Below are 137,159 nucleotides of genomic sequence, written 5' to 3' on the forward strand. Positions count from 1 at the left end.
GTCCTTGACCCCTACCTTTCCGTTTTGTGATTATAAAGTGCTCACTTTGAGTCCACCCTCTCGGTTTAGTGCAGGTCAGAAGAGACAAGACACCGGTTGTCCTTTGACCCTCGATCTGCTTGTAATCAGTCGCCCTGCAGCGTACACCATAGACCATCGTAGTCATTATTTTATGGTGTTTAAAACAGGCAGCGTATCTTCCCCCCCCCCCCCCCCCCCCCCCCAAAAAAAAAAAAAGCAGCTAAGGAACACGTTATATTTTAAGGAAATTAATATAGGCCTATTAGTATAGTTGGTATGTGCTATTGGGAAGAAGAATGTGTAGCCTAATTCCTGTTTTCCAATGCTGTCTTAGATTATTTTTAAAGTCATTTGTTAAAAAGTGAGTTTTTTTTAAATGTTCGGAAAACGAGATTTTTCTTTTCTTTATTTAAAAAAAAAACTTTTGAAAACATTTTAGTGTACATTACGTGTACATACATTTGTATAGGCTAGTCATATTTGTATAGGTTTACTTTCCTGATGGCCTTTGGGAGTCAGGGTAGTAGACTAATTTACAGTAAAACAGAAATGCCCTGTGAGGGGAAAAAAATCGTTGTTGACTAAATAAACCAATGCTGTGCTTTTATATAATGTTAGCTATATAATGTATATTCATATTTATCTTTAACTTCAGCAGATGCTCTGATTGGATAATTGAGACATAGATACTATAAGTAGGCCTAACTGTTGTTAGTGGATCATTCACGTCCCGTAATGCGGGTTTTATTTTTTGTTTACTTAATTTGAATTCACTACTCTCAAACTAAATTATATCATTGTTGCCAAGTTGTCTGAGAATCAAAATGATAGTAGGCTAAGCCTACTTTTTTTGACGAGCCTATAGATTATTCAGGCCCACAAGTACGTTAATTATCCTGTAACTGTGTGTGTGTTTCTGCGAGTCTTAATGTACCAACACTGGCCTCTAGCGGTGAGAGCTCGCTATCATCATCTGGTTGCGTCAAATGCCGGTTTTTAAAAACGACTCAAAAATACATTAAAATGTGTTCATAATGATGTCTGTTTCTCAGACTCGTGTTACAATGTTAATGTTGTATAATTCCACAAAATCGTATGTGAAATCTTAACTCTTAAAAAAGCACTGTATATAGGCTACATAACGTAATCACTTCAATAATTGAAATAATCCGCTATTTTGTTCTTAACTCAGTCACACAAACACGGACACGCATACAACTCGTAAAACCTTTTTAATGACCCTTTCTATACTGCTGCCTGGGTTAGATTTCCGAAAATGCAACATGAAATTTAAAGTTCGCAACTGATATAGAGTAGCCTATTCAATTAATTTACAAAAATGCAGAAATTCTTTCACACACAGTTTTTCTTTGTCCAGTGATAAACACAATGAACAAACACCACTGGACTTGTGATATTTTCCGCACATTCATTTTAAAAACATAATTTATTTGCGAATGTAAGCCTCGTGTTGCTCTTTTTGCAGGGCGCCAATTGTAGCCATATTTCTTGTAACTGTGTGTGTATGTATGTATATGTGTGTGTGTGTGTGTGTGTGTGTGTGTGTGTATGTATATATATATATATATATATATATATATATATATATATATATATATATATATATATATATATATAATATAATATAATATAATATAAAATGAGAGAGAGAGAGAGAGAGAGAGAGAGATATCTAGAAATGGATACTCATCCTTTAAGCAAATACATTTTAATTTGATTTCCTGTGGTTTATTTTATGATCATCGAAAAGAAAATATGCAGCAAGGATTTTCGTAATGAAAGCAAAATAAGCTTTACACTTAAGTATAAATAAAAATATGCTACATTATTCTGTGCAATTTTTTATTCTCGTGTCTACATGGATTGCTCCAGATTGAAAAATACAAGTGTGTTATCATGACCTTTGGTTTATAAATGTTCTATATTTTATTTGGTTTATGTTTGGGTTTTTTTTTGGGGGGGGGGGTTCCCCCTAATGACTTTTCCTTTTCTGTGTGTAAAATGCTGCATGTAGACACAAATAAGCCTGTACTTCTCTTTACAGGAGCTCTCTATGTGTAATTACAAATCGCGGATAAATTAATTAGGCTAAATATTACAGATATTTCGCCTGTTTTAATCAGTCGTAGTCTGCCTGAATTATGTCTGTGTGCAGTTTGGCACCAAAGAAAACCCTTTTAAAGGCTTTGTTCATAGAAATCTGTTTAAAGAATTGTTGTTGTTTTTTTTTAATCTGATGGAAAATTCTCATATAACAACGCTATTACACAGCATGCTACATAAGGACGTTATATAATAGATAGCTACAGTTTATCAAAAGGTATGTTCTGAAATACATTTGAACAAATTCTGGATTTGGATTTGAAACTCCGGCTGTAAATTAGTGAATAGTGTCATCTAGTGGACAAATCATCTAACTGCAGTAATGTTTTATGATTTTTCGGTTTGGAAAGCAGTTAGTTACCATGGAGACATTCGGCACACAGCCGTGTAGCGCGAGAAATGTTGAGGGCCCCCTTATTTTTAATATATTGTTGTATAATTAAAAAAAAAAGGTACACTAAATGCAACCTCAAACATGAAAGGACACACATGCATCTATTCAACAGTCTGGATCGCCAAACCAAAACAATGTAAGCTAGGCTGAAGTATTGTGTTCAGCGAAGTATTACACATTTAACCAATAACACATCTAACACTGCTCTAAAATGTGTTATTATATCAACCACTACACAGGGTCACAGGGAGCCTGGAGCCTATCCAAGGGGACTCTGGGCACAAGGCAGGGGACACCCTGTACGAGGTGTCAATCCATTGCAGGACACAATCGCACACACAATCACACATCCATTCACACTCTACAGGCAATTTGGAAATTCCAGTTAGGCTACCTACAGCACATGTCTTTGTCCTGGGAGAGGAAACCGGAGTACCCTGAAGAGCGGGGAGAACATTCAAACTCCAGACACACAATCGAACTATAATAAATAAATGCAAAATAATTTGCAAATAAAAAGCTTAAAACTTGTGATTGTATAGCCTGAGTATTCACCCCTGTTGCTGTGTTCTTTTGGAAAGAGACTACAGTCACAGTGTAAATGTTCAGTTCACTTGATGTCCATAAATGATTTTAATTGATAACTCGGATATTATATCATTCTGCAGGATGAATTAGAGCCTTTATCGGGGCGTGTTTGACTCCCTTGATTATGAGCAGAAGCAGTAACAGTAATATATGTAAACACGGATTTGTCACTGACTGTTTAAATTTGTCTTGATTATCCACATTTTCAACGCTGACAATCTTATGTTCAGCAACAATTTCTTGTAGATCAAAACCTCGACCCCGGCAGGACTCGAACCTGCAATCTTCTGATCCGAAGTCAGACGCCTTATCCATTAGGCCACGAGGCCGTCGTTGGAGAAATTTTGGACACGTTCCAATTACTAAATTGGTCTCTGATTATTTACTGTGCGTTACGTATTGCGATAGTTAACGTCTTTTAAATCAAGACTCTCAATAGACTGACAATAGCTAATGAACATTGTCTACTATGTCTAATATATGTGGGGTAACTGTAACCGTTTCATTCTTATTTCTACTTTAAAGAAAGAAGTAATAGCTTTAAACTAATGAAAATGAAATGAAGCAGAATCGGTCTGGTATTGCATGTCGGGCCAGTGGCGCAATGGATAACGCGTCTGACTACGGATCAGAAGATTCCAGGTTCGACTCCTGGCTGGCTCGGAAGACTTTTTCATGTTAACCATGTTACACATAAACGTCACTGCAAAACTAAATGTGAAGTGTACTTAGAAAAGAATTTAGGACTAAAGTAACAGTGTCAGTAACATGTCTAAAAATCAAAGAAATATTTTCACTGGCTTCCAGTTAAGTTGGAACTGTTGAAGTGTATGCACTAAGGTTTTTCATATATTACCTTTCATGTAGTGTGTTATAGAGCTGTTTGTGAACGTAAAAATGTCTGCATAGTTTAAAATTCAAAGCACAGGACAAAAGTAGCTATTGACTCCCAAAAGAAGGAACCAATTCTGAAACAGTTTAAACGAGTCATTAGTAATTCCAAACTTACTTCCTGTACTAACCTACGTAGGTTTGCAGCAAAAAGCCCCACCTCTGGTCTTCACTGGCTGCTCGCAAACATACGAAGCTGAAAGTCGTTATGGTAGTGGGTGTTTCCTTTTCGACACACGCTGACAGCGGTAGACCAAGAGTTCAGTACTGCAGCTTTACAGTATACATTTACATTTATTGCATTTGGCAGGTGCCCTTATCCAGAATTACTTACAGAAGTGCTTTGAAGTCTCTGTTAATAAATACTTCCTGATACTGGTTCATTAGGTCATGGAATAAGGATACCATCAGTCTTAAACTCTGTTGGGAAGGTAATATAGTAAGAAAAGCACACAGACTACACTTTTTTAAAAGCGGTAATTTAAGTACTTTCGGGGAGGTCGAATGGAGCTCAGAGGCAGACCTGCCAGAAATTAGTTGCAGTAGTCCAGTCTCAAAAGGACAGGGGACTGAACAAGCACCTGAATGGCCTGTGTGGATAGAAATAGACATCCTTCTGATTTTGTAAAGAAGAAACCGACATGAGCATGTCAGATGAGCGATGTGAGAGGAAATGGACTGTTGGTTGTCTATGGTTACCCCAAGGTTGCTCTCAGTGACTGAGCATGAGATCAGAGAGTTGTCCAGGGAGATCACAAGATCCTTGGGGATGAATCACCTGGGATGAACAGCAGTTCAGTTTAGCTAGGATTAAGTTTCAGCTGATGAGGTGTCTGCCAGACACGCTGAGATCTGAGTGGAAGCATGAGGGTCTGAGGGAGGGAAGGAGAGGTTGAGTTGAGATAAAGAGTTCTGATAAAGATGTTATGTTAAAGGCCTAACATTTTATGTTAAAATGAAGTGTTAGGCATTTTAACCAAACAGTGGCCTTGTCTTTTTTTATTATGCCGAATACATATTTCATTACTTAAGCACATAGAACTGGTAAAAAAAAAAAAATACCAGTCCAGGAATATTCCCAGACAGTCTTCAGTTTTGCATATGTAAAGAGCCTTTATTGCACAGGGTCTGTGTGTTTGACATTCCTGACAATAAACAGAAGAGGAAACACAAATAAGAGTAAGGCTAGCTCAATTATTATACTCTTGTCATCAACACTGTCAGATCTGTTCATTTTGTAGTCAGCACTAATAGCGTGTTCTTGTTTTCTAGTATCCCTCAAAACCTCGACCCCGGCAGGACTCGAACCTGCAATCTTCTGATCCGAAGTCAGACGCCTTATCCATTAGGCCACGAGGCCGTCGCGTTGAACGTTGGACCCGTCCCAAATTAAATAATAGCACTCTTCCACAGAAAGGTGCAATTCTAATATGACCGCTAAATCAATTATTGATATACGACCGCAAGCCTCAGGACGAAAACTAGCCATGCACCTAAAGACAGTAGCGTTTGCTAATAAATATGGTGTTGTTACAAACATGGTGTTGTTTGTAATAACAAAACAGCTGCAACATGTGGACCCTTAGAAATTCAGAATATGAGATAGGAATAAAACTAATGCATACAACACAAGTTCACAATTAACTTCAATTGAAACCTTAGTAGTCTGCCTAACTCAGACAACAAAATATGGGGTCCCCAAAAAAGTGCTTTTGTGGCTCAACTTGCCTCATGTTATGGGTAAGCTGAGCCATCTGAAAAAGTTAGTAACTATTGTATTAACCAGATTTTAAAGTATAACTCTAAATATAATTATTAATTATTATTACCCAGTTCTGCTGATATTATTGGTGTACATTAAGTAAATATTACAACTAATTTATCTACAGTTCTGAAACCAGAATATGGTTTGCCAAGTCTCTAGGATTAAGAAATAGATATGGAAGTCTTAAACTGAATGAAACTTCCATTATTTTGCGGAGCATCCACAGATTATTTGTTTCACACTTTCAGTGTAAACTCTCAACTGTATGCTTGGCATAATAGCAAACCTTTTAGCCTATAAATATAACATAAACTCCAACATGTCACTGAGTTGGACAAAAATTGGCCCTTCTTGGCTATGACAGCAATCAAATGTAGAAAATCATAGGAATTATTTGACATTTCATACCTCTAAGTTGCAGGGAAATATGATGTGTTGCGCCCTTCTTGCAGTTCCTCCTGCTTTTTGAGGTTGACCTAACTTTTTCAGGAAATCACTCCATGGGAAGAATCCTTCATCATGCTTCTCAAATGCAAAGGTTAGCTTCTCAGTGCTAGTGGCCCAACAGATTTTAATAATTATATAAATTATTTATTTATTAGCCCCAATTTACTATATTCAAGTTTATGTAGGCTAGTTATGTGTTTTGTTCTTATACAGTGGTGCTTTTAGAATATTCTATATTCCTGCATGAATAGGACCTAAAACTGATGATATTTTAGGTCCTATTTATGCAGAAGTATAGAAAATTCTAAAAGGTTCATAAAACTTTTCACACTCAAGTCCTAAAAGTAGATAAAGGGAACCCAATTAAACAAATTAGTCAAAAATATTATACTTGGTCATTTATTTATTGAGGAAAATGATCCAATATTACATATCTGTGAGTGCCAAAAGTATGGGAACTTTTAGTATTTTTAGTATCTAGTAGCTTTTAGTATCTGGTGTGACCCCCTTGTGCAGCAATAACTGCAACTAAACATTTCCAGTAACTGTTGATCAGTCCTGCACATCTGCTTGGAGGAATTTTAGTACATTCCTCAGTACAGAACAGCTTCAACTCTGGGATGTTGGTGGGTTTTCTCACATGAGTTTTCTCAATTCAAAGTACTTACGTCATCGGGCCAGTGGCGCAATGGATAACGCGTCTGACTACGGATCAGAAGATTCCAGGTTCGACTCCTGGCTGGCTCGGAAAACCTTTTCTGTAAATTTACATTTAACTAATGTTATACATGAAGGCGGAACGTCATTTTAAAACGGAAAATATGAAGTGTACACATTAAACATAATTTATTTTTGTGTCCAAACCAGTTTACTCGCTGATAATAGTAAGTTAGCAGCTCATTGAAACTCGAGACGGAGCAAAGTTAACGCTAGGTATAATGTCCACTTTAGTAACGCGATCAATCTGTCGCGGTTAGATATCGATTCGTTTAAATGTTACTGCTGTTATATTTCAGTCAGGACAATCCTGAACATGCTGGTTAGGTGTAATGTTAGCTTGTTAAGATAAAGGGTTGGGCATTTTAACGAGACTATACACATACGACTGGCGAAAATTACAGTCCGAGAATATTCCCAGTCTGCAAATGTATAGTTTAATTCGGTATATCGAGACTGTATTCCATTAATATACCGCTGGATCGAGAGCGGTTTATAGCGGGCCAGTGGCGCAATGGATAACGCGTCTGACTACGGATCAGAAGATTCTAGGTTCGACTCCTGGCTGGCTCGGAAATATTTTCTGTTCATTTACCGTTTTATACACTACGTTACACCTACAAATTTAAACAATATCATCATAATGTATAAACGTTTTAAAGTGTTTAAAATGTCTCATGTTTTTTTAGGCCAGTTATTATGTAATATTATTCTGTAAAATATCCACAGAGAGCAGACACAAGACAAAACCTGCTCAAGACATTTGTCATTACATAAAGTGCTTTTGTACTGTACACAAAAATGTGATATAACTCAACGGTTTTAAAAAAAAAGTCCATAGTTTAAATTTAGCACTGTATTTGTACACAAAGCAGAAATGCAGTTTAATGAAAAATGAAGGCACAATAGAAATAAAAGTAAACAGATTTGAATGTCCATTGCTATAACGGATTTTTCCGAACGTCAATGATTGCAGAGTTTGAACCAACAAGTCCTGGGTTTAGGCTTGACCTCCGACTCTCCCTGCGTGGTTTGGTAAGGGACAATGAGCCTGTTCCACTCCAGTATGCAGTGTTCATGTTCACATTAGGCTGGACAATTCTGTTGGCTGGCAGCTCACAAGTTACCCTCTGCCTAAGCTCCTCCATTACATGCTGGTCTTCAGTGGGGAGGGAAGAGCGCCTCCATGTGGGGGGCAGCGGCGCATTTACCAACTCCCGCATTTCCTCTCTTGACTTGTGAACTCTGTCAGGTTCAGGAGTGTACTTGTTACTGTCTTCACCGGCCTTGCACTGCACCCTGTCTACTCCACCTACAATGAAAATCACCAGATTAAGATGATGACAACTGAAGTTTTATATATATATATACACACACATATTTATAAAATAAATGTGTACATAATTTCAGACTAAAGCAAACTAGCTCAATAGCGCAATGTTTAGTATGAGTAATTTAGGATATAAATTCTCAATTTACATTACAGACACCTTATGGGAAAAAATCAATAATGGCACTATGAACTAGTACACTGTAGTCATTATGGCATTTAACTAAAGGCTCACTCGTGCCCTGATCTCCCAGTCCACACATGTCCCTTATTTTGTTGTTGAGATCCTGATTGGCTGCCTTGTACAGGTTCAGTTCTTTGCTCAGGTTGTGGATCAGTCCCTCGTACTGTCTCTGCCTACCAGCCAGACCTTCATCCATTTGATCTGTGGAAGAAGACCAGTGACACTTGTTTCACTTGTATGTAAGTATTGTACGTCCACAACATATTCCAATTGATTACATGAGAGCTCATTCACAAAACAGAACTGAAACCTTCTAACTAGGAAAGCTTACACAAATTACAAGTTCAAACCATCAAATTATTTCATTAGGGCATATTGTCAGATTAAATAGTCAATATAGGATTCTGCTGAGTTTTTTTTGTGATTGTTGCAGCCAAAAATGCTCGATTTTGCTGTAGTTTAAAAAAAAATTTTTTTTTTAATTTCCCATGCAACTTGAGGAGTTTTATTTTTTTGCAGAAAACTATTAAATTGACGAATTTGTAATTGCACAAAATTGTTTTGCATGATCTTTCGCAGTGATGTTTGTTGGTAAATGAGACCTTTTAGCTGGACTCATGTTCAACATTTGTGAATCAAAGAGGGCTTTGGCTGAATGCATGTTGTGATGATGTCACATGATGTGTCTTGGCCCAAATCTGCAGAAAATCTGTGTTAAATTTGAAAAATTGCACGGTCCTCAGAATATTGCGGAGTTTGCATGATTTCACGTTCATTTCTGTGATCACAAAATTGAGAAATCCTGGAGGGACTGATTAAAAAAAAATGTGATACAAACATTAAGAGACAAGTGTATTAGAATCATTTTCAATATTTTCTTGGACCAAAAGTAAAAATGGTGATTATAAACTGACAAATACACTTCCATAACAATTGATGACCATGCTAACCTTCATACCTGCTATATTGTTTTGCCTAGTGCTTTCTCTTCCCTGCTGCCAGGAATCTGCATTTTACATGGAAAATATAATTTCCCTGCCTTCTTCACAGCTCCTTCTTTACAGCTCTTACATAGTTACCCGAATAACAGCAACTTAAAGCCTGGCTTCTGCCTCTTACCATGGACCAGAACCCTGAACCCTCTTCAGACATTTGTTTTTGTTTGTTACTGATTTGCATATTCTCAGAGATGAATTTATGGGATTATAATTAAACTATCTTTAAAGCCCAAGGGAAAATAAAAGTGATTATTTTTCAATTATGTTTAGTACTATCTAATTATGTTGGTTTTATGGCACACAATATGCAACTCAAAGGATGAGTAATGAATGCATGAACAATTGGTTACTTTTTCAAAGCTAAATAATAGGACAGCAAAACATCAATCAAGTGTGCTCATTAGAATATTACGTTCTGCCCAAATAATTCCCAGAATTATTTCTTTCCTATAACATTTTCCTAATTAGCAAATTCAGCTGTTTTCTATTTTTATGATGTTTATAGCATGGCTTTTAAAGATGTAAATATAAGGAAATGAAAGCTGAAATTTTGATCCGTCATCTCATGTTCATCTTTTCATCTCAAACCCAAATGTCTTCAATGTATAGCAAAAATGACAGAACTGGCCTTGCTGTACCAATAGTTTCAGAGGGGACTGTAAATATTTTACACCACATTCCCTGTAAAAAAATTTTTTTTACTGTCTGTTGTGCCCTGAGTAACACACTAACTAACTAACTAACTAAATAAATTTTGTGTGTTAGTCAGGGCACAACAGACAGTAAAATTTATATATATATATATATATATATATATATATATATATATATATATATATATATATATATATATATATATATATAAAAGGAGCATTGCTATACAACCCAAATACTCTCCATTTCATTTGATGTTCCATGCTGAAAGAAGAAAACAGCTCTTCTTTAAAGTATCACTACAGCTTTTCTTACATAACCTGGTAAAACTGAGCCCACTGCTTTCCTATTACCTACAATATAAGTCAATGAAAAATCTTATTCTGAATAAATTAACAAAAGGCAAGTGTCTTAGTTAGTGCTTTGTTTGCTGATGAGTTTGACGGTCACCTCGGCACTGGTGCAGCAGGAGCTGCACATTTCTTTCATGCTCTTTTTGTTGCTGTGTGAGCCGGCGGTCCGTGTCCAGCTGCTGGCGCTCCAGAGCTGCTTCCAACCACCCGACCAGGTGCTGCTGTTCCTCTACACGCATCTCCAGCTCAGCCAGTTCCAACTGCAGCTTCCGCTCTTCCTCTCGCAGGGACACCACCTTCACAAGAATTCAGAGGAAACATGGGGCGGGGCAGAAAGGTAAAGTGTAACTATGCCCTCTTATAAAAGTAACACCAGACACGAAAAATACAAAGGTAAAAAAAAATGTGCACTCTAATAATACACTCCCCCTGAAAGTAGACAATAATAACAAATCAATAAGAAGAGAAGGCACAGACCTTATCAAAGTACTTGCAGAGCAGAGCGCGCGTCTCTGAAGCAGACAGGTAGGTGAGTTTGGCCATCAGGTTCATCTCCCACTGAGTGAGCATGCTACCTGATGCCCTCAGCTGCCTCTGTCTCTGTGTGATGGCCTCATTCTTGTACTCAATAGCAGCATCCAGCGCCTCTATAGCCTCATCTAGCTGGAACACGGTACGCTCCTCCTACAGGTAGAAGACAGTGAGCATTTAGAGGTGATTCCCCTACAGGAACATCTTCAGAAACCACAAAGCAGTCTTTGAACTACTGGGGTGGAGCTTGCTGTTCTAAACACACTGACTGCTGAAACACATTCTTAATGCCAACTCTCTTACCCATCACAAACCTTAAGCTCTTACTAATGCTGTATAACAGAGGTGACGGTGAAGCTATTCTTTTCACAGGAGTGTATCTTGTACATTTAGTACATAGCCAGAGTGTATTTTGTTCATGTTTTTGTTGGTTACTGCTTATGGCAAGCATCAACAGACTTGTGACCACTATTTTTCACGCATACCTAGGTTACAATAATGTTAACATCATATCTGCACAACAAAGCAAAACAATATAAAACAAAAGAAACAAAACTCACAATTCTTACCAGTGGTGTGCGTCACGATTTTGCATAATGGTTAGAGGTCCGTGCAATGTAGGTGGAACCCAAAAAAGGATCTCAAAAGCAATTTAAAATACTGTTATGATAGCAAAATTGCTGTGGCCCAGATCCGGCCCCCACCTGACACTTTCATTCGGCCCACATACTGCGGGAAATGATGGCACTTGGGCGGTCCACTCCTGTTTGCCAGGTTTGGGCCACAAGCAAGCAATAGCAATGGTGCATGTGCCACATATTTGCCAAAGGTGGCCCAGATTTGCTTTGTGATATTTGGGCCATATTCACTATTTACCACACGGGTCGCTTTAGGGTCACATCTGTGAGCACCATATTTTTGCCCAAAAAGGCCCACTTGTGATTTGGGATATTTGGGCCATATTTGCTAATTTACATGTGCCACTTCAGGCTCATATCCATTTTGTCCAGGCCAAAAGAAGGCCAGCAGTGCCGCATCACTGCCTAAAGTGACCCACATCCGGATGCTATCTCACTATAGTGATTATCAAAGTAAAAGCCACACATAGGGCTGCACAATTAACTGAATATTGATCTAGATCATGATTTCAACTTCCCACGATTACATGAACATGATCGACTGCGATATTGATGTTTAAAGTTCGTCCTTCGCTCGTAGAAAGCTCCGCTGCATATCAAATCAAGCGCTTCCTAAACTTACAGCCAGTCACCATGATGATAACTTCCGGGTTCCAGTACAAAATGACGTCCTCCCTGCGCTGCTCTATTGGGTGATTTGGCTGTGTCTCTCCTCCTGTAAACACTGTTATTGCCTTTTCTGAATAGGTCTGAATTTGTTTTCATTTGGTTGCATATTGTCATATTTAATTGCATATTTTCATTTGGTTGATGGCATATTTATTTTTACTTATCCTATATTTTGGGTACAATTTTATTTATATTTTGCTTCTACGAGATGATGCACTTTAAGGATCAGTCTAATTTGATGAAAGATTTGTACATTAGTAGGAATGTAGCACAACATGGAGGTGAAAGCAGCGGTCTGTTTATTTAAATGTGAAAGTGCAATAAAATTATGTTGTCCTTAAAATCAATGAATAATCGTGACCTCAATATTGATCAAACTAATCGTGATTATCATTTTGGCCATAATTGTGTAGCCCTAGCCACAGATAACTATAACAACCTCTTGCCAGCATGATGATGTGCTAAACTTTCTGTCACAAAAGAGTTTAGGTATCAGTATTAGAATACCTGGTCAAGTGGAATGCAACTTGGGATATAACATCATGTCTGCATAAGCAGTTTAATTACATAGATCAGACAATGCTGTCATTTGTGTGATTTGGTTATTATTATAACCCTACATACAATGCTTAGGAAGAGTTCAAATGAAAACTTAAAGGATGAACAAGCATAATCATTTTAGAAAATCAGTCTTTCTGCCCTAATGTAAATTTATTTTGTATTGAGCTTAGCTAATCTGTCAAAGCTCATCTTCTCATGCTATGTCAATCTAAGTACAGTAACTGTGGAATTCTATCAATAGCGAGAGTTATGCAATGCAATGCGAAGGATGCAATGTGTAATGAGGTCACTAACGTAATTTGTTCAATGAATGTAGCTAATAAAGCAGTGTTTATGCTGTGTACCCACCTCAGGAGACAGCAGGTTACCCTGGCGGAGCTTGTCGTCCAGCTCTACTCTCTGTTTGAGAAGGAGCTCTTTCTCCTGACGCAGGTTGGAGATCTCCTGGCGGATGTGCTGTGAGTCTTGAGCACTGCTACTGCGCAGCTGGCCGTTCCGCTCGCTCAGTTCCCGCTCTAGCGATTCAATACGGTTTGACAGTGTCGCCAGGTCCTTACTCAGAGCCTGCCGAGTATAATGAGCATGCTGGACTTTCAGACAGTATTACTATATGCTTCAGTAATTAAAGTGTTATGGACTTGAGTCTGGAAATTGTTGTGAATAAACAACATTCGGGTTTTGTAGAAGCGTAATTGCATATATATTTAAGGTTGTAATTTTGCTATAGGGTCTTCAGTGGGTTTAACACTTGATAAGCTTTTTTTTATTAGAACTTTGTCAGACAAACCTGGCTGGACCGGAGTCGTTTGGTCTCCAGGCCGCTACGTTCCAAGAGCAATGCCTCCTTCTTGGCCAGGATCTCCTCTCTTTTGGTCAACTCCCCCTCCAGATCTTCCAGACCTCTCCTTTGTTCCAGAACATTCTCCATCTCCTCATCTAACCATCGCTTCTGTTCTTCTATCTTCTGCTCAAAAGATCAACACCAGTAAAAAAAAACAAATCAAAAACACTGCAACAGAACTCTGCAAAATTTTTATCTAAAATGCTGTTACTTTTAGGGGAAAGCATAAACTTTGAGACATGATGAAGCATGTTTACCAGAGACCGAAATTACACTGTTATCAAAACACGAGCTCAAATATGAGTCCAAGAGTGAGTCAAAGCATAGAGTGTAAACATAAAACATGCTGAAACAAGCCATGAAACAGTAACACCAAGTCTGCCTATTATAAAACAAATCCACATAAAAAGCACAAGCGTAAGTCAGGCTTTAATAAAGATTTAATTTCTGTTTTGATAAAGCTGTGGTTAGACTTTCCAGGTCTGTACCTGCTGTTCCTCTAGTGAGATGACTGAGCCATTACTGCCGCTCCTTCTTTGCCTTTGGAAGGCAGCAATTTCTTCTGTTTTAATCCGCAGAATCTTCTGCTGCTGCTCGTTCTTTATCTCCAGCTCCTGAAAACAGACAGGTAGCATATACTGTAATCACAAAATTTCTCCACTTCTGATACAAACTTTTAGGATCCCCATGTTCCAAGCATCCACTATACAACTCTATTTTTAAGTATAAACTGGCTGTAAAATCAGGTGGTATTTCACCTGATGTATCGGCCATCACTTGATATGAAGTGTAACTACCCTAACAATCTCAGAATAAGCTGTCGGATAAGTGAGTATAAGAAATACAGGTGGTACTGTTAAGCTCCTTAGGCGGAAAATCCCATGGCTAATGTGTTCACCTTTACACGATGTTTGCCTCTTTGCATCTCACTCTCCAGCCTTCTCTTCTGTTGATTCTCCTCTCGGAGGCGCCGTTGTAGCTGGTCCTGCTGTTGCCGCAGGCTCTGCACGCTCCTTTCCAGCTCCTGCACGCGCCGCTCACTCTGCACTGACAGAGAGGCCAGCTGCGCAGTGTCCCGCTGCCTCTGCTTCAGCACCTGCAAACATGTGAAACAAAGAGCTGGAGCTTAGACAGTTGACGGTGCCGAAGTTCACACAGAACCAGGAAATGGTTTTGGAAATATTACTATGTGGAGATTCTTTGGCCAGAAAATCTTAAATCACACTTAACAACCATTTAAGAAAACACATGGAACAATGTCACAGGCTCTGAGGCACAGACATTCTCTGTCACCATTAGAGACAAAAACCAGAGGTGCCAAATTGCTAAGAAGAAAATCCTGGCAGGCAGACAGGAAAAACAGGATCTAACCACAAAAACCCTAGCATATGTCAGTGGATAGGACAGCATATGTTAACAGCATAAATGATATTTAATTGCAATCTGTAGACATGTTTGGCTTTATAAGACTCCAGTTGAGTGAATAAGCTTACTTTATACGACTGTTACAATATATGCATGTCCGGTCCGCAATGTCAGATGTTGCAGATAATAAAATGTCTACAACTGTAGTGGAAGATACATAAGGGATAAAGTAACGGTCACACTAGCCTTTCGGCATGCAAAATTTCTTCGAACACCACTGCGAACATGCGCGGCAACATCTGGAATATGGGATATGACATCATACACCAATGTTAAAATATACCATCTGTTCCTGTATACAGCGACATCGCAATCTAGGCAACTTCTCCTTTGATGTTGATTTTATATTCTTTTAAAGCTGTGTTGTATAAATTAACATAAAACAGGATGATGCGACACCGCTATAATCGTTCTGAAGAGACCACGCCATAACGTGTCGATCTTCTATTGGTCACACGTCTTCACGTCATACCAATTCACAGGTCAGAGTTCACCAAACTTGAACTCTGAACTGCAGCGAAATGCAAAACTTTTTCACATGAAGCTTGCATTTCCGGTTTCCAGCATTCACGTGTGTATGAATGAAAGTCAATGGAACGATAAGTGTAGTGTGACCGGCACTTAACAAATGGCAGGCCATGCTGTTATACAAAAATAATGCCCACACTGAAAGAGAATATTAAATAGCAATGCACAGTACATTCTACCTTGGGTTTTTAATTATTGAACATGCCTGATAATATAGAAATGAAAAAGACAGCTTGTTTTAACTAAAAACAAAAAGCACATTACATCTTTTGCATACACTTCTTCTAGTGGGTGTGATGTTGGAGAGGATGTTGGGGGAATCTAGCTAGCTAATTATTTTTTTCCCTAGATATGCTCCAAGCAACAGTAAATAAGTAACAAAGCAAAAAATCTGGTGAAATGACTTTTTAATAATTAATGACTCCTTTTTTTTAACCAGCCTAGGAGACTCCAGTCTGGTCTTCTTGTTGGTTGTTGGCTCACAAACTTCATCTAGTTAAAGTCAGTACAAAGCTTCCCTTCAGTGAATAACCTTTTTAAAAGGTAATTTAAATTGTCAGACTACTGCTTTAAATGAAAAAATATTACTAGCGGTCGGTCAGATATAAGTATGAATTTGAAAAGAAAAAAAAATAAAAATCACATATTTGTATCCATGATCTAGTTATATCAATGTGTTATCAATATGATACAGTATATGAAGGATAGATTTAAAGCTGTCAATGATTCAGCACAGTTCAGAGTGTTTCCAGTGTAATATGATGTAATACAGCAGCAAATTATTTACTTCACTTGTAATTTTAGTTTTATTTATTTAAAGTTTGACAAGGCAGGATATTGCAGCACAAAGGAAAAACAACAGAACAGTTACTTTTCCTTTTAGCAGCACAGCCTGAATTGTGTCAAGAATACCACATAATCATGCATCATAACTGTCATCAATTATAAAACAATTTAAATCTACAAAAAATAAAAGACCAATTAACGTTTCTATTAGCAAACACAACCAGTAATGCATTGAAACATCTCATAGTCACTTCATCAAGTACCATATATATGTCACTTGTAAAACAGTTTAAGAGCACAAGGAATAAAAGAAACTTCATGCCTTTTTGTTTTACTCCTGTGCACAATATACTCCCTATGTTGAAGAAATGAATAATTGGTTGTCGGAGCTATGGGCAGGAATTGTACAATGGCGATGAACTGTCCTTGAGTATGTTAGTATGGTGGCCTCATCATGCCTCTCACTCAATGATGGGAGAGAAGAAGTCGGAATACCTATTATCCAATAACAGCATTTTTGAACCCTCTCTAACTCATCGGAGACCTTTAGGCAGTCCATCCAAAACCGGGCTGGCATAAGAACTGGCCGTATAAAAGTCAAATATATTTGCATTAAACCACTGCATGGGAGACCCGCTCTCTTTGCAACACTTAGATAATAAATCCTTGGACGTGACTTTGCAAACATATACTTGATGTGGGCGTCCCATGACAGATTAGATGAAATTTGAACACCAAGCACATTAAAAGTGGAGACTCTACTGATTACATGACCAGAAATTAAAGAAGAAAGAGGAGAGGGGATGTCATCACTCCTAGCACTAATTACCATATCCATGGTCTTAGCTCCATGCGTTGCCAGTGAAAATTCCTGTCCCAAATCTGCAACATATCAATCAATAAGTGCTAGCTTTCAGGGATAGAGTCCATGCCCCCTTCACTGCGACTGGCTGGCACAGACATGCATGGAGGGGAAAAGAAAGCAAGTGAGAAAAAAAAAACTAAGGAATAGAGTTGATAACACTAAAAACAATTACACACTTTTTAATGGATACACAAAGTGTTGGTCATCATTTATTGAGATACAATGCATGATTCAGCACAGTGAAACTGTACACTACAGATCGGCTGTCAAACTCGGGTCCCAGACCACCAGATTCAGCCCATGAAGACCTCATCAGGTGTGTTAAATTAGATTGAATTAATGAGAAAATTAGAACTTTGTAGTGCTGTGATCCCCCAGGAAAGGACTCTAAACACTTCTGCACTGGATAGTATTCACATTTCAACAAATTATTGACACATGCAGATGAACGAGTTCTAGTAATACTAAAGGCATTTTATCTAAATAAACTAACATGCATTGCAAGGATTTCTTTTCCATGTGACATTAGTGTTCCTGGAGGTATTGTAAGGTCTAGTGATTTTGGATTACACTCCTAGCTCAAGTGCCTGAGGACAATCTTTAGAAGAGAAATGGTGAAAGGATGGTTATAGCTGCAGGCGTAACATGCTTTGTCCCAATGTCTTAATGCTCCACTGGGAAATCAACACTACACCCCTCCAGTAAAAAGGATAGAGCCACTGCTCCCTTCAAATTTAATTGCCAAGATAAAAAACATGTGATCTTTGGTTCAGCAATACATTGCTGTTATGTTGGTAAATAGATTACATGGGTGACAAAGCCCACAAATTAAGAGTCAGGGATAAAATGACAGTATGATTTCATTGAACAAATCCAGCATGTGCTGAAAGGGACACTGGCCAAAATAAAAAAATAAAAAAAATCACCATGGATACATCTGCTGTAAACTGCAGAACAGAGGAACTTACAGGAAAGCTTCAAACAAGATGAGAATGTTTCTGCCATTTTTTACTGTAGCCTCATGCAAAAAAGGCTCGCACAGTCTAACAAACATTATTTTAAATATTAATTGCATTCAATGGTCAGTCTACTTTAAATGTAAATGGTAAATGGTCTGCACTTATATAGCGCTTTGTAACCTTAGCGGCTCTACAAAAATTCAACCTTTCACACACACACTCACACACCAATGGCAGCAGAGCTTCCATGCAAGGTGCTAGCCTGCCATTTGGTGCAACTTGGGGCTCAGTGTCTTGCCCAAGTACACTTCGTGGAGACCTGTGGGCCGGGGATCGAACCACCAACTCTACGATTATTGGACAACCTGCACTACCACCTGAGCCACAGCCAAAAATGCAGCTCTCTTTCAAGCTACAGGTTAATCTATTAAAATAGTCCCTAAACCAGGAGCACAGGAAGTTGTTCTACATTGGGGGTGGTGGAATTTTAAGCATCATACATGTGGCGTGTGCTATGATGCCACACGCAAACAATTCAAATAAATTCAGTAAAATGTGTTATTCCTTTAACAGAGAAATGTGTCTTGATTGCAATACAGTTAAATGCTCATTAATTTCATTCATTCATTTTCTATAAAATCATGGATCTGATAGTATTGTACATATGACTAACAGAAATGGCACGTTTATATTAATGCACTTGTTCTAATATGTTATCGTTTCTATAGTAACCGCTCATACCCTATCCCTTCTGACCTTTTTCAGGCCATCTCTCCCACACTACTACCTGCACTCACACACATCTTTAACACATCCCTCTCCACCGGCATATTCCCTACCTCGTTTAAGCAGGCCTGGGTTATCCCGCTGATTAGAAAAAATCAACACTTAACCCTGTTGCTGTTGACAACTACAGACCTGTCTCCCTTCTCTCCTTTCTGTTCAAACCCCTTGAAAGAGCTGTTTTCTATCAACTCTCCACTTTTCTCACACAGAACAACCTCCTGGACACCAAGCAGTCTGGCTTCAAAAGCAGTCACTCCACACAGACTGCTCTGCTTTCCGTCACTGAAGTCTTACGACTAGCAAGATCAACCTCAGCACCTCACTACCTCAACACTCTCCTTGCGGTTTATGTTCCCTCGTGTAACCTGTGATCGTTTAACGACCAACGTCTCGTAGTGCCTACTCAACGAGGCATGAGATCCCTTCCCAGAACCTTCAAAATCATTGTCCCTCAGTGATGGAATTAACTTCCAAACTCAATCCAGACAGCAGAATCTCCAAAAAACGGCTAAAGACTCTCCCCTTAAAAAAATTAATAAATCAGCACTTACACTTACTCCTCTACTCTGTGCACTTTGTTTCTCTAGAACTCAAGATCAATTATATATCTTGTATAGAAGCACTACTTAGTATAGCATTGTTCTCCACTTGATATATAGCTTTGCTTGTATTTCCTCATGTGTAAGTCTCTTTGGATAAAAGTGTCTGCTACATGAATAAATGTAAATGTAAATACATACACAAACAAAAGGCTAGAAAAAACATTATAAAACGCATTGTTTAACAATGACAAGAATATAATCAACGTTAGGTGCTTTGTAACGGTCAGTAAGTTTCCCGACACGGAGACAAATTCATGTTATTGATTACATTACAGTGGTTATATTCAGTTAGTCACTTAACAGGATCTGCTTTTGTTTTCTCTCTTGAAGTTTGTCATGTTACTGAGAAACCAGAAAGCACAAACGTCTGTCCTGAAGACTTGAGTTTCGTGGATGGTCCATAATATCAAACATATAAAATGTGTGATGTGTCGTTCATAAAAATTTTTAAAAATTGTAATCCTTAGTAAATCACTGTGGCCTAAGAGGAATGCTATCTCTGACATACAAACTCAAAATACTCAGTTTTAAAGTTAGCTTTTTTCTTTCTTTGTTTATCTATATAATTATTATAATTTTTTTTTTGCTGTTGCAGTTAAATGAATAAGGTTGGTGGAGCTACACCCCCTACTTCCCGTGACCTCATCCGAAACACTGGCTCCATAAAACCAGGCAATGATTTGAAAGAGAAACACTGCTCTACCTGACAAACTTCGTAAGCAAGGAATAAAAAAATGAAGCTGTTAGAGGAAAATACGCAACACAAGCTGATTGATTTTCCTATAACTGCATTCCCCAAAGTGTTTTATTCTTCTTACACCACAGTCCTTTTCCAATTATTACAATTTTGTATTTATTAAAGAAAAAAAAAGTTTACTTTTTATCTGTTTATAGTAACATGTAACATTGTGGAGCATCCACAAAACAAGCTAGTTCCTGTTATAACTTACGTTATAGCAGCTATAAACAGTTCCCTCACACCTGCTGACCAATCACTATCAAGACTTCAACAGCACTGCGTTATAGCATTTTCATGACCAAGTAAGGGTTATTGAAGGGGTCAGAAGCCCATTTGGAAGGAGGTATAAATTAGGCTTAACAGAAGGAATTAACATGACAGATGTAATTAAAAGCTGTTTTATATTCACTCACACATTCACTCGCCTGTTTTACTTCACTAAAACACATGTAACAGCCTGACCTGCACTTTGCTTTGTGCAGCTGCAATCTTTCTCCTGCACTCCTGGGCTTTAGAGCGGTCAGCAGCATCACGGCTGCCCTGCACCTCCAGCTCCTGAAGTTGTTTGTGGGCCTCGGTGAGCTCGGCCCGTGCCTGCTCAGCCTCCTGCTCCAGCTCAGCTACCTTTCGGCTGTATTGCCTGTTCATTGCTTGGGCATCTTTCCCTGTGAACACACCATGAGGATCCCATCAGAGCAATGAATAGAGACATACTGGGGCAACAATCTAATAAGATAAACGAGTGTTTACACTCAGTGAAACAATAACACCAGAGCAGAAAGAAAATCATTATGTAAGTGATTCAATTGTGCTTAGATATTTACTCTACTCAGAAATTTCATTGCTTCATGCATCTTTTACTTCATTCCAGGGAACTTTGATTCAGCCCTGGGACACCATGTACATTTATGCAAGGGTTTCTCATGACTGGGGCTGCTTTATAGCTCTATAGAATTTAAAATCTCTCTCTCTAACACACATACACACACCCTTAAAGCTGGATGATCAAAATTACCTGTTTTGACCAACTCCTTGATGAGATCCTCCTTCATCCGGATGGTTACAGAGAGCTCTCTAATCTTCTGCTGGGCCAGGAGCAACCCTCTCTCTGAGCCCATCTCCCACTTGCAGCCTCTAAGACTCTCCAGCACTGAGCTCTCTCCTACACTGCTGTTAGCTGTCCACACACAACACAGTCAGACTATCCGTACACAGGGGTGCGAACTGCTCCATGCTCATCTATCGAATATTGAGACTTCATACTCCATCATATAAATGCTAAGTACACAATGAAAGCTAAGAGTTCACAGTCTCAGTGTTTAAGTCTAGGCTTAAAACGTATTTGTTTACTCAAGCCTACCCTGACTAGATTCTGTTCTACTACTTCGCAGTCATAATAATCTTTTTTCTCCCTCTCTCCTTTCGCCGAGCCCCACATGAATTTATGGAGATACTAGAGATCCAGATCCTTTCTGCCTCTGGATGGAGCTCAAATCTTCTTTAATTCCAGACTGCTGGGACTACGGCTGCTCCTAAGGCCATACAGACTTCATATAAATCCATAATTAACTTTTTCACACTATCTGTTGTTACCCAGATGAGGATGGGTTCCCTTCTGAGTCGGGTTCCTCTCAAGGTTTCTTCCTCTTAAAACATCTTAGGGAGTTTTTCCTTGCCACCGTCGCCACTCAGTGGCTTGCTCAGTTGGGATAAATTCGCACCTTTAATATCTGTATACCATGTTGATATTTCTGTAAAGCTGCTTTGAGACAATGTCTATTGTAAAAAGCGCTATACAAATAAAATTGAATTGAATTGAATTAAGAGGCATTGCACAAATTAAAACCAGGCTAAACAGGGTTTGCCATCTTTCATTTTTAGTCACCTTAGCATTTTTGTGGGGAAATAAAACAACTTTAAAGAAATGTTCCCGTTGCTCATTCAGGGAAGTATAATTCTGATGCAAGGATATACATGGAGCATATTAAGAATTGAACTGTTCTGTGGAAAAAAATGGATCACTCAGACATTGCTTCATCATTGGAGGTAAAATCATTTATATATCCTACAATACAGTATATTTATAGCAAGGCTGTTGCACAGTAATAATTACGTCCAATTAGGGAAGTCATGAGAACCGATACTTCGGTACCAAGCCGGTACCAACATTCTTAAAACGTGACAGTACTTGTTTTTCTGCAGTAGTGTTAGCACCTTTTGTAATGAAAGTACCGAGGTTGCGAATCTTCCGGATCTGAAGGGGGCAGCAAATACGCGCAAGTGTTTTAGTCGGTCCACAAGCGGTGAAGAAGAAGAGGAACGCCTAGAAGCACACCGGAAAAACTACAGAAGTTTAGCTTAGCTTAACAAGTTTAGCTCCGCCCCGACTCATCGAGAGGAAAGCTAGTATCGGTTTCCGGTGTGCAAACGATGCTAACGTTCATTTCAAACAAAGCGAGGAAACACCTGGAATTTGGCGAAGCACCTGAAAGATGGTCCTATATTATATTTGTTTCAGGCAGCTGGCATTGTGGACATGAAACCAGCTAACATTATGCTCCATGTAATGTTTGTGATAGCCTGTTATTTGTTAAAGACGCTAACGCACTGCAATGTTATAAACTACCTCCTAATGGGCCACCATGCATTGCCATTCAGCCCGTGTCCTGTCAGCTAAATGTAGCCTAATGTCACTAATAATTATTCAAACGTTCATGCTTTTGATAAATCGTTTTGGCCTGCCACCATATCAGTGAATTTAAACTAATGCTTACATTCAGAGTATAAGGTGTGTGTGTGTGTCTGTGTGTGTGTGTGTGTGTGTGCGTGCGCATTTAGGAGTGCACCTCCGGAGACTCATTGTCAGACAGTGTTTGATAACTAAAATACCCTCCTGCCTTTTAATATTAATAGCAAATGTGCTATAGTTAAATACAACACTTGTGCTCATAAGCCAAAGGTTTTGTTTTGTTCACTTTGATCATGAAATTTGTGATATATTGCAGCCTTTTCAACTGGAGATATTTGTAATTAGAAATGTTAGAGAATACAAAAGCAACCACTGTCTTTGTTGGTTTTGGTATTCACTAAAACAATGACTCTCTACTCCACTTATCTAACTTTAGATTTTCAGATGTGTAGCTATTTTAATAGCCACTGCCTGATTTGTGAAGATCAGCACACTTTTCGCTCATTTCATTTGTGTATTCAAGAATCTTCCCATGTTAATGGGAAATGTGGCCTCTGTATCACCTCATATTTATACCCCAATGGAACAGGAGATCACAGATGCCTGCTTTAAAATACTAATGGAAACATGGTTCAGTTAGAGTCTGTTCATTAGAATTTCTAGAGGTGCCAATAATTGTGACGTACAGTTTTGTCAAAAAAATATTGCTGATAAGGTTTTTAAAAAATATATTATAATAAATTGAATTAAAGATTAAATTGCTTTCATATTTTCAGTATGAGATTAAACTAATTAACAGTAAGACCATTTTTTCCAAACTATTTTAACCCATCTGTACCAAGGGTGCTAATAATTTTGAAGCTGACTGTACTTTAATCCATTTCAGTGCTGAACTCACAAGTACGTCTGCTGTAGTGTAATCCTGGAGGGTGGCCAGGCCACAGGACCTGAGGCAGGGTTCCCCTAGCTCTTCTGGGTGATGCTTGAAATGGTGCGTCCTTCTTTGACCAGGGAATATTCATGCATCTGTAGCAAAGAAATATGAATACAGACTCCAAGAATCGACAATGAAGCTACTTACAAAGAATTAAAGCTATACTTAGACCAGTGACTGCACTATTTGGCAAAGCAAATAATATGTCTTGTAATCATTCAACCGATCATTAGATTGGAGTGGAGCGTGTGCGCAAGTGTTTTTCACACCCACCAACTCTAAATAACAACTCTAGAATCACATTTCAGTACACTGCCTACATATTACATTTCGGTTCAGGGCACTCTTCATGCTAATTTGCTGCCTCCTTCTTTTTACCCTGCGTTCAAAATGGCAGTGATGATTTTTCGCCTCGCTTCACTCAAGCCATTGAATGTTGCTTTCTTGTGGGCGGTCCTACCTTGAGATACTGCCAGTTGTTATGGTTTCCCCTAGCTAGTGGAATATGGCCACAATCACGCATCACTATCCATCATTCACATTGGTAGTTTCCAAAAAGTTCATCTCTGCTCAGCATGCTCAGTTGCTCACCATGCCCATATATTGTAAATGAATGACTTTCAGATACTTTGCTGTGTTGCGGTCAATTTAGGCACAGGGTTACACTTGATTTGAACCCCTGATTTACAGTTAGAAGCCATCACTAATGTGCTATAATTCACAAAAGGTAAACATTTCAGAGTGATACTGCTTATTTGTCAAGAAGCAGCAAGATAAAGAGTACCATCCGTACTTGCGTTTGTCTTTGACTCCTCTGTTGAGAGTGTTCTCGCCTTCTCTGTCCTCTCCACAGGACTCGCACTCCTTGTCCCACTGGGCCTGTTCAGAAAATGAATGGCTGTCTATTGGAACACTCAGGACAGTCTGAAAGCATAGAATATAGAGCACATTATTTTTTTTACTGCAAAACACACTATAAGCCAGACATTTAGAGAAGATTATCATAGGGCATCTTACAACAAATAACTGATATAGTGTCCCACACTGAGTGGGTGTGGGAGGGTATTCTGACAAGATGTGATATACGATGATGTCGGTATATCAAATAGCTACTACACCTTTAACATTGTGCTACACCAGTAAATGATGATGTCACAAACTATTTATAGGTTTGATGCCTCACACAAATATCACACAAAACATTTAAATCAGGGTAGCAAACAGAACATGTTAAATACAAAAACAACTGAATAACAGTCCTGATGGCACTGCCCTCACTAGCTAGCTAACATAGTCCGCTGTGCTTGAATGGTGGTTATATAGTGAGATACCGAAAAACCATGATTTTTTTTGCACAGATATACAGTATATAAGACCCAAGTAGATAATGGCCTTTTATAAACAGCAATGCGTAGCCACTTGGACATGCTGGTCCTCCCCTACACAAATTATTGCCTATAAAATAAAATGATGAAAACAAGTGAATATAACAAAAATGCCACATTTTCACACGACAGTACTAGTGCATGTTTTATGTCATTGCTTTAAAAGGTCTGCCTATATATACAGTATCTCACAAAAGTGAGTACACCCCTCACATTTTTGTAAATATTTGATTATACCTTTTCATGTAACAACACTGAAGAAATGACACTTTGCTACAATGTAAAGTAGTGAGTGTACAGCTTGTGTAACAGTGTAAATTTGCTGTCCCCTCAAAATAACTCAACACATAGCCATTAATGTCTAAACCGCTGGCAACAAAAGTGAGTACACCCCTAAGTGAAAATGTCGAAATTGGGCCCAATTAGCCATTTTCCCTCCCCAGTGTCATGTGACTTGTTAGTGTTACAAGGTTTCAGGTGTGAATGGGGAGCAGGTGTGTTAAATTTGGTGTCATCGCTCTCACACTCCCTCATACTGATCACTGGAAGTTCAACATGGCACCTCATGGCAAAGAACTCTCTGAGGATCTGAAAAAAAGAATTGTTGCTCTACATACAGATGTCCTAGGCTATAAGAAGATTGCCAAAACCCTGAAACTGAGCTGCAGCACGGTGGCCAAGACCATACAGCGGTTTAACAGGACAGGTTCCACTCAGGACAGGCCTTGCCATGCTCGACCAAAGAAGTTGAGTGCACGTGTTCAGCGTCATATCCAGAGGTTGTCTTTGGGAAATAGACGTATGTGTGCTGCCAGCATTGCTGCAGAGGTTGAAGGGGTGGAGGGTCAGCCTGTCAGTGCTCAGAAAATACACCGCACACTGCATCAAATTAGCCTGCATGGCTGTCGTCCCAGAAGGAAGGCTCTTCTAAAGATGATGCACAAGAAAGCCTGCAAACAGTTTGCTGTAGACAAGCAGACTAAGGACATGGATTACTGGAACCATATCTTGTGGTTTGATGAGACCAAGATAAACTTCTTTGGTTCAGATGGTGTCAAGCGTGTGTGGCGGCAACCAGGTGAGGAGTACAAAGACAAGTGTGTCTTGCCTACAGTCAAGCATGGTGGTGGGAGTGTCATGGTCTGAGGCTGCATGAGTGCTGCCGGCACTCAGGAGCTACAGTTCATTGAGGGAACCATGAATGGCAACATGTACTGTGACATACTGAAGCAGAGCATGATCCCCTCCCTTCAGAGACTGGGCCACATGGCAGTATTCCAGCATGATAACGACCCCAAACACACCTCCAAGACGACCACTGCCTTGCTAAAGAAGCTGAGGGTGAAGGTGATGGACTGCCCAAGCATGTCTCCAGACCTAAACCCTATTGAGTATTTGTGGGGCATCCTCAAATTGAAGGTGGAGGAACACAAGGTCTCTAACATCCACCAGCTCCGTGATGTCGTCATGGAGGAGTGGAAGAGGACTCCAGTGGCAACCTGTGAAGCTCTGGTGAACTCCATGCCCAAGAGGGTTAAGGCAGTGCTGGAAAATAATGGTGGCCACACAAAATATTGACACTTTGGGCCCAATTTGGATAATTTCACTTAGGGGTGTACTCATTTTTGTTGCCATTGGTTTAGACATTAATGGCTGTGTGTTGAGTTATTTTGAGGGGACAGCAAATTTACACTGTTACACAAGCTGTACACTCACTACTTTACATTGTAGCAAAGTGTCATTTCTTCAATGCTGTCACATGAAAAGATATAACAAATATTCACAAAAATGTGAGGGGTGTACTCACTTTTGTGAGATACTAATATATATATATAGTACTGCGCAAAAGTTTTTAGGCATCCTATTTTAGTACAAACTTTGTTATAGATTTTTTATTTTATGACTTCTACATCAAGTCAGTACAAAAAACATTTTAGATTCCCAAACAATATTGACTTTGTTTCATTTACTACTGTTTACTGCTCTTTATGGTATTTATTTTTTTTAAATTAGAAACATTTAATTATTTTGAAGGCATCTTTGCTCTACAGCTCTTTGCAAGTGCCTAAAACTTTTACACAGTACTGTATATAACCCTAGTCTGTCTAGAGTTACTAGACAGTCTAGAGTTATTAGACAGTCTAGAGTTATTACTGTCTAGATACTGTCTAGAGTTTCTTGAAGAATCAAGAATCATTTTAGCTATGCAATTTTCTCTCACTATATTAGACTAATTGATGAAGTTCTGTTATGTAAGTAAGCTGACTCATGAACGCTAATAATGTTATGGATGTATGATGGATTTAGCTGTTAAGACAGATTTTTCTTATTTAAAACTTACAAACACTAAAGTGCATTATATAAGTGTTGTTCTCTTTAGATAACATGCTTTGTGACAAAAAGGCTGGCTGTATAAGTATCATAGAATAATATTTTCACTCCTACTGCTGAGCCTCAATTCACTGCACCATCTGTAACAAGTAAGCTATATATTTTTTTGACTGACTTGTTTTATAACAACAAAGAAAGGTAAAAGTGTCTACCTTTCGTGCAGGGGATCCTCCGACCTCTCCATTGCAGAAAGGTGTCAAATGGCCTGGGCCAAGGCTTGCTTGCTGTAATGAGTTAATAGGTGCAGTGTGGGGTCTCTGTGTCAGCTGCAGCAGCCCTGTCCCTGGATGGGCCAGAAGACAGTGCAGCTCCTCTATGAGGTCCTGCTGCTCCTGGAGCTTATCACTCTGAAAAAAGGGCCAAAGCCAATTCACAAACCTGAGCTATATTTCCAATAAAAACATCAAAAATATATCTTTGACCTCTGATGAAAGTCAAATGTACATGAATTCTCTAACCTGCTGTTTGTACTGTTCCATTGCATCTTCCAGTGCAGCGAGGAAGTCTGTGTTCTCCTGCTCTAATCGCTGGATCTGTACTTGTAGCTGGGAAATGTAGTTCTCCCGTTCCCTGTTCCACTCTTCTTTCACATCTGGCTCCTGGGAAACAGAACCATGTAAGCAAATTACAACGTAAGGTATGGAATAAGAGATCATCAAAACGGTAGGGTTTTTCTACACAAAAAGCAACAAATTGGTCTCTGCCCCACCTGCCTCTGTACGTCCCTAAAATGGAGAAGAAAAGTCGCTTGTATATCTTAAATGATAACCATAGTGACAGCAAAACTAAATACAGCTAGTGTTTGTCCATAGGCTACATATTGAAAACAGAAAACTGATGACCAAATAATTAAAATTACTATCATTACTATCTGAACTTGATTAATGACATCTTGAGTTTGCTAGGCAAGCTGAAACTGTTGGCCAACGCCAGCATGGTTTTTGCACCATGACCTGAACTTTGCGATTCTGACAGGCACCACGTGCGCAATGATTTCTCGGGGTCGAGCAAGCACGCCACACCGCCTGCCACTCCATCTGTGTCATTCTGCCTGCCTACTTGTATAGAAAATGAATACAGGATGAGTGACTGTTACTTCTCATATGAAAACCGACCAAGAAGATTAGTACTGCTTCCAGCTTTGGTTAGTGTCAGACATAATGAACTGACACCTAAATATGGCCTTACTGAGACCTATTCCCTAAAATATTGGAGTGGGTACAGTAATGAATTTAGGCCTCTGGGTGTATTTATAGTCAACGTATGAATAAAACTGTACTGTCGGATGGCCCACCTGGCACTTTAGAAGCTCCCGTCCCTTTTTCAGTGTGGTGGTGTCCTCAGTGGAACTGCTCTCAATGCCACTGTCCAGCCCTGAGGCTGTACTCAAACCGTTGCGCTCCTCCTCCACAGCGCTAAGCCACTCCTTGACACGCAGCAGCTGGCTCGGGTTTAGCGTCCCCTCACCCTGCAGCTCCATCAGCAGCCTGTAGGCTGAGTCTGTGCACGTCCTATAGTGGGTGCTCTCCGCCTGCAACTTGCTCACATCTGGTTCGAGGGAACGCACCTGGCGTCCAGGCTCTGACCGAGCAAGGATTCTGGTCTCAGAACGCTGCCGGTTCTCCAGGGCTCGCTTTAGAGCTTTGATCTGGAGTTCCAGGCTTTCCACTCGATCTGGCTCCCCATGACAGTTCACCATAGCTCGGTTTTGAATGTTTCGAGCTCGTTTAGCATAATTAAGGGTGTTAAGACTTTCGTCAAAGTCAGAGGATGAGGGACTGATACAGGCAATCATGAGTGTTTTGGCATTGCCTCCAAGAGAGTCTTTTAAGATTCTGAGGAAAGGGGGGTGGTATACAATTCTGTATTATATAATTCTTTCAAAGAACAGCTAAAAACTAATAATAGAAGATGTCACTTAGCATAAAATAAATTATGCTAACTGGTGCCTGGGGCTGGTCAATATGACAACATAATATTGATCTCAAAATATCACAATGCGATTTTATTATAGTACAGCAGGTATCTTCAATACTGTAGTAACACTCGTTACTCAATATATAACTTGGTTGTTACTCAATCAGCTAAAAAGCAGCTGACTGGATGTTAAAATCTATTTCTGTATCCATGGTTATGTTTACTCCACTCTACACTACACTAGCCATCTTAACATAATAAATATTAACATTTCTTTAAGCAGCATATACACCATATGGCCAAATATTTGTGGACACCTGACCATCACACCCATATGTTGAACACCCCATTTTAGATTTAGTCCCCGCCTTTCTGTTATAATAACCTCCACTCTTCTGGGAAGGCTTTCCACTAGATTTTGGAGCGTGGCTGTGGGGATTTGTGTTCATTCAGTCACAAGAGCATTAGTGAGGTCAGGAACTGATGTTGGGTGAAGAAGTCTGGGGTGCAGTCGGCGTTCCAGTTCATCTCAAAGGGGTTCAGTGTGGTTAAGCTCAGGACTCTGTGCAGGCCACTCGAGTTCTTCCACTCGAACCTTGGCGAACCATGTCTTTATGGACTTCGCTTTGTGCACAGGGTCATGATCATGCTGGAACACGTTTGGGCCTCTTAGTTCCAGTGAAGGTAAATTGTAATGCTACAGCATGCAAAGACACTCTATACAAATGTTTGCTTCCAACTCTGAGTCAACAGTTTGGAGAAGACCCACATGGGTGTGATCGTGAGGTGTCCACAAACCTTTGGCAATATAGTGCATACCAGCACAACTGATGCCTAATGGCATTCCTTCACTACTAGCACTTTTAAATAGTATTCCTTTATACAGATCACAACAAATAATTCTCTAATGTCTAATTCAAAATAATAACTGTACAAGAATTTGTTCTCTGGGGTGCACTGTACATTATATTAAAATTTAATCTAAGCTTCATACCTTGTGATTTTTGAGTCCCTGTAAGGAATATGACTGCCTTTCCTTTTTGGGTCCCCTAACGCCCCGATGACATTTCCCAGAGCAAGAAGTCCGCTGTTGATCTGAATGCTCTCCTTGAGTCGCTCCCCAGTGTTGCCAGTTTTTAGAATTCGCTCGGATCCGGCCAGGTCCACAAAGTGGAATTTAGAGGATAGGATCTGCGAGTTCCTGCTGGCACCCCGAGAGCCACCGCGCCTCTGCTCCATCAGCACGGTGAAGATGGTGTGAGAGCGGCTGGAGTGAGGGTTCATCTGAGTGGCTCCTGTGTGGCGGGCCGTGTTTCCGGATTCGAGAAGACTTAAGACCTCATCAAGCCCCTCCACCTCACATTCTTTCACTCCACACAGAACTATGAAGAAAAAAAAAAGCACAGCAAAACACTTTCCTGTACCTTTAAAGGAGACTTGTAGTCAGGAGCCTAGAGGGAATAAAGTTGGCCGCATCTGCAGGGGAGATTCACAGAATACCACCACTGGGACAGGGCAATAATAAAATCATACAAGCTGATGTAAGTACTTCAAATGTATAAACTGAATGTTGTAATATAAGTTACATATCATCCTTTCTTGCTCTTTGATGCAGAATTGTATTACATTGCACAAAAACCAATGACTGTATCAGTTTTTATGTCCTTTGAGCATTTTATGTAGATAAAAAAATAATCACTAAAACATGCTGAAGTTTTATGAAAATTGTGACACACATGGTTAAGTCTTTCTACCACAGCAACACATTATCGTGTCAGTATCTAGTATTCTCCTCCAAATCTCTTTCCACGATATAAGGGGTAAGGCTATGTGGGCCTCAATAGGAGCTGTTCACTCATAGAAACAGTAATAAACAAGCACTTACTCTTCTACAAACGTGTTGTGACACTCAGACATGTGACATGAGTTGGAAATGTTATTAATTGGCCCACAGCATGACTCTGAAATGAGTTCAAATTAACCAACCTTCAGTTTCACTGCAAAAACAACTGTACTACATGACAAAGTGCAAAAACAGGGTGCTTATGTACTGTTAATTATAACTGTTATATATTTGTCTAACACACTGCTTTCATGACTGTGCATATAGGTTTTAGGGAGGAAGTGAATGGCATAAGAGACTTCCTCTAATAACCAGTATGACAAATTAAGGCTTTTATCATTTCAAATTATGAGTAAAATGTAGTCAGCGCTACCATTTCCTATCTAAAGAGGCAGGCTAATTTGAGATCCATTTATTGGCCATGTATCAAGAAATGGGAACTGCCTGCAGCGTTCTCAGCGACAACCGTGGGCACACTGTATTCACAAACAAGCCCACAAACACAACCGTAAACTGTCTATTTAGGCTCCACTTATTCCAAGAGCTTTTAAATTCTCCTTATGATCCAAACGTTATCATTTCAGTGGTGAGGATGTTTACTTTATCCATCATTTCTGAGTGATTCACATCTGTTAATTCCAATTTCAGCATATTTATCATTTGATACAAACTAAAATAAATATTGTTGTGACAATATTATTTTTTTTTAACTATAATGACTGCTCACTTATACAGTATATTTATTGGGTGCATACTCAAATATAAATATTACCTGCACACAAACTGATATTTGAACAGCTGTGCAAATCTGTACATAGCAATGAAGAACATGACATTTTCGCTTAGACATTTCACAGATTCCATGGGAATCCCTGAGCTACCTTAAGCTCCTCACCTATACTGCCCTTGTCATCCTCCCGGATATGAATGTCCTTGCTCGCTGTCTCCACCTCCAAAAGGTCTCTGAAGATCTCCTTGTAAACCTCAAGGTAGGACACTCTGACGGAGAAGTCGCTGAGGTCATTCTCATCCAGGAGCTTGAAGATCTCAGCCACTGCTCTGGGAATGATTCCTTGCTCGTCGTCACCGAAGGAGGCTGCAGCCAAAAAAACAGCAGTGAGTTTGTAATCGCGCTCCACAGCCAAATGCCAAAAAGCAAGATCTCAGATGGCAAGAGGGGCTGTGCTTTCGAGCAGTGACAGCTGCACCGGGGGAAGTGTTGCTGGCATCCCAAATGTGTGTGAACTCATAGGAAGATTTTAACAAGAAGCAAGCAACCATCTTCGAACCCAGAAAATCGCTGGCCTTGATAGAACACAAAAACTTCATAGTTGTCATGAGAAACACTTTTTAAGATGAGACCAGTATAAATAAATTCAAATACACTGTGGCATATCAATATGTCATGATTTCTTTCAGGAAATATGTGATGGTGAAATTACATTTTTATCACGTACACCAAACATATAGGTGCAGTTGTCGGTAGTACAGTTACTGACTGTAGCTCATCTGTTACTACACAGTGTATCCAACTGGACCTCATCCATCAGTGAAAGAGACTCTCATAGGACCACTACTAACCAAAGATTTCTCAACCAGTTTCACTCTTGTGCTGAGAATCATCAACCAAAATATCCTGCCAACAACAGTCTAAAACTGAGCCCTTGGACTCTTGCACCAACATCGTAGGTGTAAATGGACAGACTGTCCAGGACTAAGAATAATCCACCAACACAAAGAATATCTTCTCAATAGTGGTCCTTTTAGACAAGTGGTCACCAACCCCGTTCCTGGAGATCTACCTCCCTGAACACTTCGGCTCCACCCATAAAGGTGCGCACCTGACCTAATTATTGCCTTAAGACGTTCTTGATCAACTAAAACATGTTTTGCTTGGAGATGAAACCTACAGGAAGGTAGATCTGAAGGAAACGAGTTGGGGACCACTCTTCTGGACTACTGGAACATCTACAGACAGTAACTTTATACCTATAAAGCACACCTATATGGTAACTATTGACCCATTATATATTTTTATTAGATATTTAAGCAATAAATCAAGACAAGGCATGCCATCATAGGAAAATCATCAATGAAGGGGTAATGCAAAGCCAGGTTACTGTTACCACCCGCAAAGAGTTTTACTCCTCTTATAATCACAGCATTTGCCAATGCTTCTACATTTTTTTTTTAATCAATGTACAGCTATGTTGTGGCTGTCCACATATCACTCAGAACTAGGGATGTCAATTTACACAAATTCCCATGATCGATTGTCATTTAAATTAACGATCAATTAACTGATCGTTAACCTTAATACTGCAAGATGCGTCTACTGCAGTGGCATATAGCCATCAGCATGACAGGGTGTGCAAATGCCACTCAAAATGCCAGATTCCTCACCCAACAGAAGGGTTTTTTTACTCTACATAATAAGCTAGTAGGATTGTAAAATGTAATCGATGTGATTATGATCATTTGATAAAATTACTCGGAGAATACGAATACGTACTTCACTTTTTACGCGTACGCTAGGAACAGCATACCATACATGTGATGCAAATTTCGTCATCAGCAGCGTACGTGTGTACTGTACGCGCGCCGGCAGATTTTTCTAACCGCACGTATTTTGTCGCCGCAGATCACACATGCGCATTTAATTCTTCTGCACTATTTAGTTGTTCCAAAAGGTGGCAACGGTGAGCCAGGGCCATTGTTTCTCATGCGGAACTAGTGATAATGCTTCTCATCGTCTATACTTCGCGTTTCTTTCACCAACAGACTTGAATTTGCCATCCCTCACTATTTTCTCATTGAGTGGTCGCACGGACCATCTTCTCTTTTTAAAAAATTCTTTTTCCTCTAGTAACAACAAGTGAAGCAGCATGTCTTCCTCCTCCATTGTTCTTCGTGTTGCTGTGATTCACACCGGAAGACCTGTTTTACTGCTCTGCTCTGACTCTTGTAGGCCAGGAGGGGTAGTGCAAGTTGTCGTAATGTGCATGCGTCGACCGCCTGTGTACGCGTACATGTCAAACCGAATATACTTTGAAAGGCTATGCGTACACCTGTGCACATACGCTAGCGTATGAGTAAAAAAAAATGAAGTATTCTTTGGGCTTTACTCATGAATGTCCTTAACATGTTACAGGCCTATGCCATTTAGTTATTACTTTGGCGGTCCTGCTTGAAGTTGAGACTTACATACCTTACACGGATAACGTTTCATTATCTATATATTACATGTTCAGAAGCTAAATGTACCCGTTAGATGACATGCTAATCCATTTCAGAATCCATTCTTGAAGGAATGCTGTAGTCCGCCAGAATGCAGATCAACTCTCGAAAACCATCACCTTCGACGACACTCATAGGCAACATGTCATTTGCAATCATTTTATACAGTCATTCAGTTATTCCTTCTGCCTTCTGAGCTCCAGTTTTCCCCCCGGCTAAAACAAAGGTTATTGATGGTTGTGTAGTTTCATATCCTGTCACGGAGACTGCTGGATGCACCTTTTTCAAACAGTATATCATGGTGCTCGTTGTTGTATTGTATTTTAAAACACAATCACAATGTTTGCAATTAACATTATCGCCATTTAAAGTAAAATGATCTCAAACGTATCTATGGCGCGCTCGCTTCATTTTTCCTTGTGTGTCAGCTGTCGATTAATCGTTAGCATCCCTGCTCAGAACAGCTACAAATAGCAATGTCTTCACCAGCCTCTTTTTCCTCTCATGATAATAAGCAGCTCATCATGTTACCCAGAAAGCACAAAACCCTCCATTCTCAAGACTATGTCATACCAGAAAACCCAACAGAACAGCTTTACCTGACTGTTACAAAGCACTGACACTGGAGACTCCTTCCACAAAAACTAATCTCCTCACAGAAAACTTCACCAAATTAATATCAACCTGTGATTCGCCTAATTTTCAAGTCGAGTCGTTACAGAAAATTCTGCACCTTTTCACCAGTCGAGAATTCAACAGCGCTGTAGCATAAGACCAGAAACAGGCTGCACATCTTGTGAATTGTGAGATTATATATCAGCTAAATGCATTGCATATTGTTCTTTTGAGACACTGAGGCAAACTGGAGGAAAAAAATTACTTACATATATTAGCCTCTCCAATCGTGTAGGTTTTGCCTGAGCCTGTCTGACCATAAGCAAAGACAGTGGCATTAAAACCCTGAAAAAAGGCTTCAATGAGGGGTTGGACACAGGCTGCATATACATCCTCCTGGACGGCACTTTCCTCGAAAACAAAGTCAAAGTGGAAGTGGCGATCATGGCCGAGAGTAACCCGTTTATCTTCAGGAAGTGCAGTGATGCAGCTCTCATGGTTGTGCAGGACTTCTTTAGGGAGCAGCGGCCGTACTCGCACCGCCACCTGCACCGCTGTGTCCTCGGCCTTGCCCTGCTGGGGTGCCACTTTGGGAGACATGACCTCTGTAGATCTATGGCACAACACTGCTCAGGATGCTGCATCCATTCTCCTTTCTCTCCAAAAGATCACTGGAAGAAAATAAAAAAATATTTAAAATTGATCACATTCAGAGCAAAAACATTTCTGTTGGAGCCCCTAATTGGGCTATTATTTTCACTATGCATGAGACAATGATTATAAAAATTAAGACTGTTGTGAGACTATTGCAGTGATATTAAATACCACTGAATACTTTAGCAGTACTTAGTTTGAACCGCTCTTTATCAGTGCACCATATAGCAATAATTAACACTGAACAGAATAATTTTAGGCTTTTCAGAAACTGAAAATGGATGTTATATCCATTCTCTAGATATGAAACCAGTCCTGTGCTTTGGGTATTTTGTAGAGTTTGCATTTTACACACAATTCACATCACTTTCTATGCGAAATGTTGTAGGTTAAATACAATCCCCATTTTTTTTTTCCAACAACAGCAATTTAATTGGCAAAGTGTGTACTAACAGTATACTTATTATTATTATTATATTATTAAACTGTAATAAATGATGTTTTCTTTGGCATTCTGCAGCATTAGGATTGTTTGCTAACTAAGATATCGAGAACACTTTGTTTATTTTTATTTATGTTTTACGTTTGAAAGAAACATGACGTTACATTTGGAAGCACTGGGATAACATAGACATGAGAGAGTATTTCTAGACGAATAACATGAAACGCACTGATAAAAACATGCATTTTCCGTTTTACAAGTTTTATAGACATACCGTGATACGTATAACGTTGTTAGCTCTGATGCTACAAGTGTTAGCTAGAAAAAAAATTATACCCGCTAGCCAGCTAAGTTACACGAGAACCAAAAAAAAAAGTTAGCTGCATTTATTTTTTTAGCTTTTAACATTTAAAACGTTCAGTTTTTAATACGAACAGCATTCTGACTGTCTGTTAATGGTCGGACTTACCGTTTACCTGCTATAACGAAATGTGTGGCAAACTGTGATTTGCGAAAGTCTATAATAAATTTACAAATTTACTGTTTCCGACTCCATGTTTTTTTCCCCAAAGGAACAAACGCGTTTTCTCCCCACCCGTATTCCAGAAACCCCGCCCCCTGCGCTATGATTGGCTAGCATCCCGAGTAACTCTCTACTATTGGTGGACATGGGATTTAATGGAATACGAGTAGGGGAAACACCACACACCCCATCGCATTTCAAGCAGAAGTAGGATGAGGAGGAGGAGTTCCTAAATCTGGTTTAATCCGGTGAATTTCCGAAATCTCACATTTCTACTACACAGAATTACATGTGGTTCCCATTAAACATTTTCATCAACTAAACCATTTCAGTTGTGGCAAATAGGGTTGTGGTTTTACATTACTTTACAGTGGCACACTGAAGAAATGTAAAGGTTTTGGATTAATTAAACTAAAAGAGCCTTTGTGATGTTCCATGGATTCTGAATCAGAGGTGTGATCCACTTAAATGCTTCTTTTGAAGCAGTTTTGGGTTATTACAAGGAATACGGAAAACTTGTAATCTTGCCACTCAATTGTAGTTAGATACCTTAAACCCAGACTCTGTAGTGTTCTCCAGAATAAGGAGTAGAAATGTAATAAAACATACACTCACTGCAGCAGAAGAGATTTCAGTTTGTTGAAAACCACTTTCAGTTTGGCGAGAACCCCATTATACAGGGTAACACAAAATCCAGTATACTATCTATCTGTCTATCTATCTATCTATCTATCTATTTACAGTGCTGTGAAAAAGCATTTGCTTCCTTATTTCTTCTGTTTTTGTGTATATCTCATACTAAATAGTTTTAGATCTTCAAACGAAATACAACACAAAACAAAGGCAACCTGAGTAAACACACAATACAGTTTATCTTTCTTTCTTTCTTTCTTTCTTTTATTTATGCAAAAATGTTATCCAACACCTATCACCAATGTGAAAAACTAATTGCCCCCTTAAACTTAAAATCTGGTTGTGCCACCTTTTGCAGCAATATCTGCAACCAAATGCTGGTTTGATCATCTTGCTGCATTGAGTTTCACCTTACGGACTGAACCCCGGATATTCTCCTTTAGGATTGTCTGGTAGAGAGCAGAATTAATGTTTCTCTCAATTATTACAAGTTTCCCAGGCCCTGAAGCAGCAAAGCATCCCCACACCATCACATTTCCACCACCATGCTTAACTGTAGGTATGATGTTCTTTTTGTGGATTTCTGTGTTTGGTTTACACCGGATGTAACAGGACCCCTGTCTTCCAAACAGTTCTACTTTTCACTCATCAGTCCACAGAACATTCTCCCAAAGGTTTGAGGATCATCAAGGTGTGTTTTGACAAATTTCAGACGAGTGTTAATGTTGTTCTGGGTTAGCAGTGGTTTTCACATCGCCACACTTCCATGGATGCCATTTTTGCCCAGTGTCTTTCTGATAGTGGAGTCATGAACAGTGGCCTTTATTGATGTAAGAGAGGCCTGTAGGTCCTTTGATGTTGTCCTTGACTCTTTTGTGACTTCCTGGATGAGTAGTTGCTGTGCTCTTGGAGGAATTTTGGAAGATTCTTCTGGTGAGGTTCACTACTGTGCCAAGTTTTTCGATTTGGAGATATTGGCTCTCACTGTGGTTCTTTGGAGACCCAGAACCTTTGAAATAATTTTTAAGCCTTCCCAGATTGATGTATTTCAATCACCTTCTTCCTCATCATTTCTGGAATTTCTTTCAATTTTAGCATAGTGTGTTACTGGGTAAGACCTTTTAACCAACTTCATGCTGTTGAAAAAGTTCTATTTAAGTGTTGATTTGATTGAACAGGTTTTGCAGTAATCAGGCCTGGTTGTGTCTAGAAATTAACCAAAGAAATGTGCAAAACCCTGATTGCTAGCTTTGCTAGAGTTATATACATATACAGGCCTATTTCCACTGTTACACTGTGTTGTCAAATTAAAAAGGAATAATATTAACAATGTGAAAAAGTAAAGTGAATAAAATGCGATATATAATTTTCTGCATGCGAGTATCATAATGTGTGAAGTAGAGGGTTTAGAAACACATCAAGTTTAAAATAAACTGAAAAGTTTAAACTTACTGAACAGACAAGGCTGATCTGATTGAAGGTCTCAAAATGTGAAATCAACTGAAATATATTTCATTGACAATATCAATGTAGCTCCACCCCTGCAAAAATGACACACTCTTGTATGTGCCAAAATCTGTTTGCCCAAGTCAGTTAAAAGAAATAAAAAATAAAATAATATAAAATATAAATAAATTCTATGGAAAATGAAGAACGTCCCTTTGTAATATGTTATCCTTGGACATGAGTATTTGTATAAACCAAGGCCTCAGGCTGAGCACACACTTCTCTTACTGCTAGTCTTTCAGTTCTCACCATCATGTTTAAAAACTAAATGAAGAATTGGAGGGAAGAGGAAGGAAACTCAGAATAATCACATTTGTTATTTCTCAATAATTTGCGCCATGAATTTGATGTAACTTGTTGTAATGTGGAAATTTTGCCTGATTTAAAATTTGTAAAATTTTCTTTAAAATTGAACAGCTTATTGTGTTTCTCAGATATATTTTATATATAGGCATGTTGCCTTTTGATCATAGTTAATCACAGTTAATATTATTTAAACTGTAGTCTACTGGCATGAAGTGCGCAAAGTATTCTCAAAAATTCCCAAGGACACACACACCTCTCTTTGTATGCCAAACCAATCGGAGTGGTAGCCATGACTACACGTGATGTGGATATGTATTATAACATCTCTCCTCTTTTCTCATGATAAATGCTTCATTGATATAAAAAAAGTATAATAAATAGTGTTTATAAAACTGCACTGCCATTTAATGGCCAATCTCAAGGCTGATAGATGCCGACAGATATTATATTGTATGCAGCCATCCTGTCATGCATTGTTACAGCCATGAGAGAGACATTTATGTTTTAATATCTAGAAGACTTTGTGCTTGAATTGTGATAGAAGCTGACAAAGGAAATAATATGATCCATTCTACTGTGTGTGAAATTACTTTGATTTATAATCACTTCTTATTTATTTGGTCAAGAATGAGACAGAAACTTCAGTGAATTGTCTTTATTTGACAGGTTGGGGAAAAACATTTTCATCTTGCACATAAAAGAAGTTGGCTGTGAAAAAAAGGAGAAAAGAATAATTACCTATAATGACAGGAAAAAAGTCAACGATTTCTATGTCTCTCATGCTAAAAAGAATATTTCATATTTTCCACTGCTATCGATAATGAACCTTTACGCAAGTAATGATTATCATTATATCAGCCATTAATTCTCCTTGTGAATGAAAGACAATCGTGCGAGTGTGTCCTGGTCACTGAGGTAGACTATGACTTGTTGTTGCCATTGATATATTTTCAACAACAAAATCACTAGTCTTCCACAATATCCAGAACTATTTTGGAATCAATGTGTAGATCGTGTTTATCATGTATATCACACGATGTATTGTGCATATTTATTGGAAACAAGAATATCAAATGACAGGTTATTTGAAGAAAAAGACCTAAGAAAGCATAACTGGCCTGCTTACTATGTGGAAAGGACAGCCTCTTTCCACTATTGATGAGAGTGAAATTAGGCAATCAGAGGTATCTGTTAGCTCATGTATACAGAGCTGTCTCATTCTCATTCATATAGCAATCCTGTGACATTACATAAGCAACAGTTTGAAAATATGCAAAGGTTTCATTTGTCTTGAAGGAAGGCTTTGACCTCCTAGACTGTGGAAGACTTAAATTAAAGGATAAGAATAAACAAAGGAAAATATTATTTCGTTACAAATTAGGAGACAATTTAATTTGATATACATACTGCATACTAGCAGTGTGATTATACATTAGTATTATGATGTACTGTATAATGATGATTAAACATGAAATAACTGTATCATTAATGGTATGGTATGGTAAAGATACTGACATCACAAATATATTTCCAGGTCCAATATATCACCTGATATATGATGCAAATGGATGAAACCAATAACTACTGAATAAACTACTGATGTCTGTTAAAAAAATATATTTCCCTAAAGCAAATATCTGAATCCTTGCATGGCTGCTGAGTTATAAAGACAATATCTTATTGTCTTTTTGAAAGCAGTGACATAATGAAACTTGTGAGTCAGGGCTTATATGAATATTTCATATCATTCTCATCAACTCGATGGCATACATTTTATAGGCGTATATTTTTATATACACCCACAATTACACCCAGATTTCTATTCAGGTGAATTCCAGTCACATGCTTTTTGAAATGTTTCAACCCAGAGCTGAAAGACCTTTAAGGGAACGATCTGAGAGAGCCTTTTGTAATTTAAGGTGACTTACGCAACCCTGAAAAAATATCTTCAGTTAATAATGTCATGCTACTGAGCCACATGCCCTTTCCACAAACCATCCAGTCCAGTCCCATATTCGCCATTATGTCAAAGTTCCGTCTCTGTCCCTCGTCTGTTCTGCGTTTTTCAGCCCGCTGACTCGTTCTGCTGAAGGTAATTAATGTGTATGAAATGCATTTATTGGTTTGTGCCAAGCCTTTCTAATTCCAGCAACTATGTAATTATGTCTGTGGCTCAGCAAACAATATCATAAGAACACAGAACAATTGTAATCAAATTCAGAAGGATGGATGTCTCTCTTTCTTTTTGCTTACCTTATTTTACTTGGATCCTTGTGGCCTTCTGAGCATGTGTTCATCCACAGCTATTCATCTGTTTGAATATCATTAACATGAACTGTTAAGAGCTCTGTGGAAAGAAAAAAAAGTACACAAGTAAGAACTTGTAAAAATGACTGAAGTGCTCAAAGTCTAGGGAATTAAAAACAACTTGTCAAAGTAAGGCAACTTTGAAATTTACTTAACCTTCAAATCCTGGTATATGCCTTGCTGATTTAAACTAGTTCTCTTGAGACTATAGTTGTCTTATACAACCAAGGTCCTGGGGGACTATAATGGCTGCCATGCTGAACAGTACTGCATTATTAAAAGCTGAGAAATTATATCCCTAGATGCGATGAAAGCCTTACATTCTGCTCGACTGCTGATGTGGCTCAGCAAGGAGAGACGGCCAAGCACAGCAGCGCGCTCTGTCCCTCCACCATCTGAATGGAAACTAATGACCACGATAAGTGCCCATGCAATTTGGCAGACGTATGACTTATAAAGCACAGCCAATCTTTCTTATGACCACTTCAGATAAGAGGGGAAGTACAATGCGAGCTATAGAGAACAGTTCAGAAAGGAAAAAAAAAAACAAAAGCTAAAATTGAAATAAATTATTTTGAAGAAAATCAACTCAGCCACAAGGGATTTGACCGAAATGAAATGTCATTATGAGTGGCAATGTCATGGGGGTTTTAATCACAATCTTTCCTCAAAAAAAAAAAAATCAATAAAGATTTATTATTCTTTTCAGGTTTTCATATGCATTCAGTAAATATGGAGTAGCCTGCATCAGAGGCAGTCATGAAAAAGTCGCCATGCTGATGTTGTATTGATGCAGGCATATTCATAGATAGTCAGATAAATATAAATATGAGAACAAATACGTAACTTCTGTTTTTATGAATACCTGATCAGTAAACTCAGAGCTCGCACACAGATTTCATATACAAGGTCCGTAAACCTTGTCTAATAATATGACAAATAAATATTTCTAAATTTTGTGATATTTTTACACACTTTACTCCATACCATTGTGGCCAGAATTCTACACTTGTCCTTATAATTCTGCATCAGATAAATTGAAATGTTATTGGAATGGTAATACAATGTAAACAACAAAAAAAAGACATATGGCTCAGATTGATAACAGTACACTTAATGAAGTGAAATTAATATTTCTGGGGGAGGCAAAATAATGTAATAGCATTTACTTAGAAAATCGTGCCTTTAAGGCAGAACACTGTCCTCTTCTTATGCTATAATTTGATTATGCTGACATATCAAACAAACTTGCTATCGAGAGAATGTGACAGAAATATTTTACACAGCTTTTTTTTATTTTATTCTGTGCATCTTTCATTAATTTTTGTTCTTGAATTTATGGATTTATGGAAATAAGCAATGGAACCTCACTCAATCTTTTTCTCTTTTGACCTCTTTCTCTCTCTCGGTCTCCCTCTGAATGCTTCCCCTCACACACAGGAGGTAGATTAGGTTTAGAAGAAACCAATCAGCCCAGACAACCCGCAGCATTCCTTCCCTCTGTGTGTGTACGGGCAGAAAGAGAAAGATGCAGCACCATGCTGGCACCATCAGATGCACCAAGCAGGCTCCATATTAACCCTAATGAAAGATGACAATAAAAATAATGGTGACATTTCTTATCAGTTTAGTTGGTGCCATGGTATCACTCGTTAGGGATGATGGTGCCTGGCTGGTGTATCTGTATTTGTTTCCGAACAACGTTTCTAAATGGTTGTGATAACTACAAACTCAGTCACAGCGAATATATTTTTGCATGGCCTGTCTGTCTACAAATTGCACTGAGCTACAGCTGAACACTGGATTAGCTGGATAGCCACTCAGTTTACAGTGAAAAATCAATAATCATTAGAAAAGAGAAAAACATAACAAATTTTTATTAAAAAAATGCTTTGGAGTTTTCAGGGTTTCAACCAAAACATACAGTTTAAAACATTGTTTTCTTTCACAGTGTTGTCAAGAAAAAAAAAGGAACAAGAGATTGCTTGTTGTCTATTAAAAAATATTAAACTTAGAAATATTAAAATATTAAAATATTAAAATTAGTAATGGCTGAAAGCAAGCCATGAGCCATGCTGACTAGTTCTCACTAGCTTTCATTGACCTTAAATACAACACTTTTTCATATTTTTTCAGTTATATTGAGTGAAGGACTTGACTCAGTGCAAGATAAGGACAGATCTGGCCTCACACTCTTGTTGCCCACTCAGCTATATGGCACAAGATAGCCACCAAGGTTAGAGGAACTCTTTGTGGGCATCATACCACACCCCCACTTTTGCTGCCCACTCATTTTGATCACATTTTCTTCTAATATTCTCCATGAGTCTCCATATGGATCTCTGTAAAGCTACTTTCTGACCACGACTGTTGTTTAAAGCGCTATATGAATACACTGAAATATTTAATGAGGATTAAAATTATTTCTAACAATGCTTTCATGTTCACATTGAGCTGTTGTCAACCTACTGTCTTTAGATGATGTTTCTAACCCAGAAAAAGTCACTTGGTAGCTTGGGCATCCTAACCATTTCCTTGACTCAGTAAAGAGCCTTAGCATCTCCTCCCCCTCCCCTATAATAACACATCAAAAACAGTCTGTGCCCCCCACAGCCTCTAGGGACCACAAGCCCTGCCAGTCTAGTGCTCCACCACAGACTGTAATAGTGCATTAAATGTGTCCTTAAATGGAGTCCCTTTGCACACATTCTATTATGTTTTGATCTCAGTTTTTTCCCCAGTGTCCTGGTGCTTCAAAAGAGCTAGTCATCGCCTTCAAAAGCACATAGGCCTCTTCAAAGATGGCTGCAAAACTGTAGCACTTCCATGTCTAAAGTCATCCATCCTCACAGGCTATGTTTATTGTGCACTTTGGCAGCAGGCTGTATCTATAAGTGGTGTGTGCCTGTGTGTGTCATGCACTTATAATTACAGTATCCCAGGAAATACCCCAAAATAAACATATAGCAGGGGTGGCAGTTTCAGTTCACTGTACACAAGAGACAGCACTAAATAAACCTAAATGAATCATAAGCAAGTCCCTTTAATATAATCTGTGCATGATGTCTATAATGAAAGCTCAAGATGAGGTCTGAAACTGTATTTCAGTAGCTTACAAGTGGGTTAAACTGTACAATTAACAAATCACAATCTGTTAATTGAATGCAATTTGTTAATGTAACCTTTTGAGGTAAAGGTTAGCACACGCACACATCAAGCAAGAATTTCTGGCTTATTTACTGTCGATTTGATTTAATCAGGTGAATCTGCTCCCCACCCTGACCTTTCACAACATGCAGGATATTTACATGCAGCTGCATTTTGGCGTTTTCCAATACAGCAAACATTTCCAAAACTATGGCATGCATACATAGTGCAAGTCATAATTTGTTGATTAGGACATCGTTCGATTGAAATAATTTAATTTGTAAATATTTTTAACCCAGAAGCCTTACAGTATATTCTGCATGCCTGATAAATCATCACTTTAAATAAATTAGTGTCAACAAAAAAGCCTTATTAGCATGAGTAGATTGTATTGTATCTGTATTGAGTGTATTGTATCTGTTTTAGTTTTGGGAGCTGTCCACCTCTCGGTGCTGAAACACCCTTACTGAGGGTCTTCTATGAAGGTCTGTATTTCTGACACATATGTAACCTTAAACCTAACAGAATAACCACTAATGATAATCATATACGACGATGTGACTAAATGAATTCTGCTGGAGGAACGGAAATGTCCCTGTACAACAATACACGCTTGATATTTAATATATCATTTGATCCTGTAACCGTTAAATATTCTCTTAAACCAAAACCAAAAGCATTCGTCTACTTTCCATGTGCTGCAGTTATTATTGTTATTATTTATTTTTTTAGAGAGAGATTAACACTTAATTTATCTTATTAATTTATATATACATATTGTGCTTTTAAATAAAGAAGATAAATAGATTAAAAGATTCTATAAAGAAGATAAATAGAGATAAAGATAAATCAGATAAATCATAAAAAAAATAAGGCGCACGTGGACGAGAGCAGGTTAAAATAAAACGAAAGCGCGAACAAACAAAACAACAATAACAACAACAACAAAATACATGTAAATAGGCTAAGAGAATAAAATACATTAAAAATACAATTAGCAAAAAAAAAATGCATGGCGTTGAGCACAGGTTTAATCTCAAAAGATTAATCTCAAGAATTGTTTTGTAGTCGGATAATAATAATATTAATAATAATAATAATAATAATAATAATAATAATAATAATAATAATAATAACAAACATACCGAGGAATAAAATTAATATCGCGAATTTTCGACTGAAAACGTGCTTGAAATATAAAAATCTACCTGTTGCATCGATGCCACTAAACTGCGCGCGCGCGCGCGCACGCACACACACACACACGCACGCACGAGCACAGAGCCACACCAGGACCAGTCAGCAAACCCGTCATGAAGGAAGGAAGAAGGTGGGATACACACGTCTGATCGAGGTCCCCTTTTCCCCTCCATTTGCCTTTCCTGGTGTTCACACGTCATCGTATTTATTCGCTGTTGTTGTTTTTGTTTGTTTCTCTTCGCATATCGACCATCTCTGATCGCACTGATAATCTCGCTTGCGTGTGCACAAGCCGCTCCTTCTGCACCATGTGAGATAAAAAAGCTCCGGCTTTCACGGCAGCGCCGCTTCTTAAAGGCCCGGCAATTTCACCCCGCGTGACGTCATCGCGACGCAAGCGCCATTAAAATAAACAAATAAATGAAATAAAACCTTCCCGCACCTTCATAACAAGAGACCCTGCGGGTGGGTGGGGTGGTTGGGGTGCATGTATGAAAGACAAGAAAGGTGGAGAGGAGTTCATTAAAAGCTGACATGGGATTCAAATTCAAACCCAGTCACAATTTAAAAAAGGCATTATGATTTCTGTGATCATGGTTCAAAAACTGTATATGCACTTTTCCCCTCCCTGAACACAAATTCCAAGATTTCCACATACCAAAAAAAAAACAAACCCCAAAACAACAGTTTATACGTCTCACCTTTACATCCTTCTTCATCCGGATGTAAACATGTACCTAAGGACTGCTGCTGTTATCTTAAAGACTATGATGAACACTTTCAATGCTCTTCAGAAGAGAAGATGGGTTCCCTGTTGAGGCTGGTTCCTCTCAATGTTTCTTTCTTGTTTTTTCTCAGGGAATTTTTTCCTCACCACTCCCACTCATTTACTGATCTAAATCAAAACCATCAGATTTCTGTAAAGCTGCTTTGTGACAATGTTTATTCAGAATGAGGAAAAGTGTGATCTCAAATGTGATCTCTGCTGATCTCCTGGGAATTTCACACACAACAGTCTCTAGAGTTTATACAGAATGGTGCAGAAAAACAAAAACATCCTGTGAGTGGCAGGTCTGCAGGCTGGGACAGGCTGGTTGATGAGAGAGATTAAAGTTTACTTTGTATACATCTATAGTAAACATTAACTGAAATAAACAGTGAAAATTAACTGAAGCTCTTGACCTGTATCTGCATGATTTTATGCATTGTGTTGCTGCCACATGATTGGCTGATTGGATAATTGAATAAATGAGCAGGTGTACAGGTGTTCCTATTAAAGTGGACGGTGAGTGTAGATTTATATTGATCTCCAATGTGCAACCCAGAGGTGGCGATGGCAAGAAAGAACTCCATATAGAAGAAACATTGAGTGGAAACAGGTGCAAAAGGGAACCTGTGCTCTTCTGGATGACACAAGATAGTGTGATTATGAGTCATTACTCTTCCTGTAACTGCATACTAGCAGTGCTAAGTGTGTTGAAAGAAAAAACTTGTGAAAACATAGCCTACACAAGTTACGGTTAGCATTGTGGTGGGGTCAACACTTGTACCATTTCTTATTAATCATTCGTAAACAATCAAATAAAGTAGACACACATCACCTCATTCCTTCTCTTGTTCCTCTTCATACAATAGTGGTCTGCAGATTACAGTACAAAAGGCTACCCTTGAAGACAGTACCCCAGTGAAAAGTACTTGTCTTGTACCCTGAAATGCACAATTTAGTGCGTCCACAGAGTTCATTCTGTGATCAGATATAATCTAAGGGTCAATTTCAATAAGACTGGGTTCAAATTATGTATAATAACACAGTATGTATTGCTCAAATGTTAACCTAAAGCAGCCAGCATACTCCTATCTATCTAGATTATCATTATCCAAAGAGATTCTTAACATTATCAAATAGATACTGAGCAGGTCTTGCTCAAGGGCCCAACCGTGACTCTCTGGCCTACATGGGATTTCAACTCAAATCTTCCAATCACTAGTACTGTAAAGTACAGAATAATTACAACAAATAATTATAAAAGATATATACAGTAAACTACAGTAACATATGTACTGTAATTTTTAATGTATTACTGTATGTGTCCAGTAATTTCTGTAGATTTAAAATAAATTTTAAAAATAATTTATCATCCACTACATTTGGCTGAGAGTTTTATGCAAAGTGACTTACAATTGAGACAGGATACAACTGAACAGTTGAAGGTTAAGGGTGTTGCTGATGGACCCAACCATGGCAGCTTAGCAATGCTGGGATTTGAACTCACGACCTGCTTACCTATAGCTCAAAAGCTTAATCATTGCGCTGCCACCACTTCCCTATAACTAGCTTACACTGATTCAACCACCTCTACTATTAATTGAAAAGTTCAGTGCTTTACATTAGCAAGTTTTTACTAATATATAAATCAAAGAGGGTTTGTGCTCGTCTAAAATAGTCACTAAAATAAAAGGCACAAAAAAATCCACTAATTTTCAGATGTCGACACACAGACGACCATATCTTTACAATCTCTGCCTAAAGCGTTACATATCCCACTACATTTTCTGATATTTTACTATAAACATATTTATAGTGTAATACATACTGTAAATTTACAGCAGGTTTTTTTTTTTTTACAGTGTATGCCCCAGAAGCCTGATTTGCTGTATATATTTGCTGAATTTATGAATATACTGCTTGTCCAACATGGTCACGAGGAACCTGGAGCCTATCCCAGGGAGCATGGGGCACAAGGTGGGGTACACCCCAGACCCAGTGCCAATCTGTTGCAGGGCACACTCACACACTAGGCACACTTTGGTCATGCCAATCAGCCTACCCTGCATGTCTTTGGACTGGGGGAGGAAACCGGAGTACCCAGAGGAAACCCCCGCAGCAAACTCCGCACACACAGGGCATGAGTCTGTGTCGGGAATCGAACCACCAACCCTGGAGGTGTCTACAGGACATACAGAATTGAACACATCTCTAGAGGTATAACTTGTTATAAGTACATATGGTTCATAATTAAACCTGTGTCTTTGGTTTTGGTAGCACATTTCTCTACTAGTTAAGACATATGAGGTGGTAGCGGCAGTGCCTGGATGATTATTTTCATGTGCATTTGATTATGTAGAAGATATTCTGGTGGGTGCATGGTATAAAATAAATTACCATCATAAGGAAACAGTTTTTGAAGTGCAAAAGGTTTTTGCTAAGTTTAGTCAGGGACTGGAGCTGAGCTATTTAATGCCCTTTGTTACTGAAGGAGGGTGGGACACAGTTGGGGGCAAATTGTTGCCCTCTTGTGGACCCAAAATACATTACATTTATGCATTGTGTGTAGATCTAACCTCTGCCCTAACTTCTTTGGCCTCACACAATTCACACAGTCATAGCACACACACACACACATACACACACACACACACACACACACACACACACACACCACCAGTCGTACCTCCCGACCCCAAAAACGCCACCAGTCATACACACACCCCCTACCATCCAAACACACACACACACACACGCACCAGCCCTGACTAAAATCCCCCATTTACATTGACTCACTAACTAAATTACACACAGCAAGCACGCACAATCACCTGCTTGCTGTGGGCGTCTGCCGCCCCTAGACCACCCACCCCCACCCCATTTCCTGTTTCCCCCTCTCCTTTAGCAATGTGCGGTAACCATGACAACAAGTATCAGGGAGCCATAAGTACAGAGAAATGTTTTGTCTGCGGCTGTCAGGATATCCCGTGTAAGCAAACAGGGATGCAAGCTGTGGCAATACATGAAAAAAAGGAAATAAATAGCAAACATCTACTAGTGCAGGGTTAATGTTGCTGCAGGTACGAAAACAGAGACAACAGAAGATGAGGTGTGTTAAACGTTCATATTTAGAGAGGAAATTACAACTACTGTCAATTTGAAGCCATGCAGCGCAGACCAAGTGAAGCGACAATTAAGGCAGAATAGTCATGTTCCTAAGCAACAGAGGCCTGTCACATTGATGGCTAATCATCCAAGCAATCCCTTGTTGGACTTTTTAGTCAAACCAAATGCCTCTGTAGAGAGGTTTATTTGTTTCTGTGCATGTCTTTCATACCCAGGATTCTCTGCATCTAAGGTGACGCTTGTTGCTTCTATTTTTCCACGTTTCATGCGCAAAATTTGGATTTTGTGATGATTCATTATACAGAGTTCCTCTAAACAAAATACCAGAAATTAGAGAAAATTTTGATAACAACTCTGTGTCATATCTGTGTTAGATGTCAGATGCAATCATCAGCTGTCACGACTATTTATATCCTGTGACATAACAGTGTCATGTTACTGTGTCTGGTAATTCATATGACATAATATAGCTGTCATAAAGCTATTTTTGACAAATGTACTGTAATTAGCTATGCTAGTACTTTTACAGTGTAACACGTTATGTCGCACATTGAAAGCCCACAGAGGTACTGTAGTCAGCATAAAGGTCCTGTCATGAAAAATGCAAGTACTAGATGCAACATAATCTGGCATGCCATCAAACGTCACATTACCACTGGGTATACACAATTAACAATGGCACATGACCACTGGCATCATGTGTTTTTGATATGATCATGACGAAGGGTTAAAAACAACTCTCAACACCCAACCTCCAACAATCAACCCAGCCCAAGCCCATTAACCCACCAAACTCATATATAACTTATAGTTAAATATGACTTATATACATATACTGAATTAATTAAAAATATTAGCAATTATTATAAATCGGTCAAAATAATTTAAAAAGCTATCAGTAACTAAAGCATATATCAAAACCCGAAACTGATTGTGCACTGAGAGTATGCAGGTAAACAAACTGCCCAGTAATGCCAGGGCATGACCAATTAGCAGTCTGTGCTCCTGGGTTTAATAACGCCATTGTATATCTTCAGAACATCCTATACTGTATCCCAAAAGCCTTAGGCATGCTGGCCAATGCGGAGCCAAGTCCTTCCAGTCTCTCTTAGTTAAGAACAAAGGTGCTATTGAATGCAGCAGAGCAGTTAAGAGCACCCAAATGGAGCTCAAGTGGGTTCTGGCCTTCTTGACTGAATAGCCAATGAGCATTCAAATCTCTCCATTCATTCTCTCCCTCTGTCTATCTGTCTCTGCCCCCATTACATTTTTAAAATGTACCATCACTGGCAGCTGCTAAAAGCTTGGGCGTGGAGTAAGAGGAATATTAGGCAAAAAAAAAAGGCGAAGCTGTTGTCTTTAGGATCCTCCTGGTTGAGACAGGTATAAAAAAGGGCAGAACATTAAGGACCAAACGGCTGCTGCTTAAAAACCACCAACCAGAAAACATTCTTTGAATCCACTTAGCACAACTCCTAGTCTTCTCACACATTTTTGTAAAACTACAGCTCCCCGTCCATGTTCCAAGCCTGCTATTACAGTAAATTACAACTAAGTCTAGATTCTTCGAACAGGGATAATTGGAAGGCCATTATCCAGCACTCATGGCCAAACACAGAGCTTTCTTTCCTGCTTTTAATGTGTTAGTTCTGTGCTCTTTACCTTTATTTTTTGGATTTAAAGAAAAATACCCCCAAACATGCTTGCTGTAAAAAAACAAAAAAAAAACCAACAAAAAAAACAACAACAACCCAAAACAAAAAAAAACATATATCGGGCAAAAAGGCAGCAGGAACAGCTCCAGCCACCCCACAGCCACCTCTCCATCATTGCTTGTTAGTTTCATTTAGGCTTTTCCAGAACATGCAGTATGTCTCATGAGAGAAACACCAATCAGCCGGACCCCCCCCCCCACCCCCACAACAAACTAAGCTGAACCAGAGGATAAGGATGTGGCATTAATAGCAAAATGTCATAAGAGGGAGAAACAGAACACATAATTGCTCACAGAATTACTTGCAATTTTAAATTTTGGTTGGAGGAAAATATGTGCCTTCCATATGATGACCTCCTTTAAATAAGCAGATGCAATTAAACAGAAAATGCTCATAATGGTTGCAAAATCCATATTCAACACTGCAGGGTGTACTTAGCAGTATGAATATGTTTGATTATAATAGTGCAAATGGATTCCTGAACAGCTCTCATTATATGTCCAAGGATTACTGAGGTCTGAGGTCAAAACATGTTTCGATGCCCTTACCAGAGTCAAAGCATCAGTATTATTTACAGCAATCATTTGGAACCTTGACTTTTCCAGCAAGCAAGTGAGAACGACAAGCATGATCCCAGAGACAGGGCCGTGAACCTGTAATGAAATGTCACACTGCATGATTCTGAAATGAAAAGGAAACAAGATGTGTACCGATTACAAATAAAAAATGTGTACTGATGTGTACTGATCTTTTGATGGGAAAACAATCTGGCATGTTTGCATGAAAACTGGACATCTGGATATATAACATCTTGGTCACATTGATTTTACCGTTCCACTAAATACATAAAAAAATGAAATAAAAGACTGAAGGAGTTGTAATTTCAGTGCACTTATCCCAAAATTTGTGCAGGCACAGAATATCGGCACAAAAGAAGACTTTGAGTTGTAATTACATAAATAGCCTTTTAAAAGGTTCAGCCATTTTCAGAATTGTCTTTCTCAACATCCTTAAATTTGTTTTTCTAAACAAACTCAAGTCACTACACTTTTTTCTTTTCTTTTTCTACATTGGTTTATTAGTGAAATTGGTTTAATAGTAACCCATTTCAGATGTATCACCAAGAAACGTATAGAAAAATGAACCGAGAAAACACTCAGAAAGCATTGTTAGTTTATCATGGATTACTTGTACAGTATATGATGTGTTGAAGTGAGTTTCCGTCTATATAAGCATACATTAATGAAAATAATGAACGTTCAATTTCAGTCTTTTGGGGTATTTTAAAGGATTTTTATAATCCAGCAGAGCACAAAGCCCCAGCAGGCGTTCTCAGGTTCCACTTGTGTTCTGCCTCTGCATGTAAAAGGCTAACTGAGGACATCTGAGACGCCTGGCCATCTGGGTGAAACACTCGATGCTCCTGGATGCTGATCGAAGAGCGGCTCTGTTGTTTCTGCCCCGAATAGATGAGGTTACAAAGAGGCTGACCTTAGAACAGTGACTGGGAATCTGCCCCATCAGCCTGAAATTTAGTTTGGGGAAGGTTTTCCTTCTGGGTAATTCTCTTTAATGAATTTAATTTCTTTGTGCTAGAATGCATGGAACCAGCAACACGGTGTTCATGCAGCTTTTCTGCCTCCATCCGGAATCTATATCTTCCGTCATTGTCGTCATGGTTACTATGAATGAATTAACTAAATATTTGGTCATCTTTGTGCATATTCTTAAACCTAATCTGAAATACATAATATTGTCTGCACTAATTTCCTTTTCCCAAACACCAGGATGCTGCATATTCCATGATCCATCTCTCCCTACGTCTTGTATAGAATTGCTAATACTTTCACACTAGATCTGCTTATCCAAGAGCATTATTATATATTCACTTCACACAGAATTGTGTTCAAATTCAAATGTCTCATTCTGGATATCACAATCATCAATCTAACAAACACATAATATATTTTCATATATTGCATATATTGACTATTGTGATTTTCACACTACACTGACATGAAAGCGTGAAACACTATAAGGGCATCTAGCAATCCGCTGAGAAGTGAGGAGTTTCTAAGTTTATGAGGGGGAAAAAAAGGTCATTACATGTTGGTTGAAAAAGAGACGTGTGTACGTGTGTGTGAAAGCTGTAATTATGAGGATGAGGACACAGCAGCTGTGCTGACACACTACTGCTTTCAATGAATCACAATGAAGAATACAGTGACATTAAGTGTCGAATGCCACATAAGCGGCAAGAACACAACTGCCTTCTGCTTAATAACGATACTGATATTCTGCCAGCAGTGGAAGGAAGTAATGCTAGATGCAGGATTTGTAGGCTATAAATGTGTTCAAATAATGGTTTTGCATCCTAGTTTTGGCAAACAGCCCAAAATCATGCGCATAAATACGAGAAGAAAGAATACTCCACATTTTCTTTATTCTGTCTACTAACAATCACAGGTTTTCCACCAGTTATTATTTTCGAAATCTGGGTTATATAAAGTCATATGTACTTTTATGTTTAAGCACACGTTTCTACTGATGATTAAAGAAGACACCTGTTAGTTAAATATCCTAACTACATTTTTTCCTACTGTCTAACAGTAATACTGCAATTTTGCCAGCAATGGAGATGGAGATAATGCAAGGCATAAAATTATAGCTTGCGCATATGTTCAAACAAAATTCCAACAATAATCACTGTCAGGTAAATCAGATCAAACTGACAATAGACGATGAATTATTCTGAAAGCCATATTCAAGGATCATCTGGGTCTACATTCACCTTAAGCACACATTTACAAGAGTAAACCTATAACAACCTACTAAGTAACATCACTAGTAGTATAGCTCCTAAATATGGTTTATGAACATTATTAATTTGAAGATCTCATAAGTGCATTCAAATATTGGCCAGACCCATATTTTAGGTTCAGTAAAAGCCTTAACAAGAACTGAAAGGAAATAAGAGACAAAAATATCATCCTGGCTTATTAAGTTATTATTACTCAAAGTCTTGATCAGGGATTTATTAAGATGTATGTACTTTACACATCATGAGAAAATAGAGAATGAGACGGGAAAACACCCCAGATAGGACGCTAGTCCTTTGCAGGGCACCATACGTACACATTCACATACATATTGACACTCTCATTCACACCTAGGGCAATTTGGCATAGCTAACCCACCTCTCAGAAGGTTTTTGGCAGGTGTAAAAACAACCAGAGAACCCATAAGAAACCCACTCAGACACAGGGAGGTCATGCACTCAAAAAATGATTTTAGGCTTCTTGTTTAGTTTAATTAATTAGAATGAGCTACAGTAACATAGTTTTTGAACATTTTGTGGAAACTTAATTTCATTGTGTTGAATCCACCTAATAAATTTAAGACTGAAGTTTATTTAATTTGTGTTAAAACTACGTGAATCATTTTTGTTGACATAACTAACTGGGCAGTGGATCTGTAGTTCCCAGCATGCTTTGCAAGGGTCTGCATTAGGAGAGTAAATTTAGGGATTAAGTGTTATGTGTTTTTCAGTAAAGGGAAAGACATGTTAGTGTTTAATGCTTAGTTATGTTGGACATTTGAAGGAGTTTCTGTAATGTTTTTGAATTTTGTGGTTACCATTTTGCTGAAGGGTGGCGCTTGTGCTTAGGCTGTGGCCACTCAGTGATCTATACTAATGTCAGTACTGACACCAGTCATTTATGTTTAAACAAACCGTGTCGTTCATCATTATACACAACATGTATAATTATGAATGAAACTGAATTAAACCTTAGTAAATTAATAAAAAAAATTAAGTTGGCGAACATAGGAAAATTTTGTTTGACAAATGTAATAAAGTTAATTAAACATACTAGAGTAAATCAATTTGACCTAAATCAACTAAATTGTGTTGACCCAACTAAACTGATTTATTCTGAATGAACTAAATTAAATTGTGTGTAAAAACTTCAATTAAGATAAGAGTAATGAATTCTTTTTTTGAGTGGAGCTGTGAGATTTTTTTCGTTAATATCACACCAAAATACCACACTTTTGATTGTTTTTGTCAGAAAAAAAAAACATTTAAATATAGTAAAGATTATTGACTGTTGGTTCTTGCCTTGTTGTGTAAGCAATGAATTTGAAGACATAAAACGGTAGCCTGCGACTTCATCCAGAATATGGCTTGTTTCATATTTCAGTTATAGGGGACAAAGTAAAACCTTAGCCATAACCACTGGAAGAAAAAAACAAGCAGTATAATGTACATACCAATTATTGTGCCTAAAGCCCTGGCCATGGTTCATTAATAAATCCATATGTACTTGGAGCTTGAATACTTACTGATGTAAAAAAGTTAACCTATAACAAAAGAAAAACCCAGTATGTTTGTACAACTTTTTGTTTCTTTATGCTGTTGGTTCTTGAGTATTAATTAGACAGCAGCCTGTACATTTTTCAAACAATGATTTACTTGCTTAATTTGACTAAACACCTCAAAAACAGATAATAATACTAATTGAAATAATGAAACTGCATTTTGCTACTTAGGTCAAAGTTGATACTTAATGTTTTGACCAAATGCTCTTATTTCTTTATTGCTCTGCTATAAACATTATTAGTTTGAAGATGGCAGAAGCCTGTAAATGCAATAATAATGATCTGAATCATAAAGCTCTAAAATCCTCAAATGTAACCACTGAAAGAAAGTAATCTCTGGACTTGACCATTTAGGTCAAATGCGACAATCAATGTCTTGACTAATTCTTCTTCCTCTTGAAGTCGCAGACATTTTGATTTAATGATCAGAATACAGTGCTCCTATGAATTCTAGCCAAAATATCACAAGGTTGGATTCAACAGGTTAGAAATCAACAGCCTGTAACAACAGTGACTGTGGTTCTTTAGGTCACTGGCAATTGGTTCTTACCTTCCTAAGAACGCTATTAATTTGAAGATGGCAGTATGCGCTTAAGGCCCTTCCTTCAATGATAGTAAGACTACCACTTTGTTTTCTAATTACCGCTTTAATCAGGGTCTAAATAGAAGCCATAAGCTTCACTGTGCCACAACATTTTGGAAATGGCCTCCCACACAGCCTAATGCTCCCTTAACCCTCTAGCTTTACTGCACACTGAAAGCGGGTTAGCAATGAAAAGCAGATGTGTGTTGCGGGCCTGACCTTGGTTGCCATGGGTACGAGGGACAGGCTCGTATTCAACCGCCCGCCCGAGTCCTTGCTAATTGCTGTCGCTATGGCAACGAAGCACCTGATGTAACACTAGGAAAGGGCAATAACCTTACAACAGTCCATTTATTTATAGGGAGCTATTCTGCACTGTGCCTCTCACTCAGAACTGGGAAAACGGACTTGGGAGGCGGATCTGACATATCTAATACCAGTGATGGCAAAAAAAATGACATTCTTAAGTGTGCATTAGACTGATGGGTACCATTGTTCGAACTGAACAAGCATCAAAAGGTGCCTTTCGCCCATTTTCTATAACTAGCACCTTCATATGGCAGTGATGACTGTCTTTATCATGCACAAAATAACAGCTGCTGAAGATATGTGACGATGTAAAAGGAAAGACAAAACTTAACTCTTTCATTCCATCGGTTTAATACAATTAAAAAAAGCACACAAAGAAACAAAGAAGCGACAAAAAAAAAAAATAAATCGACCAAAATACCCCAAATAGTTACATGAAGTGTGATACGTCATACTGTGCAAAGGAAATGAGCAATGTGTTCAGCTCCTCCGCTCAGAATGCAGGCTCAGCTGTTGATACTTTCGGCACAGACGGACTGGATTACTGGGGTTTACATCCTCCGAGCTTTACGAGGCCGACAGCCATTGTGTGGAACCGGCGTGTTGTCGGTGATGGACACAATCTCCAATCCTCCCATAGTTAACCCTTTAATGGCAGACTGAACACAGAAACAGAACAGATTGTACCACCTGTTAAACATTTACAGTAACACAACGCTTTTCATAATGAATTTGTGGTTTACAATAACACACTGCTTTTGTAATAAACCACAACCTCGCTACTTTATTTTCTATCAAGTAGGGCCAACCTAAATTAGTTGATTACTGGAATATTAATTTGTGATGCTGTTGCATACTTCTTGATTTAGCATTTGGAAGTTCAGTCTTTACCCTCCTACTCCGTATACAATTTTTACACTTTATGCTATTTGTTTTTTTAAAGTTCACTGAAAGTAAACAAGCTATTCTTGATGTACGTTTTTTGGAACTTATGTTCCATCTTGTCAGATGCGGGATCTTGGCGTATTATTTGTTAATACACATTTGTTATTGTTGTTTTGTGCAATAGATTATTAACAGTAGTTTTTATATGCATGGCTGATTTCAGTTTATTTGCACCATCACTGTTTTACACTACTAATACAGTGTTACCACTTACTGGATATGTTTTCAACTGCAGAACTAAACATACATAAAAATTTGGTTGATTTTGATATACGAATATTATTCAGGTACTCATTCGGAAACACCAACAAGTATTCAAAGTCTGCAAAATACTGTTCAGGCCACATTTCTTAATCAAATTTGTTGAAACAACCTTATCAGTAACATCAGTAAGCTGACTCCTTGTACATTATACCTGCAAATTGAAACCATTACAAATATTAATTAAACCATTCATACTGTGATGAGCTGTATGTCTGAATATTTTTCGTGATCTCTAAAACTAACTCATACATTATTCTCATTATTCTCTATATGTAAAAATTTTTTACATATACTTTTTTCCCCATTTCATAGAAAATTTCCTTAAACACCAATCTAATCACTATCAGACATCCAAGAAGAATTAAGCATTTAAAAAGCCTTTTCCTTGAATACCGGGTTACATTAAAATAACCGATTAATTTTTCCTTGAATCGTTGAATGCAGGATTACATTAGAATCATAGAAAGATGAAAAAAAAAAATGTCCCTAATGGCTGTAATCCTCTACACACACGGTTCTCAATGCGAGGCCTGAGGACCCCCAAGGGTCTGTGATGTATGAGGGTGAATCACATGATATTAGCATCAACTAGTTATTAGCTGTTATGGTTATTATTTAATTATCACAGTTGTAAGCAACAGTTGTATGAAAGAGGTTAATCTCAACTACAAAACAAGTATAAATAATCTTAACTTCACTCCCAACTGCAATTAGAAAATTTTAACCAGAAAGTGATGTTAATATGATGCACAGTGTTTGTGTATCATAAAATGTTCAGGAATAAAAAGCTCTAATGACACAATTAGATGAATAGTTGTTCCGCTAATTAAATCTTTGCTGTGGTGATAAGGGGTGTGGAGGGGTCTCTGGCTGGAAATATTTTAAGAAATCCTCTATATATACACACACACACGTAGAGAATAAAAAAAAAAACTAGTTAAATATGCAAGAACGGACAGGATTGGGGGTCAATTTGAGGGTTAAATGCCTTGAGACCAACAGGTGCTGGGAATTAAATTCTCCACCTTTTAATTAACTGCCTGAACATGAGTGTTGATGCCTGTTGAACAATCGCTGCCTTGTCAGAAATTGCCATCACATATTAGCTCTTGACTAGGTAAGAATGCTACTTGGAGCTACTCTTAGAGTGTGTAATGAATGTAAATAGACAGTGCCAAAAAACTCGACAAAACAATTAAAACAAAAAATTAAATAAATATGATTTTTTATATATATATATATATATATATATATATATATATATATATATATATATATATATATATATATATATATAAAAATAATATCTCTTGTGGATGAGAAGGTGGCACATTGGTCAATATTGCATCTTATGGCAACAGGGTCTCTGGTTCAATCCCGATCTCCGGTTACTCTCTGTGCAGTGCTTTGCATGTTCTCCCCCAGGTTTCCTCTCGGTTCTCTGGTATCCTCCAACCTGCCAAAAACCTCTGCTGTGGATTGGCAACTCTAAATTGGCCCGGTGTGTGAATGGTGTCCCATCCCAGCTGTATTGCTGCCTCACACCTTATGTTCTTGGGATATGTGCCAGATCCACCGCAACAAAACGGTTACTGAAATTGAATGAATGAGCGTTCATTCACTGGTTGATCTCAAGCATCATCCTTTTTACATTTTACCTACCAGATAACCATCATCACACTTATCACAAACCCCCCTGAGGTTCGAGTCCACATTAGCCATTACTGTAGGCCCCACACTGACATGTCCAGACTAACATTAGCTTTAATACATTGCGATTCTAGACGCTTCTTGAATATTCTGGGGTGGAAAAAGGGAGGCATGGAGGTCTTAAAAGCCTGCGGTTGCCTGTGGCTCTGAAGGAGCTCATTATATTCTCGCCCTGCCTTAATGTCCAACCCCCCCCAGCTTACACTCGACAGCCAGGGAACCTGCTGCAGGCAATCAGGTCGACGGTCAGGCTCATATTATTTATTGGAAAATTAGCATTCATAAAAACCGCTTCGCCTTACAGGGCATGAGGGTAAAAAAGAAAGAGACAGGCATTGATGTCAGGGACAGATTATTCCAAACAAAACAAGATTTTGGTTGATAAAACTCATTAGGTGAACAGTGTTGGTGTCGGGTGCACAATGCATCAAAACATGTTGAATTGAGATGCTGGTACAGTTGAGTCAATGAGTCAATCATCACCTTTGCTTAATCCATTTTTCCCCCAACAGGCAATTTTCTAGACTGGTCCCATTGCTATTATTTTTTTTTTCTTTCAACAATCAAACTTGTCAGTGTAAAGCTTTAGGTGTATTTTATAAGGGGGTGAAAGTAGCAAAAAATTGGCTGATTAAAATGTATTTATAAATGGATGTGAAGTAAAAATGAATCTGATAACATGAGAAGGAATTAAAAAAAAAACAAGTGCCAATTGATTTCATAAATCAAAATAATTTGATTAAATCAGAGCAGAACGTTATAAAATATGAGCAGTGATTATCATCATTATTTTATCTTTCATTCAATTATTCAAAACCACAAAACTACCCCTAACATACACACAGTGTAAATTTATTTACATTTCTATTTCCTTTGTGTTTATCGTGTGATGTTGCATCTTGTTACTTCCTCCACATTTTTTAAAAACTTTTGACACAGAAGAGTTATGATTAGATGAGTGTTGCTTTAATATAAACATTATTATCTAGGTCAACTGATGAACAAGGTAGAAGTAAGAAAAAACTACCCAAGGGAAACGATTAACAACGTGGACAGATACGTATTTGATAAAATAATGCAGAGATAACAAAACTAACTCAAATCATAAATAATCAAATCAAAATTCTAAAAACACCTTTTTATTACTTCCATCCTTCTGTGTGACTTCTAGTTTTGTGGTTTGAATGCTAAACTCCGATAGACAGAAAGTGGTGATAAATGATCACAGCTCATTTTTGATCAAATTTGCACTGTTTTAATCAAATGCATCAAATCAAAAGGTTGTTTTTTTTTTGTTATTTATTTAATTCACTTGCATTTTCACTAGCTTGATTTTTACTTCTCCATTTTTATATATTTTTAAAAATATATTTCATCAAATCCATTTTTATATTTTTGTTGTTACTTTCACACCTACTAGAATTTGTATCATTTTATATGTTCAAGAATTAAATGTGGGCTCCAGATTTTTTTTTTAGGTCAAAATACTTCTGGCAATATGTGGTGAAGTAAAATATATGTTTAGAGAAGAAGCTCAGGACAAGACATCTCTACTCACCTGTCGACCATGTACAGTCATGTGAAAAAACAAGTACACCCCTTGGAAATGGTTTGTTTTTGTTGACATATTTGGACAAGCAAACATTTGCTCATCTTTGAAACAGTGTCTATTAATAAAGTTGATGTACTTAAACAAAACCACAAGGAAAAATACCTTTTTTTTCCCCCAACAGAAATCAACAGATGTGATATTCTTCTGTGGAAAAAGCAAGTACACCACTGGCCTCAGAAGCTAGTATTGCCCCCTTTAGCAGAAATAACTTCTTTTAGGCATTTTGCATAATTGTCCATCAGGCTTGTTGGAATTTTTGACCAATCGTCCATGCAACATTCTTTCAGTTGCAAGATATTTGAAGGTTTTCTCGCATGTACTGCCCGTTTTAAATCCCCCACAACATTTCAATGGGATTCAAATCCAGGCTTTGACTAGGACATTCCATAACCCTCCATTTTTTATTTTTGAGCCTTTCCTTTGTGGATTTGCTAGTGTGCTTGGGATCCTTATCCTGTTGAAAGGTCCACTTTCAGTTTAACGTCAAATTTCGGACAGATGGCCTCACATTATCTTCAAACACTTTGATATGATGCAGAATTCATAGTTGAATCAATGAATGCAAGCTGTCCAGTCCCTAAGGCAGTGAAGCAACCCCAAACCATAACATTTCCACCACAGTTGGTATGAGGTGCTTCTCCTGAAAAGCTGTCTTTGGTCTGTGCCAAACATGTCTGCTGTTACTGTGGCCAAACAACTCTATCTTTGATTCATCTGTCCAGAACACATTATTCCAAAAGGCCTGGTCTTTGCCTATATGCTCACTGGCAAAATGTAGTCTCACAAAGGCTTTTTCCTGGCACGCCTCCCATGCAGGTCAAATTTGTGCAATGTCTTTCTGATTGTAAAATCATGCACTTTGACACAAACAGTTGCAAGATTTACTAGCAGATCCTGTGATAAAATTTTGGGGTTCTTGGAGACTTCTTTTTGCATCAGATGGTCAGCTCTTGGGCTGAATTTGCTGGGACAGTCAGTCCTGGACAAATTGGCAATCGTTTGAAATCTGTGCCATTTGTAGATTATCTTCTTTACAGTGGAATGATTTATTTCAAATAATTTGGAGATCTTTTTAAATCCCATGCCAAACTCAGACATCCACAACCTATTTTCTGAAAGCCTCATAGAATGCTTTAGATCTTGGATTGATGACACCACATACCTCAATAACAAAAGGAACACCAGATACTAGATGTGAGCGGTTAAATTAAGACAGGCTCCACCTGCACTCCCTAAGTAGGTTCTAGTCACTGGCACCCAATCTCGAACACCTGAGTGTAAATTGGATGGATTTGAAGGCGTGATAAATTTAGGGCTATACTTACTTTTTCCATGCGACTGATTTGTTTTTTGGTTAAAAAAATAATGTTTTGTTTGAATGTTCAGTAGCAAATGACAAAGCTACAGGCGACCGATTTCTATGTATGCGTAGCGACATGCAGATGCAATTTCAGCAATAGTGGCAAACAACAAAGTGTTACTTTTTTCTCAAATCTATACAAATTAGGTATGGCGCAATAAAGCGACCAATCCAAATAACTGGCTCGAATGATTGCTTGCACCAATTGTATGAAGTGTATGGTACAAATTTTTCTACTCACAGCTTTAGCCCTTACTTGCAACTAGTTCCCATTTACCATTTGCCGCACAAAAAGAAAAGGAATAAGAAAAATTATACTTATGGATTCATTTTATCCTGTCATATATGACCTCAAATTCAATGTGTATCGAGACATTACGAAGAAAAATAAAACTTGGAAGGAAGTAGCAGAGATCATTGGTGCCTTTGGTAAGTGTATGACGATAGTACAGCTTGCTATTTTATAGCAAATCTGCTAAAAAAGCTAGTGGGAATCTAGCATGTAATATATAGAGCAAATTTAAATACAGTTTAATGCCCACAAAAGACAGACTACAAGTTTGGCTTGCAGTTGTATGAACACCAGGTAATATATGGTTTTGCTATCATTACTAAGGGGATGTATATAGTAATATTACTACTAATAATATCAACAAATAATAAATATAGCTGCAAATGGTAATCTGCGTGGGTCCAAGCATTCTTTGCAAATATTGCCCCAGGGGCCAGTTCTACCCAACCTATGCTGAACAATAAAGAATCTATAGATAATTATCAAGTTTTGTGACAGTAGCTCAGTGCTCAATGTGTCCCTTGCTTGCTATAACTGCATCAAACTGGTGACCCACAGACATTACCAAACTATTGCATTTTTATTTTGTGTTACTTTTCCAGGCTTATACTGTATCTTCTTTCAGTTATTGTTTGTTTCGGGAGTTTCTCCCTTCAGTCTCCTCTTCAGGAGGTGAAATGCTGCTTGACTGGTATAAGGACTGTTGACTGACTTGGCCAGTCTAAAACCTTCCAATGTTTCCCCCTAGTAGTGCTTTTTTGCGTTTTCAGTGCTTTTTGATTCATTGTCTTGTTGCATGATTAAGTTCCTCCCAATTAGATTGGATGCATTTCTCTGTAAGTTGGAAGACAGATTGTTTCTGTAGACTTCTGAATTCTTTCTGCTGCTACCATCGTGAGTTACATCATCAATAATATTAATATTAGTGAGCCCATTCCAGAAGCAGCCATGCAAGCCAAAGCCATGACACTACCTCCACCATGCTTGACTGATGGAGATTCTAATTTATGCATCATGAGCAGATCCTTTCTTTCTCCACACTTTGGCTTTTCTATCACTTTGGTAGAGGTTAAAATTAGTTCCAGAAATTTTGTGGCTTATCTCTGTATTTCTTTGCAAATGCCAATCTGGCTTTCTGATTATTACTGCTCATAAGTGTTTTGCATCTTAGGGTATGGCCTCTATATTTCTGCTCTCAAAGTCTTCTTCGAATGATGGATTGCGATACCTTCACCTCTGCCAGTGAAAGTTGTTGGTGATGTCACTAACTGTTGTTTTTGGGTTTTTCTTCACAGCTCTCACAAATTTTGTGTCATCAACTGCTGTTGTTTTCCTTGGCTGACCTGTTCCATGTCTGGTTGTTAGTACACCAGTGGTTTCTTTCTTTTTCAGGACAATCCAAATTGTATTGGCTATGGCCAGTACTTGTGCAATGGCTTTGATAGATTTTCCCTTTTTTCTCAGCTTCGAAATGGCTTGCTTTTCTCCCATAGGCAGCTCTCTGGTCTTTATGTTGGTTTATCCTTTTTAACAACAAATGCAGTCTTCACAGCCAAAACCTAGGGCACAAACTGAGAGTAGACTCTCAGAGCTACTAATCGTTGTAAAAATCAATCTAACAGGGCAAGCCTGGGCAGCAAGAAACACCTATCAGTCACGTGAAAAAAGAAAGAAAGAATTGGTGGGTTCAAACAAAAGGCGCCACGTTCTAAGTTGTTTAACAAATAGATGTAAATATGAGGAAATGAAAACTGAAATTCTGATCTGTCGTCTCATATTCATCTTTTAATCTCAAACGTCATTATATATAAACAACAGAATCAGCCAAGCTGTTCCAATACTTTCAGAGGGGCCTGTATGTAGCTATTGTGGACAACATCTACGATGTTTCTATCAATCACCACATTCGTATAGTTAGTACATTGATTGCTAGGGATTTTCCAATAGCTCAGTAGCTCAATTTTTTCCACCCTTAAATGTTTTCTCACCCATGAGCTTTAGTTAGAAAGCAGCAGTCAGCACAGAAAATATGTCAATAATAAATGCTCTATCTCTAATAGGTGCCTTTGTATCATGCTAATTTCTCATTCAACATGCAGACCACTTAAAGTTTCAGATAATTCCTTTCACCACCACCAAAAAACACTCACTGCATTTAATGCATCCCAAATATTTAACAGCTAAAAACTCAATTAATGCACAAACATCTTTAATCAAATTAAATAATATGTGAAGAGTCAACTAATTTATTGATAAAATTAAAGACAAAAACAAATGAGCATCTACAGCATGCAGAAGGATGTAATGACATTAGTCATTACACAGTGATGCACACCTAAGGTTCTTGGATCACAGTCTTGTTGCATGAGCAGACAAGATTTTTTCCATACACTACAGAATTCACCCTGCTGTCACTGTCACAAGCCAACTCCACTGGCAGCTACACATGCCCAAGCAATGGTTCACAGATGGTGGTACGCTTTGGATCAGGGGGAGTTCACTTTGTTCCCCTGCCTAAAACCTTCAGTTTCCCCATCATCCTAATGCATCCATAAGTTTCTGGATCCTAAACAGGGGTCTTTTTATGAGACTGTAATCAGGCTGCTGTGATTTATGAAATGTGGTGCACTAGCTCAGTTCCTGATGCATCAGATGATCATTTGAAGGAGCTTTTCTTTGCTACAGTAGTCTTTGTTAGACCCCTACAGATTGTATTATACCACTTAGATACAGAATTGTTGAGCATCAGCCGATATCAATACACATCCGACATTTTTTATTTTAAAAATAAAAAGCGCTAAAAATTATTAGAGCTGCAATAACTAATCGGTAAAATCAATAATAATCAATTATGAAAATCATGGTCAATGAATCTCATTATCGATTAGTTGGTCTGCACGTGGCAAGGGGGAGATTTCCTCATTACGTTACTTCTGTTCCGAAAACACACTTCGGAGAGTAAACACTAAAGTTGTGCCCCAAATGAAGTACTGTACACTTACACTATGCACTATGTAATCTACCGTTTAGTGTGTGGATTTTAGAAAAGTAATATCATCTCAAATATAACACTACCGGTTTTTTGTACTAACCGGAAGTATAAGCTGCTTCCTAGTCATTTATATTAGTTTATATTGTATACAAGTATTTATGCATTATTTTTTCATGGATGCACTAAAAACACCGAATTAAACTACAGTCCTAAATTAATAATATATATTCTGGTGTGTGTGCATTGGGTTCTTTTCTGTTTTGGACAAACAGTTGTGTAAAGTTTTAGTCTGAAGTTTATATTTGTAACACTTAGTTTGTGGATTTTATTTTAAATAAACAAACGAAAAAAGGTACTGAAAGCCCCCCCCCCCCCCCGATAAATTGGGAAAATAATTGGCCAACTAATCGATTATGAAAATAATCATTAGTTGCGGCCCTAAAAGTTATATAGTAAAATATTACACTGTAAACATTATATATTATAATGAAAGTATAAATATAATAATCAACTCTAACAAAAATACATTATATGTATTTTACTTACTTTATACGTAAAACATTTTCAGTGCCAGTTTAAAAAAAAAAAAAAAATCTTTTAAAAATCCAATTCCAATCTTTTCCATTTGTTACAGGACCATATTAAATTCATTCTTTTTTCTCCAATATCTGCCATTTGTGTGCACAGATGACGACATACTCATGTGAAACGTGAACAGTCAAAAATGTTAGCTCAAGCTATTAGACTGGAATGGATGAGTGCTGTTAAAGTGAAGTTCCGGGGGGGGGGTTGAACAAGTAGAACTTGACGATGGGGATGACTCCACTGGCAACAAGTCTTGTCCTTTTTGTTACTAATTTTTATACCAGAAATACCATTAAAATATATTTCTAACAGGGTGGAAGCTATTGAAGAAAAACTATTTCAGACATTTGACCTGTTTGGATCAATTCCAAAATGTAATCAGTTCATCATTCCATATAAATCCTATGAACATTCAACTACTAGGTCTTGAGATATCACACTAATGAGAATCTTGGAAGGACGGACAGACAGACAACCCGAAAACATTGCACAAAAGCAGCAAGGCGTGAGAATGAAAGGGAGGAGTAATTGGTGATGAAAAGTGGAAGCATATGTGTAGTTTGGTGCAGATCGCAGTTATCCTACATTATTCGGAAAACAGGTTGAGCATCAGCGGCTTCTTAAAAAAAAAAAACGGTGTAAGAGTGGTTTAAATTCGGATTACATTTACATCTTACTCAAGTAGATAAGACATATGCGATACCCAAGGTAGAGGATTATTTCTTTTTTAAAAGTTTTTTTCTTCTTTCTTTCTTTTTTTAAAAAAAAAAAAAAAAAAAAAAATGCAAGCAATGTAATAACCTTCCACTGAATGTTAATACTCCTTTTAAGTGCATTATTATTTGGCTCAGGTCAAACCTACTTAATGACTCCTGCTCTACAAGATTAATTACTGAGGTCAAAGTGGATTCTTCCTCTTTTATTTAACAGTCAGTTCTGAAAACCTGTTGTGTTACCACGATTTCTGCAATTAATTTATTCGGATTATAATGATGTTCTGCTGGACCCTCAGAAACATGTTTTTGACCTCACAATTGGCAGGTTTTTGAAAAAGTCATTTTAATGGAAATGAGTTACTGGCAGCAAAATACGGAAAACATTATCTGATGTTGGACATCAACAACAGAGCCAGAAACGTGCTTGTGGTTAGTACTGACTTATGCACACTGTGAATGCCAACTGCAGTAAAACACACCTGACTGATAAAAACAGCCGTGAACATGTATAATTTCTAAATGCTTCTAAAAGGTTCATTCAATATGAACATAAGTACTTTAATTTAAAGGGGTTAGGTCATTTTAAGCCTGAATGTCATTGCATAATTCCAGTTTTGCAAACCTGTTGAAAGCATTATTGTCCAAATATTGGTCAAGTTAATACAGAATAATGCACATAATGCACTTGTTTCTCTTCATTGCCTCTGTTTACTCATTACTTTTACCCAAAACACCTCACCCCTATCCCACCTCTCCACAAATGGTCCCAACTCAGTTGAAGCATCTTACTACTATAGAGCTCTACTTACATTTTCGAGGCCATAACTAATGTAACTAATGCCATGTTTTAGCTGATGCTGTGACTGCTGTATGGTTTCTTTTCTTCTATCCACCAAATGAAACCAGTTTTCCCTCACCATGTCCTTCCATTCTCAGGCAACTGCTACCATGCTGGTGTGCTAGACAGTATGATGCTTATTTCTACACCTTGATTCTGTCCCTTATAGTTGAATTGCTTTTGGTTTTAAGCTAAAGTTTGGTCCTTATTTTTCTATACTCAGTTCATATGCTAGGTGCCCTTTCAAATGCAGGTATATACAGGCTGTCCAAAAAGTCATGCATCATGTTTGTTGCTCAACATATTTATTTGACATACTCCCATTGGTTCCTGACTTTTCAGACACCCTGTAGATTAAAATATGTCCTCTCTCTTCAACCACTTGTTAATGATGGTTTGCCATTTTCATATAGTTAAAATCCACATATTACAAAGTACAGTTAATTTACAAATGACAGTTAACCAAACTGTGTTTTAACATATATAGAAACATACACCGATCAGCCATAACATTAAAAGCACCGGTCTAATATTGTGCTGCCAAAACAGCTCTGACCCGTTGAAGCACGGACTCCACAAAACCTCTGAAGGTGTGCTGTGGTATATGGCACCAAGGCATTAGCAGCAGATCATTTAAGTCCTGTAAGTTCTGTTGGTGGGACCTTCATGGATCAGACTTGTTTGTCCATCCCATACCACAGATGCTCGATTAGATTGACATCTGGGGAATTTGGAGGCCCCACTCTTTCGGTGGTGGACAGGGATCAGCATGGGTACTCTGACCGATCTACGCCACATATGCAGCAAGCTGCGATGCACTGTGTTCAGACACCTTTCCATTATAGCAAGCATGAACTTTTTCAGCAATTTGTTCTACAGTAGCTCTTCTGTGTGGTCAGACCAGACGGGCTAGCCTTTACTCCCCACACAGATCAATAAGCCTTGTGCGCCCATGACCCTGTCGCTGGTTCACTGGTAGGTACCAACCACTGCATACCGGGAACACCCCACAAGACCTGCTGTTCTGGAGATGCTCTGACCCAGTCATCTAGCCATCACAATTTGGTCCTTGTCAAAATTGCTCAGAAACTGACACTTGCTCATAGTTCCTGCTTCCAACACATCAACTTGGAGAACTGACTGTACACTTGCTGCCTAATATATCCCACCCCTTGGCGGATACCACTGTAATGAGTTAACCAATGTTATTCATTTCACCTGTCAGTGGTGTTAATGTTATGGCTGATCAGTGTATTCATTGAGTTATATGAAAATGACATACACAGTTAACCTGTACATACACCTCTCAATAAAGTCCAGAATTAGCAATACTCACCAAGCGCCCTGGACCAAGTCCTTTGACGAGCACACGCACAAATGTCACCCCCTTTGCCTGTGCCTTCTGTTACAAGGAAACAATCACAAAGTAAGGCACTTGTTCTATTAAAGGCTAATAAATGACAGGAGCAAAACAAAACCATGGGGGTGTGTGTTGTGAGGGCTTGGAAGAAAAAGACTGATTTAGAAAATGCTCCTTGTGTCTGCACAGTAAATGAAGGGCTATAAGAATAAAGTCATGCAGTTATTATCTGTGGAGCTGCAGTGTGGGGTTCTCATTAACTCTCCCACCGCAGACAATGATGAAATTACGATCACACCACTGAGGTAGCTTAAAAGATAAAGGATAAATATAACATATATAGAATGATATTTCTGTCCATCTGTGTAATTGTCTAATTTATGATTGAATAAACTCAATGTACAGGAAATATCTCAATAGAAATAACATGCGCATTTGTAAAAGTTGTCTGAGGTACTTCTGTCATACTGGCAATAATAGATGGAGAAGCACATTCTCTCACAGGGAGGCCAAAGAGAAAAACAAGCCTTAATCAGAAAGTCCCGTGCCATTGCTACGCAATATATTGTTGCCTAATTGTTATTTATACCACAGAGCTGTTTAGTTCTCAGTTATGATTGGTCAGAAGATGTTGATCGATTTTCTGTAATAGTAGCTTTGACAACAGTGGTTTATATTAATGTGCTCATTCTAATACATTATCGCTTACATGGTAACAACTAACACAGGGACTTGTATGGCACACACACCACATACGTACGGATAAAAAAAACAACTTGTGTAACGGTTGATATGGTGATGTTTTCTTTGAGGAGACATTTATATAAGGGATAATCCATGGCTAGGTGTGCGTTACTTTATCACGTTTATACCATGGCCACTTGCCAGCGCTGACAAGTTAAAGCTGTCATTGGTGTTTGCAGTGCAAAATCTGACTGAAAGTAATGAAAATAATGGTTAATTTTAGTTAGTTATTTTATATACGGGTCGTTAGATCTAGAATTATGCCCGCTCTAAATTATCCACAGAGATAAAATAGTGTGATTACATTTATTTGAATGAATTAGAATATATAGTTATTAGAGATAGAGAGAGAGTGAATTACCTGCATCTCTGCCATGTCTCTAGTAATAATGCAACTGAAACTGTATTTTACTACAGTTACAGTTGTTTATAAGCAGCATTTTACTTTAGAACAGTCATTAAACTGACTAGAATTACCTGGACATTCAACGATTTGAACGCACACCTTCCAGCCAATCAGATTCGAGTACTCAGACAGACCCTGGTATAGTCAGCATTTATGGAAGGAGTCACTGATGTCGCACAGTAAAAGTCTCCAGGACAAGATTTTACATTTTCTATTTTCTCAGTAAAATTACAAGCTGCATTATTGTCTTATCAGAAAGAAATAAAGAGAGGCTGGTGAGGGATCGAATGTTTACAGCTGCTATAACGTAAGTGATGGAACAGCAATAAACATACCTACAACACGGTAAACATAAGGACAGGTCATTTTTAATAAAACAAAAAAAGAACTGTTAATGTTGGTTGCGGTCTAAGAGGAATGAAGGTCTGGATTATTTTCCTTCTGTTATTCTTCACGCTTTTTATACTTCTTACTGTTATTCACTTAACACTTTTTGAGAATTTATTCAGCTTCGACAGCTTCAAATGCTCAGCGTAAACTGCATTCCAGACATTTTTCCAGCAAGAATTTGGTTTTGATTAATTTTGGAAATTGTTTGAGAGTTTCCCGTTGAAATAAATGAACAGAATATAAGTCAGTTTGAACTCCAGCTGCCACTGCTGATGTCCGCATGAGCTCCAAATCTGACCAAACAGCAGCTCTGATTTACACTCACATACAGCACAGACACACACTGTAGGGCCCCCTCTCTCACCCATTCTCTCCTCTACATTATTCTCCCCACCTTCTTTCTCACTTTGTTTTTTTCCCTCGTTTCCTTCCTACCTGCTTATTTCACACAATTTCTTTTTCCTCTTTCTTTTTGATTTTCCTCATTTTTCACCTATTCTGCTTCTCTCTCTCTCTCTCTCTCTCTCTCTCTCGTTCTCCCTCTTCATTTTTCTGTCTTTCTACCTTTCTATCTCTTTTCTCCTTTGTTTCCCTCCCCGCTTCTACCATGACCTTTACTCTTATTAATATTGTGCCTGCCATACAGAGCATCCAAATTATGCAACCCTATACAACACCTATTGTGATTTTAATACAGAGCTTGGCTAATAACCAACCATAAACAAGTAATTCAGATGAACTGTGTGAAGTTTATTTCTCTCTCTTTTTAATTTTTTTTTTTTTAAATTGAAATCTTAAGTTACTATAAAAAGCATATGGCCTCAATACATTACTAAAAGGAACAGTGGTGCCATCCAGTGGACAGCGTACATATTTAAAGTCACTTACATGTTATAAAAAATGTATTCTTTGTATTAAATCTTTTGGGAGTGTTAATCAGAGTTAGAAGAATGGTTTAAACAGTGCAACTTCCTGGGTTTTTTCAAGAAACAAGACAGCTTAAAAAAAAAAATCACTGTAAACTGAAGTTTGAATTAAACACAAGCATTAACAAGACCCTATTATTTTTCAGTATGCAAATGTAGGTAGTGCTACACCAGGCCTTCTAGAAGAGTTTTTTTCTGGTGCCTAACTAACCAATTAAAACAAGCCTGACTGACTTAGATAGCAGACATTTACTCAAACTCTCAACAGCAAATTTAAAAAGGTCTACATCTGCTACATCTACATTTCCTTGCTCACTTTTCCCCCCTGCATGTTCATCACCTTGTAAAGCTCTCTGACCGGCTTGAGATCTTGCACTTGATTTGCACACTGTCCTAATTAAACTGGATGCTAACTGTGGTTTAGGAAACTAGATCAAACTAACAGGGGCAATTTTGTCTTGATTGAACACAACTTACCGCAGCAGCTGAGATACCGGTGGTCTGGGCAGCAATGGGCGTGGACTTTTTTATATTACGGAAGCCCTCTGTCCCACACGAGGTCCTGGCCATGGACTGACCCTCGCTGTCTGTCACCTGGATGTGAGTGCTGCAGAAAAGAAGGAGAATTTAATCAGAGGTCCTCTCTCTAGATAGCATCATACACTTATCCAGGTTACATTTATTAATTAAACAGATGCTTTCATCCGAAGCAATTTAGAAACTAAGACGAGGATACAGCTGAGCAGTTGTGGGTTAAGGGGGTTAAGTTGTGGGTCTTGCTCAAGGGGCTTACTGACAGCTCTGGGATTTGAACTTACACTCTTCTGATTATGAGCTCAATTTCAGCGCCCGTGTCCTCGAGCTCACATTCAACAGGAGCGCAAAGATTTTGGGTATATTGTAAGATTAAACTATTTATTTCATCTTCTTATACACATATTGCTCTTAGTGATAAGTTTACTGTGAACACTCCCCCCCTCTCTGTTCCCTTGTTAACACTTTTTCGTTCTCGTGTTAACACCTTTTTCTCTTTGTTCCTCTGTTAACTCAGGTACAGACATAAATTTTCTCGCCAATTTGCGCATTCCTTTGTCTCCCCAAATACCATTTGTGCACATTTACATAACTTCCCGAATAACATCTCGGATTCCTAGGACTTCCTGAAAACCATACATGGAGTTGCTCATGTCTTATATTGATATGCTTCCTGTTTTATGCAAATATGCCCTTCCGCCTAGCCAATCATTGGTTAAACCATTGTCTCTGTGCTGTAAAGCATGATATATACTCTGCCTTTCTTTGAATACATCAGAGATCTTGCCATTTGAATTTTGCGTGTCTGTGTGTCATTTGACAAACTCTCCAAGGCCTTGGTGTGGGAAGTGTGTGGCGGGGCAAGAGCGCCGTCTTTTTGTGTACTTTCTCTTTTCCCAACATTGCAACCCTCTCTTCACAAATCCTAACAGTTTTATGGGGGTTTGTCCGGGATGTCTACTGAGAAGTAATAATAATTTTAATTTGTTTCCTCTGCCTTGAAGTAGATCTCTCATGTATCCTAATTGTACTACATGTGTTGAGTAAATATTCTGTGGTGTTCTATTGAAGCAATTAGAAGTAACCGTTAATTGAATCTTTATTGTATTGTAAAAAAGGGCTTTATTGTGTTTTTTTCATGCTTAAGGTTTATTTGACTCTGGCCACTGGGTAGTATTTTCTCCTGGCTTTATTGTAAATAACTGTATTATAAATAATATAACCCTATTTTCAAAGAATTTTGAAATACGAAGATAAACCGAGTCAGTCTTGGTCACATGCTCTATTGCTTTCTTTTTGTCTGTTCCTCTTGCTGTTTGAGCACACTTCACCATCACGCAGTGATTGCTGGCGATTACACTCAAGCGTTAATTTAAAAAAATGGAACAATGTGCACGGTAATGCCTTTGCTTCTGTCCCTTTACCTGCAGAGAAACCTACTCTCCTTCTCCACATGTGATACAGTACTAGTAAAAAGCCTCAACCCCAGGAAGGTGGGAGAAGCTGCCTTTGGACCTCCCACACTGACTCAACCCCACTGGATTCATGCTAGTACACGGAAACGGTGCCTGACCAGAACCAGCTTACTCGAGAAAGGTGAAAATTCACAATCAAGCAGCCCTTAGGGGGCCTCTTCGCGTCTCACCTTAACACATACACATTTTCATGTATCAGCCCTGAGAACACTAGGACTGTGATGGTGGCCATGAATTGAGTCATTCTGCTTGAGTGGGCACTATGAAAAGTACAACATTTCGTATACAAGTGTAATAATGTAATAATAATAATAATAATAATAATAATAATAATAATAACAACAGTTGCAATATCAATTTGTATTTATAGCCTACCATATAGTGGGAGATTTTATATTAATACACAAATTACATATTCATAATCAAATGCCTTATATGATGTTGGCTGTTAGTTTGGCACGGTTTTGTTTGAGTGAGGTAAAATCCAGTCAGGCGAATCCTGCCATTTCACTTCGGGTTCTGCCGCTGCGATGGATCTTGTTGGGAACCAAAATATTACACCGGCGATCTGGGAACATGTTGGCTTTGGGCCTAATGAGAGAGGCGAACCAATAAATTTGGATGAAGCCATATGTCGGCTTTGTCTGAAAAAATTTACGTTAAACGGGCAAACACTAGCCTACAAATCTCAGGATCCATCTCCAGGCATGACACCTAGCCACGTTTATTTTATTTTATTTAATATTTTGATTTTTAACATATTATTTAGGTTACCGTCCTACTGGTATTTCTCTCAAAGTTTTATAGGCTTGTGGTATGCTACACTTGTAAAAGAAATAAAGTATTCCTCAGAGAAATGTGGGCGTTTCACTTCTTCTCTCCTCTGTGGGATCAATCACAATACTGTATCCCACAGCACCCTCAGGCTGTTTCTCATTGTAACAACATGACAACAAGGCTGTATTGAGTTGTTTCAGTGACAGAAGTGCTAAAGTAAAGCCTTGTTTAATTTTTTTTCTATTTAGGTTTGTATTTAATTTAAGCCCATAAAATTATATATGTAAACAATTATAATATAATAATAATTATACTATATAGTGATATAAATTGCCCAAGAGGTCATTGATAAGTTACCTGTGAACACCCCTACAAATAGTTTAATAAATTAAACTATTTATTTCATCTTCTTATACACATATTGCTCTTAGTGATAAGTTTACTGTGAACACTCCCCTCTATCTGTTCCCTTGTTAACACCTTTTTCTCTTTGTTGCTCTGTTAACTCAGGTACAGACAGATAAAGTCTCTTGCCATTTGCGCATTCCTTTGTCTCCCCAAATACCATTTGCGCGCATTTACATACCTTCCCGAATAACATCATCTCGTATTCCTAGGACTTCCTGAAAACCATATATGGAGTTGTTCCTGTCTTACTAGGGCTATATAATTAATTGAATACTGATCTCAATTACGATTTTGACTGCCCACGATTACATGAATAAGTTCGTCCTCCATACATAGAAAACTCCGCTGCATATCAAATCAAGCACTTCCTAAACTTATTGCCAGTCACCATAGAGCGGCGCAGGGATGACTATTTTGTACGCCAAAACCTGGAAACGAGTTTGCATTTGATTCCTTGTCAATGGGTTTTTTGAATGTGATTTTGGTTAAAAGCCTGAAATAAGGTCTGTGGTGAACACAAGCTCAAAATATTTTCACGTTTTATTCTATGACATAAAATCCCACTCATGATTTTTAAAAAAAGCTTTTACGAGTATTGAAAAAGGCGGTTGCTAACTGTCACGTAATGAAGGTTTAGGATGGATGCAAGTGCAGATAGGAGCTTTATTGAAGAGAGGCAGACAAATCCAAAACGTGAGACAATAGCATGGTCAGAAACAAGCAAAAGGTCAGGTGATCGGCAAACGGGCATAAACAAGGCTAACCAAAAATCAAACTACAAGGTTGAGAACAGGATCAAAACCATGAGCCGTGAAACTATGAACAAAGGTTTGGTACACGCAAAACTCATGCAATACTTCACGTCGAACAATGAGACACGAGGGGTTTAAATGACAAACGTAATTAAGGGTGAACACAAAACAGCTGAGACTAATGATGACACATAAGGGAACAACCAATGACAATACGGGGCAGAGACAGGACAGAAATCATAACAAATGCACATGTAGAATGCAAACAAACTCAATGTCACTAAAAGAGCGCGCTGCGAACTCCAGCACTTGCACGAGGGGAAATCATGACACTAACATGTTGCTAAATGGGACTACAGATGTTGTCGGCGACATTAAACGTCATCACGCGAACAGGAAAAAACTTTGCAGATAAACTGGTTCAGGTGTGCTGTGCACAATCCCCCCCCAAAAAAAACATGGATGAAGAATCATCCACAGAGCAAATCCGTATTATGGAAAATGTTTTAAATCAAGTTTGGAAAAGTTGTCGAAACCTTGGTGATGGTGACGTTGAAATCGAGTGACCGTTCGTGGTTAGCTGTTTATTTCTGGCGATTGTATTTAGGCTTCAAACTTCATAAAAGTTGTGTTCATTTGTGAAAATTATATTGATGGACAAAACATATTAGCATTGTAAACTTTTGTTGATCACAGAGCTTATTTTTTGCAATAATCCACAGGCTATGTGAAAATCCTATTGGGTTTTTGTCGAGGGAACCAGTGTGATGATAACTTCTGGGTTCCGGTACAAAATGACATCATCCCTGCACCTCTCTATTGGGTGATTTGGCTGTGTCTCTCCTCCTGTAAACACTGTTATTGCCTTTTCTGCATAGGTCTGAATTTGTTTTCATTTGGTTGCATATTGTTATATTTGATTGCATATTTTCATTTGGTTGATGGCATATTTATTTTTACTTATCCTATATTTTGGGTACAATTTTATTCATATTTTGCTTCTACGAGATGCTGCACTTTAAAGATCAGTGTAATTTGATGCAAGGATTTGTACATTAGCAGGAATGTAGCACAACATGGAGGTGGAAGCAGCGGTCTGTTTATTTAAATGTGAAAGTGCAATAAAATTATGTTGTCCCTAAAATCAATTAATAATCATGATAAATAATCATTATCTCAATATTGAACAAAATAAACGTGATTATCATTTTGGCCATAATCGTGCAGCCCTATGTCTTACATTGATATGCTTCACTTAGTCTTTATAGAAACATTCTCTTATTTTGCCTTAGAATGTTTAAAAGGGAGCCTCAAATTAAAAAACAGCCTTTCGTAAGTTAGGTCCCTGGTCAGATGATCTGTATTAACTTACAGCTACAGTTGGCTTTTTAAAAATATATATTATTGAATAAATAAATACGATGTTCCTTTAATATGTTAATAAGGGATATCAGATTGGAATTTTGTACATCATACAGCAGTTCAGATAGGTTAAACGTCATCACGCTCCACCTGATTTAAGCACAAAAAAGTTAGAAAAACAAAATGCTACTCTGTCACTAATACTACTCAGTGTGCATTATGTGGTTTGGGACACAGCTGTGAATTCTACCTAAATATAAGCACTAGCAGCTAGGAGATTAATGTGGAAAATGACGCACAACCCATGTTATTATAAAATGTTCTTCAGGCAGCTTGCATGAACATTTTTCTACCAAAGTGGGAACAATTTAAAAATATTACATACTGTAGCTTTGAAAGACAAAATTATTCTTTGTCATTAATCTAATGCTAAACTGCAGAGATGTTTGTCAGGCTCGAAAGGGATAATCCCAGTGTATAAATTACATTTTTCCCAGCCAAATAATCTACGCACTTTCAATAGGAAGTATATCTCATTGTGTTTTGCAGTATCATTTCTACTGGTATTACAGTACATCATGACACCGCTAAACCTGAACAAGTTTGCAAATGTTCAGTGGAATCACACATGACCAAATCCTTAAGTGCTGAAAATGCAGTAACTTACTTGTTATAGGTGGCTTTTATGTGAACTATTGGTAATTCTTCAAACTTTTTGCCACCCCAACTTAAACCACTGTCCTGGCCTGGAAAGGGAGGATAAGCACTGATGGGAGAAAAAAAAGAAAAAGAAAAAAAGAATGTGTTAGTAAGCTGTGATTATTTATGCATTCAAGAACAAAAAAGATGCACATTATATTATTAAAATCAGACATGCAATATCGCTTAGAAATGAACATGAATTATTTCTTTAAATTCATCAAACATATTCCATGTAGTCTGTAAGCAACTGGTAATTTTGAAATTAAACAAGTCCAGTTTACATCTTTACACCTAATTTTATTTAGCCAAGTAAAGTTAAAATGAGTTAGCAACAAAGATGCTAACCCCCGCCACCCCCCCATTTTTTTTTTTTAAACTAAACGTTATTTTCCAAATAATTCAAATAATTTCAACATTGTTTCAGTACCAAGACTGTGACATGTGCAGAATACTTAGTTTTTCGGCGACATTCGGTAACTAATTTTTTTATGTTTAAAAAAAAAATCCTGTAAATCCTGAATCAACTGGTTCTTCAAACGGTCAACTTTGCTCTTTCTGTGTAAATAAAGTTGAGTATGAAAGCATGAATAATTATGTGTTTGTGTTTTTAGAATGCAGCAACAGCAGTGGAAACAATACTGAGGTTTTAGTCTTACATGATAGGACACGTGGTAGAATTGATATAAAGTCAGTAAGACTTTGAGCTTATTTAAGTGAAACAAGCATTTCATAACTGAATAGTATTTTTCAAACATGAAACCCCTGCAATCACGGACAGGTATCTGAAGTTATAGCAGAATGAATGTAAAACCCATGTGATCACGGATAGACAACTATCTGCAGCAAATGGCTTTTCTTCCCAAACTGTGAATGATCGTTGACCTATGCAGATTCTCAAAATAGGCCATGCCTGCCTGATGACACCATATCTGTTACGCGGTCCTGAAATACATGGGAAAAGTGCGTGTCGTGAGGACACTGGAAACTCCTGGCAAAAAATGTCAAATAAACATCATCTTATGGAAAACGTCACCATATTAACCATTACACACATTTTACAAATATGTTTATGTGGAGTGTCTGCAATCCAAATTAATCAACAACACACTGACCAATTAGACTTGAGAACTGATATTTATTTCTCTTGTATGACCATTGTTCGCCTTTATAACCACTTCCAGCCTCTTTTATATGCTCCAAAAGAACAGCTTTTGGATCCTTCTAGCCATTCTAACTTTTGTTTTTTATAACGTAGTGTCACTGTGGTAACATCAGGAGTCAAAGAAGGTAACTCTACCCTGGTTTGATGACCTACCTGAACTCTTTGGAGCTTTTCGGAGAAGTTGTGCTGAATGTGAGCTCTTGCGATGGCGCTTCAGCTTCTTGCAATCGGACAGAACTTGAGTAAAGTGTGCGCAGGACATTTCCTCCTCTGTATTAAAAACAAGCAAACAATTAATATTGAACAGTTCATTTTTGTAGACCGTTTAAAATCTGGCATCAACGCTAATCATGATAGCCTGAGCTTATACAATATATGGCCAAACGTTTGTAGGACACCTGACCATAACATCCATTTGTGCTTTTTGAATATCTCATTTCAGATTTAGTCCCTACCCTTTGCTGTTATAATAACCTCCAATATTCTGGGAAGGCTTTCCACTAGATTTTGGAGTGTGGCTGTGGGAATTTGTGCTCATTCAGCCACAAGAGCATAAGTGAGGTCAGGCACTGATGTTGGGTGAGGAGGTCTGTGGTGCAGTCAGTGTTCCAGTTCATCCTAACGGGGTTCAGTGTGGTTGAGGGCTCTGTGCGGGATACTCAAGGTCGTCATGGAGCTCGCTTTATGTACAGGAGCATTGTCATGCTGGAACAGGTTTGGGCCTCTTAGATCCAGTGAAGGGAAATTGTAATGCTACAGCATACAAAGACATTCTATACAGTTGTGTGCTTCCAACTTTGTGGTAAAAGTTTGGGGAAGAACCACACATGGGTGTGATAGTCAGGTGTCCACAATCTTTTGGACAAATATTGTATATTAAGAGAATGCACGTAATGGTGGCAAGGCAGGTAGTGCTGCCACCTTACAGCTTGTGTCTTCAGAAAATCTTCATTCTTCATGTAACACGTTTTTGAAAACCAAATCGTGACCAGTTAATAAATATGCAAATTAACTTATGAGGTCATTGGTGGCTTGTACCTTCTGAGCATGCATTAACTACTTCCCCCTGAAAATAGTTAGCAAGACTGTCTATAGAGGTTCTCTTACTACTAATCTATTCAGATTTTAAAGTAAATCTCATAAAGGCTTTTAATGTGAAAAGGAATAAAACGCATTTATATTACATGGCCAACTAATGTAAATTATTATTTTATTAACCGAAAAGGCCAAGTGCGTGAATTTCTGGGCTCCTACATTAAGTTAATTCAAGTCATTTCACATCAGTGTATGTTTGCTTTGCTAAAACTACACACATAATCTAACGCCATAATCCAACTAGCAAATACACATGCAGTTTATATCTGATGCTAGTTAGCCAAACACACTCTCTCTCTCTCTCTCTCACACACACACAACTTACGTCTTTCTTCCAGATAAATTCAAAGGCTTAATAAGCTGCTGACATGCCCCTCTTACGAACGACGATAACGCAAAATTTATTTGATACATTTTGCTTTTATGCCATTTATTGACTCTTAAAACTAGTTACGACTAACAGGACACTTCAGTTTTCCCTACCCGTTTTCCGACAAGTCCCGCCTCCCTGTCTATGATTGGCTAGTACGCTCCTGGTTTGTGGACAAGGATTAGTTGGTATCCGGTATTTAGAGGAAGTCTATCTGTATCAACCAATCATAGTCGAGTAGACTGGGTTTGTCTGAATTCGGTTGGAAATAAAATAACGGCATGACATTGTGGGGTCGCGTGTACCCAGAATGTCCCATTTGGGTAAAATTAGAGGGGTGGTCGTTATACCAGGTCACGTACATTAGTATATTTTACAAATGCATGCAGCAAGAACATTTTACATTTACATTATTAGTTAATTAAATGCTGTTTAATGCAGTAAGTTCTACCTTTAACATATAAGCTTAAAACTACATTGTATGAATAGTCTCCCCCACCATCTCCGTAATTGTTAGACCCTACTTCCCTAAGCGCTCGCTCACCGTTGCATTGTGGGTACTTTAAAAAATGGCGGCGGCCTGTTGGAGGTATGCTTGGCGACCGCTATGGCAAATTACTTCAGGACCAGGGAGGTTAAAAGCTGCAGTGCGATATGTTTCTTCCAGCGTCCAGAAAGTCAAAACCGCAAATTCACAGTCGCCCTGGGTCCTACATGGTGCCGTGTGCTTACAGAGACTTCCGGTCATCTCTCAGGACCTGAGCCCGGTTGAGGAGAAGTTCATGGAGCTCATGCGCCAGGTCATCTTAGAAAAAACAAAAAACATAGAGTGACAGCATGAGCAGCTTGACTTTATTTATAATGTGGCAACTGTTTACATTTTTGTCTGCATCCCCATGTCTTTTCATACATATAAAGCGTGAAGCTTGTAATTTCTAACCCTATTATAGTGCAGTTATGTAGTGAAAGGGATGCTGAAGCCTCCATGACTCCCTGTTTGACCTAAATTGGGTTACATGTGTTTATAATTCATTAAACCATAATCCCTGGGATTCAGCCTTTCAGATCAAGAGCCCAAATTCTGAGAATCCACTGTGTAATGAACACTGGAATTATACTTTGTCCATTTTTGATACAATACACATAGAGATATAAGGACTCTTATTATTAGTCAATATATAATATTTATCTAATAGTAACAGAGCAGACCCTAGTTGATCAGTTATGTGAAACACCAGAGACTTGATGGATGTGAGATTGTACACAAAATTCTGCTTGTGTTGTACATCATGCTTTTTCCCCCCTTCACTTTAAAAGAGTATTTTTCAGGGATTTGTCATGTATATGTTTACTGTGTGCATGAATGATATTTATGTTTAAAAAAAGTTTAAAAGACTTCCAGCAACGCTGCATAGCTCTGTCCAGACCTCAACCTACTGTCTCTCTTTGTTGTAAAAAGTTTTAACCTTGTGCTGTGGGTCTTGTTGTAGATGGAGCTGGAGAGAAGCCTGCTCTCGGACCATGAGCTGCGGCTGTTGGAGGATGCCGAACGCATGAGCCGCAAACAGGATGCCGATTATGACTCGGATGATGAAGAAGGCTACGGAGGTCAAGAGATCGTCACAGCTCAGGATTTGGAGGACACATGGGAACAGAAACTCAAGCTATTCCAACCTGCTCCGAGAATGAAAGGTATGGAGACTCTCTAATGAAATTAAAGGGATTTATTATTTATTGTATTCAATAAGTAATTCAGAGTAGCAGTGAAATACACATGCACTGATCTCGATTTGTAAATTACTGATATAATGGCAAATATCTTCTGAAACCTGATATCTAATTACACAAGCTAGACTGAACCTCCTGAGATGTGTCCACTCCTATGCAGTGAGAATGCACTGTTTGCCATTATTCTCTTTCAGCTACTGATGAACTTAAAGAAACAATTTGGGTCTCATAGACAAGGATTAAATGAAATTTAGAGATAATTAAGGAATTGGTGGTTTGATTTTTATTTTAATTTAAAGTGTTGAACTGGAGACAACCACGGACATTTTGTGTCTCAGGTTAGTTTAATCAGGAGAGTCTAATATAAATTAATTAAGGCTTTCCAGTAGGCTTATGCAATATTAAGTTTTCCTGTTCGTGATTTTCCATTTTTAAAGTATTGCGATGTTTTATTTCCTGTTTAAGGAGAGTAGGGGAATGTACAATAATATTACAACCAACTGTGAAGTCGGGAAATGTGGCAGTTGCAGAAATTCACGTGGATGGTGGATTCTTATGCGATTCTTCAGTAATGCACAACAAACAGTAAAAAAACCCAACACATTTTCAGTATAATCCTTTTACAGATCGGTTGTCTAATGTTCACATGGCCATCATTTTCACTGTTAATGCCGCTATAGTTGAGGTCATAAGTTTACATATACCTTGCAAAATGTTAATAATTAAAGAGGGATCATAAAAATTACATTTTGGTTTTTTATTTAATACTGCTCTGAATGAGCTATTTCACATAACAGATGTTTGTGTAGTCCACAAGACACAATGTAAATGGTCTGCACTTATATTTACACTGTTTCTCATTCACCCATTCACACACAGACACACACACACACATGCAAGGCGACATCAGGAGCAACTTGGGGTTCAGTGTCTATTTTCTTATTGTACTTGCCATTCTGTGAAGCTCAACAACGTTTTTCTGCATATCACAGCTATATTCCTTGGTCTTACCCATTGTTATGATTGACTAAAAGGGAATTTGACCTATGTGTTACCTCATATTTAGACCCCTGTGAAACAGGAAATCATAGTTGAACAATTTCCTGTTCCTAGTCACCCAAATGTACTAAAAAAAAAGTAAAATATCACTTGTAATATAGTTAAAATATATTTTTCTCTTATGAATTCATAGGGGTGCCAATAATTGTTGCACACCTACATTTAACATTTTTTTGATAAACCTGTGTTTGCAATTGTTTGATATCAATGAGAGCAGAGTATTTTTGTGAATATTCTGAACAAAATATCAAAAGGTTAAACAATAAATACAAGCAAGTCAATAGACTAGATCAGCCAATATATGATTTTTTTTCATCAACAGTTCGATTCCATCGCATCTTAAACCTGTTCCTGGGTAGGCACTAGGACCTGGGGGAGCGATCCACACACAACAGTTTACTGTTTGAACATTTTACTTTGGTTTTATTAATTATGCTGAGCATTATCAAGGTTACACTTGCTGCAGATTCAGACACACGCAGTGAGAGTGCAGAATGACGTGGTCATGTGCCCCTTGTGGTCTTAAAGGGAAATACTCCCAGATCATTACAAGCTGTGAAGTGCAACACAAGGGATCACCAAACCGTATCAATCATTCGATCACGCATTGTGTCATGTGTACTCGGAGAGACAAATAAGACTGTAGCTGGACTACACAGTAGCTCGATTATAACTGCCCCTGTAAACATAGTTAATGTAATTAACAAAGACTGTGTGCAGTAATGTAGTGTTGATTGCCATCTCTCACTCACACTCTCACAGTCTAAATAAAATCCAAAATGTATTTTGGCTACATACAGTAGTACAGCCATTTTTGTCTTTTGTTGGTGTTGGATGGATGGGGACTTTAATTTCTTTATTTTGATATAATTTAATTTATATATTTTGATATTTAAGTAAGTCATATTAGATCAGTCTCTAACACAAATTGAGACAAGTCAAAAATTAGCCAAAAATAATCTTATTTCTATAGACTGTACACCCATTGTTACTCTAAAATGTACATGACTAGAAAGGTGGCTTTAAAATTTTTTGGGGGGGAGTATGCCCAGACCATAAATCTCTAGTGATGTCCCTGGTGGAGGGCTGTGTGTATATGTGTGTGTATATGTATATCACAGCAAAAAAGAAACGTCCTCTCGCATTCAACTGCTTTTGTTTCCAGCAAATTTCTTAACCTGTGTAAAGATTTGTGTTAACATAAAAACATTCAACAACTGAGACATAAACTGAACAAGTTTCACAGACATTTGATGAACATAATAATGAGTCCCTGAACAAAGGGGGGGGGGGGTCAATATAAAAAGTAACAGTCAGTATCTGGTGTGTCCTCCAGCTGCTACAGTCCTAAGTACTACAGTGCATCTCATCCTCATGGACTGCACCAGATTTGTCAGTTCTTGCTGTGAGATGTTACTCCACTCCTCCACCAAGGCATTTACAAGTTCTCCATCACGTGTTGGGGGAACACATGGTTACGTGTAATTTTCCACTGCAAGGATGATCAGCTGTCCTTCCTGTCTCACTGTAGCACTGTCTTAGGCGTCTTACATTACAGACATTGCAGTTTATTGCTCTGGACACATCTGCAGTCCTCATGCCTCCCTGCAGCAGGCCTATGGCATGTTCACGCAGGTGAGCGGGAACCCTAGACATCTTTCTTCTGGTGTTTTTCAGAGTCAGTAGAAAGGTCTCTTTAGTGTCCAAGTTACTGTAACTGTGACCTTAATCGCCTACTGCCTGTAAACTGTTCGTATCTTAAGGACTGTTCCACAGGTGCATGTGTAATAATTGTTTGTTTCAATGAACAAGCATGAAAAACATTGTTTAAACCCTTTCCAATAAAGATCTGTAAAGCTTATTTGGATTTTACAAAATTATCTTTAAAATACAGTCTCCTGAGAAAAGGGATGTTTCTTTTTTGCAAAGTTTATATATATATATATAATATGTATGTATGTATGTATGTGGGGTGTGTGTGTGTGTGTTTGTATGTATGTGTATATATAAAAAGAATAATTCTTTCACAAGTTTCTAATGTCCAAATGGCTGATATCTTTCACCGTTGATCTGCTGCTCAAAGTCTTTGAACTGAGAGCAAATAGAACACTCAGCATTTTTAACCACTTTATAATTTTAATTTCCATTAACATTATTTGTAAAGTGTTAGATTTGACAGTTCATTGTAGGCATATTTAATCTCTATAGGTCAAAAACTTTATCCTTTTTTCTCTTTCAGCTGAAAACTAAATTTTTTTTTTTTTTTTTACTATTTTCCCTAATAAATGTTGTTAATTGACAATTATACTAGTACTGTATATACTTGACTCAGATTAACCAAGTCGAAGATACGATAATAGACTTTATTTCACATTACTGTACTCAAAACATTCTCCATTTCCAAAGACAGAAAGTGAGGGACAGAAAGCGAAGGTGCCTTGCAAGTCTAGTCCAGTCAATTTGCACAGCTCCCATTTTATTGGAGTGAAAAAGACTGCTCCCATCATGTGAGATGGGAGGAAGGGGGCGGGGTTTCAAAGTGGTGTCAACTAATATGTGCAAATCATTCCAGACTAATCATCATCTCCTGTTTTATTGGAGAGAAAAAGGCTGCTCTTTTGGTGTATTTTTGTGTAATAAGTCCTACTAGTGTACTATATTGTTAAATTGCGGGGCTTCTATGCGAAAAGCATAAAGGTTGGGAAGTCTGGAAATATAATCAGTGATATTGTAGCAATGTAAAATCATGTAGAGATGATTTAAATTATCATATAGTACAAGCATACTGGAGTCTTTCACCTTTCTTACGTTAATAGAGTTGTCTAAATGTTGAAATGCAGCCAAGGCCTTATTTAATCTGTCAGCAGTGTGTGTCTTGATAAGTAAAAAATAGCTGTGCTGCAATTGTTTTCTTCCTGATATAATTTGAACTACAACAGTGATGTCACGGGCCACAGATGGAATTGTTCTTCTTCCCACACTGCAGCTATTCAGAGGATAAATATTAGCGAGTACAACTCGCGCTAAGTGTGTCATACTGAGTCAGTGATCTCCAAACATTTTGTAGCTTCTGACACCACAGATGTGAGCTCGGCTGAGCGCTGCCTGGGAGACAGCGTGGTGCTGCTGGTGAAGCAGGATGTTGGCTCTCAGAAGGTTTGGCTTCTGCCTCAGTTGCCGTGGGAGGCGGGAGAGACGCTGAGGCAGACTGCAGAGCGTGCCCTCACCAGTCTGCCAGGTAATGTGCCCGCTTCCCTTTACACCATGTGTGTGCGCCAAGAGGAATATTTAACTCAGTCATTTTGATATGAACTTTATAATGGGTTTTACTCATTCCAAGAGCAAAATAACATACAGATAAAGTATTCAGATGAGAGTACAGACATTTGTATTGGATTAAAAAAAGAAGGCAAAAAAATAATCCGATACACGTGAGCTGCTTTATAATGGCAGTGAAGACTAAACAGGTGCACAAGGGAGCTGGATGTAGGTGGTTAATCACACTAGCGCAGTTTTCTTGGATTCTGTAATATATACGTCGATAAATTTATTTATTTATTTTAGCAATTAACATATTTTCCATATTAGTTACTCCTGTGTACACATGATGCACCCTATTAAATTCTGTCGGGTTATGGGAAATAATCAATGCTGCTTCTTTATATAACTGGCACAATTACCTGCTAATTACACAATATTTATACGCACATTTTACTCTTCAGCTATGTAAATACTTTCTGTTGGCCTGATACAACAGTAACCTATTTACCAACAGCAGATGATGTGTAGGAGGTGATTCACCTTCACATGGAAACATGTTTTGATAATTAAGTGCATGATTTCATTTATTACTTTTTTTTAATGTATATGTTTACTGAGTGTGTAATAAACACATGTTTCAGTTAAGTATATAAACTTTGTACTTTATACAGTTCGCACTTTATATACATTAGTACTTTAGGCTAATGCAAAATTTAAGCATACACCGACTTGTCAGTTTATTTGTTAGCTTGCAGCTAAACTCATTGGCCTTAGTCACTTTATAGGTACAGTTACTAATTAGTTGATGTGAGAGAATAACACACCTTGTGAATTCACTTTTTATTTTTTATCTAGTATTTAAAATGTATGCCGTTTGGGATGTAGCCAGTGTACTTTGAAAAAAAGAAGTACACCCCATGGAAATCGATCCAATATATCATTGGATGTTGATGGACGTCCATTTCTCGGTTGGGCCGCAACACTTCCATTCTTTTTGAATTAGTTATTAAGTTTAGCGACAGTGTCATGTGTGATGTGCTTGCCATGTTTCCTGATAAAGTATGTTACACCCTTGCGATAGCTTCCCGATCCGGCCATGAGAATGATTTCAATACATTCTACTTTTGTCAAAGGCATTCGTAAACGCTAAATGAAAAAATATAATATAAACTAAATATGAATAATTTGGTAAATACAAAGTGTCCCATATATATGGAGACTTTTGGGACACCCTGTATAATGTACTTTTATCAAGACTACTTTGAAAATGGCCAATGTGTTTAAGTATACTTAATAAACTAAAAGGTCTGTGTTTATTGTTTTATCTTTTGTTTGTTTCTGCACTTAGGCGCAAAATTGAGCGCAACCTTCCTCGGCAATGCGCCTTGTGGATTTTACAAATACAAATTCCCCAAAAGCATCCGGACCGAGAACCGAATAGGAGCCAAGGTGTTTTTCTTCAAAGCCCTGCTCTCTGGTAGCGACAGTCTGCCACTGGAGAAAGACTCCTTCGTGTGGGCGAGAAAGGATGAGCTCCAGGATTATCTCAAGCCAGAATACCTGAAACAGGTCAAGCGATTTATTTTGAAACTGTGACATGCCGAGAAACTGGACCCCATGTAGAAATGCCATGCACACTTATGTAAGACACTTGCTCTGACTCTGTGTCCTGGGATTGTCACAAATCAGATGTCTCGTCTCTGCTGATCAGAAATAAAATGTTCTTTTTTTTTTTTGGAGCTCCATTTCCATGCCATAATCAGTTACGGCTCTGTGACCAAGTGTAACATGGCTGACTAAATAAAGCCAGATTTCCAGATGAGTTGATTAAATGAATCAGGTGTGATGGGCAGTGTGTGTTGGAGTGTGGCAGGGGTCTTGAGCTTGATTGAATTCTGTTCCAGTTCCAAAACCACAGATGAGACAGAAGTGTAACATTTTTATATTATACATGTACAATGTATTAAAGATAACGATAGTCTTTTCTAGTGTTTGAAACTTGTTCACTTGCATTTCTTTGTCATTTTGTGAAAATTGAATTGAATGCCATCTTTTCTTTTTTTTCTTTTTTTTTTTTTTTTTTTTAATAGCCCAACCCACATTAAGTTGACCCTCAACCCTATGCAGTAATATGCTTTGTCATTTTTGTGTCACTGATCATCAATATTAATAATACTGATGGAAATGGAGCCCCTGTAACCCTTCCATGCTTGGGGGGGTTCTCTTAATGACAGTTCTGGAAATGTAAATAGGAGGATGAAGTCATGGAATGCTGACTAAAATCAGTCATGTCTCTGAAATAATTTAATTTCACCTTGCTTTCTCAGCTCAATACTTAACATCATCTCTGCAATGCAAATGTGAATTCATAACAATTTGTCATGTTAAACATGCCAGGTGTCACTGTGCTTGAATTCTGGAAGACAGTAAAAGAGGGGAAAACGATGAAAAAACAGTTGGGCAACAGTGTGGGTTTTTTTTTTTTTTTTTTTGCCTATAACGTACATTGATGTTTGATATAAACACTTGTACAATATATGGCTGAAAGTTTGTGGACACCTCACTATCTCAACCGTATATCAGTTTTCTCCGAATTCTCGCCACAAAGTTGGAAGCATACAATTGCATTGTCTTTGTATGGTATAGAATTACAATTTCTCTTCGCTGGAAGTAATGAGCTTACCAAATGTGACGATACCCCTGTGCATGACAAAGTGATGTTCATGAGGATTGATAGGGTTTGTGTGGAAGGGGCTGACAGGCGTGGAATCTGATAGTCTTCTGCTTTTGTTGTCCAGCCACCTCAAGCTTCAATTCATGGTACGTTCTGTGATTCCGTGATGCTTTTCTGCTCAGCATGGTTGGAAAGCGTGGTTATTTGAGTTTCCTGTAGCCTTCCTGTCAGGTCAGTCTGGCCATGCTCCTCGGAGACAAGGTGTTTCCACATCACTCACTAGATTTTTTCCCCCACAGCATTCTGTGTAACTTTAGAGACACTGGTGTGTGAAAATCCCTGAGAGATCAGCATTTTCTGAAAACTGAAAATACTAAAACTAGCCTGTCTAGTACCAATAATCATACCATGGTAACTGAGACTCCAGTATACTGGGGTTTGACACCTAAAATAACAACAACTTTGTGGTGTCCAACTAATTTATAGACCTGAATATATATATATATATATATATATATATATATATATATATATATATATATATATATATATATATATATATACACATACATACATATATATAGTGTCTGTCTAATGATGACTTTAAAACTTGGCTAGCTAATTGTGATTTCCCCTCACAGTGAATGTAACAAAAGTAGCCTATTCAGTTCAGTTTGAAATCAGATACTGGCTGTCAAAATGTCAGTGATTCTCCTGCACCGCAGTCAGAACAAAATCTTTAAATGCATTATGTTCTCTTTTCACTTTTTGAGTTATCCAGAATTGAAAATTTTTACAAACTTTTACTCATGGTTGAGATAAACACAAAAGAATAACTTGTACTGTAGTTGTCAAAGTGTCAAATGTTCAGCAGAGAAAGGATTTTAGCAGGTAGCCATACAAATGTTCATGCTGAAAAATAATGCTTTGTGTTTTTCAAATTCTAGGCCCTCTCCCACATAGCAAGAGCTGGATGTTCTTGAAGATACCACTGATTTACTGAGCAACTTCCTCTACAAAACCCCACTGGGAGGCAGTAGTGAGTTGTTGAATTGAGAAAAGGCAGTTTTGAGGAAGTAAGAGTGATGTTCTATTATGCCATACCGCCCAGACAGTAAATTCTTCCCTCGTCAAACACCTACAGTACACGCTTTTAATATAGCTCACTCCAAAGCATCAAACACTCAGTGGCGTTTTGTGCTGAATGTGCACAAACAGGGATTAGCGAAACTATGACTTATTGGACTATTCGATTGTGTAGGTGTCAGAAAATTGGAGCTTGACATATTTTAGTCAGCATTTCGGGACAGGCTGTTCTAGTATATGTTAAGTATTCATTTTCAAAACCACACACAAACAATAAAACAGTATGGTGATGATTTGTGACAGCTTTTGTGTGTGCGCGCGAGTGTGTGTATGACAGATAAGTTTGACATATCACCTGTGTGTACGAACATCGTTCCAAACTCCAATATCTCAATTTTCCACTGAGGTTTTTCACTCATGAATTACCAAAACCACAACAGAGCAGACAGTCAACAGCAAACATACCAGAGTGCACTCAGGCTTTAATGCAGCAATATTCGAGAATTAAATAGACAAGCCCAAGGTCAAAAACTTGGTCAATAAAATCAACTGCAGGCTATTGAAAGAATTCAGGAAGAGGAGGGCTGAACGATTCTTGATGAAAATAGGAATATCACATTTTTGGCTTGGAAGGGATCATGATTCTTTGACTAATTTTATATTTGTTAAATTCTTACATTAACAGACTGATTTTAATAAGATTTTTATGTCCAGTACTAGGTAGAGGTAGCATTGAAGGTACTGTGAATACCTGAAGTTAAGTACTTGTGGTTTTTTTTCTGAAATATTAAAAGTTTAAATGATATGTTCCAGTTCCACCTTGTACTTGTTTTCACTCTGGGGCCCAGACACACCAAGTTGATTGTCACCCTTAGTGTTTGCGATAGTGGGCCCCATACCAGTGACACTAATTGTCCATGTCGGTGCACTTTAGCACCAATTGAATCAGCATCAGAGGCCAGTGTTGAGAAATATTCTGACTATGTGGTTAGCTGAATGAAGGGTAGGTTGGCTGGCTTGTACCTCCCAAGCCACATACTACACTAAATATTGTTACATACCTATGATCACTATAGGCACTGATACTGGTAAACTTTAGGTGGTATTCTATTTTGACATACTACTGGCTTAGCGGTTTGCATGTTTGCCTCATAGCTCTGGGCTTGGGGGTTCAATTCTTGCCTCCATCTGTGTGTTCACCTGTGTGTGCAGAGTTTGCATGTTCTCTCATGCTTTGGGGGTTTCCTCCCCCAGTCCAAAGACATGCGTTGTAGGTTCTAGGCTGATTGGCATCTCTAAATTGTCCATAGTGTCTGAATGGGTGGGAGTGTGTGTGCGATTGTGCCCTGCAGTGGGTTGGCACCCTGTCCAGGGTGTCCCCTGCCTTGTGCCCTGAGTCTCCTGGGATAGGCTCCAGGCTTCCTGCGACCCTATGTAGGATAAGCGATACAGATAATGGATATATATACATAGTGCTGTAGTGTGTGAATCGAGAAGTAGACTTTTCCCATAGGGTCTTTCACAGTTCTTTTTTTACATTATGAATACAGACTAATGCCACCCCTTGGTGTGGAGTAATTTTTTTTCATGACTGGTACAGATCATACATCATCAGCTGAAGTCTTTGTGAAGCTCCTGTTGCGTAACTGATGACCCACTGTTGTCTTCTGTGGTGAGGCAACAGGAACTCATCTGTCAGCCATGTATAGTCCTAGTTCATTATGGTTCTGTGCTAGCATCTGGAAAGGCTTTAAGTTTGACTTTCAGAACTGCCAGAGAGCCACTGCTGGACGCTTAAACAGGGACCCTGAACTGCTTAGCTCTGTTCTTGGTTAATCGCCAAATGAGTTGCCAAACTGCAGCATTTTGATTTTAATCAAACATTTTAATGGAAGATCAGCATTAAACAAGCTACAAGAACTCATAACCTCTGCCAAGGACTCATAAATTTAGCCAAGGACTCATAATATTTGTAATCTTAAATACAAAGCATGTATTCAGTACAGTATAACTGTATTTTCCAGAGGCATACAGAAAACTTTGCTGGCCTGCAAGTTTGATTAGAAAGCTGATACCTAAATAAAATATGAAAATATTATATGCCATAAAATGTCTTTTTCAGTAATTTTTCTACATTAAGATAATTCAGCCAAAAATCTTAGAAAATGCTTCAATAGACAGAGAGGATAGGTGTATTTCATTGTGACATTATTGTGGCTATATTGGAGAAAAAAGAAAAAAAACCTACATCAGTGCCAGTCAAGTTTTCATTAACAATTCTTAAGCGAATAAAGTTCATCCTCAGGTTGACATCCATTACCTGGGGCCCCTGTTTGATGGAGGGTCCATATGTTTGCTTGCCCTCTAGCTGGCTAGATGGCTTGCTATTCTTGTACACTGTCCATATAATGTACAACCCCAATTCCAAAAAAGTTGGGATGGTATGTAAAATGTAAATTAAAAACACAATGCAATGATTTGCAAATCTCATAAACCCATGTTATTCACAATAGAACATAGAAGACATATCAAATGTTTAAACTGAGGAAATGTACCATTTTAAGGGGAAAATAAGGTAATTTTGAATTTGATGGCAGCAACATGTCTGAAAAAAGTTGGTGTCACTAAAAAGAAACAGCTGGAGAAACATTTTGCTACTAATTATCTTAACTGGCAAAAGGTCAATAACATGATTGGGTATAAAAAGAGTATTTTAGAGAGGCAGAGTCTCTCAGAAGTAAAGATGAGCAGAGGTTCACCAATCTGTGAAAAAATATGTACAATTTTGTGGAACAATTTCAGAATAATGTTCCTCAAGGAAAAATTGTGAAGACTATGAATATCTCATCATCTACAGTACATGATATAAAAAGATTCAGAGAATCTGTAGAACTCTCTGTGCGCAAGGGACAAGGGTGAAAATAAATATTGCATGTGCATGATCTTCGGGCCCTCGGACAGCACTGCATTAAAAACGGGCGTGATTCTATAATGTAAATCATTGCATGGGCTCAAACACCTCCAGAACTCATTGTCTGTGAACACAGTTCGCCATGCCATCCGCAAATGCTAGTTAAAGCTCTATCATGCAAAGAAAAACCATATGTGAACGTGATCCAGAAATGCCGCTGTCTTCTCTGGGCCAAAGCTCATTTAAAATGGCAAATGGGAAACCTGTTCTGTGGTCAGACCAGTAGAAATTGGAAACTCTTTTTGGAAACCATGGACACCGCGTTCTCTAAACTAAAGAGGAGAGGGACCATCTGGCTTTTTATCAGTGCTCAGTTCAAAAACCATCTCTGATGGTATGGGGGTGCATTAGTACCTATGGAATGAGTAGCTTGCACATCTATAAAGGCACCATCAGTGCTGAAAGGTATATACAGGTTTTAGAGCAACATATGCTTCCATCCAGATTCCATCCCATCTTTACTTCTGAAAGACTCTGCCTCTCTAAGATACTCTTTTTATACCCAATCATGTTACTGACCTGTTACCAATTAACCTCCAGCTGTTTCTTTTTAGTAACACTTACTTTTCCAGCCTTTTGTTGCCCCCGTCCCAACTTTTTTTGAGACGTGTTCCGGCCATCAAATTTAAAATTACCGTATTTTTTCCCTAAAATGGTACATTTCCTCAGTTTAAACATTTGATATGATTTCTATGTTCTATTGCGAATAACATATGGGTTTATGAGATTTGCAAATCATTGCATTCTGTTTTTATTTACATTTCACACAGCCTCACAACTTTTTTTGGAATAGGGGTTGTAAGTAGTTGAAGAGATTTGGTAATTGAAAGCACATCACACTGTAACCTTGCTTTAAGATGGAGGGAAAAAATCTGTAAAAGCCAAATGCCTTGGTTTAGCTTATTCTTCGATGAAGGGATTGAATTCACACCCCTGTGTCAGAGTGCAGAGGTTGTCTTCATTCTTTCCTAAGTAAGATCGGACCTGTTATAAGTATGTCAATATCTTATATACAACACATCTCTGGTTTTATCCACACAGCTTCTCCATCTTCTCCTTGTCTACCCACTTTGCTGTTTTTAATCAGCTCATGCCCTTCAATTGGGAAGAGCTCAGCACTGACCTTGTTTAAAGTAAATCCAGTTTTTCATTTTTACGTGAATTCGTATCTAGGGCATGTTGTTAAGGAAGACCTTGGCATTCTGTTACAAAGTGGGAACATCAGAGTGGTTTATCTGGTGAACACAATGACAGTTTCTTAGATAAAAAAAACTTTCCTTGCTCTGGCAGTAATAGCCACTGTATGGCCAAAAGTCTGTGGACACCTGACCATCATACTCGTATGTGCTTTTTGAACATCCCTTTCCATATGTAGTCCCCCACTTTGTTGTTATAATAACCTCCACTAGTCTGGGAAGGCTTTCCACTAGATTTTGGAGTGTGGCTGTGAGCATTTTCTTCTTCATCTACAAGAGCATTAGTGATGTCTGATGTTTGATGAGGAGGCCTGGACTGCAGTCGGCATTCCAGTTCATCCCAAAGGTTTTCAGCTGGTTTGAGGTCACGGCTCTGTGCAGGGCACTCGCGTTCTTCCATTGCAGCCTTGGCAAACCTTGTCTTTATTTACCTCGCTTTGTGCACTGGGGCATTGTCCTGCTGGAACATGATTGGTCTAGACCCCTTAGTTCCAGTGAAGAGAAATTGTAATGTTACGGCATGCAAAAAAGACATCCTATACAATTATTTGCTTCCAAATTTGTGGCAACGGTTTGGGGAAGACCCACATACGGGTGTGATGGCCAGTTATCCACAAATTATGTTTGTCCATATAGTGTAGGTTCCACCCCCTGTCAATCCCAACAACACTGGCCAAAAGTGGACATCTGTAAACTCATGTATGCAGAAGAGGTCAGTTAGTGCTTTCCTTTGAGTGTGTTTAGCTGTCCTGAAACATAGCATGATCAGCAGGTCATAGCATGATTTCCCCAGTTAGTAGCTGCTATGTGATCGGGGAGAGCTAGCTAGTGGGAGGGAACTGGCAAATTGGGTCAAAATATGGTAAAAATCCAACAAAGTGATCTGGATTCTTAATTTGATTTGCATATGTTTAATATTACCTTATTCTATTATTATGAACTTATTTTCATAACTTGCATAAGCTTCCCTTAATTTCTGACAACATTAATATCAGAACTCCAGCACAAATCTCAGACACCAAACATGTAACAACTGACAATTTACGTTGAAGGAAACATTATATACATTTATTTCTTGTCCAAAATATCACTTTAAAACACAGTGGTAACAATATCTTTTATAGGCCAGACTGACTCAGTAATGGAAGTCTCAGGCCAGTCTGTACTCAACAGGAAGCCATCCTTTCCATCTAATAAGACCATAGCCAACTGTACCCTCATGGTTTCCTGGTCACAGATGGCTGTAGCATTACACACAGCAGGTTTATGACTGGCCCCTCTCGGTTTGTAGAGACAAAGCAGCTCTGTTGTGGTTTGCATGCAACTAAAGATTTCATCTTTACAATCTGATGTACTAGGAAGGTATAAGATCTTTATCAGTGGTGCTATGAGCTTTGACATTACCCCGGTAGAATTCTGATGTTTAATGCAATTCAGTGTAAGAAATTACTTAGTGATTAAGGTAGATTAAACACAATGTACTCAATAAAACTGCCAATTTATTAGTTACAGCTACTATACAGTTCATTTTGTAGTTATACAATTGTTTACTGTTCCTATGCACATTTTTCAGCCTCCTTCTAGACCATCCATCAATCACCATATACTTGACATATATGTATCTTTGATGTGACCTGGAGTAAAAAAATCATTTCTAGTCCTATGATGTCCTTGAGATTCCAAGACCACAACCTTCATTCATCCAACTAGTCAGGGTCACAGGCTATGTGGAGGCTATCCCGGGAACGCTGGGTGTAAGGTGTAAGGGAATACACCTTGGATGGGACGACAGTCAACTGCAAGGCACCATGCACACATTCATACCAGTTTAGGGGACAATTTAGTGTCGCCATATCCATCGATGAAATCAATCAAGTTGTTTACATAGAGAAAAACTGTGCAGTCTATCATTGTTGTAGCACTGTGTTAGAGATGTAAGCACTATGTACTTTGACCTGAATCCCATTTCAAATTAAATTCAATGATGGTCTCGGCTCATAAACACGGTAAAGCCTGGAAGCTTGCATTCTAATTGAGAGGTAAACCAAGGCCTTATAGGTCTTAAGAGGCAAGTAAATGGTGCCCTGAATGTAATAAATGAGCTATGAGGATGCACCATTCTGCACTTTAAAAACCACAGGTGCTGAAATCAGCAGGATGAGATCAAGTGGGGCTACTGTGAGACTACATCAATTTGCTGACCGGTAACACAATCCACTATCATCCTTATGTCCCTTGCAATTGTGTCTGAGAACAGTATGTTTTTTCACAACATCATTATCCATTCAGCGTATTATAAACACAATAGGAGCATAATCAGATTCTTGATTCAGATAAGTGTCTTGATTCACTTAAAAGAGAAATAACTGTTTATGTTTTAGAAGTAATATTTACACTGCTGTAATTAAAAACATTTTGTCCATTTCATGCTTATTTCTTGTTAAGACTCATTAAATATTTATAATATTTGTTCATTCATTCATTTTCAGTAACTGCTTCATCCTGGGCAGGCTTCATGTGGATCCTCAGCTTAGCCTGGGAACACTGGTGTGAGGTGGGAATACACCTTGGATAGCCTGTATTCCACCAATTCAGCTTAGGGCATCATGCACACACACACACACACACACACACACACACACACACATACATTCATGCACTCATTTACACCTAAGGGCAATTTAGAGTCAATCAAGCAAATCAAATGGCAATGCTACTCAGTGAACCACAGTGCCATTCAAATTTACAATACGCTCACAGCCCAAACATGCTGTATATTTCATATTGTATATTACTGTACTTTGTCTTTTCTCTTTATTGTATTGTATGATTAAAATTGGTGTTTTGGTGTGGGCTCTAAAATGGCTCATAGGTGTTTAGCTGGGTTGAAATCTGGTGATAGTGAAGGCCATATAATATGATTACATCATTTTCATCCTTATGAAAGCATTCACTACTATTCAATACCACTCCCACCAAGCTATGACTGTTTCATCATAGGATATAGGTGATCAGTTCAATTTAATGATGAATAAGTTTGTATTGAATTGCATGACAATTCCCTCTGGACCCTCCTTCTGGACCCACTTCTCTTTGGAAATGGAGATAAATAGAGCCAAATGAAGCCAAGAAAATGCCCCCACAGCATAATATGCGTGCGGGAGCCAAATTAAATACACAGAGTTTGCTAATTATACAAAAAAAAAAAGAGAAAGAAAAGATTTGCAAATCATTGCATATTTCCTTTGATTTAAGCACACAGCAGATAAATAAAATGCATTAATAGCTCATTTGTTTCACTTCATGCAACTTTCTGAGACCAAATACAGCTGTACATTATTATATTATTTTGAATATAGGAAGATGAAGTATTTTGAAACATTTTGAAATTTTTAGGTGCTTATATAACTCCACATGCAGATGCACAGAACGAAATGATGTTACGGTCTTGGGTGGTGTCGGAAAAATATTCTTCATAGGCTGAGACCAAAACAAGGCAAATAAAAGTTTATGACAGGTCAGAGACCATTGATTTGTAGTCTCAAGACTGGTCTCAAAACCAAGACTGGTTTCGAGTACCACAACACTACGTAGCTTTATACAAAATTAATTGAATTGGATACTTTCATGTCATTCAGTATCATATAATGGAAAATCAATGATATATAATTGCAACAGTTAATTTTTCCCTCAATAAGTTTAAATTGAAGTTTTTCCCTTCAATAAAGTTGACTCTGGAATTATTTGTACCCTTCATGAAAATGACCAAAAATGAATAACACTTGCAATGGGTGATATAATCTGTACAGGTTTAAAACAATCATTTTCAGCCTTGCCTGTTTATGTCTAACACATGGGTGGAAACAAACTGTTTTAGACATTAGAATTTTTTTTAAACATGGCTCCAAATAGCTCTGAAAATGACAACCTGTCTCTTAAATAAGCATTCCATTAAAACTCCAGGACCGTGTAGCACTGAAGTGTTAGTCTCAGATGGGTAACCTTTGTTAAAGGTTAGAAATTCTTCCAAATGACAAATGAGTTGTATATATTTTTTTTAAATATATTGACTCAGTCCAAGAGTGTTGCCCTTTTATCCCAATGAGGCTTTTCTGGTCGTTCAGCAAATACTTGTTTGGTCTCCATCGTGGATTTATGGTTACAAATGGTGCAGGACTATCAGACACACCATAAGGGGATTGAAGACAGATGACAACTTTGCAAACTCAAACTTTTAGTGGTCAAGGTATATGTTTTCATATTTTCTTTTTTTGGTTGTTACACAGCATATGTATTTCTCAATACAATCAGCATAATTGTGCCGTTCCAATACACTCCTATCACAAATATATTCAATTAGGTTTTTTTTGTCCTTCTTTAACATTTAATACTTATAGAATCAGTCCAAATTAACCTATGACTTAATTGAAACTTTAAAATTTTTTCTATTTTACATATATCAAACAGTTATCAGTGTCTTTTAGCACTCAAGATGAGGTTTTCAAACCTTAGTCTGATGTCTGAACTTCACATATTTCTATTTTCAGATGTGAGCATGTGGTTTTATTGCTTTTTGCACAGCTATATTTAGGACAGTGCTGCTCATGTACTGATGTCAGAAGAAATATTATTGTCTCACACAAAAGTGTCAGTGCTATATAGAGAGCCATTAAAGCAACATGTTACACCATTCTAAGTAAATACATAAAAAAAAATCCAAACATAAGCAGAGTTGACTACTTTAGGACAAAGCTGGAAGTGTCACTGGGTGCTATTACCTATTATATTAGAAGCCCCACAGGTCTGCTCTGCTCTTGCCATGCTTTTGTGAGTTAAAAAGTCCATCAAAAAGCCATTACAGCTGCAGGGAAGCAAGATGAGTATGACGCTCTTGGCAAAAAAGGGCCAGCAGAAATTGTCCCATCTATCATAATTACACTTATTGCATGCCACTGTGAGGGGTCAGGGGACCAAGCCCCTTGGCTGACCTGGAGTAGGCTACATGGACACTGAAATCTCTGGGTGGTGTAGGGACTTAGGCATTAGACATGTTTTAGAGTATCTGTGTTAGGAAAGGTGTATTATATGAGTTATAATGGCTTTGGGGATACTTCTTTTTATTTGTGAGAATGTACTGTTTATTCCCAACAACACTTGCCTTTCCATTGATCCCTCTGCAACTATTAGAGCAGGGGTCATCAACTGGCAGACTGCACTTGGAAAGGAGTACTTTGGAAATCCTGTAGCAGAGCTGCTGAATGTATGAAAACAATATTCATATTTTCAATCTATGTTGCATCCAATCACATGCCTTTATGTAAATTATTTTGCTGAAGGTAGCTCATCAGACCAGAGACTATTTACAGGGGTAGACACATTTGGTCAGAAAATTTAGAGTTTTTAAAGACTTTCAAAGACTTTCCATTTTATTTACCCTGTAGATTACAGAAAGGTTGATGTGATATTTAGTTGATAAGTTGATTGGACAAATAATATTTTTTATTTATATATGTTTTTAATTTATTTCTTTTTTTCAAAGTTTATTCTCCCAGTGTCATATTCTATGATGCTAGTCAAAAGTGGCACATTACTACACAACAAAAAAAACGTCAAATTGTCTTACTCATAGGAGTGTATATAAACCGATACGCCATAAGATTAAAACCACCTGTCTAATATTGTCTAGATCCCCTTTGTGCCACCAAAACAGCTCTGACTCGTCGAGGCATGGACTCCACAAGACCACTGAAGGTGTGCTGTGGTACCTGGCACCAAGATGTTAGCAGCAGATCCTTTAAGTCTTGTAAGTTGCGAGGTGGTAGCTTCATGGATCCGACTTGTTTGTCCAGCACATCCCAGAGATACTCGATCGGATTGAGATCTGGGGAATATAGAGGCTGAGTCAACACCTTGAACATGTTCTTTATGTTCATCAAACCATTCCTGAACAATTTTTGCAGTGTGGCAGGAGGCATTATCCTTCTGAAAGAGGCCACTGCCATTAGGGAATATCATTGCTATGAAGGTATTACTTGGTCTGCACCAATATTTAGGTATGTGGTACGTGTCCAATTAACATCCACATGTTATATATATATATTTTAGTAAAAAAAAGTAACTGTTGTTACCATTCATTCATGTTAAGCAAGTCAAGTAAGGAATTTTATGTAACTGGAATGACAAAAATTTAGGTTGGATTTGAGAAATACCGCATGACTCACAGACAAGATTATGTACCAATCCTTCATGTTTTTTTTTTTGGTGTAACATTTAAAAGGCAATTAGGACATAAAGTTTAGTATTATAAATGTGTGTTATTCCCAGCATGGATGTTGTAGTCATAACAGTAGGCCACTTAATATAAAAGTGTGATACATTGTGCTTCCCTTTACGCCTGACAGTGAAAAAATGTCCTCAGCGTGAGCCACAGTGGGTAGTGGGCTCGGGATGTGACTGATGTAGATGTCAGCACTGTGCCATGAATCCCTCATGATCCATAGCTTTCTCACCTGCTGCCATCTGTACAGCCCCTCACCCGGGGCCACCCCAACTGAGGGACGCCAAGCATCCATGGAGATGGTTATTATTAATGACGACCATGCACCATGCTTGAAAACATGGAGATGAAATAGTGTGTGAAATCCACACCTGTTTGCAGTAGCAGAGGCACTGTGGATCCTTCCCCAGGACCACCTGACCCGGGAGTTTGCCGGGAGGTCGGATCTTATTGGTGAACACAGAGAGATGGGAGTCTAGGCATCAATCTTTGAGATGACAGCTGGAGAGAACTACTGTGGGAATATGACTGACGAGAACAAAAGTCTGAGGGTCTATCACTTGAAATAAGTTTAGAAGGCTTGATTCAAAACACTTTCTCAAAATAGTTTACCTGATGCTAATCTGTTCAGCTCACAAACACACAGCAGTGTTACAACATTTTACAGCTTTAAAGGAATCATGTACTGAAAATTAAAATATACACAATTTTCCGCCTACCCTAAATGTTTTAACTAGCTGAGACATGTTTGGTGTCTGATATTGCTTTCATTTTGCACCAGAGCTGTGAGTCTAATAAGTCTAAGAAGGAAGAGAAGTATATCTCAAACAAATACTGTATGTAAAATTATCTAAATATGATTTAGGTTTAGTACACACAGTATGACTGTAATTTAAAAACATCCATACATTAGCCTCATATTTCCAGTGCATGACTAAAGATGAGTGTAGAATGTAACAGTAGTCAAACAATAAACATTTGGCCAGATGTGGAAAATTGTCTCTTTTTGTTTTCTTAACTATTCTTTTATACAACAGTTAGTTCCAGTTCACTAATCTGATTGGACAAGAGTGCTTACGTATAGTATGATGTCACTGGGACATTTTACTCTGCATATCACTTTACTTGCATGTGTTTGCCACGTGAAATTCCAATTCTAGCAACAGCCCCACTGAAAGCCTTACTACAGTAAAGTTGATAGTTACTTTTAATGTTGTAGAACATCCACAAAACAAGTAAGTTCCTGTGATCGCTTACGTTATGGCAGCAATAAACAGTCGTTCCTTCACCAGGTTCTTATTTCCCCTTTCTCTTGAAATTAATAAGACAAATAAATCACAGAAATTGCTTCATCCTGAAGACTGTCTCATAGTACAAAACTTGTACACCGTTACACAGCCACAACCTACAAAATATATTCAGATTTAGAAATGTGTGTCACATTGCCATCATTGATGCATAAGTGTTTATTAAAGTACACTAAATATCACTCTTTTCTTTGGATCTGACAGAGAGAAATTCTCCTATAGGTTTGAGTGGCAGTGGGCTTGAGCTGTGACTGATTTAGCTGTAATCCTTCATTTCTCTGGTTCTCCTTCCGCCTCTTAACATTCTTCCATGGCACTGAATAAACATACCCACATCTGTCAGCACAATCTGTTTGTTCCTTCTCAGTATAAGAAATAGAGGCTCATTTTTGGATCATATTTTTAAACAGAGAGAAATATAATCATATTATGGTAAGTGACGGTCTCTCACAGCCTCAGAAAGGATGAAAAAAGGAATAAAATAATGATTTAATTCTCCTTTCAAATGAGCAGGCTATTAACAAAGGTATCACATAATCAACAGTATGACAGTGGATATTAATAAAAGTTTTTTTTCCCTTTAAAGCCTTTGTAGGCTCACAAATGTTAATGCATTTTCCTGGGCAGGGTGATATTATGGGCACTTCATGGATCATTAGACATCAAAGCACATAATGTTTCTAACCTTAAGCTGTGCAATATTGCAATATTTCATGGGAGAGGATTCATTTTAATGATGCAAAACTGGAGGCTGTGGGAGAAGATGACTAAATTGAACTTTGCTTCTCTGAAGGTATGGGATAATATGCTGCATTATTAGACTTATGGACTTGTCATGACACGTGGCAGTTAAGGTCATTTTCAAGGACAGCTTAAGGCCTATTATTATTATTATTATTATTAGTAGTAGTAGTAGTAGGAGGAGGAGGAGGAGGAGGAGTATTGGGTCCAGAATTAACTCATAATCTTTGTCTTTTCTCCTTGTTTTGTCCTCAATTTCATTTGCTAATGTTGTTTTTCTCTCTTTTCCCCAATCTTGTTCTCATTAGAAAGCTTTAGATAGCTTTGTGAATCAATAGATTTGAGGAATTGTCCTACTATGTGGTACATGAGTCCAGTCAAGTGGTACTTAAGATTACTGCCTCCAGACTACCAGCTACCTTCAAAATCTTTCAAAATGCTGTGTAGGTATAAGATCTCCTCCAATACGCTGACAAAGAGATGTACAAACACAGCCTCTTGACACTCAGTGTTATGAAGTACATATGAAGGAAAGATCCCCACATAAGAGGGGAATGATTTCTGCGGAGAATAAAACATTTGAGTTGGACCCTGTGTGTTACATTTTCCCCTAAAACACTTTTCACCTTGTCAGTACACAAGAAATACACTAGTGCGTCCAATTGACCACTGGATGGTGGACTGGGTTCTATATGAACACCAGTAAAATCAGAAAAAAAGGCATAGTGAAAGATATAAAAGGACAGAACTAAAACACACACACACACACACACACTCTTATGGACAGTAACAGGTCAAATCTACAACTCTATACTGGTTCTTTGGTTTGACCCATGAAAGATCTACACTAGAGTGCTCCAAACTCTATTCCTTTAGAAAGCTGTGAACACTTAATTATTCAAATAACTCTTGGAAGTACCAATTTTTCTATGGGTGCATGAATTAGTGAAGCAGGGAACATGTTAAGCAATCTTAGATTTTTGTATAATGCTTTTATCCTGAATATTAAAAACGTCCTGAATAAAGGACAGAATAATGGAGTGCAGGGGTAGTGCATAACAGAATATTATTAGAATAAAATATGGCATTGGAGAGGGAGCTTATTCTAGTTTGAGAATTATAATAACACATTATTCATTAAATTAAACTTTTTTTGTTAATCATTTTTATTAGTCCCCCATAAATATATATCTCTTCTGCAAAGGAGACCTGGCAAAGAATTTAGTAATACATTTAAAATAATTGCTGTAATTTCTGCAATAAATGCTGTGTTCAAACCAATTTAATACTTTAATACTGTGTTTTACTGTTCAGTACAGCCTCTTTTGTATTCTAGGAAAAATTTTACTGATTACAGTTACAGTGAGGAAAATAAGTATTGAATGCATCAACATTTTTTTCAGTAAATATATTTCCAATGAGGTGATTCACATGTAATTTGGACATCAGTATTAACTCAAGAAATCTGGAAATATAAAGAATTAACAACATTAAAGACCTTAAATAAAGTTATGTGTAATAAAGTGGAATGACACAGGAAAAAAGTATTGAACACGCTAAGAGATAGCAGTTCTCAGCAAGGTAAGGCAAGGAACCAGCTGAAATCTATAAGTAATTATACCCCCTATCTGTGCAAATAAATATCAGCTGGGTTAGTAAATTGCTGGTCTATAAAAAGGCATTTTTGTTACCAAGGTGTCACACAAGAAACGTCTCATGATGGATAAAAGCAAAGAGCTCTCCCAAGACCTTCAGAACCTTATTGTTGCAAAACACATTGATGGAATTAGATACTGACGTATTTCAAAACTTCTGAATCCTCCAATAAGCACCATTGGGGCCATTATCCACAAGTGGAAGCAACGCCACTCTGCCATCAACCGGCCACGCACAGGAACTCCTCGCAAGATTTCTGACCAGAGAGTTAGAAGAATAGGCAGAAGGGTCGCCCAATAGCCAAGGACCACTCAGAAAGAGCTCCACTTGAAATCAGCAGTTGCCATCGTCACAGAGAAAACAACAGGCAATGCACTCCACTGCTCACGCTCACCCCGCAAGACTCCATTACTAAAGAAAAGGCATGTTGAAGCTCGTTTAAAGTTTGCTACAACTCATTTGAATAAGCCTATGAAATACTGGGAGAGTGTAGTCTGGTCACATGAGAGCAAAATTGAACATTTTGGCTATCATACTACACACCATGTTTGGAGAAGAAATGGCACTCCACATCACCTTACAACACTATACCAACAGTGAAGTGTGGAGGTGGAAGCATCATGGTGTAGGGCTGTTTTTCATCACGTGGTACTGGCAGAATTCATATAATTGAAGAAACAATGAACGGAGCCCTTTACCGGAAGATTCTTGAGAAGAATCTGCTGCCATCCACCAGGATGAAGATGAGACGTGGGTGGACCTTCCAGCAGGACAACGATCCAAAGCATACAGCAAAGGAAACTCTCAATTGGTTTCACAGAAAAAAAAATCAAGGTGTTAGAATGGTCCAGTCAATCACCTGATTTGAATCCAATTGAACAAGATTTAAAGACAATATGTTTAGAAGAATGGGCCAAAATCACACCTGAATACTGTAGCAGTTTAATTTCTTCATACAAAAGCATCTTGTAGCTGTCATTACAAACAAAGGCTTCTCTGCTAAGTATTAAATAAATTTCAGTTAGCATGTTCAATACTTTTTTCCTGTGTCATTCCACTTTATTACCCATAACTTTAATGTTGTGAATTGTTTCCAGATTTCTTGAGTTAATACTGATGTCTGGTGAAAATTTCATGTGAGTAGCCTCATTGGAAATATATTTACTGAAAAAAATGTCGACATGTTCAATACTTATGTCCCCCACTGTATACTGTGGTGGCTGTAATGTAATAGCACAGTAAAACATGCAGTACCATTAGCATGACTATAAAACTAGACACCAAAAGCATTTACCTGAAACAGTAAAGGAACCACTTTCATTTTATCCCCCAATTATTTTTCATGCTTTCATAATTTTTTCATCTAGTTATTTTAATACAGCAAGGTAAATCCAAATGAGCAAAGTTAGACTAGCTTACTGACTTCCTGTTTTGCCCCCTGTGTTATTCAGGACCCATTAATTATGCCACATTTCTTATTACTCTCATTCGTTTTAGTAGCTTTCCTATTGTGCAGTTTGAAATTAGATTTTTTATTTTTATTTTTTGTAAACTGAATGAAATATTTGTGTAATGTATAGAAGCGGGATGCAGGATGCGTTTTATTAAAGGCAATCCATTAAACGTTCAGGGCACAGGCAGACAACAACAAACTAGAATGATCCATAGTCATAAGATGGAGAACACAGGTGAGGGTTAAACCCTGGAAATGCTACACAAGTATCAACAACCTCAAGCACTAAGGAGTTATGACTTAGACTTAACATCATGAATGGACAATAAGACATGGTTAAGAGACAAAGATACACAACAGCATGGTATACTGTACATTGACAAACTAATCAATGAGTTAACAGGACATTGGACACAGTAGGATAATAAACCAATGACAGGACGGGGTCATTTCTAAGTCACCATTTAAATTTAAGCAAATTTGTGAGTAATATAGTGTGTGGGTATTTCTAGACCCGGACTTTCTCCCCTCGTCTACAGCACTTGGTTTCGTCCACACTTGGTTGGTGAATTTGGTTCAGCGTGTATGGCATCGCATTCATTCCATGCCAAATATTAACTCAGACCATGTTAACTCAGATTTTCCTTGAGTCTTTTTCCTTCCATTGTCGACACTCGCTTGGATTTTTATCTATTATGAATCCTTAGGTTTTACACAAACTTGTGGAGTCTGTGAGCCAGCTTGAGTATACACTGTCAAACAAAAAAAGGGGACATACCAAATACTAGGAAAATCTGAAATTCATGTAAATATTTCTAAGAATCTACTCACTGAAGTTATTGCTGATTATATAATTTGTAATGAAAACTGTTGTCCATCCATCCATCCATCCATCCACTTACAATACAGCTTAATCCTACACAGGGTTGCAGGAAGCCTGGAGCCTATCCCAGGGTACTTGGGGCAGAAGGTGGGTGACAACCTGGATGGGGTGCCAACCCATTTTCACATTACAGACAATTTGGGAATGCCAGCACATTGGATTGGGGGAGGAAACCGGAGTACCCTGAGGAAACCCTGAAGCACGACAAGAACATACAAACTCTGTGCACATGGGGTGGAGGCAGGATTCAAACCCAGTCCTGGAGGTGGGAGGCAACCGTGCTAACCACTAAACCAATGTGACCCCCAAATCTCAGATTTTTGGACCCTACTGTATATTTGGGAATTAATAAATAAATTAGAGTGGAGTTCTTTTTTATTTTATTTTTTAAAAATATTTTTTATATTAATATACTGTTATCAATATGTAGAATTGCAATTATACAGTTTTGCACTTTAATTAAAAATACAGTGCAATGTATTAATGGTACATTAGTGTAAACAAACATTACAGTATGAATGCTATAAATATTATTTACAGTAGCTACCTGCTTGCCAATCATTTCAGTCAAAACATGTACAGTACATTGATTCATATCCCATAGACTTTACACTGATTTCAAATTCATTAAACACAACACAGTCAGAACGTCTTTAGGTCATTCCAAATTCTTCCTAAATGAGAATCTGCATAAAATTGCTTTGCAAATAACAGTATATACCAATGACTAAGCCATTGAGTGGAAAGAACAGGCCAATTAACTTTGCAGTACAAAATGCAAGGATGAGTGAAGACTCCCCAATTTGTAATGGACCTTAAAATAAACCTTAATGTTGTGTGACACTGAAATAACTAATATAGTGTATGAACAAGTTGACGCATTCATTAAAAAAAAAAGCTCAGCAAAATCAAGAAAAGGCAATAATGTAGCCCCCATTAGTCTATGAAAAATATGTGAACAAATAAATTTTACCTAATGTGTGTTTGCAAAGCACAACTCCGCCGTCACATTCTGTATCCCGTGAAATAATAATTAATGAAGCAGTTAATGCAAGTGTCACAGGTTCCGTTTCATTCTCAGTTCCTCCGCCTCTTCTGAATTGGCACTGTAATTATTGTCTTAACACTCCAGACGGATTATTTTTACCTCACAAGAATTCCATGGGGTGTTTTCACTTGTTCAAGAATTTCACTTAAATGTCAAAGTCTGCTGACTTCATCTGGCGCTCACACCAGCCATGTTTAGTAAAACTCTAAAGGCTTTTCAAGTGTCAGTTTGACATCACCTCTTGTCCCTGTTAGACGCCTGGACTGACACCAGCATACCATGATGAAGGACATTATGCAAATGCTAAATTCCCATAACGGAAGCATGTCATTGTTGGGTATCATTGCTGCAGAAGAGTTCGTTATTACTCATAAATTCAAATGAGTCATCTATAGCACCAATGGAATGATTAAATTATGGATATCTTCCGGATATTTAATCTGTTTTCAATGAAATCTTCAGTGGAAAGAATATTCTTTGCTTTGTCCTTGCCAGGGAGCAACCTTATTTCCTATCATAACTCAAGCTTTCATTGCATACAATAACAGAGTACAGTAGAAGGACAGGAATCTTATAACCTCATCATCTCTGGCATTTATTTGGTCATAGTGCAAACATTTGATCCAGTGACCTTGCACTTATGGGTTTGAGGTACCACCGACATCATGCTTGCTAAATGTTATTAAACCATAATACTGCTGAATTTGAAATTCTGATTGCTCAGAAGGTGTTGATGAATGTTCCAGTGCTGGCTGTGATTCAAATGACAGGTTTGTATTAATGTGCTTTTTCTAATATGTTATTGTTTCTATAGTAACAGCTCATTCACAGGGATTTGTATACCAGACACTTTACACAATCTAAGGCTAATAATAACCGAATTAAAAAGCATGCTGTGATTTAACTAGTCCCTCAAGGATTTAGCGATTTTTGCAATCGCATAAATGAATGCAAAATCAAGGAAACTTCACAATATTTGGTGGCGCTTGCAATTTTTCAAAATTGACACAGATTTTTTTTTTTTTGCAGATTTGGGCCAAGACGCATTGTGTGACATCATCACAATGCGACATGTGATGTCATCAAAACGCACATTCATCCAAAGCCCTTAGTTAATAGCACACCCTGTTGTGTTTTGTTACTTGTTATCTTTACTTGGTGAAATTCTTCTCCAAATTGCAGAAATCTCTGAATATAAAGGAAAATGGATCATATTTGTTTAGTTTAAACATAAGGCATCTGAATAGTGCAAATTGGATGCACGATGTCAGTTTCAAAATTATCGACAAACCTACAATTAATATTGGGTAATGCCTCCCCTGGAAAGCACTGAGGTTCTTTCTGTAATGTCTTTATTCTTATGTTTGCGCCTCTCGACTGCTCTCCTCAATTAAACATGGTAAATAGGGTGAATCCAAAGACTGACATGTCCACTGCAAAAAAAGTTACAAACTAATAAATCTCAAAGTCCTTTCAGGTTTTTGAAAATGAGCCTAGTGCTCAGAGATTTCATATCCTAACATATCTGTGCCTGTTATTACTTAATATAATCTTAAAGGGCTGTCTATTTGGCTGTTAGCTGTACCATTAAATTCATAGTGTTTTATGTTTTATCTAGGCTTAAGATTTTACTTTTACTGGTTTTATTGCATTAATTTGGTAACTTTAATAGTCTATAGCTGCTGATAGCCTGGAGTGACAGTACTATTTATGTGGTGGTCTGGGAAACCATATACATAGTGAAAATTTTCTACTATTTATAATTCTGAAAACTACAGACTTTCCTAAACTGAAATATACAGCCCCAATTCCCAAAAGTTGGGACAGTATGGAAAATGCTAATAAAAATAAAGAGGAGTGATTTGTAAATGTACTTTGTGTTGACTGTATGTATAAAGACAAGGTATTTGATGTTTTACCTAATAAACTGCTTTTTTGAAGATGAACATTTATTTTGAAATTAATGCATGCAACATGTTCCACAAAGTTGGGACAGGGGCAACTTAGGACTAATAGCAATGTGACAAGTTGAAATAAGAAGGTGATGTGAAACAGGTGAGGCAATCGTCTAAACATAGTATATAAGGAGCCTCCAAAAAGGTCCCAGTTTTTCAAGAGCAAGGATGGGTCGAGGCTCGCCAATCTGCCAACAGATGCATTAGCGAATAATCCAACACTTTGAGAACAACATTCCCCAAAGACAAATCGGTAGGATTTGGGCATTTCACCTTCTACCGTCCACAATATAATTAAAAGATTCAAGGAATCTGGTCAAATCTTGGTGCGTAAAGGGCAAAACTGAAAACCACTTCTGAAGGCGTGTGATCTCCGATCCCTCAGATGTCACTGTCTTAAAAACCGTCATGAGTCTGCAATGGATAGCCTGACATGGGCTCAGGAATACTTTGGTAAACCTTTGTCAGTCAACACCATTCGCCACTGCATCCACAGAGGCAAGTTAAGGTTTTACTATGCAAAGTAGAAGCCATACATCAACACTGTCCAGAAGCGCCACCGACTTCTCTGGGCTCTGTCTCATCTGAGATGGACAGTAGCACAGTGGAATGGTGTTTTGTGGTCCGACGAGTCAACATTTCAAATAGTTTTTGGACAAAACAGCCGTCGTATTCTCCGGGACAAAGAGGAAAAGGACCATCCAAGCTGCTAGCATGGTCCTGACCTGTCTCCGATTACGATTGTGTGGCGCATTATGAAGCGCAAAATAAGGCAACGAAGGCCACGTACAGTTGCACAGCTGAAGAAATGCATAATGGATGAATGGGGAAAAATTCCACTTGCTAAACTTAACCAACTGGTGTCTTCACTCAACGACCAAACACCTAATGAGTGTTATTAAAAGAAAAGGTGATGTTACACAGGGGTAAAAAGTCGACTCTCCCAGCTTTTTTGTAGTGTGTTGCAGTCATCAGATTTGAAATGTGTAAATATTTTCAAAAATAAATTAAATTCACAAAGTAAAACATCAAATAGTGTGTTTTCAATATAGTACAGGGTGAACTGAATTTTCAAATGACTCTTTTTGGTTGTTTTTTTGCATTTTCCATACTGTCCCAACTTTTTTCGGAATTGGGGTTGTATTTTTCTTTTGTGTCTCAACCACATATAAAGATATAGCATATTAAAATATGTTTACCGCCAAAAGGGAAAATCACATTTTCAACTTTCCTTTGCCAAATGTCAGTTTGATAGAATGGACATTTTGACAGCTAGGATCTGATGACAAATTGTAATCATTAGGCTTATATTTGTTTCAGTATAACATGTAGGCTATTGTTAATGTTGCTTTATGATAACTGTTTAAAATTATGACAGCAGTCTTACCCAGCCTGGCTCTACAGGAAAGATTAAAAAGTAAATAAATACATAAAAATTGCACTTCTGACACTGCTTTTGTTGTCACTGCTGTCATTGAATGAAAGTATAGATAATCAGCTATCCCAATGAAGACACGCTGAACTTCAATTGTGGTGGTTGACTGGTATAAATATAAAACCCAATTAAACTTCACAAAATTTTTAATTTTGCACTTTATATTGTTTTTCACTGTATACCAGTCATGTACATAACATTTTAATAGATATTGACACTACCCAGCTGCTACTCCACCCTTTTCTCATTACAGTACTTAATATAACTTTTGTGTATGACTTTTGGGAGATAATGCATGTGCACTTGCTGAGCCCCATGGTTTCCCCCCACAGAAGTCATCTTAACCATTATGTTGACATGAAAGACAAGCATTAAATTTGGTTTTATTCTTTGTTTTATTTCTTGTACAAAATACTACACTGCAATTCTGGCATTGTGTCGGCCATTTGTCCATAATGTTCTTTTCCATTTGTTTTCTCAATAAAGAAGGTGGGGTTGTGATGAATAAATTATTTAAAAAAAAAAAAAACCCAACAGATTAATCAGAGCAGCAAAAGCCTCGCAAAAAGTCTCAGAAGGAAAAAAAAAAAAGCCAAACCAGTTTTTAGACATGAGAAGGTATTTATGTTTTTATTTTATCTTATGGCATTTGGCAATTGCCCTTATCCAGAGTGACTTACATTCATCTCATTTACACATTTGAGCAGTTGAGGGTTAAGGGCCCAGAAGTGGCAGCTTGGCAGTGCTGGGATTTAAACTCAACAACATTCCAACATCTTAACAACTGCGCTACCACTGTCCTTACAGTTGTTTAAGGAATCTGGAAACTTATATTTTAAAATTTTTATACAAGCTATGGCAAAGTTCACATTTGTAAAAATTCAATTGATTTTCTGCTTATGAGACGCACGTTCAGACATTTGTTTGTACAGATTATCACACACACATTATATCTATCTATATATCTATATATTTCTATCTTTCTATCTATCTATCTATATATCTATATATATATATATATATATATATATATATATATATATATATATATATATATATATAATCAGTAAAGGATTATATTTCATCAGTAATCTACTCAACACAGTATCCTGATCAATGTATATGGGCCTTTGTGATCTGGCACAGACATAAAGTCAAATAATTCAGAGAGCAATAATCTGAATTCCAATTTTGTCCTATGCAAGATTGATTCTCCAGTGCCAGTAAGGGTGTGTGTGCTGTGAATGAGCAATTTCCATTCACTCACTATGTTCTAGCCAAAACAGAGAGAATTGGTGCATTTTATCTGATTAACTGAAAAGCACACTAAAGCTCTGAAATTGGGTACTTATAGTGTTTAACAAATACAGAGAATTAATGGCATTAGCACATTTCAGACCCACATTCTGAGGTCAGTATTAATGTCTTGGTAGTGTTACACTCTTTATACAATCCTAACGCTGAATACTTAGCACTTTCCTAAGCTTTATGACAAACACACCAGGTTGCTAAGTTGTTTTTAAAATCGCAAGGGTCCATTACCAGAAATGTATCCCATCCTAATGTCATTATAACTTCAGGATTCATATTTCATGATATTAGCTTGTTAAACTTGTTGGACAGCATATAAAGGTGATGTAGACAAAGTTTGGGACTTGGGATAGATGCATCATTAGAGGCTGGCTGACCATCTTGACTATTATGAATGACCACTAATTGCTAAAGAGCAAGGAAATACATTTATAATAGGTTTAAGCGTCAACTTAAAACACAGACTCAGCACTTCAAAGTGCATTATTCTGGCCGTGCCATGTTAGACGGGGAAAATAAACAAGCAGCAAATAGATTTCACAAGATAATCTGATAAAGTCTCTTCCTTCCTGGCGTGCCCGATAAATCGAAATGCAAAATACTCTGAATACTACATTTGGATTAGACTGAAAAAGCGCTGACGAGGGTGCTTTTAACGCATTATCAGTTTGGTTTGACCACCACCGAGAACATCTCGTGAGGCAAAGCAATTAGTGTTAGAATTCATCTTGGGTTTTCATTTCTTGCTGCCCACGGTGGCAGGGAGCTTACGGGAACTCCCGTGATTCAGCTCTTGGCCCCTGTCTGCCCAGATTTAGTGCGCTGTTGGGTGTTTTTCAACACATCATGTGCTTGACCTCTTGGGTCACATTCTGACAAGGCAATTCAGCACTAATTATCTGCCACACCGTTCCCCTGGCCTATGGTCTATTTCTCTCTTTCTCCTTACAGGCCTAGATTAATTCAAAATTTCCTTCCATGTCTTAGCTTTGGTGTTATAGGATTGGTAATATTATTTGCATGGTTTTATGAGGCCATTTTGTCCCAACCCATTTAAGTTGTCTAAGTGTTTTTGAAAAAATCTTGGGTATCTGTTTATAATAATGTTTACAAACAGTCCTAGAACCTAATCATTCTACCATGATTCAAATTTATAAGCTGGAATAGAGATGATTAATTCACATCCTCTTCTAACACAAGTAATCCATGTTATTATATTACAATGATTAAAATGCATTAACAAGGCTTTATTCTTAGTACCATAGATGACTCAGCTGTGGAAAAAAGGCCCCGGCTCTGGCGAGGGTGCTGGATCTGGAAACTGGGCTTGTATTTATAGCATTCCCATGTACCCTTACAGCGTAATTTCCACCCTCAGGCTCCTACGCCATGTGATGTCTCATTAGTGTACTACTTCCCACATACTCATGCTGTTTCTCCTGTAGTGCATCACTGCTACAGGTTGTGAGAGGTCATAAGTACTGTCAGAAGTAGAAATGCTATTTTGCTCTGCTCACATTCTTCAAGCTGCAGTTCCTAACGATTGCTTAATCCATTAGGGAGGGAATTAGAGAGCTGTGTTTCCTAAATGACCTTTAATTTTCATAAAGAAAGCATTTAAGATTTTAAATCTTCCTCATTGGTTGTATAGTGCTCTGGGGAAATGGCTTGCTGCACTATAATAAAAGCATGCTATACTGAGAGTGTCATATTCATTGATGTAGCCTAATAGGCGACTATTAAGCATTGAATATTATTCCATAATGAGACACTGCATTATAAGGAGGAGTTCTCTAAGCAGTTGGGCTAATTAGACATGCATGTGATGCATGCATTGGTGCTCTCAGCATCACATTTGTTAATTGAATCTTTTATAATTGATGCTCAATGAAGAGGTTTTTACTTTCTTCCTGTGTAAACATTGTTTTCTCCAATAAAGAGTGCAGGTGGTCAGAGGGGTTGAAGCAGGAGGGAATAAACAAACCCCAGGAACTTGGCAGGGCCTCAAAGTGTGTGTGTGTGTGTGTGTGTGTGTGTGTGTGTGTGTGTGTGTGTGTGTGTGTGTGTGTGTGTGAGAGAGAGAGAGAGAGAGAGAGAGCAAGAGAGTGAGAGAGTGAGAGAGAGAGAGAGAGAGAAAGCAGGAGAGCAGGATTAAATTCTGACCATGTGGAAGTCACACCTAAGGCCAAACCCAGCTGATGTGTGTGAAGCTAAGTTTGACCTTCTTTAGCCTCAACATTGTCTTGTTTTCCACTTACTATAGCAACCAACACAAGTTTCTGACCCATGGAGTCATCTGTCATTATGATGCACACACACACACACACACACACACACACACACACAACATGCTGTTGTTGTACATTCTGTTGCTCATAATTACTCTTGAAGTGGATTTGATCCCTTTATGCTTGCAATTAGTACCAACAACAACTTTCATTCTCTGTAGAAAAGCACGTTTCATTTTAAAACGCCACATAATGTATTTAAAGAAAGTGTGTTTTTCACTTTTGGTGTTTGATTGTTCATTGTTTTTCACATTTTGTGTCTGTCCGTGATTGTTCATTGTTTATGTTTCATTGTATTGCTATTGTAACGCGTCCTTGAGCTCTGGAAAGGCACTATATAAATTAAAATATAATAATAATAATAATTATTATTATTATTATTATTATTATTATTAATGTTATTATTTAGTTTAATGAAGAGCTTTGAAAAATAGATCAGATTGTTTATGGATTAAAATGAATACTATTAACACAGTAAAATCCCTAGTGTTGAATTAACACCCAGAATGTTTATTTGAGTCCAGTGGACTTATATAAACACTGTAGGGTGTAAATTCAACACCATGGGTGTTAAATCAACACTGGTGATTTTGCTGTTAACAGTAACCTGCTTCCAAATAACAGTGAATTCAAACAATAATCAAGAAATGAGACTTTTTTGGAGAAAAATTTATAGGTACACATTTTGTACCTTTAGTATGTTTTTTTTTCTACCTTGAAACGTACATTTAATGTAGCTTTACTCTTAAAAGTAATTAAAGTTCAATAATGTACCTTAAATCTTTCAGATGCTTTCCAGGTGTAAGATTCGGATTCGTATTCATATACTGTAAAGGTACAAAAGATACCACCCCAGAGACAAGGAATGGTACATTTAGTATTCTTTTTTTCTGAGAGTTTACATTTATTTACTGTGCAGAGTTTCGAATAGGAGTTTCAGTGTTGTTTATATATACTGCAACCAGACAACAATCCAGAAATAAGCAGAAAATAGTCTGAAGTTTTGCCATGATCTTTCCAATCTCCAGACTTAAGTTAAACAAGGCATTTTTGAGACTTGGCAGTTATAACAGATAATTTAGGAAGGACAGGCAACTATTGGCCAAGGTATCTGGCAGAATTAGAACAGAGAAGTCAGGAATAAAGTTAAGTGCAAACTTTGGAAAACCATCAATGGTGTGGATCTAACCTTCCAGAAATGCCTCAATGCTTATTTTTTCTCATTAGGTACATTAGATAAATGTGGCAGAGTTGACTGCTGTCCTTGAAGGACTGCTGTCCTTCCTCAATGAAAGACTAGGAACAAATAAGTGGGAGATGCCTTGCCAGTTCAACCTGTCTGTATTAAGTTTTGATAACAGATTTGAGATCCAAAGAGAGATCTGGCTGAGGGAGGAAATAAGCACCAACCTTGGGCTTCTGACTCAGCCCTCCACATAAAAATGCTTTTAACTGATAACTAGATGGAAGTAGAATAGGTGGTTAGTTTTTAATGTACTGTTTCCTGTATTGTACATACATGTGCATGACATGGGTGTTCTCTTGCATGAGCCTCAAATAAATTTCAAAGCCCTACACAATATGCTAAAGCCGGGTTTATACTCTACGATTTTTCAGGCAAAAATCACATACAATGTTTCAAGATTTCTTTCCTCATGAAATCGGTGGTATTTGAACACATAATGTGACATGCTCACAGGCAGCTGCTTTAGTATCACTGCAACCAAAAATAGCCACAGACTTCTGGCAGTGTCAGAAATTTTTTTTATTAAAATCTCAGATCTGGCCCCCTATCAAGGGTGTCCCCTGCCTTGTGCCCCGAGTTCCCTGGGATAGGCTCTAGGCTCCCCCATGACCCTGTGTAGGATAAGTGGTACAGAAAATGGATGGGGATGGATGGATCTCATGGAACAGCAAAAATATGCTTGTTGCAATGGCAAAACATAATCAAAACAATGTTTCAACTTATACGACCTCACAAACCTGGATTGTGCTGATTGATGACATAAGCAGGATCTACTAAATTTCTTCATTATATAATTTGACATAGAGAACATGTTTTATCGCCTAGGTTGTAACAGAATTCGGGCAAGGTTTTATTGGCATCACTTTATATAGAGTAACAAGTAATAATCTTAAATGACTGCTGTAATTGCATCTAAAACTGGCTTAGATGAGGAGATTCAAACAATGTACCATTTAAGTCTGTCCTGGTATGTAACATAGTTTGGGTAAGAATATATACACCTTGCTCAGGAATGTATTAATGCACCATTCCTAATGCACGCTGGAAATTTCGCTTTCTGGAACTAGCACTTTTCCTTAATTCAGATATAAGGAGTGTAAAAATAATTGAAATAGACCTTTTCATGCTTATTCCTTTTTAGCCTATACCTACAGAGCATCCCTGTGTCAAAAGCCTTGCAGAAATTACATATTTAGCAAAGGAAGAATGCAGCTCTTAAAGCAGAAATATGATAATCATCTCTCGGCTGGCTCAGCACCCACCCTTGCTTCTTAATATCTCCCTGAGCAGATGATGTATTTGAAACGGGCTGCTCCCTGACACCTAAATGACAGAGGGTTATTTCTGTCTACTCAGCATTTCCTCCATCCTAATCCCACTCAGCTGCTTGACACTGATGAACTGCGGTTTGCCTGTACGCGCTAATCTCTGCCAAGGTTCTGACCTTACTTGCATATAGTATACAGTTCTAATTGAACTCCACTGTTATTGCTGTGAAGGAGAATTTCTCCTCAATTTCCTCTGGAGGTGCAGCCTATATGCTCTAATGGAGGAAGGCAGACGGTGAGGACTTACCGCGAGCCTGGAGATAATATACAGTTATACCATAAAAATGAAAAAGTACGAAGGAAATCCTTCTAAACAGACATGGCACCAGTGACTGTCATGACTTTATTTCCCATTGCCTCTAATAATGTTCCTTCTTTATAGCTCAATTTCCCTCCTGTACCTTTCTTTAAACATAGGGTTATACTGACTTTTTAGCTACTTTTTTTATTTTTTTTTATTTTTTACCAATCGTATTAGTAATTTGGTTTTGATTTAATGGTATTTAGAGTAGTATTTTTCAATCCCAGCACTGATGACCCCATCTTCTGCTCCAAAACAGTAGATTCATCTAATAATGTTATCACCAAGATGAGATCTGATAGATGGGTCAAACACAAAAATGAACAGAAGGTAGCATCCGGAAGACTGGGAATATGTCATATCAGTGTAGCACTTTTTTTTTTTGCTTCAGTATACCTGGAAACTCTCTGTGTGCCTTTTTCTGATGAAGACTTAAATTACATACTAAATTAGTTTTCCTTCATGTCAGGACTATGGACCGCATATAAGTGCTTGACTCCAAGAACCAAGAAACATCATTTTTGCAGCATTTCCTCTCCAGTGGCACAAGTAAGCCTTTCTCAGCTCCCATTTGTTCGACTAAATCACTAAATCACAGACTACTGCACTTATTGGTAGAAAGTTATTTCTTTTCACATAGTGGGAGCATTTACATGCATGATCCGTGTGTTGTAATGCTTTTCACAGAAAATGAGGCAGTTATTAGTTGACTCCAGTCTCTAGTAGTAGTCTCTTTGACACCAGTTTACCATGCCAGGAAATCATTATATTCTTTCATTTTAAGTTAATATTATATAGTAGATGCTATTAATATAGTATATGTATTAATTAAATAAGTCATTTACTTCATCCTACCTAAAATAGGTTTTCCGGTGCACTCATATGGTTGTTTCCTCTATTTTATTGATTTAGTCATTATGTCACATTTCCTTGCCAAATCAAAGGAGCATTCTGCTTTTATGGTCATGAAATACCTCAGTGCCTAATTTCTCAAGACTGATGCAATAAATGTGGCAGACTTGGATGCTGTCCTTGGAACTGTTCAGGCTGAAAGACTCAGAATGAATGAAAGGTGGAAATGTAGCGTTCGCCAACACAACCTGCCTGTATTAAGTTTTGATCACAGATTTGAGATCCAGTGAGAGATCTGTCTGAGAGAGGAATTAAACACCAGCCTTGGGCCTCTGAGTCATCCAGAGTTATGCAACACTAGCACTGATAATGCTGAAGATAGGGCTCAGTGCAGGAGGATAAAAAATGTGGCCTCCCTTTGATTAAGAGTTATGTACCTGTTCATTATGGTGAAGATTATTGGGTAAAGAATTTGTTGCTGAATACATAATTGTCTTCATATCAGCAGATAAAATGGTATATCAGTCATCTATTCAAAAATGGGAATTCTTCCCAAATCTCTCATTGTCACTGCTTTTCAAAGGGACATTGCTTCATGGAGTCTAGTGCTTCAGCTTTGTATTTTTATTCATATGTCAGTATTAAAATTTAACCTTTAACCTTTACTGTAATTAATATGCTAAACCTTTTCTATAATGTTACACAGATACTGGATAAATAATCCCACATGGAATAGTGTTCCTCATGGGCCACTAACAATGTCAACACCGAAATCATCTGATATTAGAAACAATTTTCTTCCTATTATTGCTGGGGCTTCTGCAATTTCCACCCAAGTGAGAAAGTAAAAATAAATTGAAAACTGGGGGGAAACAATTAACTGACAACTTGAAGTCTCTGTTTGATACCCAATTTGATGAAAAAGATCCTGGCATTGCCAACTTAAAGGCTACTGATTCAAATGCCATCTCTGATACAGGAAAAGTATCTGATCTTGATTTGGTTGGACAAAGTTCATAGAAAGTCCTAGTTTTATCAAATTTGATAAAAGCATCATTGGTTTTGCATTTCAAATGGAAATAAAAACAATTATGTTGACATAGAAATGAAAACAGTTAGCTGACTTCTGTATGACTTTAGAGTTATATTAAATAATATTATATAAAGTAAATTGCTAATAATGCTTTTAACAATAGCTAATAATAATAATAATTTTTTTTTTAATGAGGGCAGTATGATGACCTATGAATACATTCATAACATGTTATAATAATTCTATAAGACATTTTACACAATGTTAAAATGACTTATGACAAAGCATTACATTGTAGAGCAATAGTTATAATGCATATACAGTACAAGTAGTGTTCATAACACATTATATCACCAACATCATAGAAACTAACAAATAATTGAAAGAAAGAAAGAAAAAAGAAGGAAAAGTAGACAGAAAGACAGACATGAACATGGAAAAGGGGCATTTAGTTGTTGAAGGGGATTTATGAGTGTTGGGACTTATAGCTGTAGAGAGGCATTTGGGTGTGGAGGAATTTAGAAGTGGGAATTTTGAATGTGGGGCATTTAAGTATATGGCGTATTTGCAGCTGTGGGGGTATTTATGAATGTTGGGGATTTAAACTGTGGTTGATGGTTAAATGATGGCTAAAATGTGTGACAATGGTATATATGCATGTTGGGCATTTAGCTGGCATCAGAGACGATTCCAAGTAGAACTCCTTTAGGAAGCTAAAAACATTTAAGGATGCTTTTTTCTAGAAGTGTAATTCCAACAAGCCTTGATATAATGACCAAAAACGGAATAAAACTTTTACTCATTGGTTTCTTTTGTATTTCGTATAGCAAAAATTACAATAACAGTATGTTTAGATGAACAAATTCTGTTCTAGCACTCATATGTTCTGTGTGCGAGTTCCCTCATTTCTTAACCTTCTTGAGTTCAGCACTGTGTTGTCTGGTTCATCGCTAAAAGGTACTGTATATAAGTATATTTACGGATATATATATATATATATCTGTAAAGTTTCCAGAATGGGATTGAGGCTTTCATCTGTCTCCTCTACCTGCCCTGCTGGCCCGTGAGTCACACTGAAAGTGCATGTGTGGAAATAGAGTAGTGGAAAATAACACTCACATAAACTCCCTCCTAACACAAGCGGAGCCAATCATCCTGGAAAAACCTCTTAGAAAGCATTCTGTCTGTAAGAAAAAGAAACTAAGTTTTATTTTCCTACAACAGCAGGAAAATGGAAATGAGTAATCTTTTTAAATAGGACAAGGATATATATATTTATATATATTTTTAAAAAATGTACTTAGCATAGTAATCATTTTCTGCAAACTGAAAACAGTATTTACTTTAGGTTTCCTTTTAACAAATGAACAAACTCATTCTGAACGCTTCAACAGTTTCTGCTGCAAATGAATGAGAGCTGCTGGAGGTAATGACTAAGAGAACCTGGCAATTCTTTAAATCAGAGAGTCAGCTGGTCGCAGCTTGTGTTTTAAAACCAGAACACGTTGTAGCCCTCATTTCAAGGGCAATCTTATACCCACTTTGATCAGCTTATCTCAGAGTGGAATATAGGTGGAACATTTGCACCTCTCTTCTCAATTGGCTGAAGTGGCACAAATTGTGGTTGGTTTAAAAGCTGAGAGAAATTGAGGAAGACTCTCCAGCTGCACTTAGGATCTTCTTCATGGAACTTTGTTGTCTTTCCTCTGTGGCTTTCTGCAGGGCATGGTTTGAGAGAGACTTAACAAATGAAGCCTGACGTTCTCAATTGTGACAAGTACTGTAAGTGACCTTTAGCTGTCGCAAATGGTTCAACTGCTGATCCTCTACGATCCGGCTGTCTCTAATGCTAGGACTCAAGATGTAGGTACATGTTCAGACTTTTTTTCTTCTTTAATTTTCAAAATTTTCATGTTACAGATATCACAAAATTCATACTTAGAGCAATAATACATTTTTAAATAGGGCTGTATTCAGAGTTTTTTTGTGCTAAAAGGCAAGTGCATGTGGTTAAAAGATGTGAATTTTTAACAAAAGGGAAACAAAAAATTGCCATACTGTACCTCATGTCATTCAAATGTACCGGAACAGCTTCCCCAGAAGCAAGTGCCTATTTAAAAAGCAGATTTTGTATATAATATGCATCTGTGCTGAAGCAGCATTCTCACTTGGCAAAAAAAAAAACAAACACATTCCATCCCCCTCTAGGTGGTTCAAGTATTTAATTTGGGTATGAATAGCATCACAATGTTTCTTGTCGTGATCATGCTGCTTGGACAAAAAGTACATGATTTGAGACTTAGCAAACATCTCTGATCGTGATAGGCATTCCTGGTTTCATCTCTTTCCATTCTGTAATTAAGAGTCTTGGTAAATGGTCTGCACTTATATAATGCTTTTATCCAAAGCGCTTTACACTGTGTCTCATTCACACACACACACACACACACACACACACACACACACACACACACCAATGATAGTAGAGCTTGCCATCGGGAGCAACTTGCAGTTCACTGTCTTGCCCAAGGACATTTCGGCATGCGGAGTCACGTGGGCCGGAAATTGAACCGCCAACCCTACGATTAGTGGACAACCCGCTCTACCACCTGAGCCACAGCTGCCCCGGTGAATAACACAATTGATGAAAAACTAAAATTTTGGGTTTTTTTGGTTTAAAAAAAACAAAAAACTGGGACATGAATTCAGTGGGGCAGGACAACATTGTTTCAAACAATATTAAGTTAAGGCTATTAACACTTGACTTATACTATAGGCTAATGAATTTCTAATGAATTTTAGAGTAATTTTAAGAGTAACTCCTGTAATAGGCAGCTGAGACTCATCCAGCATAGAGTCATGCAGCATACAGCTGAGCAGCCTGTTTTGAGCAGTTTTAATAAAGCACCTTTGTTCAAATGCATTTGCATGTGGGTTTCCCAAAGAGATAATATCATTAACCAGGGTTCCCAGGTTTCAGCAATGGGCCACCTGTTGCAGTTCTCATTTCGACCACTAGGTGCAATAATAACTCTATAGAGCTAAATGGGGCACTGATCATCCTGCCCAATAATTGTGCAACATCTAGAAAGAACATCTGCTTTTTTTTTTTTAAATCATTGGTCATCCTAAAGTGACAATTAGTATTTCAACTGAATTTAAAATGTTTGCATTTGTTTATGAGGAGTTTATGAACTGATAATCTTCCCCACGTTCCCTATGCACTTATGTACTTGTGACCACAACCAGCAGAAAACATGTGAGGCGATCACTTGAGACTTTGTCTATGATATGACATTGCCATATCTGTACATCCTTTCCTCTGACATGCGCCTGTGAGCATTCAGTGCATTCTGTACTTCCTGGCACCGCAATCGGCAACCTCCGGCAGCGAGCCCTACACCCACTCCCAGAAAGCACTGCTCTCTAAACCACTGTGTGGGAGCGGATATGTGAAGCTGCTACTGAGCAGCCCCATATCTGCTGCCAGACCTCCCCGGAGCACTTTTATTGAAACAATAGTTAACATCAACAAAAATGAATATTCTAAGCATAAGATACTGCAATACTGCAATCTCTAACAACAAGCATTACATAAGAGCCTGCACTTTTCTAAGTTTAGTAAAAAGGCTGCACAAGCTTATGCTTTCAACTTGGTGGTTCTGAGGATGCATGAAATGAAATGAAAACCCTGAATGGCTGATAAAAAAATGTTTGTATTTTTTTCTTTGTAAAAAAGCACAGGCACACTGAAAGGTCCGCTTCTCTCTGGAGCTCATTTCAGTTATGTGAAGTCCCAGACCTCTGGGTGAACAAGAGAACCGTTACATAATTACTTATCAGACAGACTGGGATGATGAATTGAATATCTCAGTTCTTCTTTCCCCTCGGACTCATTCCACACCTAGTTCTGATTAATCCATTTTTAATTAAGGCTGACACATTGAAAATCTGGACGTTTCATCCAACACTGCTCTTCCTACTCTCTCTCTCTCTCTCTCTCTCTCTCTCTCTCTGTCTCTCTCTCTCTCTCTTTCGCTCTTTCTTTCTCTCTCCCTCTCTCTCTGTAAAATGGGTCACCAGCTGGAAGGGCATAACCACAAACACTTTAAAGATACTCAGTTGTAATTTTGTTTCCAGCAACCTTCTTTTTCCAGTGCTTCAGTAATAGTGCTCTCAGATCATAAGGTGTCATTGCAGCATGACTCAGACTCAGGGTTACTGAGTTGCAGGGCTTCAGTTTTCAGGTACCTTGAAATCAGCACAAAAGGAGACTTGCTACAATTCTTGAGACACACAACACCTGTTTTCAAGAACTTTTTGATATATCTTCAAACACAATTTGAGGAGTTTATGTCACATCACTGCTCCCTTATTGGATACTGTAACTATTATTTGGTATTGAATTATGAATGGGATATTTCAATTATTGAGGCATCCGACAGCTGAATACACATTTCTTTTCCTTCATGTCCAGTGATAGACATTAATACATGCTTCTGTGCTAATATGGACTTCTCTTTCCAACAGCACAAAAATATAGACAGATTTGTGTATGCTGATAAAAGCTTCCTTCAATTGTGATTAAAAAGTGCAATTATGTTACTTAATACGTTTTCTTATATTTATTTATAAAAGCGTATAATTTCAGTCTTAATATTTCACACATCTAAGTATATATGTGCAATATTTATTATTTTGGAACTAATAATTACAACTTTAACATATTTAAGCTATACTTAAGTAATGCTGACATACAGGGTCTCTCAAAAGTCTCCACACTTGGCAGAAATTAACACAAATCTTCCAGAAGGAGAACGTATTGAAAGCATTCTCATGGCTGGATCACAGGAAAACATAACAGGAAACATGGCAAGCAAATCACATACAACACTGCTGCCAAACTTATTAACTAATTCAAAAAGACTGGAAGTGTTGTGGACCAACAGAGAAGTGGACATCCATGAACATCCACTGACGAAGGCATAACTGAAGTGGTGCTGACAAACATCGTCCTCGATGTATGGAGACTTTTGGGACATCCTGTATATCTTAAATGCTTTTAGTTGTGCATTGAAGTACATTTGTAAGTACTTAAGTTGTACTTAAATTGAATCATGTAATTTTAAACCACTACACTACTGCATTGTCATGTAAGGAATAAAACACAACAAGGGCATGTTGTTAGAGGAAAATAATGTCAGGATGATGTGATGCAATCTGAAGCAGTTTGCCAACGTTTGCAATATTGTATTATCATGAAATGATTTGAATAATTATTAAATGATTATGTTTTAATCCATTTAATATTAGGCTTAAACTACACTGAGTGTCTGTACAAATCCCTTTTTATTATCTGTTACTATAGAAGTGTTAACAGATTAGAAAAATCACATAAATATAAACCTGTGATTTGCCTTGCAGCCATCACTACTGTCAGACCTGCAGAGGTCCACAGAAAAATCTTCTGTTTATTTGCATGAAGGTGATATGACTATTCCTTTTACAATGCATTATTCCACTTTTATTGTATGCATTATATATTCATTCATCCTCAGTAGCCGCTTTCGTCAGGGTCATGGTGAATCGAGAGCCTATCCTGGGGATCACTGGGCATGAGGCGTGAATACATTTACATAATTATTTACACCTAAGAGCAATTTAGGGTAGCTAATCCATCTACCAGCATGCTTTTTGGGAGGTTGGAGGAAACCAGAGAACCCAGAGGAAACTCACATAGACATGAGGAAAACATGCAAAACTCCACACAGGTATTAACCCATGTTTTTTGTTCAGAACATTGACATGGGTATGAAGAGGATGCCATTGGCTATTTCTATTTCTACAACCCCTGGCAAAAATTATGGAATCACCACACTTAGAGGATGCTCACCTGGATTTTTTACTTTGTAGCAAATAAACAAACCACAGATATATATATATATATATATATATATATATATATATATATATATATATATATATATATATATATATATATATATATGTTAAAAATGTTATGCAATCACCTCTCTCTCTCTCTATATATATATATATATATATATATATATATATATATATATATATAGGTGATTGCATAACATTTTTCTCAGCACTGAGTGATTCCATAATTTTATCTTCTACTTTTTTTTCTTGAAAAAAATATGCCATTAATTAAAATAATTTAATTTATCTTGATTGAGGTATGTTTCGTGAAGCCAGAATGTTCAGCTATTAAACAAATTTTTTGTGTGTCATATCTGATTTGTTTATTTGCTATGGAGTAAAAAACTGGGTGAACATCCTCTAAGTGTGAGGATTCCATAATTTTTGCAAGGGGTTGTATAGATAACACTGATGATGAGCTTTACTATAAAGACTCATAGGCCAATAATGCAGGAAATGAGATTTAGTAGACACATTGGCACAGGAGACAGGTATGTGCTTTGAGGAATGTTCAGTGTAAATTCCTATCTCTAATTAAAATAGATCTGTCTTATATTACATTAAGAGGGCAGGATTGATTTGATTTTGAATGAAAGCAAGCATAGGCCAGTTTGAAAGCTGAACATTCCATTTAACAGGAATAGGGCAAAAAACTGGTTGCAAGGATTTAAATACTGAGAAAAAAAAAATCAATAGGCCTATTTCCTTTGTCGTCAGACACTGGGAAATGGAAACTTACCTCAAATATAGTTATATATTTAATATATAACAATATATAACTCATATAGTTTTTTACCATAAGCTTTTAGTAATGTATAAATGTATACAGCTATTGGTAAATTTAAATATTTTATAAGATGTGTTCATTGAAATACATTATAATATATCATAGTTATAATTTATATTATAAATTATATAATATAATTATATATATATATATATATATATATATATATATATATATATATATATATATATATATATATATATATAATTATATTAATCCATCCATCCATCCCGCCTTGTGCCCGATGCTCCCTGGGATTGGCTCCAGGTTCCCCCGCGACCCTGAAGAAGGAGTTAGCAGTAGAAGATGGATGGATTGATAATTATATTAATATAATATTATATTATATATAATTATAATATAATTGCTTCATAACTTAACTATTACAGCTATAATTTCATACTTTTGTATAATTGTGTTTTAGTATATTAGATAAGTTCACTACTTTATATTAGGAAATCATTTAAAAATGATTTGAAAAATACATACAAAAGCATATTCTAGATGCATTTGGGTGTTAAAATATATTAAGTATATTACATGTATTGTAAATATACAATGTAAAATACAGTTCAAGTATAGGCCTCGTTTTCCACAAGGAACAATATATAGAAAATAACAGAACATGTTTTAACAATCTGATTTTGTCAGGTTTTATTTTGTAATTGATGTCCCCATACATCATGAAGTATCTTATTTAAGTCTGTATGATCTATGGCTTGGACAAATACCACATTCCCATTCATTAAGTATGCAAGCCATTTTTTATGTAAAGTTGCATGTTACAGTTTTCATTTCCCTAGTTTTATTAGTCCAGTTCATCCCTTTCCACATCCCACAGGAAACGGCTAACCTAAATAAACTGAAATGTCCCTATTTATTAAAAAATGAAATAAGTAAGTAAGTAAGTAAGTAAATAAATAAATACTTTTTTGAGTGGTACTCTTCACTTTCTTCTGTTCCAGCAGATCATTCAGATGTAGAATAAAGCCCTGTAGATGAAGGAAGACAGTCTGAAGTGACAGAGAGATGGACAGATCTCACATAAAGAGTTTCACAAAGGGTAGGTGTGTGCAGAACACTGTCATTCCAACCAACGATGGGAAAAACATATTGTGATACGATGCTTGATGTGCACATCAAACGGTATTCTATATATAGTCTGCAGTTGTATGTAGGAGTGACAGGTACCTGAACACTAAGAGAAAAGTTCATTTAAGAACTGATAAGCTCTCAATGCCTCTGTGGGGAAAGGAATTAGATATTCACAGTGATATTTTCTTCATCTGAATTCCCTTTTAACATGTCTGCTAGTGATTTATTAGATAATACAATTTTAAGACTATATAAATGAAAGATATGAGCATGTATCTTGGTCTCAGTCATCAAAAGAGCCAGAGCCGAAGAGAGATAGTCTTGGCCTGCATAAAGCATCAAATATCTTTTGAAAATGCTTATAAAGTTAAAATTTAAATGTTTTGGACAAAAATAAAAATGTTTTGGACAAAAAATCCTCTACTAGCTGTGCCAGCAAAGTATGCCAGAGTTAAGTAGGCTGTAGGAGGTAAAACCAGTGGATATTCAAAATGGTTGATGATGTAGTGGTTGTTGTCAAGGCATGACATTCAATCCATGGCCTTCCAACATACAGAGACTGTAAATGAGCTCTTTTTCCTTAACTTTCCTCAGCAAAGCAAACAGAGATATCATTAACGTTATGTCCACTGAAGTGTCTTGCCACTGGAAAGGAGAAATCCTTCATTGTAATGGGATAAAGGTGCTTGGCAACACAATCAGCCAGTCATCTTTTGGTTTCTCCAGTGTACAGTTGATCGCATCTCTTGCAGAAGAGACAATAAACAACTCCTGCTGTGATGCATGGCAGTGGCGTAGCCAAGAATTCATTTCAGTGGGATTGGGAAATATGCTAAATAAAATCAATGGGTGATCTCTAAAATTAAGTTGATCAGTGTGACATGCCACACAAGCATGTGTAGTGCTGGTGTTCAGAATCAGTGCCTGATCATGACAAGTGCACTAGTATATACAAGGTTGTTGAGCACTTGTTGTGCTGACAAACTTTACAGATTAAAGTAACAAAGGCAAGGACATAGACAACACTGGTAATATATCATGTTTTCTATGAACAGAAGTGGATACTAAATACAACTATTGCACTATAATAGTTATTGCAAGAGCCATATCACCTTGCAGCTCTCACTTGGTTTCCCAGTGAGGCTAAGCAGGGTTGAACCTGGCCAGTACCTAGATGGGAGACCTTCTGGGGAAAACTAAGGTTGCTGCTAGAAGTGGTATTAGTGAGGTCAGCAGGGGGTGCTCACCCTGTGGTCTGTGTTGGACCTAATGCCCCAGTATAGTGACGGGGACACTATATTGTAAAAACAGCACCATCTTTCAGATAAGAAGTTACACCGAGATCCTGATTCTCTGTGGCCATTAAAAATCCCAGGATGCTTATTGTTAAAGAGTGTCCTGGCGAAATTCCCCATCTGGCCCTTCTCTATCATGGCCCCCTAATAATCTCGATTCCTGAATTGGCTACATCACGCTCCTCTTCTCTCCACCAATAGCTGGTGTGTGGTGGGTGTTCTGGTGCTCTGCTTCTGCTGCATCATCCAGGGAGATGCTACACACTGGTGGTGGTTGAGGAGATTTCCCCCCATACAGTGTAAAACTCTGAGTGTCTAGAAAAGTGCTATATAAATATAAGGAATTATTATTATTATTATTATTATTATTATTATTATTATTATTATACATAAAAAAACAAAGTTAAATATTGCTCAGAAATGTTATTGCATATGGAGTCATTTTCGACTGACATTACATAGGACACACGAAAGTTTCCGTTCTCATCTCCTCTCGATTAATGCATTAACTTCTCATTAACTTTTGAGTTCTTCAGAATACACTGGTGATTTAGAAGCAGAACTGTCAATTAATTTTTTTTTTACTTCTTCATCAGAACCAAACTGAAGAAGTCACTTGTTTGTTATATTTTTCTGTATTTGGCAGAACTTCCATCACTAACGTAGTTCGCTGATAAAGTAGCTTTCAAAAAAATGGGGGAAAAAATGCACAACCCTGATTGGCTAATCCATATCATCATAGCAGCTGGTGGTCAATAAATCTGACTGAACACTGAATGTGATCATTTGTTGTCTGGGTGATTAAATATGGAGGAATCCTAATGATGCCTTCAGTGACAATTTATGAACTTCATTTGACATGTATATAATCATCTGTAGTGTTTGTGTCAACCAGCCACAAATAAGCATTTCAAACTGAAATATTTCAGGCCCCATAGGGCCTATGATTTTGGTGGCTGTGTTCATATATTTGTAGGTGAAACATCTTGAATGGTTGTATACAGAAGAGCCTGGAGGATTATGCAGTTTATAAGTATAATGTTATTGTTATAATTGTTATATACCACTGTTATATACCACAATATAATTGTTATAAACCACTGTTTTATTAGTAGGATGATAAGTGAGCAATTCATAGGAATTCTCCCTATGGATTGTTTATAGGTTTGTGCATCCATTATCTCAATATTGGGCCATGCTTATATATAAACCATGCATTTGCTCACTTTTCTGGGTGAAGTCACTGGTTTCAAAGTAAATCTGTTTAAGTCTCAGTAGCTGTGGAGCTTATCAAAGAGGAATCTTCTGAATTCACATACGTGTCCAAGAGATCTTCAAGTGAGCAGGTAACAATGCCAAAAACATCATTAGTATACCTGTGGTACACTACTCAATGTGTTAATACATGTAGCCAGTGAACTGTTCATTGTTCATGAAGTATTGCGGATGTTCTGAGAGAAAAGGGGGTCCTACCCAGTTATAGTATGGTGTTCCTAATAAAGTGACTTGAGAGTATATATACATACTGTACAGATGGGAGACCAAAGAAAAACTTTTTTATTTATCTATTTAGTTATTTATTTATTGCTGTGCTGCGGGAAGCATTTTATTGTTGTTCTCTGGTTTCACTTTATTCTATGATGAAACATGTCTATCCTGATGGAGATGTCCTTCCAAAATTACCCCGTCCCCATGCCCCAATTTGGATCTCCCAATATGGGAGATTTTGGACAGCCATTTTAGACACCAACTGATGGAATGTCTTTTGGAAGAAGGTGTTTTTCTTCCAGCATAATTCCAGAGGCTTGTTGAATCCATGCCAATGTTCACAGAAACAGTTTTTTCCCCTTTAATTTGTCATTATCCCCATCTGTATACAATAGTGGCTCTGTGGCATGGGATGTACAACCTTCCTCCAAAGGCTTAAGTAAAGTCAGTAGAATTTTATAGCCTCAAGAGCTATTAAACTAGAATATACCATTAAAATAAAAGGAAAATAGATGTTGATAGTCTGTAGAGTGTGAATACATTGTTCACTAAACATCAACAATCATTAACTGTTAACATATTGCTCAGAAAGAATAGATCATCTAACTGATGTCAACCACCAGACTGGATGTTAACAGTCTATAGATTTGTTGACTGTTTGTAAATGTTCTACATTGCACCATCCAAATAGTGTTGTCCTTAAAATGCAATTGACACTAGTTGTGTGATACATTTACAGTGAGGAATGAGAACTCTACCACGTAAAGGCACAAATAGGATCTAGTTACAGAGTTTCAGCAAGAATCTGAGATCAATGATATATTGTTTTGGGGCTTTGTGTATTGCTATTGCCTGGTTTTACTACAGTTTCTGAGTTATGTTCCCCTCTATATATTATGAACGATCTATCGTATACAAATGTAGAAAAAGCTGAGATCAGTGTTATGCTGTTGAGTGCCTTTGTGCATTGTGATAAATAAAAAAATGTTTACAGGAATAATTAAATGCTGTAATAATTGACTGAACAATGCGAAATGAAACTGATAAACTAAACAGTGATTGTAATGAAAACAAACTTAGCACAGGAGAGGAAAAGAAATAAACAAGTCTAAAATACTGATTTATTTGGTTGACATCAAATTCACTTTATGCTTAGTTAGTGAAACCCAAAAAGACACTGTCCACTTTATTAGGAACACCTGTTCCATATTAACTGTACAATCAGTTAATTAGATAGCAGCAGTATTATCCATTTAATTATGACAGGAGCTTTAGTTAATGTTCACATTAAACATTAGAAGGAGGAAAGTGATATCAGTTACATTGACTGTAGCATGGTTGTTGGTGCCAGACAGGTTGGTTTGGGTATTTCAGAAACCGCTGACCTCCTGGGATTTTCACACGCAACAGTCTCTAGAGTTTACACAGAATGGTGCAATAAAAAAAAAATCCAGTGAGTTGCGGTAACTGCCTTGTTGATTAGATAGGTCAGAGGAGAATGGCCAGGCTGTTGGAGCTGAGGAAGACTACAGTAAAAGCATCTGAGTATGGACAAACATGTTGAACCTTAAGGTTGCACAGGCTTTCCGAAACTGGGCATTTGAAGATTGGAAAAAAGTCCCATTTTTCAAGGTGTATAAATTGCATACACCCTGTAATTGGCTAATGTGATTTTCTATCACTTACTCCAAATTTCCATTCTCAGCTTGACCCTTTTGTCTAATAAATTTTGTCTAATTAAGCATGCTTTAACAAGAAGTTAACCTTGCCCGTGTATCCGTGGATGTTTTCACAATTTCCTGTAATTACCGTGAGGTGTTCTGTTGCCTTAGGTATGTAAAGAAGAAATTAAACGTCTTAATACCATCCTCTGCTTATCACATAAGCAACACCCAATTGCCAGTGTGTGCACTATGTGTTATTCACTAAGACATCAGCAGTTTTTTACTCCAGATTACATTGTACCACTGGGGAAAAAATATATACATGTCACAGATTTCCCCTCGCACTGAGCGCTGGCACGAGCAGTACACTCAACAGCCTGTAGCAAGTCAACGCTTGCTTCCAGGTTTTCAGTGACTGTTTACTTTTGTGTGTTTTGTTTTGATTTCTGTCCTGTCTCCACCCCTCTTGTGTTATTGGTTATTTCCTAAATGTCTCAGCTGTTCTTGGTTCCCACTTTGATTTCGTTAATTATTTAAACCCCTCATGTGTCTTTGTTCAAATGTATTGTGTATTGTGAAGTATTGTGCTTTTCTGTGTTTTGCTGCCAGAGTCACACTAAGACTTCTAGGAAAAGAAAGTTTTCATGTTAGCCTTATTAAGTATGTTGGCTTAATCACATGACAATAATAGCAACACTTATGGGTAGGTATAAAACAATTATAGTATAAATATAGTGCAAATGTAATTGGATACCTGCTTCTGTTGATGGTTAAAAACCAAATAAACTGTTTTTTAAACTCCTTATTTGTTTATTTTTTCTATAATTATCCATATTGGCTTATGATTGCATTCCTATATTTACAGTAATGCAATATAAACCATTTTACTGAGTCTACAGCATGGTAAAAACCAACAAGGGTTTATGAATTCAGTCAGGTTAGTGAGTCGTGCACATGGGCAACACCATCGGGAGTGTTAGTCAAGTTAATGGAGGGTGCCAAATAAGCAGCAAGGGATTCTTCCAAGTGTGAACAGTACCTCCAGGCCATGTTGTTAGCAGCTGCCATGTCATGCATGCGTACCTTATTGCCTGTGTTTGGCAGGTGTGATAGACTGCAGCCAGGACCAAGCTATCACTGTGTGCCTAAAGGCTTGGTTGATAAAGCCTGAATATTTCACAATGGTCATAACTCCAATTCAAGCTAATGTGGGGGGTGGGGGGGGGGGGGTCTTCTGGATTCCAAACCTCTCTACAGAACAAAGAAGGTGTCAGAAGGTGTCAGAAGGTCGATAACAAAAAATATTGACACTACTGATTCTGACCTGCAAAAGCCACTATGTTTTCTTTATGTGAAGTGAGGTTTCCTGCAGAATTGTACCTGAAATAGCACTTTTACCTTCGTCTCCAGAAGTGCAATGTCATTCTCAGCAAACTGGCACACTGGCTGATACAGTCTTCGCTATTTTCACGTTCTTATCAAGAGATTGCATCAGCCTACCTGCTATTTTGTGATTGCCATTTTGAAATCGACTTGTACACCAGGTATTGCTGCATTGGAAGAAGTGCTGGAAAGTCAAATCGAAGATGAATTCAAGCTTTGCATAAAATTATAAAGAAAACAGGATGGTTCAGAGTTCAACGCTTTCTCGGCCTGGTCTTATGTCAAACTCCAAAAGCAGGATGTATGTTTTGCACTGTGGGCTGTCGTTATGTGGTCTGGTGCTCTCAATTCCTACTTTCTACCACTGTGTAGCTGTGCTCAGGTCAAATGCTTTCTTTGATCAATTACATGTGAACAGATTTTGAATAATGTATTATAACCACACATTTCTTTAGCAGTTATCAGCTCTTTCAGCTAATTCCATGTGCAGCTACCAAAATATAGTTAAGGCAGCACAATTAATCATATTTTAATCATGACCATGTTTTTTTTTTTGCTTTTTGGATGAATTGGTGATATTATTTAGGGTTATATCATTGGCTAGTGGCTAATAAATAATGCTTATTTATTTATTTATTTATTTATTTATTTAAATTGACTCTGGTGCATTAATCACATGCTTCCCAATTGTGTTTCTATTTAGCATTCAAAAGACCACTCGTTTTAATGTGCTTCATACTTTTTTGTCTGTACAGTGAATTTTGTACTTGACTATCTGTAGGACTGTTTGCTGTAGTTATTAAAATCTCACCATCTGGCACTTCCCAGAAGAGCATGGTTTTCCTTTTGAGTCTGGTTTCTCTCAAGGGCACTTCTTTCTTCCATCTCAGGGAGTTCATTCTGTCCCACTGTTGCCTCTGGCGTGTTCATTACGGATTGTTAGGGATTTCTGTAACACTGCTTTGTATCAAAGTGGTATACAAATAAAATAAAATAAAATAAAATGACATTTTATTGAATGTGCCAGTCTGCTTTTGAGTCATAGATTTATCCATGTAAAACACTACAAGCTTATAATATATCATTTGGAGGTTATTAGTAGCTGTAATTTCGATATTGAACATTAATAATCCTGATAATCTTTTCAGCCTCATATTGGAAGGTCCCAGTTGTTTGATTGATAGCAAAAGAGAGATGCAAATGCATTCATTTGTCATGAAAAGTCTAAATAAGTGACATAATACCGTGTAAGCATTATATTGTGTGCAGTTATCAATCTTGAAATATGTTCTATAGCTTTTGACAACTTTGGATTCCTTTCTGCACAGATTTTGCATCTCCACTGTAAGTCAGAGTGTGACTATCCTAAAAGCAGCAAATGTATTCATGATGATTTATTTATAGGCTGGATAGACAACCTCGGTGTCAGTCCGACAGGCCCAACTTGTGGATTGCAGAAAAGGACTGGAAAAAAAAAATCCCACTGTGTGTAGGAGTCTGCAAGACACCATGCTGGCTACAATTTCATTGTCAAGCTACAATGGAAATTCTTCTATTTTAATATAGTGCTAGGATTTTTTTTCTTTCACCCTGCCTCACACAACAAAATCTCTAATCCCCAAATACCCAATTAACAATTACAAACATGATATAACACCTACAGTATTCAGTTCAGGGACATAGGAAAAACATATGGAAAAGGCAACATGAGAATACACACACTCACACACACACACACACACACACACACACGCACACATACACACATTTTTAAGTGTTACATGCATATTAAATATAATCAACTCTTACTGAACACATTATATATAAATACCAAACACAGGAATCAACACAAAGCCCACATGCATTTCAATATTCAAGCATAAAAATATATCCAGAGTAAAACTGAATCAATTCCAAATTTTACATAGCATAGAAAAATAATACTAAACATTTAACCTATTAAACCTGATATACATGTATAGTCTGTGATCCAGGACTGCAATACAGGATCACTATCAAAAGTATCTAAATTAGCTTATCTTCGTCAGAGATACCAGAGTTTTCATTTTAATTAATCAACTTCTGTAACATCTAAGTTTCATGACACCATTGGGAAGCTTTTCTACTATAATAACCCATAATATATCAAAATAATATATCCAAACTATTGAGTCTATTAATTGAGATGTGTGTATATACTATATGGCCAAATGCATGTGAACAACTGACCATCACACCCATATGTGGTTCTTCCCCAATCTGTTGCCACAAAGTTTGAAGCACAGAATTGTATAAGATGTCTTTGTATACTGTAGCTTTACAATTTCCCTTCACTGGAACTAAGGGGCCGAACCCAATCATGTGCCAGCAAGACCGTGCCCGTGCATAAAAAGGTCCATAAAAACAGTGGAAGTTGTTGGACTGTGGGTGGAGTGGAAGAACTCGAGTGGTCTGCACAGAACTCTGACCTCAACCCCACTGAACACCATTGAGATGAACTGGAATGCTAATGGTACCCCAGACCTCCTCACCCAACATCAGTACCCGACCTCACTATTGCTCTTGTGGCCGAATGAACACAAATCCCAACAGCCACATTCCAAAATCTATTGGAAAGCCTTCTCAGAAGAGTGGAAGTAATTATAAGAGCAAAGGGTGGACTAACTCTAGAATGGGATGTTCAAAAAGCATATGTGGGTAGATGGTCAGGTGTCCAGAAACTTTTGTGTATATTGAGATGTGATTAAATGAGAGGTAAATTTCTTAATTTATATTTTTATTTCAAATACAGCAAACATACAATACACAGTATTTAGGGGACATGATGCGAGATGCAGAGCATTGTAAGTGGCTGGTCCAAGTTTTAGACATGGGGTGGCAAAGTATAAGAGTACACTTGAGGTGTCATCGCCTAGTTATGTATAGGACAGTGTTGCATTATTTGGTATAAAATGAATAACCACATAAAGACATTATTTGGCTGAATTGCACTCTTCTCCATGCATTTTTTTCCACCTCAGCTAGTAACATGAGTTTTGTTTTATGGATGCTGAGGTAACTTAGCTGTCAATGTATGACATGATCAGAAAGCATTTGATTTATCATAAAACTTGCCTCAGGTGTTGTCACTAATTGTAGACCTACCAGACTGATAAAATATAAAACTTTTCTAACTAGGCTAGTTTGGTGTCACTAGCCAAGAGGAGGGACAACTAAGCTATCACTGTATGGGTTTAGCTGCTACAGACCCATGCAAAGTACATTATCTTTCCTTATGCTCTGCTCATATCATGTTCACGTAAACTGGAACTCATATAGACATTTACACACCTTGTTTTCCTGCTCAGCATCAGAGGGTGTTAGTGTTTTAGTTTAAACCATTTTACTAATCAGTGTATATCCCTTTTTCCTCACACTGACTGTGTGATGTAGCGTTTGGCAGAATTGAGAGCTGTCAGCCAATAAGACGCATATACGTGTTTCCACGTATTTTCCTGTAAACCCTGTCTAATTGGTCTCACCTCCGTTCAATGGAGATATAAAATTACAACACCGCCTCTTCTTTTACTGACATTCAGTTACATAGTGACAAACCGCTCCAAGTGGATAATTATTCGGGCTACAACCCCGA

The 137,159-nt window shown here is 37.7% G+C and overlaps 3 protein-coding genes and 5 non-coding genes across 15 annotated transcripts; 4 read left to right on the plus strand and 4 right to left on the minus strand.

Moving 5' to 3' along the window:
* Window positions 1-3,383: 3,383 nt before the first annotated feature.
* Window positions 3,384-3,456, minus strand: trnar-ucg (transfer RNA arginine (anticodon UCG)). Its single transcript has one exon. It is a non-coding gene; the product is annotated as a tRNA-Arg (tRNA).
* A 261-nt stretch (window positions 3,457-3,717) lies between these two features.
* trnar-acg (transfer RNA arginine (anticodon ACG)) lies at window positions 3,718-3,790 on the plus strand. The gene has a single exon. It is a non-coding gene; the product is annotated as a tRNA-Arg (tRNA).
* Window positions 3,791-5,305: 1,515 nt separating this feature from the next.
* On the minus strand, window positions 5,306-5,378 carry trnar-ucg (transfer RNA arginine (anticodon UCG)). Its single transcript has one exon. It is a non-coding gene; the product is annotated as a tRNA-Arg (tRNA).
* A 1,526-nt stretch (window positions 5,379-6,904) lies between these two features.
* Window positions 6,905-6,977, plus strand: trnar-acg (transfer RNA arginine (anticodon ACG)). Its single transcript has one exon. It is a non-coding gene; the product is annotated as a tRNA-Arg (tRNA).
* Window positions 6,978-7,447: 470 nt separating this feature from the next.
* Window positions 7,448-7,520, plus strand: trnar-acg (transfer RNA arginine (anticodon ACG)). Its single transcript has one exon. It is a non-coding gene; the product is annotated as a tRNA-Arg (tRNA).
* kif7 (kinesin family member 7) lies at window positions 7,509-37,090 on the minus strand. Of its 3 annotated transcripts, none has more exons than XM_053634856.1 (19): window positions 37,045-37,090; window positions 35,677-36,078; window positions 32,451-32,651; window positions 30,707-31,094; window positions 29,090-29,630; window positions 28,254-28,394; window positions 27,948-28,142; window positions 24,813-24,943; window positions 23,984-24,111; window positions 21,412-21,573; window positions 20,859-21,061; window positions 14,605-14,802; window positions 14,195-14,320; window positions 13,653-13,829; window positions 13,214-13,429; window positions 10,944-11,150; window positions 10,564-10,762; window positions 8,513-8,662; window positions 7,509-8,259 (listed from the first exon to the last, which is right to left on the minus strand). In XM_053634856.1, the coding sequence occupies exons 2-19, from the start codon at window positions 36,005-36,007 to the stop codon at window positions 7,889-7,891; spliced, it is 4,065 nt and encodes a 1,354-aa protein (XP_053490831.1). In that variant the 5' UTR covers window positions 36,008-36,078; window positions 37,045-37,090; the 3' UTR covers window positions 7,509-7,888. The 3 variants fall into 3 exon arrangements, with proteins under 3 accessions (XP_053490831.1, XP_053490832.1, XP_053490830.1); XM_053634857.1 differs by having other exon boundaries at window positions 24,813-24,898; window positions 36,973-37,080; XM_053634855.1 differs by having other exon boundaries at window positions 36,973-37,080.
* Window positions 37,091-53,829: 16,739 nt separating this feature from the next.
* On the minus strand, window positions 53,830-81,007 carry mrps11 (mitochondrial ribosomal protein S11). 2 transcript variants are annotated; one of them, XM_053634550.1, is made up of 6 exons: window positions 80,737-80,985; window positions 79,470-79,586; window positions 78,120-78,218; window positions 72,622-72,751; window positions 69,655-69,720; window positions 53,830-57,663 (listed from the first exon to the last, which is right to left on the minus strand). In XM_053634550.1, the coding sequence occupies exons 1-6, from the start codon at window positions 80,823-80,825 to the stop codon at window positions 57,556-57,558; spliced, it is 609 nt and encodes a 202-aa protein (XP_053490525.1). In that variant the 5' UTR covers window positions 80,826-80,985; the 3' UTR covers window positions 53,830-57,555. The 2 variants fall into 2 exon arrangements, with proteins under 2 accessions (XP_053490525.1, XP_053490526.1); XM_053634551.1 differs by lacking the exon at window positions 78,120-78,218 and having other exon boundaries at window positions 80,737-81,007.
* Window positions 80,987-97,472, plus strand: mrpl46 (mitochondrial ribosomal protein L46). 5 transcript variants are annotated; one of them, XR_008386913.1, is made up of 6 exons: window positions 81,000-81,581; window positions 82,272-82,473; window positions 86,636-86,806; window positions 88,178-88,398; window positions 90,451-90,542; window positions 96,330-97,472. XR_008386913.1 is itself a non-coding variant. In XM_053634547.1 (5 exons), the coding sequence occupies exons 1-5, from the start codon at window positions 81,351-81,353 to the stop codon at window positions 89,709-89,711; spliced, it is 894 nt and encodes a 297-aa protein (XP_053490522.1). In that variant the 5' UTR covers window positions 80,992-81,350; the 3' UTR covers window positions 89,712-89,996. The 5 variants fall into 5 exon arrangements, 4 of the variants coding, with proteins under 4 accessions (XP_053490524.1, XP_053490522.1, XP_053490521.1 ...); XM_053634547.1 differs by lacking the exons at window positions 90,451-90,542; window positions 96,330-97,472 and adding an exon at window positions 89,628-89,996 and having other exon boundaries at window positions 80,992-81,581; window positions 86,651-86,806; XM_053634546.1 differs by lacking the exons at window positions 90,451-90,542; window positions 96,330-97,472 and adding an exon at window positions 89,628-89,996 and having other exon boundaries at window positions 80,999-81,581.
* The last annotated feature ends 39,687 nt before the right edge of the window (window positions 97,473-137,159 follow it).

Source organism: Ictalurus furcatus, chromosome 10, assembly GCF_023375685.1.
Source record: "Ictalurus furcatus strain D&B chromosome 10, Billie_1.0, whole genome shotgun sequence".
In the NCBI taxonomy this organism is placed as follows: domain Eukaryota; kingdom Metazoa; phylum Chordata; class Actinopteri; order Siluriformes; family Ictaluridae; genus Ictalurus; species Ictalurus furcatus.

What these genes read in the sequence shown, in the direction of transcription:
- mrps11 (XM_053634550.1), bottom strand. Translation starts at nt 80,825, where the DNA reads ATGTATCAAATAAATTTTGCGTTATCGTCGTTCGTAAGAGGGGCATGT. An exon ending in ATAAAAGCCACCTATAACAA is followed by an intron (nt 72,752 to 78,119) that starts GTAAGTTACTGC and finishes TCTTTTCTGCAG; the next exon opens with CACTCACATCCAGGTGACAG. An exon ending in CCGGTATCTCAGCTGCTGCG is followed by an intron (nt 69,721 to 72,621) that starts GTAAGTTGTGTT and finishes TCCTTGTAACAG; the next exon opens with AAGGCACAGGCAAAGGGGGT.
- mrpl46 (XM_053634546.1), top strand. Translation starts at nt 81,351, where the DNA reads ATGGCGGCGGCCTGTTGGAGGTATGCTTGGCGACCGCTATGGCAAATT. An exon ending in TGCCCTCACCAGTCTGCCAG is followed by an intron (nt 86,807 to 88,177) that starts GTAATGTGCCCG and finishes TTCTGCACTTAG; the next exon opens with GCGCAAAATTGAGCGCAACC. An exon ending in AGCCAGAATACCTGAAACAG is followed by an intron (nt 88,399 to 89,627) that starts GTCAAGCGATTT and finishes TTTGTTGTCCAG; the next exon opens with CCACCTCAAGCTTCAATTCA.
- kif7 (XM_053634856.1), bottom strand. Translation starts at nt 36,007, where the DNA reads ATGTCTCCCAAAGTGGCACCCCAGCAGGGCAAGGCCGAGGACACAGCG. An exon ending in GTAACCTGCTGTCTCCTGAG is followed by an intron (nt 11,151 to 13,213) that starts GTGGGTACACAG and finishes TTCTACCTGTAG; the next exon opens with GAGGAGCGTACCGTGTTCCA. An exon ending in TCTGCAAGTACTTTGATAAG is followed by an intron (nt 10,763 to 10,943) that starts GTCTGTGCCTTC and finishes ATTCTTGTGAAG; the next exon opens with GTGGTGTCCCTGCGAGAGGA.